This window comes from Zea mays, chromosome 2, assembly GCF_902167145.1.
Source record: "Zea mays cultivar B73 chromosome 2, Zm-B73-REFERENCE-NAM-5.0, whole genome shotgun sequence".
In the NCBI taxonomy this organism is placed as follows: domain Eukaryota; kingdom Viridiplantae; phylum Streptophyta; class Magnoliopsida; order Poales; family Poaceae; genus Zea; species Zea mays.
The window spans coordinates 195,239,141-195,383,319 of NC_050097.1; the positions used below are offsets into that span (position 1 = coordinate 195,239,141).

At 47.5% G+C, this 144,179-nt stretch overlaps 4 protein-coding genes and 2 pseudogenes across 13 annotated transcripts; 2 read left to right on the forward strand and 4 right to left on the reverse strand.

The window, feature by feature from the left end:
• Positions 1 to 3,661: 3,661 nt before the first annotated feature.
• On the reverse strand, positions 3,662 to 8,218 carry LOC100194067 (uncharacterized). 2 transcript variants are annotated; one of them, XM_020547439.2, is made up of 2 exons: positions 4,198 to 8,218; positions 3,662 to 4,114 (listed from the first exon to the last, which is right to left on the reverse strand). In XM_020547439.2, exon 1 carries the CDS (start codon positions 7,987 to 7,989, stop codon positions 6,889 to 6,891), a length of 1,101 nt encoding a protein of 366 aa, XP_020403028.1. In that variant the 5' UTR covers positions 7,990 to 8,218; the 3' UTR covers positions 3,662 to 4,114; positions 4,198 to 6,888. The 2 variants fall into 2 exon arrangements, with proteins under 2 accessions (XP_020403028.1, NP_001132595.1); NM_001139123.1 differs by lacking the exon at positions 3,662 to 4,114 and having other exon boundaries at positions 6,606 to 8,059.
• A 3,864-nt stretch (positions 8,219 to 12,082) lies between these two features.
• On the reverse strand, positions 12,083 to 44,202 carry LOC103647542 (uncharacterized). Of its 2 annotated transcripts, none has more exons than XM_008672061.4 (2): positions 43,924 to 44,202; positions 12,083 to 12,262 (listed from the first exon to the last, which is right to left on the reverse strand). In XM_008672061.4, the coding sequence occupies exons 1-2, from the start codon at positions 44,101 to 44,103 to the stop codon at positions 12,083 to 12,085; spliced, it is 360 nt and encodes a 119-aa protein (XP_008670283.1). In that variant the 5' UTR covers positions 44,104 to 44,202. The 2 variants fall into 2 exon arrangements, 1 of the variants encoding a protein (XP_008670283.1); XR_002750034.1 differs by lacking the exon at positions 12,083 to 12,262 and adding an exon at positions 40,419 to 40,466 and having other exon boundaries at positions 43,924 to 44,037.
• Positions 44,203 to 57,091: 12,889 nt separating this feature from the next.
• Positions 57,092 to 64,872, forward strand: LOC103647543 (phosphoenolpyruvate carboxylase and MLO-like protein 4 fusion pseudogene; annotated as a pseudogene). Of its 2 annotated transcripts, none has more exons than XR_004549332.2 (13): positions 57,092 to 59,024; positions 59,837 to 59,911; positions 60,139 to 60,349; positions 60,657 to 60,733; positions 62,003 to 62,211; positions 62,322 to 62,438; positions 62,533 to 62,593; positions 62,696 to 62,787; positions 63,063 to 63,137; positions 63,244 to 63,329; positions 63,766 to 63,815; positions 64,027 to 64,265; positions 64,372 to 64,872. The product of XR_004549332.2 is annotated as a phosphoenolpyruvate carboxylase and MLO-like protein 4 fusion pseudogene, transcript variant X2 (transcript). The 2 variants fall into 2 exon arrangements; XR_004549331.2 differs by having other exon boundaries at positions 58,887 to 59,024; positions 60,006 to 60,349; positions 64,372 to 64,869.
• On the forward strand, positions 57,307 to 58,626 carry LOC103647544 (serine/threonine-protein kinase pseudogene; annotated as a pseudogene).
• Positions 64,873 to 65,999: 1,127 nt separating the features above from the next.
• Positions 66,000 to 70,181, reverse strand: LOC100283408 (uncharacterized). 6 transcript variants are annotated; one of them, XM_008669813.4, is made up of 7 exons: positions 69,890 to 70,181; positions 69,729 to 69,786; positions 68,845 to 69,505; positions 68,016 to 68,068; positions 67,222 to 67,353; positions 66,828 to 66,989; positions 66,000 to 66,630 (listed from the first exon to the last, which is right to left on the reverse strand). In XM_008669813.4, the coding sequence occupies exons 3-7, from the start codon at positions 69,362 to 69,364 to the stop codon at positions 66,361 to 66,363; spliced, it is 1,137 nt and encodes a 378-aa protein (XP_008668035.1). In that variant the 5' UTR covers positions 69,365 to 69,505; positions 69,729 to 69,786; positions 69,890 to 70,181; the 3' UTR covers positions 66,000 to 66,360.
• Positions 70,182 to 139,136: 68,955 nt separating this feature from the next.
• LOC100286241 (heat shock 70 kDa protein) lies at positions 139,137 to 142,090 on the reverse strand. Its single transcript, NM_001159129.1, is given in 5 exon segments — positions 139,137 to 140,571; positions 140,658 to 141,224; positions 141,469 to 141,547; positions 141,646 to 141,713; positions 141,871 to 142,090. Coding segments are annotated over 5 exon segments (2,046 nt in total). The 5' UTR covers positions 141,943 to 142,090; the 3' UTR covers positions 139,137 to 139,311.
• Positions 142,091 to 144,179: the final 2,089 nt, after the last annotated feature.

The following is a 144,179-nucleotide window of genomic DNA, read 5'->3' on the forward strand; positions in this document are numbered from 1 at the left end:
GAGAGAGAGAGAGCCTTATGTGTCGGCCCGTTCTCCCGCGCGGCCAACCTCCCCGTACGAGAGCCCTGGACCTTCCTTTTATAGACGTAAGGAGAGGGCCCAGGTGTACAATGGGGGTGTAGCAATGTGCTAACGTGTCTAGCAGAGAGGAGCTAGTGCCCTATGTACATGTCGTCGTGGCAGTCGAAGAGGTTTTGGCGCCCTGTTCATGTGATGTCGTGGCCGTCAGAGGAGCGATGGAGCCCTGCGGAAGTACAGCTGTCGGGGCTGTCGGATCCTTGCTGACGTCTCCTTGCTGACGTAAGGGGCTGGGAGCTATCGTCGTCATGGAGTGTGCGGGGTGTCATCATTACTTGTTTACTGGGGCGAGCCAGATGGGACGCCGGTCTTGTTCCCCGTAGCCTGAGCTAGCTAGGGGCAGGGTAATGATGGCCCCCCTGGCGACGTGGCCGGCCCGGACCCGAGTTTGGGCGAGGTGGCGATTCCTCCGAGGTCGAGGTTGAGTCTGAGCCCTGGGGTCGGGCAAGGCGGAGTCCATCGTCTTCCGGAGCCGAGGCTGAGTCCGAGCCCTCGGGTCGGGTGAGGCGGAGTCCGTCGTCTTCCGGAGCTGAGGCTGAGTCCGAGCCCTAGGGTCGGGCGAGGCGGAGTTCGTCGTCTTCCAGGTCGTGGTTGAGTCCGAGCCCTGGGGTCGGGCGAGGCGAAGTCCATCTTCCGAGGCCGAGACGGGGGCCGAACCCTGGGGTCGGGCGAGGCGGAGCTTCCTATATCGCCCGAGGCTGGACTTAGCCGCTGTCGACCTCACTCTGGCGAGTGGCACGACAGTCGGAGCGGGGCAGGCGGCGCTGTTTTCCTGTCAGGTCGGTCAGTGGAGCGGCGAAGTGACTGCGGTCACTTCGGCCCTGTCGACTGAAGAGCGTGCGTCAGGATAAGATGTCAGGCGATCCTTGCATTAAATGCTCTTGCGATATGGTCGGTTGGTGTGGCGATTTGGCCAAGGTTGCTTCTCCGCGAAGCCTACCCGAGCTGAGCCTCGGGCGAGTCGATGGTGCATCCGTTGCTTGAGGGGACCCTCGGGCGAGGCGTGAATCTTCCGGGGTCGGCTGTCTTTGCCCGAGGTCGGGCTCGGGCGAGGCGGGATCGTGTCCCTTGAGCGGAGCCTTGGCCTGAATCGCGCCCATCAGGCCTTCGCAACTTTGTGCTGATGGGGTTTACCAGCTGAGATTAGGAGTCTTGGGGGTACCCCTAATTATGGTCCCCGACACCCACCTTATCCTATAAAAGGATAGGAGATGCACACGTAAAAGGGACAGGAGAAACACATGGCCAATTGAACAGTCAAACACCATAACAATTGTAAAGACACACACTCGCACACTAGAGACTCGGGAGCCTATTCTCTCTTCCTCATTTGTAACCCCTACTACAAACCCGTACAAAGTAACACAAACCATACAATTAGACGCAGTGACATTCTGATCGAACCGGTATAGCCCGCTTTGCTGATTCAAGGCTTGATTTTTCTTGAAGTATTTTTTGAGTTTCTGAATTCATAACTTAGTAAACTAGTTAGCTTAATTGGTTGTGATGGTCATCAATTAACAAAACAAGTGTGGAAATGATTTTTAGTCCTATTTCCCTTTTACCAACAAAACACACTCGGAATGGCACTCACACACTTGGTTGATGTCGGTCGCTCCGCTTAGGCAAGGGTGATGTCGGTCGAGCCATGGACTCGACCAGGATGTCTTCCTCCCTCTTCAATCTCCCTTGACGGTAGATCGGTTGGGCTTTTTTTCGCCCGATCTATGGGACTCCACAAGGGAGAATCCTCAATATCCACCACCAAAGGCTTCTCGGCAGCCTTCTTGGTTTGTTTCTCCTTCCTCTTCTTGGGAGTCATTGAGGCCTCAGCAGAAGTCATGGGAGGAGGGCCAGTCGACGCCTTCTCTCCTAGCTGCTCTAGAAAATGGTTGGGCCTAGACTCATCATAATTCTTCGGAATCCAGTCTGGTATCTATGGTGGCTAATTGTATACCAACATCTATATCACAGATTGGAACATTGTCGAGTTGGTATTAATATTAAAAATACTGAAAAGCTCGATATAAGATACATACAAAGTGACGTGGAACGCTCAGGAGTATGACTCCACAAAGCATCCATCCAAGAATTTGCCAAGATTGAGGAATACCTGTTTCAGATGGCCCTTCATGTTGTACTCGGGTCACTCCAATTCGTAGAGCCGAGAAGGGTCGGTTGGACCCCCATACTCCCAGGATTATAAATTTTTTAAAGGGTCGGTTGGACCCCATACTCCCAGGATTATAACTTTTTTGCAAACTATATCAGGCTATTGCGGTCGCTACAAAGAATTGTGGTCTGTTAGGTTGTCTCCGGCAGGTCGTGCATAGTCACACAAAAGACTGTTTTGCACTGCAGACTATAACGTTTATAAAGTGAAGTTTGAAATAGGATATTAGTAAACTACTGACGATAGTCTTATAGTGGGCTGACGGCCCACAAACTCAAATAATCGATTTGACTTGCTAAAGCTATAATGTCCCTAAATTTAATACTCTAAAGTACTCCCTCAGTTTTTTTATTTAACGCTTTTTAGTTCAAAAATAAACTAGCCAGTGTCAATTATTTGAGAACGAAGATAGTAATATTTTTTCTTTACAATACCTTTTAAAAGATTACGTCCTCTAAATCTTCTGTCTCCAGCAACGTCTCTAAATTCAGTCTTCTATATCTACAGTAATAACTGAATTCATAAACTACACTATTTTTCGTATTAAAAAACTAGACATAATTTTTTAAATGATACTGTACTCATCGTCGGTCAATTAGCAAATCAATTAACCGGGATGTTGCACTATATATTTATCCTTTTTCGTTCACCCAAACAAAAAAAAAGCTTGTGTGCCAAACTTGAATTATGGAGTACTTAAAACAATTTCATTTCGGGACCCACATTACTAAGTATTTGAATGCACTAAAAGTAATAGTTAGTTGGCTAAAATTTGTTAGTGGAATTAGCTAGCTAACAAATAACTAACTAATTATTAACTAATTTACCAAAAATAGCTAATAGATGAACTATTAGCTAAGATGTTTAAACTAATTTTAGCCACTAACTATTAGCTCTAGTGTATTCAAACACGCCATAAGGTAGCAAAATGTGTGCGGAGTAACGTAGAACTACAACATTGACGCATGAATGAGGTCTGCCGTTCTCCACATTGTCATCCACAGATGTTAAGGAAGTTCAAACATAAATAAAAAAACCATGACAACAAGCAACCACTTTACAGTTAACTGAAACAAGTTATGAAGTATCCAGGTCCATCAGTCACATGATGAATAGAAGCACAGATAGACAGTGACATAATTTGAGCATATACTGAAGTTGGTGTTTCACTGTCCCTGCTGCTCCATGAAGCCATTGGCTCATCATCCATTAAACAAATGAACCCAACAAAAGAAAAGAACAAGAAAAAGAATACATGTTACTTTATCGTCCACCACAGTATTTAAATATTAAAAATGATGAAGAACTGATGACAAATCAGTTAAATGCAGTGCCACCAACAGAGCACCCCCACCACATTGTAGAGCGACAGAGTTCTCTGATAACATAAAGAACACATACGGCAAAAACTACCACAAACACAGGCATGAACTACCATAAATATTGGTGTTTTTTATACTAACTTGGTAAAAGTAACACATGTGAGAACTATATGGATTTCTGGTTTGGTGTACATAGGAGCTAAACTTTGGCAGTTTTGAACAAGTTAGACCATCATAATTCTGCTAATGATTCATTTTCTCTACTTGTTCTTCGCCTTCTCATCTAAGAACTGCTTCAACATCAGAATTTGAGTGTCCCTTGCTGCATGAAACAAAAATGGAAATAAACAAATATTGTGACACCTAAACCAACTTAGTTGGTATCAAATAAATATAGAAGACAAGGGGGAAAACTGTTGGAATAAAGGACCACTGAATCTCATAAATCATGATGCATGCTGACAGTGTGTGAGTGTGATATGCAATGGCTAGGAGGGAAGATGCTGAAGTTGTTGCTCAGTTCAGTTCAGCTCGTGTGTACCTGAGAAGTGAGAAAAGGGCAAATCTCCTGTGAACACCTGACCCATGGTGAAGAATGTCTGAAACAAGCATGAAAGAACTTACCCGTAGTGGCTTGCTTCATGATGTTTAGTGGCCATGATACCACATAAGGCTTTGTTCGTTTCATCCCTAATCCATAGGGATTGAGGGGGATTGGAGTGGATTGAAGGGGATTTTGACTTGTAGGGGATTCAATCCCTCTCAATCCCCATGGATTTGATAGAAACGAACAGGGCCTAAGGGTTGGTGTAACAACTGTACATTTCAAACAGATGATATTTTCATCATTCCTTATACATGAAAATACGGACCATCTTGTATTCTAAAGGTCCTCTTGCCATCTGACAAAATTATCAAGATGCCTAACAAAGATAACTTATGTTACAGGAAAATTCCTTAAATCTGCTTGAAACCTTAATCAATGGAGTGAGCTCCTTTTCACGGTTCCAGAAAATTATTCTTGATTATAAACCTCCTAGAGCATATGCATGCAAGCACATTTTTGGCCAAAATTTCTTCATTGTACTCATGCAGATGGAAGACATAAAGGCCTTGCGCACAGATGAACATTCAATGTAGAAAAAGGGACATAATGTGGCTTATTCTATGTCAATGAAAGAATCAATGATAATAATATGTACGTACTCCTCAAATTGACGCAGAAATGAGAGGACATACCCTAGTTTTATATTAGCACAAAAAGGGAATTCCTTCACGGTGCCCGGCATGGGACCAAAAGCTACGTATCTGAAGTTTGTTTAGTAAATGACAAATTAATCATTAAAACACTCCTAACCCATTGCAAGCAAGAAAGGAACGATAGACTAAGATCCCCTGAACCAAGGGTTATTCTATGAACAAATCTGGGGAAAACAGAGAAATACGTATCTGAAGTTTGTTTAGTAAATGACAAATTAATCATTAAAACACTCCTAACCCATTGCAAGCAAGAAAGGAACGATAGACTAAGATCCCCTGAACCAAGGGTTATTCTATGAACAAATCTGGGGAAAACAGAGAAATCAAACGGAACAGGTTAAGGAGGATGCTTCATTCACCATCGTCGGCTTGGATTCGGGACCGTCGACCGAATCGAGGACGAAGACAACAGTAGGGGTGGAAACGAGACGAGCCGAGCTCGGCTCGCCCATCTGGCGAGCTTGAAAAAGCGGCTCGGCTTGCTTCTGGCTCGCGAGCCGGCTCGCCGAGCCAACAATCCTAGCCATAAACGTAGATCTGCTCTCTAAATTATAATACAAAATCTTTAAAATACTTTAAATAACAAATTTTATATTAGTAAAATAGATATCGCTAATATAATATAGAAAATAGATTAATTTTGTGTAGCAATCTCAAATAACATAAATTAATTGTCTACTCGGTAGTAATATTATATGCTAATTAGAATTTTATGTAACAAATTGTTGTTGGGTCAAGCCACGAGCCAGCTAACGAGCTACAGCGAGTTGAGCCGAGTTGACTCGCTCTTTTCACGAGCCACAAAAACAGGCTTGGCTCGGGCTCGTTCTGAGCGTCGAGCTGGTCCGAGCCGAGCTGCTGCGAGCCCGAGCCAGTTCGTCGAGCTCGAGCTTTTTTTCCAGCCCTAGACGACAGCAGCGCCGGGCTTTGATTCCTTTTCTCGACACCGAGTTTGGAGGACAAATGGTCGATGGAGTTGGTCGTTGCTGCTGGCTTGCGCTCGCGAGGACCTCCGCCACTGGCTTGGGTTTTGCAAGGATTCCACCTGAGATGAGCGGTCCGCCGCCGGAACCGCCCGACTTTGGCCGTATAGAGCCCAGCTTCGCGTCCAAGTCCAACAAAGCACACTGGGAACAAACAGGCAGCGTAGGGAGACAATTGTGACAAGAAGGGAGAACGAGAGGGAAGGTTCCGCGCTGCCGTGGGAGAGAGAAGCAGCCAGCGTGTAGCGGACGCCCGAGATCCACCACATTTAGCGTCTCTTTCACATATGGCAAAATTTAGGGCTCCTTTTGGCGTGCATTGCTGGAGGCGTACAGGATGACATCATCCGCTAAATTTAGCGAACAAGACCCTTTTACAGGGTGTTGTTGGAGACAGACCGCGAGCTTGTGTGAGTGTGTGAGAAACAAGTTTCTTGCAAAAGAAGCCCTAGTTCGCGGCCTATCTTTTGGGGTTTATTGATCTGGTGGAGGAACCGTTTCAGCTTGTACATGTTTGTGCCGAATCCAACATCGATCGTCGCTCTGAGCCCTAAATTAACATAGGAATTACAAAAGGATACTCAAACAATTCAGAGTTATTGGGGTTATTCCAGACCTACTTTCCCAGTTCACACTTCAGTTGTCTATATCTTAATAATCAGCCAAGCCGCTTGTTAAGATATAGGCAACTTGGGAGCGTCACCAATGCTCAACACTTGATTCAAAGGAATAATTGCACATACCAAAATTTCACTGAGATTAATACCACATCCTTCGAAGGGGGCTGTTGAAAAAACTAATCCTTCATTCATTTTAGATCAAAAGATGAAAATTTATACAGAACAGAATATCCTAAGACAAGCAATGAAAATAGAATTGAGGCAAAATTACTACCACACCTATGGCGAATGGCAACCTCACTTGCAATCTTCTCCAGCGAGGGGCTAAACTGACCTTAGCAATCTTCTCCAGCGAGGAAGTATTATTATTAACCACAAAACCTGACACAGCAGTCAGCAGCTATGTCATAATGTAGGGCTTGCAATAACAGCAAGCCCTAGCTAGGTGCTTCTTACTTCCGCCGGCCCTCAAGCACCTTCTTCAACTCCTCACTTGCTTCATTTGAGGCCGGTTTCGTCCCACTGTCTACCAATTCCTTCGCATTGATGTGGAAATGGCGATCTGGTTTCGACACTAAAGAATGTTGTTGAGGTGGCACTGCTGTTGGCAGCTTACGATCATCGCCTTTGCCGGCTCCAATCTCTGCACGCAAGTCCTCAACTGCACGACGCAGCATTGTGTTCTCCACATTCAGCTTATCCAGTTGCCTCTTCATGAATGACAACTCTTCATCCTTGGCTGCCGGTGGTGTATCTTTCTTCCTCTTCTTGTCCGTTTCAGACTGTGAAGGCACCTTGGGCGTGTGCTCGATGGTGATCTTGTTCATCACCAGCAGCGGCAGCTTGCTGATGGCGAGGCTCCCAGCCTTGCGCCCGTACCCGTTGTCTGCAAGCGTGGCCTTGATCTCCGGCGGCACACGCAGCCCCCACTGGAACCGCAGGCTCGCTTTACTCCACAGTGGCAGCATGCTCCTGGTCGTGAGCCGCATCCCGGACAGCAGCGCGCCTACGCCGCCGCCGCCGCCGTCCGTCCCGGTGACGGCCGCCACGTTCGCCCCCAATACATTCCCGTTAAAGGAGAAGCCGTTACCGTGTGCTTCGCAGTCGTGGTCGTCGCCGTTGGTGGTGAGGTCGACCATCTTGATCGCTAGCGGGGGCGGAGTGGATGTGGGCGGCGGTGTCGGCGGGGAGCGGACGGAGCTGGCGACGGCGAAGTCCCCGATCCGGGGCTTGAAGAGGAGCGAGAAGGCGGGCGGGTTGGAGGAGGTGAGGTTGAATTCGGCGGCGAGGGCGAATGGGGCGCGGGCAGGGGACCCCAGCGGCCCCAGCCCCGTGCGGACGGAGAGGGCGAAAGGCTGGAGGGGTTCGTTGGGGCGGTATGAGAGGCGGAGCGCCGGGCCAGAGGAGAAGGCGGTGGAGAGGTCGAAGCGGAGGTCCTTGGCGTCTCCCCCCGCCGCGAGGCCCGAGAGGAAGGGCAGCCCCAGCACGCCAATCGGCACCTTGGCGCGCAGCAGCGGTCGGTCGTCGTCGCGGAACTTGATCGACGCCTTCATGGCGGGCGGATGGGCGGCTAGGGTTAGCCTATATTGGATTTAGGATTTGCCGGGTTGGGGAGGTTCGATGGTGGTGGGGATTTGAAGTCTGGAGGCAAGGGAATTGGCGGCAGAAATTACGCCACCATGGGGTCCGGGGAGGCGGCCGCGGCGGAGGTCATGGAGAGGACTGACTGGGATGGGGGAGAGTGAAGAGGACGGAGGAGGTGGAAGCGGGATTGCATTGGGTATCGAGCTTGCCGGACCGTTTGTTTTCACCTTTTACTGTGTCGCTGCCTTTTTTTTTTCCACGCAAGACGCAACAGTAAAATGCTGCTGTTTGGGCCTAGTCACCCTTTTTTCAGTGATTGATTCCTGAATCAGATGGCCCGCGTCCAAACAATGTCCGTTCTACTAGCCTGCTGTATGAAAAGCCATAGAAGGGCTGGTAAATGTAAATCATAGGCCAGCTTTTATAAAGTTGGGCTAAGGCCATACTATAGGTTTTTGCTTAGTTTAAATGTCGTTTCTTTTCTTCCATAAAAAAATCATCACCCTATTTGCAAAACTCCATTCAATTCAACATTTATTTTTAGCAGACGGGATTATGCTCGTATTTCATTGAGAAGGTAGAAAATTTACAAGGCTCAGCCTATTGCCGAGCGAGTTGCTCGCCTATAGACTGTCGGCACACACTGAGACACTGAAAATGAACCAAGTTGTGGCGTTTATACCAAAGCTCTCAGTCAACTCGACGCCATGAGAACGTCGACAACATTGCAAACCCCACATGTAACCGACAGTTTCCTTCTTCCATGACCAACTTAATGAGTTTCGCTAGTGTTGCCCATCTTCATTGAAAACTCGGTTATTCCTTTCTTTCCAAGCAGGGCTGGTCCTAGCATTTTGGAGATAAACTGCTGAAGGAACATTAACTCCATATACAAGTCTTTGTTGTTGACATCAAAATGTTGACATTCTTTAGTGTTGTCTCAAGTTGAGTATAAGAAGAAACTAAACTTTTGTTATCTAAAGACCACAACTTAAGTGAAGTAAAAAAAATCGAAGATTTTCTCATACCCCTGATATTGTTCGAACCTTATAGTCATTATAGTAATAACTTGATCATCAACAAACAAAAAAAATCAAACCTTGTAGCATGAATTTGGGCCCCCCAAAAAATTTAGGGGCCTTATGCCATCGATTCTTGTGTTGTGCAAGGGACCGGACCGCTGCCACTAATGGACTAGATGTCTGAAGATGATGACATGAGGCACTCAAGCCCTGCCTAACACAGAACCCAACACCAAACTTCTCAAGTAAAGATGCAACTGAGTAACAAGTGATATGTCGTCTCACTTTGTTGATTGTAAAGGGCGCACTTATCACCATATTGAAGCCCATGTCGCTTATGATGATCCTCAGCCCAAAGTCTTATGCATTACGATCGTGAAGAAAATTTAACCTTCGATGGATTCGCAACTCTCCAAATCTCCTTGGTGTCAATCATGGAGGTCTAGAGAAATGGGTTTACAACAGGCTAGCATAAATACCACGTTCAACCAAGATGACATGCAAGTACAAGATCATTGGTTGTTACCACTAGACATGCAACATAGTGGAAGAAGAGCACGGCGACATAGTGGAAGTAATTGTACATCATTGCATACCAGCAACAACAACATGTAAGTGTGCTCCTCATGTTTGTTGTTGATCAACATCTTAGCAATAGTTGCAATATCTCCATGGAATCCATATCATTCGAATGAAACGTTGTGACGCCACATGCGCAGTGAGAGTAAAGGCAGTGATATCTTGGGCACCTGTAACTACAGGGAGAGAGGTAATGGCTAGAATGTTTCTCTCTTCAATCACGTCAACTCCTTTATATATAGACCCCCTAGTAAAGTGCTTTTACCCTAAAAGCCTAGCGATGTTCTCATATATCATACTTACTTATTGGGTATATCAATAATCTGTCACTTGTAGTTGTTAATCGTTTGTTCAACTGTTCCAACCCCTTAAATGTGTACGTGTTTGGTTCATGTGTAGATGACCATGATCAAAACCCATTTTGAGTCCATCAATCAATAGCAGCACCAAGCAACATATATTGAATCTCATGTACACATAAAGATCATATGACTCGAACCTTGATATACACACGTCTTAATTCTTTTGCCATACGATATATGTCAAACTCAAGGCAAGATTTGTACCACTCCTATAATAGTTCAATACTTCACTCGATCTTATAGTGGATTATCACTTAGGCTCCAAGCCCAAGTAGTTCAAGAAAAAAGGAAAATATTGAATGAAAATATCATAGGAAATTAGTCACGGGTCTGTGGAGACCTACTAGCAATGCTTCTTTCCCAAAACACCTAACATAATTGGTCTATCATGCATGCAAATAATTACACATGTATTATCAACATTGACTGTGCAATCATCATATCGCATGTCTCAAGGATCATGCAAGTCATGCGACGCTTTGAATTCCACACCTGATAGTTGAGAGAGGGAATTGAGGGCTTTATGTATGTGTGTGCAATTTTCACTATTTGGTTTTCTCACACGATCCAATGCTCTTGCCTAGTATTCCCTTCTTCCCCTGGTCTTCTTCCGTCAGCTGTTATCGTTCCCTCTTATCTGTCGGCACAATCGCAGTGGTCGTGACCTCCACTCTTGAACTACTACCACATGGTAGGGTCCTCAACCAAAAAAGTTTAGACATGGTGAGCAAGCTCCTCGAGTGGGTCATGCTACTGGCGTCCAACAATGTTTGCTCAATGATGAATCTGATGTAGACTCTAAAGGATATGAAGGAGTACACCATCTCCTTCTCCCATTTGATGGTGGAAATGAACTTCCCATTTTCGAGATTCTTTCTTTACATCCTCAACTTCTATGGTCTCTAGGTTAGGCATCTTACAGTGCACTCCATCCTTGCCCTCTTGACCTTTGCATATCTATGTGAAACATTCGTGGGGGTGAGGCCCTATATTGGCCTTTTTTGTCATTTCTTCGTTCTCTGGGCGTTGAACAACTAGAACTTCGAGAAAGCCTACTTCTAGCTCTGCTAGGAGCCATGCTCCCGACTACCTTATGTCGTGATGAACCTCTCTATAAATGAGAGCACTAGAGGGAGTCATGGATCTATGTCACCATCAAGCTCTAGGCATGTCTATAGATGTCGACAGGGGAGCCAAGGCTAACAATGATGACATTGCTAGTGCATTTTATGTCAGGTTACCATGGAAGTATGTTTCTATCTTCTCACTCAAACAATTACAATCTTGAATCGAACCTAACTAATCCTAAAATTTCTAATTCGAAAAACCATATACCTCATCCGATGATCTAACAACGCTGCTATGTTAACACCTGGTAGCTCCGCCTACGTGGGCCATCCTCTTGCTTGTGCTGCTGCTCGCCTACACATACGGGTATATATGTCCAAATGGTCTAGGTCTATTGGACAACCCATGGCCCAGCATAGTTTAACCTAACCCAAGCACGACCAAGCCCGTTGTCCACCAGATCCATGTCGATCTAATCCGATCACTGCACCATGTCTGGGCCTTAGGTGTAGCACGACCTAGTTTTATTCCCTAATTTTCAATTAAAATATCTATATTACTTGAACATAGAGTATAAAACATAAAAATGTGTGTTATGTTAACTAAACGGGTGTGAACGAGGATTTAAAATCCCTCCGTTCTCAATGACCTAGTTTTATTTTTCCCCATTTATACATGTTATTACTTAACCAAATACTCGCTCCGTTCTTTTTTATTTGTTATGGTTCCCGTATTTGGCAATTTACAGACTAAAATGGAATAAAATTGAGATGATAAAATTAGTCCCTAGAAAACAAACACCCCTAACTCCCACTGCAAGCTGTTCTAGCTGTCCAGTTTTTTATAAACAAGACAGTCTTGGCATAAGTATCCGCTATTCTATTTAACAACATTCCATGATTTCCTGTACAAGAAAAAAAGAATACAAATTGAACCAAAATAAGGGTTTTGCAAGACTATGTGGCTTATATTTAGCCCAACACTGGCCACGGAGCATGTGTTGGTCCAGTTCAATGCTTATTCATTTCTCATTACTTCGCCTTGGAAAAACGGAGGCACCTATACTTCTCACCACTGATGGTGATCTCAAGGGCTCCATCTTGGTTGTCTTGGTTGGAGGCTGTTCCCATGAGAACGCTCTTTTCCTTCTCCAAATTCTCCTTTTCCATCTTCAGCCTGGCTTCTTGTCGTGCAATCTCAGTGTTAGACAACTACTCTTAGTAGGCTATCAGCAGTTATAGAAACCCATCCCAGGATATCAATCCTGTGGTTCCTTGCCCGATTACCCAGATACAATTTCTATAAACTGGGTATGTTTGTGGCTATATATTGTAACATGTTGATTCTAATCAAGCCGGTGTATTCAACTAAATACTCGCGTCTTCATGGTATAAAAGAAGGCTACGTTCTTCGCCTATCCCACCCTCTGCATCCCTCTTCCAGCCATGGCCGCCGAAGCCCCCAGCGATGCCGACATCGTCGCTCGTCGTGCCGCTGACGCCCGACGCTCTACTGACGAACTTCGTGCCGTCGAGGACCGCCGTATCCAGCAAGAGGCTACCGACGTCGCCCATCATCGATCTACTGAGACAGTCGTTGCACTCCAAGCCCGCGCAGATGTCGCGGCCGCTACCGCTGCCGAGCGTCGCCACCTTGCTGCCGATGTCACCCGCCACGAGCAGGCCCTCGCCGTGGCTCGCCAACGCCTTGAGACCGCCTACGCAGCCGTCGACGGTGAGATCGAGAACGATGAAGTCCCAGCCGCCGACGCACAGGGCAGGGGCGCGCATCGCGACGGTTCCGACCCCGACCCTGTCACTGTGCTCCATGCTCAGGCTCTCGGCATCCTCAACATCTGTGGCCTCATTCCAGTCGTCCTCGACCTTGCGACGCCATCCTTCTCCAAGTGGTGCCGCCTCTTCCTCCTCGTCCTCGGCAAGTACGCCCTTGCCGACCACGTGCAGTGCAATGCCTCCTTCCCCGACGTCGCTCACTAGGTCCGGATGGACCTCCATGTTCTCTCCTGGCTCTATGGCTCCATCTCGCCCGAGCTCTATGAGATCGTCACCACCACCGCCCCCACAGCCCGTACGACGTGGTTGGCTCTCGAGGAGCAGTTCGTGGGCAATTGGGAGACTCGCATCATCCTCGTCGACACTGAGTTCCACACCCTCTGCCAAGGCGCCCTCTCCGTCTCCGACTACTGCCGGCGGATGAAAACCCTTGCCGACTCCTTGGTCGAGCTCCGTGAGCCCATCTCCGACCGGCTGCTCACCATCAACCTTCTACGCGGCCTCAACGACCACTTCGCTAACCTGCGCTCGTACTTGATGCGTCAGCGCCCCTTCCCGCCGTTCATCGAGGTCCGCTCTGAGCTCCTTCTCGAAGAGCTCTCCATGGGACCGGCCGCCACCTCCACGGCTCCATCTGCTCTCGTCGCCTCTGCACCGACCTCCACGCCCGGCACCGCCACTGCGCTCGCCTCAGGCCCTCCTCCTACCCAAGCCAGTGGAGGCTACAGCCGCTGCCGTCGGAAAGGAAAGACCATCGGCGGATCTGGTCCATCTAACCCTAGCGACGCTCGCGGTGTCCCTGGCGACGCCTGTGGCCAGGCCACGCCTCCTCAAGGCAGCTGGCCCAGCCTTTACAACCCCTGGACCGGCAACATTCAGATGTGGCCTGGTCCAGTCCAGGGGCACCGGCCAGCCTACCCCACCTCCCACCAGGCGCTCGTGGGTGGGCTTCCTAGCGTGCTTGGGCCTTCCTCGCCTGCTCCCACCGGTTGGGCCCCGCTCTCCTGGCCCACGGCCAACACGCCCGCCTGGACTATTCCAGCCCCGGCTGCCCCTTGGGCCGTCCAGCAGGCCTCGCCAACCCAATAGCAGGTTGCTCCTGGTCCCTTTGGCCCATGGGACTAGCACACTTTAGCAGGTGCTTTCAACACCATGACACTCACCCCGCCAACCGGTGAATGGTACATGGACTCCGGCGCCACCGCTCATATGGCCTCCACCTCCAATATCCTGACTCATTGTCACCCCCCTTCCTCTTCCACTCCTTCTTCAATTATTGTCGACAATGGGACTTCCTTGCCCGTTGTCTCCATGGGCTCCACACATATGGGTCCTCTCCACCTTAATAATGTGCTTGTCTCACCGTCTATTATCAAAAACCTTGTCTCTGTTCGTCAATTCACAATTGATAATAATTGCTCTATTGAATTTGACCTCGCTGGTTTTTCTGTGAAGGACCTCAGGACACTGAGCGTGATCGCCAGGTGCAATAGCTTAGGCGACCTCTATCCACTCCCCATCCCGTTGTCCTCCACCACTTCCCCCTAAGTCCTCCTCACCAGCGCACCATCCCAACCGTGGCATCACCGTCTTGGTCACATCAGCCACGATGCCCTTCGTCATTTAACTAGTTCATCTTCTATTTCATGTAATAAAGGCTCTACTGCCTCTGACATCTGTCACACATGTCAACTTGGTCGTCATGTTCGTCTTCCATTTTCAATTTCCCAGTCTCGTGCTTTGTGTCTCTTTGATCTCGTCCACTGCGATCTATGGACTTCACCAATACCCAGTGTTTCTGGTTATAAGTACTATCTCGCCATCCTTGATGACTGCTCCCACTTCCTGTGGACCTTTCCTCTCCGCCTCAAATCTGATACGTTTCCCACCAATGCTAACTTTTTCTCTTTTGTTGCCACTCAATTTGGCACCACCATAAAAAACTTGCAATGCGACAATGGTCGTGAGTTTGATAACTCCCACGCACGAGCTTTCTTTCTATCCCACGATGTTCACCTTTGTATGTCGTGTCCCTATACCTCCCAGCAGAATGGTCGAGCAGAACGTGTCCTCCGCACTGTCAACAACATCATTCGTTCCTTACTCTTTCAAGCTCACCTCCCTACTTCTTATTGGGTTGAGGCTCTTCACACCGCCACATACCTTCTCAATCTCCACCCCACTAGCACCCTCAATTACTCCACTCCCCACCTTGCACTCTTTGGCCGCCCCCATCTTACGACCATCTCAATGTCTTTGGCTTTAAGTGCTATCCCAACATCTCTGCCACTGCCGCCCATAAACTCGCTCCCCGCTCCACCATGTGTGTCTTCCTTGGTTACTCGTCCGAACACAAAGGCTACCGTTGTCTTGATCTCTCCACTAATCGTATCATCATCTCCCGCCATGTTGTGTTCGACGAATCCTCCTTTCCCTTCGTCGAGACCCCTCCGAGCTCGGCTCTTCCCACTAATCTTGATTTTTTGGATGATTTTTCTGAACAGGTCCCGGTTCCACCATTGGCGCATTGCCCTCGTCCACTATTGGGCAGCGCACCAGCGCCATACCAACTGGGCCGCTCCAGCAGCTGCCCAACCATCAGCCAGGCCACCTGCCTCGCCTAGCCCACTCGATGACCAGCCGCAGTCTAGGCTTGGGTCTCCATCTTCCTCCGGGCCTCACGTGCCTAGGCCGCCAACTTCCCCAGGGCCGTCGTCTGGACCTCTCGTGCCTGGACTGTCGTCTTCAACCGGGACGCGTGCCCGACCAGCTGCATCCTGAGGGCACCAGCGACAACCTCCCTTGGCGTTGGGGCACAACCAGTAGGCAACGATCTACTCGTCATCTGGTTGCTACATCGTCCTCTACACCTATGGGCTCCGTTCCAGCTCTTCCCGTGGTCAACTGCCACGGCATGCACACTCGTGCGAAAAGCGGGTTTCACCAGCCGTGCCTCAACCTACAGGCTATGACTGCTGCTATCTCCCCTATACCATCGACATACCGTCATGCCCTCGACGATCCCCTCTACGTCGTGCGATGGAGGACGAGTTCCATGCCCTCATCACCAACAACACTTGGACTCTCGTTCCGCACCCGCCTCATGCCAACGTCGTCTCAGGCAAGTGGATATTTAAAAGTCGCCTAGAGGGGGGTGGATAGGCGAAACCTGAAAATTATAATTCTAAATCCAAACTAGATCACTAGATTAGTGGTTAGAACAAGATTCACAATTATCGGAGTATAAAAACTAAGTCCTTTGCTTGTAAAGGGTATTGCTTTCAAATAATGCGGAATTGATAAATCAACACAACTATTAGGTCTTACAAGAATAAAGCAAGAGGGCTTAGATAAGAAGAGCAATAACAGAAGTTCTTTCTTGCAAGGTGTTGCTTTAATAAATGAGAATTTAACTTGAAGCAACACCAAATAATATTAGCAAAGAATAGTGCGAGAAAAACTTAGAAAGGGAAAGAACAAACAAATCACAAGCAATAAGCACACGAGACACGGGTGATTTGTTTTATCGAGGTTCGGCCCTCGAAGGCCTAGTCCTCGTTGAGGAGTCCACTAAGGACGGGTCTCTTTCAACCCTTTCCCTCTCTCCATCAATCACACAAGACCGGCGAGCTCTTCTTCTTCTCAAGGATCACTTAAGACCCCGCAAGGATCACCACACTCTTTGGTGTCTCTTGCTAGCTTTACAATCCTCCAAAACTTTGGAGGAAGTTCAATGGGAGTCAAAACTCCACGCGCTAATGAACACAAAGATGTAGCACACACTATCTCTCATTGAATCTCACAAGGCACTAGTGCTAAACTCAAATGAGTAGCTCTCTCTTGCTTGCTCCCTCTTTTGTGGCACTTGTGTCAGTTGTAGTGGTCTAAATCTTGCGTATATGATGGATCAATGAATAGAGGTGGTTGGGAGGGATTGAATATGTCAACTAGATGACTTGGAATGTTTCTTGGGCTCCCACACCTTGAAGTGGCCGGTTGGGGTGGTATTTATAGCCACCAACCAAATTGTAGCCGTTGGAGAAGGCTGCTGGCGATGGGCGTACCGGACAGTCCAGGCACCACCGGACAGTGTCCGGTGTGCCGCCACGTCATCCTCCCGTTAGGGCTTGGAGTTGGTCGACCGTTGGAGGCTTTGTCCTCATGTGGCACCGGACAGTCCGGTGCAGCACTAGACAGTTCGGTGCCCCTCTGACCAACTGCTCTGACTTCTGCCGCGTTCACTGTGCTGCACTGTTCACTGTCAGAGTCGACCGTTGCACGTAGATAGCCGTTGCTCCGCTGGCCCACCGGACAGTCCGGTGGCCCACCGGACAGTCCGGTGAATTATAGCGGAGCTGCGCCTGAGAAACCTGAAGCTGAAGAGTTTGAGGTCGATCCTCCCTGGTGCACCGGACACTATCCGGTGGTGCACCGGACACTGTTCGGTGGCACACCGGACAGTCCGGTGCGCCAGACCAGGGAGCACTTCGGTTTCCTTTGCTCCTATCTTTTGAGCCCTTTCTTTTGACTTTGTATTGGTTTGATGTGAACCTTTGGCACCTGTAGAACATTTAATCTAGAGGAAACTAGTTAGTCCAATTATTTGTGTTGGACAATTCAACCACCAAAATCATTTAGGAAAAAGGTTTGACCCTATTTTCCTTTCAATCTCCCCCTTTTTGGTGGTTGATGCCAACACAAACCAAAGCAAATATATAAGTACATAATTGAACTAGTTTGCATAAGGTAAGTGCAAAGGTTGCTTGGAATGAAACCAGTATATTATCTCTTATAGATATGCATGAATGGTTTTCTTAAAATTTTGGACCACGCTTGCACCACTAGTTTTGTTTTTGCAAATTCTTTGTAAAATTCTTTTCAAAAGCTTTTTGCAAATGGTCAAAGGTACATGAATAAGATTGAAAGAAGCATTTTCAAGATTTGAAATTTTCTCCCCTTGTTTCAAATGCTTTTCCTTTGACTTAAACAAAACCCCCGCTTAATGAAATTCTCCTCTTAGTGTTCAAGAGGGTTTTACAAATTTTTGAAGATACTAGTACTTTCTCCCCCTTTTGAACATAATAAGATACCAATTTGAAAACTTCATTTTTAAAATTCGGTGGTGGTGTGGTCCTTTTGCTTTGGGCTTATACTTTCTCCCCCTTTGACATGAATCGCCAAAAACGGATACTTGTGAGTGAAATACAAGCCCTTGAACTTTCTCCCCAATGGTAAACAAATAAATATGAGTGAAGATTGTACCAAAGTAGACAACAATGCAGAATACCGGCAAAGAGTAAATAATACCGATGGAGTTGAGTGGAAGCGTCGTCTTTGTCGAATACTCCATTTCCCTTTCAATTCTATGACTAAGCATGAGAATACACTTGAAAACACATTAGTCATAGACATAAAAGAGATATGATCAAAGGATATATCAAATTAAACATAATCATAGTTCTATACAACATAGATTGCTCCCCCTAAATATATGCATGGAGAGGAACACATATGTTGGCCTTAAATGCCAAATGCACATAATTAGGTTAATGAGAATATATCTATATCATAGAGAATGTGAAGTACATTGTGTCATAGAATAAGTGTGATGCTCATGACAGTTTATGCACTTATGAAAGCATGTTATAAACTTCTTAAGCATTTACCCTTAAGGATTTCAAAGAGGCTTAAGGACCATCCACCTTTGGAACAAAGGCAACTTATCCTCGTTACAAGGTTAAGCTTTAAGCTCTTTGACAATAAAATCACTTCATCTAGTTTTAACAAAAGATGTATTAATGCAGGAGTGAGATTTTTGAGAAGTTAAACTAGGTATGAAGCAGGGTTAATGCGTGGACATGCTTTCTCTTCCTTTTATACAAGATATGCAAAGAATGTATATAAAAGGGAGATTTAGGTACATGCATAAATGAGATGAAGTAGTTTTACCCTTTTGTACCTTCACATAGAGACGCTCTCTTCATTGTGCTTTGTCCTTAGTCTTAGATGCTTAAGACCTATACTCAAGACAATATATGGAAATATTTTGCATAAGGGAGAGTTCTACAACTAGTGATCCTTTTCTAAGTCATTGTCAGCATATATCAAATGGATCACAAACACTATACCATGTCACAAAATTAGCGGCAAACATCTGTTGGTAAAAATAGGCTTTTGGCGACAGCTAGTCTGTCGCAACATATTACCATCACAGTATCTGTCGGTATTTAGTATTTTAGTGTCAAACAAACTGTCGGCAAAAATGTCGAGCTATTGTGATAGACTATTTGTCGGTATAAATGATTAATCGTGACACAACGTCTGTCGGAAACAAATTGCATCGGATCATTTGTCGGCAATTGAGTTTGGACTTAATTAAAAAAAAGACCAACAGTCGATCAGCCGGCCGACTGGGTACCCGTACGCAAATCCAAATATCTTCGTGCTAGCTCCAGCCTACCCTAGACTCCGCCGCCGCCAAGTGATTGAGGCCGTCGTCCTGCGCCCCGGCCCTGTGGCCTCTGTGGCCTCTGTCGATCTGCCGCCGCGCGCCAAGGAGCAGGCTAATCATCGCGTGCCGTCGTTGTTCGTCATCGACTACAGCCCCGTCTTCCCCCAAGCGGCAACGTTCATCCCCAACTCCATCCACACGGAACACGAGGTGTCACCAGTCTTTGTCTGTGCGAGTACAATAAATCTGGTAAGAATCCACGAATCTACGGCTGTCTTTGATTCGTGAACAAAGCGTGCTCCAATTTTTTGTAGTTACTGGAATTGATTATTGAGTCTTAGGGTTACTGTTGCAGCCGTCCAACCACTTCGATCTGGTCGTCACACTATTTCTTATTGCTATTTCAATGATGGCACACAAAATAGCATAGGCGTGACCAAACAAAAGGCCAGATTAAGATTACCCTACCAATCTGTAGGTAAAATCATGATTACATTACTCACGTTTAGGAAGGGAGCCAGCTACTAGTAATTATGTGAACTAGATAGTACTTGTTAGAAAGCAACATTATCTGAACTATATAGTAGTAGATTTATTATGATATTCACCTTTAAGCAACAACATTGGATACAAAGTTGGCTGCACTACTGCTAGGAACATGTTTGTGCGCATGAAAAAACATTTAAGGAAGGTGAACATTGAACATAGCTACATTCAAACTTCTGTTAGGATGTCAGTCTGGGTACCTATCACTGATCTCCCCTTTTACAGATGGTACTAAAGCATGTTACTGTCGATTTAATCTCTTAGTTCCAAATCGCCTTGTTAGGTATTGGCCTAGTGTGTCTTCAGTTTTTTTAGCCTCAATGCAATTCTGGTCAATGGAAGCTAGCTGTATAGTTGTATCTACTAACTGTTTTTAACTAGATCAATGTTGAACTCTGTTTAAATAAATTGCAAGGTCATATACTTGTTTGTGTGGTAGAATTTTATAGGAACCCGTAGTGTTTAAAGGTTACAGCTCAATACTTCTCTTTTTTTAGTAATATAACTTAAATGGAATGTTTCAATAAAAACTTGTTAATAAAAAACAATGAATCTTGGTTAGTGTTCCATTAAAAACAAATGTAACTTAGTTAGTGTTCCATTTGAAAACCAATTGAGATGCTATTTTAGACCCCCATGAACTGATTGGAACTATCTTATGCTACTATTACAGTTGTCCTTAATTTATTCATGATATGGTAAGATCCAGGTTACATCCAAAGTACATTCTATTAAATATATATAGGATGTCAAAATTTTGCTTTATACTACTTGTCTAACAATTCATGCATGGTCTATTTGATTCATTGTAGGGAAACTCATGAGCTACTCGAGCGGCCGCCATCCTGCTGCTGATCTCCTTCGTCGAGCACGGCTAGTCCATCACTGCCTCACGCCCTTCTTCCTATTCATACACCTCCGCGCGAATCTCCCTGTGGCGACCTGAAAGCCAAGGTGTGTTCCTGATCTCCAACATCGCCTGTCATGTTTATGGTTCTTCTCTGATTGCCCAATAGTCTAATATGCATTTGCCTATTTTGTGAATGAAAATTGCAGTACGAACTGTTTGTTTCATCCCTGAAATTTGTAGAATGAAAATTGTTGTACCATGGTTGATTTCAGGTTGATGTAACTATTTCAGGTTGCATGCAGCTCGTAATGCGGCCGCTTGCTACTCGTTCGGTCTCGGACGACTCTGTTCTTCAGTTCTGTGACGTGTTGTGTCTGCTACAGATGGTTGGACAGGACAGTTGTTCTCTCTGAGACATAATGTCTGCCAATCGTTAGTTCTGTGACGTGCTGTGTCTGCTACAGTGGTTCTGAAATCTGCATCTTTGTTTTGTTTCCCTTTCAGATCTTAGGAGCCAAAGGTCAAGCATCCCAGTTCAAACTGCCACTATTACACTCCACGCTTGTTAATTGTTTTCCTTTCTTTATCCCTAATGGACTGCTAATCCAAACCTGCTACTTGTAGATTCCTCATTGGTCATGCACTTTTTTTCCTTGATAAACTGGTGACATACAGAAGCTCGTTTATTATAGTAGCTTTTTATAGACAACGAATATATTAGATACCTTAGCTGTGTCACAAATACGATCTTTCCTGCCTTTCTGTGTTATCCCGAACCAGCCAATAAGAGTATTTGTAAACATCGAGCCAATAGAATGCATACTAGCGTTTTTAATTTCATTCTATTATGCATTATATATCACATCATTCTATTATATGCACATGGCAATCTGAACTTTGATCAGTGTCCTTCTGGAAAGTGTCCTATTTGAGCAAATCTTTAGACTAGTAAGCATTGTCAATTACAGGTCCTCTTTTTTTTGTGTATGTGCTACATAGCCTGTCTGATAACATGGGAACACCAAACACAACACACTAATCTGATTAATCTGATTAATTTTTTGAAGAATCACCACAGAGTATGTAACCTCATTTGGCTGCACCCCAGCAGCTCCCATATCATCCATGATCCTTGCTGCATCTTGCAACTTCCTACGATGGCAATGTACTCGACAGTTCCATTTTCTAGCATTTTCTAGTGATCCACATGAACAGAACTGCTACAGTCCGACACATACAATTTCGCATGCTAGATCTATTGATTCTCTCATTATTACTCGGGCATGTACTCCTCATTACTAGTAATGTTTTCATTTCTTTGAGTGTAGACAAGGACACAACACACTATTGCATAACTGTGCATCTGAATCATTCTCTGATTTTGTAGACAATTATTGTCTCTAATATGTAATTGTGTTTGCAATGGATCATTCTCTATATTCTATGAATTCTCTAATATGTATTAATAAACCTTTATTGCACTTTCAGTTTGTATTTTCTGTTGGGAGTTTATATATGGACCTGCTGATATAGTAATTGACATATTATCAAAATATTTTGTAGGAAGAGGAGCTGGAAGCAAGGATCGGATTGCTTGAAGTGTGAAAAATGATTACTCGCATGCGTGGTAGCTGTTGGCGTAACATCTAGGCGATGTAGAGAATTTAGTTTGCTAGATGAATCTTTATACTTTTGCATGTAATAGAACTGAAAGATCACTTCAAAATTTAGGAAACGTGTTCTAAACAAATATATGTTGGAATCCAAACATATATTCTGAGCTACATATTATTCAGTTGTCCTGCAATTCTTTTAGTAATCAAATTTCATATATTCTGAGCTACATATTATTCAAGTTGTCCTGCAATGTGCATCATAATCAGTTTATTATTTGTTTCATTATATATTTGTATGCATGTATTCTTTTTTTTAACTGCACATAGGAAATAACATCAGACAATCTGTCGGCATATAGACTTTTAGCGACACACAAGGCGTCGACACAAAAATATGTCGGCTATAGTCTGTCCGACGGCAAAGATATGTCCGTCGGCAAAAACATAAACATTACCGACAGATAGTATGTCGGTAGATCAATGTCTGTCGGTAAATCTTTTTGCCGACAGGACTTTCACCGACACACACTGTCTGTCGCCAAAACTCTTTACCGACAGACTGTTCGACGCTATTTAGGTGTTTTACCATCAGACAGTCCGTGGGCAATATTGTGTCATGGTGTAGTGAAATTGCATAGATGTATGATGAATTCTCCTTTTAACTTAGTGCACATCAAGAGAGATATCGATTGATAGTATATAAGGCACTAAGAAACATAAGTGTTAATTGAAGTTATTCAATGATCAAACAAATAACAGATGTGATCAAAAGAACAACATATGCATTTGATAAGATAGGAGAATCTAGTAGATATGCTACTTTAGCAATGAAACTACAATCCTTGATAAAGATGACATTACTCTAACAAGATGGATTGATTTGTAGTAGCATACTTCATGAGAATCTTATTCTCATACTTGAGACTAAATGAGATTACCAAGATAAAGTGTTAGTCTCAACATGATCAAGATATAGAAATAGACTCCCCCTAAAGATATGCATCAAGAATTTGAATGAGATGAATAGATGCATTCATTTTAGAGACGTGTAGGGAGAAGCATTATACATCTTGATCAAGGCTTATAAGATTTGCAATAAACACCTTATGCCCGATATTCTCACAATGAAAAGGATTTAGAATACTCACAACCACACCATTGATTGTTTTGTAGAAGTAGGTGGTGTTGTCCTTGATGTCCTCCTCTTTCATTTGAGAGTCCTCCCTTTGCAGTGGCTTCTTTTTCCTACCAAACTTATTGAAAATACTCAAGAAAGATGTTAATAGCACAAGGGAGTATATAATGAAGGATGATTTCTTTAGATAGGAAATAAACACAATTCATCATTCATAATTCATATACATGAAGTAAATTCCTTAACGTTAGTGCACATCATTAGGAAAGAGGAATATGCACCCTTTAAACACTTTGATCAATCATAGGAAATTTACTTCTTCATATTGAATTTATTAATCATTACTTAGAAGCAAATCAATATGAGAATATGTATAGCAAAGGCATGAAATAGATTCTAATGGACTAGTGCATTTATGAAAACGAGATTGAATGCACACCTAGCAAAAATTAAGTCCAATAAAGAATCTATTCTTTACACAGGTAAAATAAGATAAATTAGAGTAAATGACCATTGATGGGAAAAGAGTTCACATACCTTTGCTTTTACCTTTCTTCCTTAGGGTGAAGAGTAACCCTAGAGGCTTGTGACTTTAGACATGCACTTTCTCTTTTGTAGATCTCCATAAGTAAGCTCAAGAGATACATGATTAGTAACACAAGCATAAGTTTCCCCTTTTGTAATCATTTTGACAAGGAATGAAAAGTGGATTACTAAAGCATGGAAACTTAATAGCATGAACTGGATTATCCATAGATGATGTTATGCTCAATTTAACTCATAAAACAAGCATAAATAATTTCTTAAGATTATGGAACAAATCCAATTCATAACATGGAGAGTGATGAATGTAGAAGAATCATATCCAATTTTAAGCAAGAAGCACAACAACATAAGTCATTGGATTGATTTTTCCTTTTATGTTAGATTACGCACTTCCAAAGAGAAACTTATTCTCTACAAGTGAGACTACTTGGGTTACTTAGACAAAACCATTAGTCTCACTATTCTAGTTATAGAGAGAATTCTCTTTTTATAAGTGTCCTAAGGATTTTAATTCCTTATATGCCACCTTATTTTTTTAAGAACTTGGAATATCTCTCTATATCTAGAATCATGGCAATAAGATAATTAGTGTAAAGCATGCTATGGGGTATTTGTAATGATTTAAAGCATGTAGATTGCCATAGTATAGAAATGATGATTATGCAATCTACCATATGAGAGGAATTTCTCCAAAGAATGGTGACATAATTATAAAGACATTTAAAGTGCTTCTTTTTCTATGTGACTACACAAGACACATGAGAAATCATAATTTAAGATGCTTGCACTTAAAAACATAAGTGTTACCATCCTTTGGCTTTCCTCCATGTTGTAGGCCTTGATTTTTCCACATAGAATAATTCTTTATTTCCTACAACATCAATATCTTCCCCGTGATGATATGAGCTTTAGACATAATAATTTGAAATAACCTTGGGTCAATCTTGAATATGAAGATCATTGAAGATTGATAGCTTGAGTTAATAAGAATTGAATTGACTCTCTCAAGCACCCTCAAAGCTTCATATCATCTCCTTCTCCTGCAAAGCATGTCAAGCATATTTTGGTACCCATCGCTTGATGGGTCCATCAAGGTTAGTCAACAAAGATGTAGGAATCCAAATGTCCTTTGTGTTAGCACTAGGTAAACTCATTACCTTTCTAGCACAAGTCGCAATTTTGGGTTGCCTAGTTACATGGGAATTAATTGACAAGATAGGAATGGGATTGTTACCAATGGAACAATCTTTGCATTGATGTCCCTTCTTTCGACATATGTAGCATAGGCGATCTTCAAGCCTTAAAGATTTCTTCTTTCCTTGTTTCTTGCTTGCTACATGGTTAGTTAATATTTTCTTTTCTAACACTATGTCTTTTTGTTTCAAATAGGGACAAGACTAAATTAAGTGTCCCTTCTTTGAGCATTTAAAACAAAGTTTATCATCCTTGTTAATAATCAAGTCATTTTTAATATAGGGACATGACCTAATCGAGTGTCCCTTTTCAAAGCATTCAGTACACTTTTTACTTCTCTTAGTATGAAGTTTGGCTTGATCATTACCTTGGATGCTACCTTTTATGGAGGTGTGGTTGAGGCTTTTGGAGGAGGCATTGATTTTCTTCTTTTGTTCCTTCCTCTTGGCAATCCTCAAGTCCTTGACATTTTCTTCAAGGAATTTAGTGCATACCACGGTTGTTCCCGTCTCAAGCTTCTTCACCATGTGATCACGGTTATCTTGAGAAGGTTGAGCAATGCACTTCCCTTTTAGTTGTGTCAAGCTCATTTTTAGCCTCTCATTTTCTTCTTTGAGCTTTTGATATTTATCATCTTTTGTTCCTGCAAATTCTAGCTCAAAGGAAGATTTGCTTGTCGACGGACAACAAGCATTAGCACATGGTAATATAGTTTCAATTTGAATACATGTGCATGAGTGAGGTTGTTGGAATTTTAAGTTTTCTATTACAACCTCATGAGCAATATTTAATATGACATGATCATCCATAAGATTTTCATGATAATATAGAAGCATATCATATTTATCTTGAAAAGCTAGATTTTCAAATTTTAGCTTTTCTACTTGGTCCTTAAGTAAGGCATTCCTATTTACTAATTGAGCGATACAATGTAAAGAGTTATCTTGCTCAATTGAAATAGTTTCATACCTTTGGACCAAATCAATATGAGAGCACTTTAGCTCCTCATGTTCTTTAGTCAACTCGTCAAAGCTTAGCATTTTTATGGAGAGAATATCTTCTAGCCTTTGACGAGCTTCGCTTTGCTCTCTCGCTCTTTTTAGAAGTTTGAGCATGACTGCCTTATCTTCTTGGCTTAGGCGAGCGTAGAGTTGCAAGAAGCTTCTTTCTTCCTCCTCATCCTCATTTGTGCTTCCGCTATCATTTTCATTAGCCACACAACATATGTGGGAATCGAAATGGGAAGACAAACCTTTTGGAGAGGTAGATTCATCGTTTGGTCTCCATCGTTCATTTTCTTCTTCTTCCTTCAAAGGGTTAGTTTCACAAATACCAAAGGAAGTAGAGGCACAAAATGAACTATCATGTTTGGACTCATCAAATTTGCTTTTAATTCTAGTCCAAATATCATGCACATCACAAATAGGTTTATCATATTTTATTAAGGCATGATAATCTTCTTTGCTAAGGGATTTACTTAAGATGTCATAAGCTAGATAGTTTAAGCGTATACATCTTAGATCTTCCTCGGAAGCATTTTCCCTAGTATAACTAGGAGGAATAATACTCTTGTCTAAAATTTATTCTAATTGTGGTTCTATGGTTCTAAAGGCATATATTATCCTAGTAGACCATGAATCATATTTAGAACAATCGGGAAGTAATATCTCAAGAGTTACCTCCTTGTTCTCCTTGGTCTTCTTGTTCTTTTGGGATCTTCTTCGAGCCATCACTTCGAGTTGTTAGACTCAATATGAAGTGCCTAGCTCTGATACCAATTGAAAGTCGCCTAGAGGGGGGTGGATAGGCGAAACCTGAAAATTATAATTCTAAATCCAAACTAGATCCCTAGATTAGTGGTTAGAACAAGATTCACAATTATCGGAGTATAAAAACTAACTCCTTTGCTTGTAAAGAGTATTGCTTTCAAATAATGCGGAATTGATAAATCAACACAACTATTAGGTCTTATGAGAATAAAGCAAGAGGGCTTAGATAAGTAGAGCAATAACAGAAGTTCTTTCTTGCAAGGTGTTGCTTTACTAAATGAGAATTTAACTTGAAGCAACACCAAATGATATTAGCAAAGAATAGTGCGAGAAAAACTTAGAAAGGGAAAGAACAAACAAATCACAAGCAATAAGCACACGAGACACGGGCGATTTGTTTTACCGAGGTTTGGCCCTCGAAGGCCTAGTCCCCGTTGAGGAGTCCACTAAGGACAGGTCTCTTTCAACCCTTTCCCTCTCTCCACCGATTTTAAAGAGAAATGTGCCCTTGGGCCATTTCTAAGTATTTTGGTGATTGAGTGCCAACACAAGTGCTTAAGTGTTAATCTATGCCAATTGATGGACAAAGTGCAAATCAAGAGTAAAGGTATGTTTCTAAGACTTAGTACATTGTTTTGGAGACTAATGTATTTGTGTCTAAGTGCTAGAAATAGGAAAGACCAATTTGGAAAAGACTTGGCTATGCAGCCAAAACTCTGCGCAGTCTGGGTGCACCGGACTGTCCGGTGGTGCACCGGACAGTGTCCGGTGCGCCAGGCTGGCGACTATCAACTGGCTGCTCTCGGGAGGCGATCAACGGCGTACGGCTATAAATCACCGGACTGTCCGGTGAGCCATTCACAGGCGAAGTCGTCGCTCTCGGGAAGCAATTAACGGCGTACGGCTATAAATCACCGGACTGTTCGGTGGTGCACCGGACTGTCCGGTGAGCCAACGGTCAGCCGGGCCAACGGTCGGCCGCGTAATCCGCGCGCGACGCGTGGCCGAGCCAACGGTCAGAAGGGGGCACCGGACTGTCCGGTGTGCACCGGATAGTGTCCGGTGCGCCAACGGCTCTGGATCTTCAACGGTCGGCTGCGCCACAGAAGGAAAGAAATCCGCACCGGACAGTGTCCGGTGGTGCACCGGACTGTCCGGTGCGCCAGGCGACAGAAGGCAAGAATTGCCTTCCTGGAATGCTCTCAACGGCTCCTAGCTGCCTTGGGGCTATAAAAGGGACCCCTAGGCGCATGTGGAGCACACCAAGTATTCTCTAAGCATTCCTAAGCACCAAGCCTCCAATTCCGCGCATTCGATTCTTTGTGATAGCAACTAGAGCTCCATTTGAGTAGAGAACTCTTTGAGTTGTGTTGAGAGCTCGTGTTGTGACTTGTGTGCGTGTTGTTGCTCTGATTTTGTGTCTTGTGTGCGTTGCTCATCCCATCCTTACTTCTGTGCTTCTTTGTGATAATCAAAGTGTAAGGGCGAGAGGCTCCAAGTTGTGGAGATTCCTCGCAAGCGGGATATAGTAAAGTGAAAGCAAAACACCGTGGTATTCAAGTGGGTCTTTAGACCGCTTGATAGGGGTTGAGTGCAACCCTTGTCCGTTGGGACGCCATAACGTGGAGTAGGTAAGTGTTGGACTAGGCCGAACCACGTGATAAACCACTGTGCCATCTCTGTGTTGATCTTCTTGTGGTTATCGTGTTGTGCAAGAACTCTTCTCTAGCCACTTGGCATTATTGTGCTAACTCCTAATCAAGTTTTGTGGCATTAAGTTTCAAGTTTTACAGGATCACCTATTCAAGTTTTACAGGATCACCTAGGTGCTCTCAATTGGTATCGGAGCCGTTCTCTTCACGAAGGGACTAATCGCCCGAAAAGATGGATCCTAAGGGCAAGGGGATTGTGATCAATGATAAGGAGAAGGAGTCCTTCGTCAACGAGCCGAAAGATGACAAGCCTACTGACTCAGGCTCGGGCCACAAAAGAAAAGACAGGAAGAAGAAGAAAACAAGGCGCATCAAGGAGATAGTCTACTACGACAGCGACGAATCTTCCTCTTCCCAAAAGGACGACGACAACGACTATGAGAAAAAGAAGACGGTTAATTCAAACTTCTATTTTGATTATTCTCGTATTCCGCATAGGTCAAATGCACATTTGCTTTCCATTCCTCTTGGCAAACCTCCACACTTTGACGGGGAGGACTATGGATTTTGGAGTCACAAAATGCGTAGTCACTTGTTCTCTCTCCATCCAAGTATATGGGAGATAGTAGAAAATGGAATGCAATTTGATAGCACGGATAGTCCTTTGTTTATCAATGAACAAATCCATAAAAATGCACAAGCTACTACTGTCCTTTTAGCATCTTTGTGCAGGGAAGAATACAATAAGGTGAGTGGCTTGGACAATGCCAAGCAGATCTGGGACACCCTCAAGATATCACATGAGGGAAATGACGTCACCATGCTCACCAAAATGGAGTTGGTGGAAGGCGAACTTGGGAGATTCGCAATGATCAGGGGAGAGTAGCCAACCCAAACGTACAACCGACTCAAGACCCTCATCAACAAAATAAGGAGCTATGGAAGCACGCGATGGACGGACCACGACGTCGTCCGCCTAATGCTAAGGTCTTTTACTGTTCTTGATCCACATCTTGTAAACAATATTCGTGAGAATCCCAGGTATACCAAGATGTCGCCCGAAGAAGTACTTGGGAAGTTTGTAAGCGGGCGGATGATGATCAAGGAGGCAAGATACGTCGACGATGCATTGAATGGCCCAATCCACGAGCCTCAAACCGTGGCTCTCAAAGCAACAAGGAGCAAGGAGGCGCTACCTAGCAAGGTGGCGCAAGTCGAGGAGGTCGGGCTCAATGAGGAAGAAATGGCTCTCATCATCAAGCGGTTCAAGACGGCACTAAAGGGTCGCAAGGAGCACCCCAGCAAGAACAAGACGAAGGGGAAGCGCTCCTGCTTCAAATGTGGTAAGATTGGTCATTTTATCGCTAATTGTCCCAATAATGAGAGTGACCAGGAAAAGAAGAGTGGAAAGTGGGAAAAGAAGAAGAACTACAAGAAGGCAAAGGGCGAGGCACATCTTGGAAAGGAGTGGGATTCAGATTGCTCCTCGTCCGACTCTGACAACGAAGGACTCGCCGCCACCGCCTTCAACAAATCATCCCTCTTCCCCAACGAACGTCACACATGCCTCATGGCGAAGGAGAAGAAGGTATGTACTCGAAAGTCTACTTATGCTTCTTCTAGTGATGATGAATCTAGCGATGATGAAATAGATTACTCTAGTTTGTTCAAGGGCTTAGATAGATCTAAAATTGATAAGATTAATGAATTGATTGATGCTTTGAATGATAAGAATAGATTGCTAGAAAAGCAAGAGGATCTTTTGTATGAAGAACATGATAAATTTGTAGATGCGCAAAATTCTCTTGCTCTAGAAGTCAAAAGAAATGAAATGCTTTCATGTGAACTATCTACATGCCATGAGTCTATTTCAAACTTAAAGAGTATTAATGATGACTTGAATGCTAAGTTAGAAGTAGCAAATAGATCTAACTCTTGTGTAGAACATGTTGTGATTTGAAATAGGTGCAAAGATTTTAATGTTGATGCTTGTAGTGAACATATAGTTTCCATTACAAAACTAAATGGTGAAGTGGCTAGTCTTAATGCCCAACTTAAGACTAGCAAGGATGAATTTGATAAACTAAAATTTGCAAGGGACGCCTACACTATTGGTAGACACCCCTCAATTAAGGATGGGCTTAGCTTCAAGAGGGAAGCCAAGAACTTAACTAGTCATAAGGCTCCCATTCCCGCCAAGGAGAAAGGGAAGGCCCCTATGACTAATAGTTGTCAAAAGAACCATGCTTTCATGTACCATGACAGGAAATTTTCTAGAAATGTTCATTATGATAGGAGTTGTAATGCTTACAATTCAAATGCAATGATTGCCTCAAGTTCTTCTATTATGCATGGTAGAGATATGCCTCGGAGAAATGTCATTCATCATATGCCTAGGAGAAATGTTGCTCATGTTCCTAGGAAAATCAGTGAACCTTCTACAATTTATCATGCTTGCAATGCTTCCTTTGCAATTTGTAGAAAGGATTGAAAGGTGATTACTAGGAAATTAGGGGCAAAATGCAAGGGAGATAAAACTTGCATTTGGGTCCCTAAGGATATTGTCACTAACCTTGTAGGACCCAACAAGAGTTGGGTACCTAAGACCCAAGCCTAAATTTGCCTTGCAGGTTTATGCATCCGGGGGATCAAGCTGGATTATCGACAGCGGATGCACGAACCACATGACGGGGGAGAAGAAGATGTTCACCTCCTACGTCAAGAACAAAGATTCCCAAGACTCAATCATATTCGGTGACGGGAATCAAGGCAATGTGAAAGGGTTAGGAAAAATAGCTATTTCATCCGAGCACTCCATTTCCAATGTGTTTTTAGTTGAGTCGCTTGGATATAACTTGTTGTCTGTGAGTCAGCTTTGTAATATGGGATATAACTGCTTATTCACAAATGTAGATGTGTCTGTCTTTAGAAGGAGTGATGGTTCATTAGCTTTTAAGGATGTATTAGACGGCAAACTCTATTTATTTGATTTTGCAAAAGAGGAGGCCGGTCTAGATGCATGCTTAATTGCTAAGACTAGCATGGGCTGGCTGTGGCATCGCCGCTTAGCACATGTGGGGATGAAGAACCTTCACAAACTTCTAAAGGGAGAACACGTGATAGGTCTAACAAATGTTTCTTTCGAAAAAGATAGACCTTGTGCAGCTTGTCAAGCAAGCAAATAGGTGGGAAGCTCTCATCATACCAAAAATGTGATGACCACGTCAAGACCTTTGGAGCTGCTTCATATGGATCTCTTCGGACCCGTCACCTATCTAAGCATAGGAGGAAGTAAGTATGGTCTTGTTATAGTTGATGATTTTTCCCGCTTCACTTGGGTATTCTTCTTGCAGGACAAAGCTGAAACCCAAGGGACCCTCAAGCGCTTCCTAAGGAGAGCTCAAAATGAGTTTGAGCTCAAGGTGAAGAAGATAAGGAGCGACAACGGGTCTGAGTTCAAGAATCTTCAAGTGGAGGAGTACCTTGAGGAGGAAGGGATCAAGCATGAGTTCTCCGCTCCCTACACACCACAGCAAAACGGTGTGGTAGAGAGAAAGAACAGGACGCTCATTGACATGGCGAGGACAATGCTTGGATAGGGGTGGGCGTTCGGGTTACCCGAAAATTTCGGGTCGGGTAATTCGGGTATTTAAAATTTCGGGTTTTGAGAATTGATACCCGAAATTACAACGGGTTTTACGATACCCAAAAATTCGGGTACCCGGAATTTCGGGTTCGGGTATTCCCGAACTACCCGAACTGTTGCGTTGGCTTCATAAAAACACATACAACCTATTAAATTAGTATAAAAATATAGTTTGAATAATGATATACATGGACATATAAAACACAAGCAATCTACAATCACAAGTTATGCACACATACACATAATTATAGATGCACAAATTAATAATTAAGCATGACATAAGTACATGACACATGAAAGTTCGGGTAATTTGGGTATTTCGGGTACCCGATTGTGATACCCGAATTACCCGAAATAAATTCGGGTTTTGCAAGTTGCTACCCAAAATTCCCGAACAAAATTCGGGTTTCGGGTATTTCGGGTTCGGGTTCGGGTTTCGGGTTACGGGTTTTTTGCCCAGCCCTATGCTTGGAGAATTCAAGACGCCCGAGCGATTTTGGTCGGAAGCCGTGAACATGGCTTGTCACGCCATAAACCGGGTGTACCTTCATCGCCTCCTCAAGAAGACTTCATATGAGCTACTAACCGGTAACAAACCCAATGTTTCGTATTTTCGAGTTTTTGGGAGTAAATGCTACATTCTAGTGAAGAAGGGTAGGAATTCCAAATTTGCTCCCAAAGCGGTAGAAGGGTTTTTATTAGGTTATGACTCAAATACAAAGGCGTATAGAGTCTTCAACAAATCATCGGGTTTGGTTGAAGTCTCTAGCGACATTGTATTTGATGAGACTAATAGCTCTCCAAGAGAGCAAGTTGTTGATCTTGATGATGTAGATGAAGGAGATGTTCCAACGGCCGCAATACGCACCATGGTGATTGGCAATGTGCGACCACAGGAACTCGAGGAGCAAGATCAACCTTCTTCCTCAACAATGGTGCATCCCCCAACTCAAGACGATGAACAGGTTCATCAAGAGGAGGCATATGATCAAGGGGGAGCACATGATGTCCAAGTTGAAGAGGAAGAAGCACCTCAGGCCCCTCCAACTCAAGTTCGAGCGACGATTCAAAGGAATCATCCCGTCGACCAAATTTTGGGTGACATTAGCAAGGGAGTAACTACTCGTTCTAGATTAGTTAACTTTTATAAGCATTACTCCTTTTTCTCTTCTATTGAGCCTTTCAGGGTAGAAGAGGCCTTGCTAGATCCGGACTGGGTGTTGGCCATGCAGGAAGAGCTCAACAACTTCAAGCGTAATGAAGTTTGGACACTTGTGCCACGTCCCAAGCAAAATGTTGTGGGAACCAAGTGGGTGTTCCGCAACAAACAGGACGAGCACGGGGTGGTGACAAGGAACAAGGCACGACTTGTGGCAAAAGGTTATGCCCAAGTCGCAGGTTTGGACTTTGAGGAGACTTTCGCTCCTGTGGCTAGGCTAGAGTCTATTCGTATGTTGCTAGCATATGTCGCTCACCATTCTTTCAGGTTGTTCCAAATGGATGTGAAGAGCGCTTTCCTCAACGGGCCAATCAAGGAAGAGGTGTACGTGGAGCAACCCCCTGGCTTTGAGGATGAACGGTACCCCGACCACGTGTGTAAGTTCTCTAAGGCGCTCTATGGACTTAAGCAAGCCCCAAGAGCATGGTATGAATGCCTTAGAGACTTTTTAATTGCTAATGCTTTCAAGGTTGGGAAAGCCGATCCAACTTTATTCACTAAGACTTGTGCTGGTGACTTATTTGTGTGCCAAATTTATGTCAATGACATAATATTTGGTTCTACTAACCAAAAGTCTTGTGAAGAGTTTAGCAGGGTGATGACTCAAAAGTTTGAGATGTCGATGATGGGCGAGTTGAACTACTTCCTTGGGTTCCAAGTGAAGCAACTCAAGGACGACACCTTCATCTCCCAAACTAAGTACACGCAAGACTTGCTAAAGCGGTTCGGGATGAAGGACGCCAAGCCCGCAAAGACTCCGATGGGAACTGACGGACACGTCGACCTCAACAAAGGAGGTAAGTCCGTTGATCAAAAAGCATACCGGTCCATGATAGGTTCCTTGCTTTATTTATGCGCTAGTAGACCGGATATTATGCTTAGTGTATGCATGTGTGCTAGATTTCAATCCGATCCAAGGGAGTGTCACTTAGTGGCCGTGAAGCGAATTCTTAGATATTTAGTCGCTACACCTTGCTTCGGGATCTGGTATCCAAAGGGGTCTACCTTTGACTTAATTGGATATTCAGACTCCGATTATGCTGGATGTAAGGTCGATAGGAAGAGTACATCGGGGACGTGCCAATTCTTAGGAAGGTCCCTGGTGTCATGGAGTTCTAAGAAACAAACCTCCGTTGCCCTATCCACCGCTGAGGCCGAGTATGTTGTCGCAGGACAGTGTTGCGCGCAACTACTTTGGATGAGGCAAACCCTCCGGGACTTTGGATACAATCTGAGCAAAGTCCCACTCCTATGTGACAATGAGAGTGCTATCCGCATAGCGGACAATCCTGTTGAGCACAGCCGCACAAAGCACATTGACATCCGGCATCACTTTTTGAGAGACCACCAGCAAAAGGGAGATATCGAAGTGTTTTATATTAGCACCGAGAACCAACTAGCCTATATCTTTACCAAGCCTTTAGATGAAAAGACCTTTTGCAGGCTGCGTAGTGAGCTAAATGTCTTAGATTCGCGGAACTTGGATTGATTGGTAGCATACATGTGTATTATGCTTTGATCATGTTCCCTTATGCATTTTGTTTATTTATGGTGCTCAAGTTGTACAAACATTCTTCGGACCTCAAAAGTCCATGTGTGAGTGATGCACATATTTAGGGGGAGATGTGCTACAACTTGACCCTTTGAGACTAACCGTGTGCTTGAGTTTGCTTGATTTAGTCTCAAAGGTGGAGTGAAAGGGAAAGGTGGACTTGGACCATGCAAGACTTCCACTGCACTCCGATGAGAGGGTAACTTACTCCAAGTTCATCTCAATATTGCCTTTGTACTCTTATTTGAAGATTTTGGTGAGGCAATTGGGTTTAAGGGCCAAGATTGATCCCGTTTTGGTGCTTGATGCCAAAGGGGGAGAAAATAAGGCCAAAGCAATAAATGGATCAGCTACCACTTGAGAATTTTGAAAATAGTAGAATAGAGCTCTTGGTTTGTCAAAACTCTCTTGTTGTCTCTTTTGTCAAAAGTTGGCTTCTTGTGGGGAGAATAGTTGATTATGGGAAAAAGGGGGAGTTTTTGAAATCTTTAATCAATTTCTCTTGGAACAACTCTCTTTATATCTCAACAAGTGTGTTTGACTTAAAGATAGGAAATTGAGGTTGATTTGCAAAAACAAAACCAAGTGGTAGCAAAGAATGATCCAAATATGCCAAATTTGAATCAAAACAAACTTGTGTTCTCATTTGCATTGATGTTGCACTTCTTTAGTTGCTTTTTGTTGTGTTGGCATAAATCACCAAAAAGGGGGAGATTGAAAGGGAAATGTGCCCTTGGGCCATTTCTAAGTATTTTGGTGATTGAGTGCCAACACAAGTGCTTAAGTGTTAATCTATGCCAATTGATGGACAAAGTGCAAATCAAGAGTAAAGCTATGTTTCTAAGACTTAGTACATTGTTTTGGAGACTAATGTATTGTGTCTAAGTGCTAGAAACAGGAAAAGACCAATTTGGAAAAGACTTGGCTATGCAGCCAAAACTCTGCGCAGTCTGGGTGCACCGGACTGTCCGGTGGTGCACCGGACAGTGTCCGGTGCGCCAGGCTGACGACTGTCAACTGGCTGCTCTCGGGAGGCGATCAACGGCATATGGCTATAAATCACCGGACTGTCCGGTGGTGCACCGGACTATCCGGTGAGCCATTCACAGGCGAAGTCATCGCTCTCGGGAAGCAACTAACAGCATACGGCTATAAATCACCGGACTATCCGGTGGTGCACCGGACTGTCCGGTGAGCCAAAGGTCGGCCGTGTAATCCGCGCGCGACGCGTGGCCGAGCCAACGGTCAGAAGGGGGCAACGGACAGTGTCTGGTGCGCCAACGGCTCTGGATCTTCAACGGTCGGCTGCGCCACAGAAGGAAAGAAATCCGCACTGGACAGTGTCCGGTGGTGCACCGGACTGTTCGGTACGCTAGGCGACAGAAGGCAAGAATTGCCTTCCTGGAATGCTCTCAACGGCTCCTAGCTGCCTTGGGGCTATAAAAGGGACCCCTAGGCGCATGTGGAGCACACCAAGTATTCTCTAAGCATTCCTAAGCACCAAGACTCCAATTCCGCGCATTCGATTCTTTGTGATAGCAACTAGAGCTCCATTTGAGTAGAGAACTCTTTGAGTTGTGTTGAGAACTCGTGTTGTGACTTGTGTGCGTGTTGTTGCTCTGATTTTGTGTCTTGTGTGCGTTGCTCATCCCATCCTTACTTCTGTGCTTCTTTGTGATAATCAAAGTGTAAGGGCGAGAGGCTCCAAGTTGTGGAGATTCCTCGCAAGCGGGATATAGTAAAGTGAAAGCAAAACACTGTGGTATTCAAGTGGGTCTTTGGACCGCTTGAGAGGGGTTGAGTGCAACCCTCATCCGTTGGGACGCAACAACGTGGAGTAGGAAAGTGTTGGACTTGGCCGGACCACGGGATAAACCACTGTGCCATCTCTGTGTTGATCTTCTTGTGGTTATCGTGTTGTGCAAGAACTCTTCTCTAGCCACTTGGCATTATTGTGCTAACTCCTAATCAAGTTTTGTGGCATTAAGTTTCAAGTTTTACAGGATCACCTATTCACCCCCCCCCCTCTAGGTGCTCTCACGATCACACAAGACCGACGAGCTCCTCTTCTTCTCAAGGATCACTTAAGACCCCGCAAGGATCACCACACTCTTTGGTGTCTCTTGCTAGCTTTATAAGCCTCCAAAACTTTGGAGGAAGTTCAATGGGAGTCAAAACTCCACGCGCAAATGAACACAAAGATGTAGCATACACTATCTCTCAATGAATCTCACAAGGCACTAGTGCTGAACTCAAATGAGTAGCTCTCTCTTGCTTGCTCCCTCTTTTGTGGCACTTGTGTCGGTTGTAGTGGTCTAAATCTTGTGTATAGGATGCATCAATGAATAGAGGTGGTTGGGAGGGATTGAATATGTCAACTAAATGACTTGGAATGTTGCTTGTGCTCTCACACCTTGAAGTGGCCGGTTGGGGTGGTATTTATAGCCACCAACCAAATTGTAGCCGTTGGAGAAGGCTGTTGGCGATGGGCGCACCGGACAGTCCGGTGCGCCACCAGACAGTGTCCGCTGTGCCGCCACGTCATCCTCTCGTTAGGGCTTGGAGCTGGTCGACCGTTGGAGGCTTTGTCCTCATGTGGCACCGGACAGTCCGGTGCGGCACCGGACAGTCCGGTGCCCCTCTGACTAACTGCTCTGACTTCTACCGCGTTCACTGTGCTACACTATTCACTGTCAGAGTCGACCGTTGCGCACAGATAGTCGTTGCTCTGCTGGCACACCGGACAGTCCGATGGCCCACCGGAAAGTCCGGTGAATTATAGCGGAGCTGCGCCTAAGAAAACCGGAGCTGTCGATCTTCCCTGGTGCACCGGACACTGTCCGGTGGCACACCGGACAGTCCGGTGCGCTAGACCAGGGAGCACTTCGGTTTCCTTTGCTCCTATCTTTTGAGCCCTTTCTTTTGACTTTGTATTGGTTTCATGTGAACCTTTGGCACCTGTAGAACATTTATTCTAGAGCAAACTAGTTAGTCCAATTATTTGTGTTGGGGAATTCAACCACCAAAATCATTTAGGAAAAGGTTTGACCCTATTTCCCTTTCAATATTCAAACACAAGCTTCACTCCGATGGTTCCCTTGAGCGCTACAAAGCGTGTTTGGTCCTTCGCGGATTTACTCGGCGCCCTGGCATCGATTTCGACGAGACTTTCAACCCTGTTGTGAAGCCTGCCACCATCCGCACCGTCCTTAGCTTGGCTCTTCACCAGGACTGGCCGATTCATTAGTTGGATGTCAACAATGTGTTCCTCCACGGTACCTTGATTGAGACAGTCTACTGCACCCTGCCAGCTGGTTTTATTGACCCTGTACATCCAGATCATGTCTGTCGCCTCAACAAATCACTCTATGGATTGAAGTAGGCTCCTCGAGCATGGTACAACTGTTTTGCGTCTCACATCCGGTCTATGGGGTTCATTGAGGCCAAGACAGATACTTCGCTCTTCATCTACCAGCATGGTCCTGATAGTGCCTACTTGCTTCTCTACGTGGATGACATCATCTTGACTGCCTCCACAACAGCTCTGCTTCGCCAGATCATCACTTCACTATAGCAGTCTTTTCCGATGAAAGACCTTGGTCCACTTCAGCATTTTCTGGGGATTACCGTGACTCGTTCCGCCACCGGCATGTTGCTCTCTCAGCGCCAGTACACGCTTAAGATATTGGAGCGCGCCGGCATGACTAGCTACAAGACCTGCGCCACCCCAGCGGATACACAAACAAAGTTGTCTTCTTCTAGTGAACTTGTGTCTGATCCCACCCTCTACCGCAATCTGGTTGGTGCTCTTCAGTACTTGACTTTCACTCGTCCCGATATCACCTACGTTGTTCAGTAGGTGTGCCTCCACATGCATGATCCTCGGGAACCACATCTTGCTGCTGCGAAGCGCATCCTTCGCTATCTCCAGGGGATGCCTGACCTCGAGCTATTCATTGACCGCGCCTCCTCACCAACCACCCTCACCATCTATACTGACGCCGACTAGGCTGGTTGTCCTAAGACTCGTCGCTCCACCTCAGGCTTTGCTGCCTTTCTCGGCACCAGTCTTGTCTCTTGGTCCAGCAAGCGTCAGCATACCGTGTCATGCTCCAGTGCTGAGGCTGAATACCGTGCTGTAACACCCGGCTTTAAGGAACAAAGCCAGGTGCATCTCATACATGCGCCAAAGAATACAACATATATAATAACAGAGTGTATAGAGATAAATGTCACAAAACATCAGAGTATTTATTACATAGTGGAAGACTTATTACAAAATAAAGATAAATATAAAATGAACTAAGGATCGTCGACGCCAATGTCGACTGAGAAACGCCACCTAGATCAGATCGAACTCCTCAGTGTTAGGCGGCTCCTCTTCGACCACCTGCTCTTCTCCTATGGGGGGGTGTGAGACAGCAAGGGTGAGCTCACATACGTTCATAGCTCAACAAGTCGTGGGGAATAATGTGGCATGAACTCACCAAATGTGGGAGTTCATGAAGTGTAAGGCTGATCAATGAAATAAAGGTTGAAGCTGAGCATTGCTTTTATAAGTTGGTCAAAATTTTATTAGCAATTACTAAGTGTAAGTAAATATCAAACCATAGTAATAATTAATAAAAGTAATAATAAAATAATCCCAAATGCAATGATATGACAAATTAAGTTTAAGTTCCATAAATTAATCATGTGAGTGTCCGAGCCGCTCATGACCGTGAGCACGGCTAGTATACCAGTTTTACACTCTGCAGAGGTTACGCATCTTTACCCACAAGTCGTGTTACCCATTTGCCACGGAGTTGATCAGACTCCATACACCTCTACCAAGGAAGCGAGGCAGGGTACCACTACGAGGCCTTTACAAAGTTCCACTAGCTTCAGACTACCCGCTACAGTCTATAGGAAGCTCCAGTGCAGGGTTCTTGTCTGACCGCCATCGCAGCAAAATCAACCCAAGGACCTCCCTACACTGACCACTCCCCTACTGCCCTTGCCCCTTTCGGGTAAGGTAGCCCTCCACTAGCTTTCCTAGTTAATTAGCCAAGGGCGTCCCATTAAACCCTTGTGGTAGCACTGTTTTCCCGGGTGGTTCTCCATGTTCCCATTAACATAATGATCTTATCATGAACATAGAATAATGAACAGATAATAACAAGTATAACAATGAGTGATGAATATCTCTATACCCAAATCCACATAAAGCAATGGCAAGAACTACCCAAAACTTTAGTAGTAAAACCAGGGGTGAAACAAGGTATAAAGATAGTCAAAATCTAGGGTATCCTATTGGGTCCCATCAAAATTAACCTATGCAGATCATTATGATTAATAAGAACATGAATAGGTAAAAGAAGTGATCAAGGGCATAACTTGCCTGGCACGAGCTCCTGCTCAGCTACTTCAACTTGTTGAACCTCAGGTTCCACAGTGGCTTGCTCGTCTACTCGCATCAACACAATACATACATAGCATAGCATAAATTAACATTACACCAAACATATAAATAAAATACACAGTAATAAATTAGTCATTAAAATAAGATCATAGGAACTGGAACCATTAAATTTGGAATTATAGGTTTTAAGTTATGAATTTCTGGAGGTTTTATGCATTTAATATAGGGTTAAGTGAGAAATAAATTTTAATGTGCACTTCATGTAAAAACAGTGGTACTATTTGATAGATAATAATATTACAAAATTATAGGAACTGGAATGGTCCAATTTGGAGTTCATATGCATTTACTATGAATTAAACAAGTTTTAACATTTATTTATGCACTAAAAATTGATTTCTGATATTAATTTCTGATTTTCAAAGTTCTCTGGATTGGGCCTCAAATTCCAGAAAACTCAGGGGTCTCGGTGTAAGTGTTTCCAAGACTCAGAGAACCCCCACAACGGACGGCGGGTTCTATTGTTCAGAACCCCGAGGGTTCTTATGTAAAAAGCACAGCGAAGCGCTATCGGTTGATCTGCACCGTCCGATCGACTATGGAGCGCCCTGATTAAATCCACTACCCTGCGAACCGGTACGCAATCTAAGCCTTTCGATCTAACTTGGACGTTCCAGATTTAAATAACCTAATCCCACTCACGTACGATCGATCGGAATCGAACGGCCCACAACCCCCAAACCCGAATCGGTATACAGGTTCTAATCGCAGCCGTTGGCTTGACGATCGACGGCAAGCGGTCTTTCTCCTACCCCCAGCCGGCTAATCGACCGAACAGAGCGCTCGCGGCGGCGGCGCCCACCGGCGCCCGGAGAACCTCACCCCCCGCGCCCTCCTAGACGAATTCGAGGAGTTATACTCGCGGCCGAGATGAGAGCGAAACAACTAGAGGAGTTATTACCGTGGTTCGGGACGGAGAAGTGGTTGCCCACGCACCGCGGCGGACCCGCGGCGGAGCTTGCACGACGACAAGCAATTCGTTGAAATGTGGTCGCCAATCGGGTCTCCCAAGTGGACCACACGCACCAACGTTCCACAGCGAAGATCCACGACCGCTACCCGAGGCCAAGCAGAGGACAAGGCCGCGAATCCACGGTGGCGGCAGCTCTCAGCTCTTCCGCACGCCCGCAGCGACGATGGGAAATACGACGCGCAGGGAGCTGGGTCAGAGGTGGCAAACTTCTAATGGCCCGAATAGGTGGAGCATGACGGCATATAAGCACTGCGGCTCATACCGGTCCAAGCAGTGCCGCCGATATCCCCGGCGCCACCCGCGCGAGACCCGCGCCATTCAGTTAGGACGGAGGCGAATCTGGCGTAGAGGGCCCACGAGTCGGCGAGTGTAACAGAGATACGCGCAAGCGCGTGGGAGGCTGACGGGCAGGGCCCACTTGTCGGCACCGTCCATACACCCCGGGCCGCAAGGATGCAAGGCCAAATGGGCCGGAATTGGTGCAGCGAGCCCAGGTATGGTTTTATCTTTTTTTTTCTTTTCTTTTCTGTTTTCTCCCTTTTCAAATTTAGATTTCGAATTTGAATCTATTTTTGTGGGAAGTTCAAACTCAGGGTAATTTTTTCTATATTTACATGACCACATAAACTAGATTTTAGTTCATTTTTAATTTTTATTTTACACTATTTGTATAGTGTTTTCTTCTCTTTTTTTCCAATTCTAGGGTTTCCTTTAAATCTTAACTTCTCATCTAGGTATTAACATATTTATCTTTACTTTATTTTTGTATTGCCACAAAATGCACATAAAATAAAACTCAGCATGATGCATAGTTTAGTGGTACAACTTTTTATTAGTTACTTGTCTTTAAATATGCTATTCACATGTGATGATAAGTAGATACAAAGTACACATATACCTAAAGGAGATAGCTTTTCCCTTTTATATATGATCTTTTACAAATTGAGTATTACACGTGCCATTGCTAATGGTGTGGCAGAGGCTTCCTGGCTACGACAGCTCCTTCAAGAACTGGGACAACCCTTGCAGCAGGCTACCCTTGTTTACTGTGACAATGTGAGTGTCGTCTATCTCTCGACTAATCCAGTGCAACATCAACGCACCAAACATATCGAGATTGACCTTCACTTCGTTCGTGAGTGTGTGGCCACCGGCGCTGTTCGTGTACTACATGTCCCAACATCCTCCCAGTTCGCCGATATTTTCACCAAGGGTCTTCCCTCTACAGTCTTTGTTGAGTTTCGGTCCAGTATGAATGTCCGGCCAGCCGACGTTCCTACTGCGGGGGTGGGGGGGTGTTAGACAACTACTCTTAGTAGGCTATTAGTAGTTATAGAAAGTTAGAAACCCATCCTAGGATATCAATCATGTGGTTCCTTGCCCGATTACCCAGATACTATTTCTATAAATTGGGTATGTCTGTGGCTATATATTGTAACATGTTTGCTGATTCTAATCAAGCCGGTGTATTCAACCAAATACTCACATCTTCACTCAGCCTGCACAGGACAGAATTGAAATAAGTCATGTTTCAGGTCCCTCCTTGTTCGGTTATTCCAATTCCATGTAGATTGGAGTTTATTGAATAGATTGGGATGGATTTTGACTCGCTATGGATTTAAATCGACTCAATGTCATCCAATCTACATGGATTAGTGTTGAAACGAACCAGCCCTAATGAAGTTAATGGCAATGATTGGAGACACGCTTGACTTTCATCCATCAGGAAGATCCTGCTCAAATGCATACAGCTCGCTCTAAGCCTCCGATACATTTCAAGAAAACTGAACTGACACAAGCTTCAACTAATTTTGCTCCTAATTAGTCAACCAACCTTACAGTTCCCCCTTCAATACTACAGGGCATCCAGTACCAAGTGACTAAGCACTTCCTCTATAAAATACCTTGTTGTAGTTTGAACTTTGAACAACTAAGCCATTCCCATATCATCACTTCAAATTAAGCCATCCATGTAATGAGAGTTATTGATTCAATTACACCCCAACATATGAGCACTTGTACATAACACAACATGAGTCAAGATCTGGATTGCTTGATTGCTGGCCAGACCATCATAGACTCAGAAAAATTTGACATAACACTTGTTCATCAACTATGTGAGAGCTATCATAACACAATCTATATGAAAGGATCAATTATTGAAAGGAAAAAAACTTAGACGGTGTGACTGAAACCTAGTAGACCACGAAAGCAGCGCAAAAAACATACTGTTGTGAACTTGTAATTGCTAATGAATCTTAAACTCAGCCCAAACTACATCACTTCAAGGGTGGTGTGTCTATAGCGGACTACACGCATCGATTGCAGAAATGAAAATGTGTCGACAATGGGCAACATCGGCCAACTCATCAACGGCAAGTACAGCACGCAAGCAGGAGCAACGCGCACTGATTGTTTCAACTCCAAGACGGGGGAGTGAAAAAACAACTGCGGACCTACGGTGATTACCTCGCGGCGGGAGAGTTCGGCCTTCCATGCGACCTCTTGCTCGGCGACCTCGCGCTCGCACTCTTCAATGTAACTCTGCATCTCGCGCTCCTTCATGATGCGATCCTGGATGTTCGTGTCCAGCGCCTCCTGCAGCTCCTTCACGAACCGGTCTACTACCGCCTTGATTCGCACCGACATCGCACCCCACCCACCTCCCCTTCTCCTCCCTGCTCCCCACCTCCGCCGAGCCACACGCCTCGGGCATAGCTATAAATAAGGTCAAATAACATACTCCTTTGCGTATCGCTATCGGCGCCGGTCTCCGGCGATATCCATGGGCGGGCGGGCGGGTGGTTGGATGGGGTGGCTAGCGTTCCTGGGTGGCAAAGTGGGCGCCGGAGTTTCGTGGGCCGCTAGTTCAGTTTCCTTGTCGTTTGGGTGCTTTCGCTAATTGCTATTGCGTCCGCGTGGAAGAGGAGAGGCCGATCAAGCGACGAGAAATTTGCTATTTTGCAACTCTCAGTTTTGGCTCTCTATGGTTATGTTATCCTATGCATATGACTGATACGACCATCTATACCTATAATTTATGAGTTTGATGACATATTAGCAAAGCTCATAAATAATAATAGTAAAATTATCAATGGCTCGTCCGACAAGGAGTTGAGGAAGAGACTCCTCGCTTTGAATGCCTCTTTTGGGAAAGCGTAATGGAACACAGTCCAATTTATACGTGATTACGCTATCCTCAATATATTAGGCTATCTTCAATAGACTATTTATCTCACTCTATATTTCGCTCTCTATTTCAAACTTCACTATCGTCTATAGTATAAAACAATGTTTTACATTATATCTTGTCAAAATATCCAAAACTGTTATACCATATAAAATCATATGAGATATTACCATTCCAATTTATAATATTATAGATCACTTTTTAATCCTATGTAGTATATTAAATTAAATGCTAGTATATATATAAGGCATATCTATTCAACACCTAGAGTGATGAACGGCCCAATGGTCCATCACCTGAACCAACTTGCATGTCCACCTGCCCGCCCCGGGCCGAGCTAGCCTTCCCCCACTCTCGCCCAGCCAAACGACTCACCTCCCCCCCCCCCCCCCGCCGCCCAGCCAACCGATCGAGCCATCCTTGTGCAAGAGTCGAGCCGAGCCAGCTCGTCTAAAGTAACTTAATGTAGGCTAGAATGACTTAAATTTTATTTGGAATGACTGAACCAATAACATAAGAAATGCATGAGAAAAACAAGAAAATGTTAAAAAATAATAATAACATAATGTTTTCTGAAAATGACTTAATATTTACTAGAATGACTTAATGTTCATTGGAATGACTTAACGTTGTCTGAATGCCTAAATGACTTTGTTTGGACTCTGAAATGACTTAATGTTATCTGGATGCTAGAATGACTTAATATTGTCTAGAATGACTAAACCAATAACAAGGAATGTCTGAGATACGTAAAAGAATGACTTAATGTATGCTGGAATATATACAACAAAAGGAAAATGACTTAATAGATACGCGCCTATGGAGCCAACGCGTGGCTAAGAGCCGCACGCGGGGAGGGCACGGTCATACAGGCAAGTGGGGCGTACCATGTTGGTCCAGCTGATGGACCGTTGATCTATCACCCTAAATGATAAATAGAGTGTATATATATATAGTTTGTATATTTGGAGCCTTAGTCTTCCAATAACTAGAGTAAGCCCTACCCAACGGTGCCATCTAGTTCAGCCGCACCAGGTGCAGACGACTATAAAAGACCCCCAGGCCGCCAGGGATTAGATTTTAGCGGGGTGACGGTTCCCTCGGGCGAGCGAGCAGCGGCGGCGGTTTCCTCAGACGTGGGAGTGGCGGCGATCCCAGGGGCTAGCGGCTGTGGCACGCCGAGGCCGGCGACTGGCAGCGACGCTCCTATGGCGGATGGGCAAGCACCGACGATGCTCCCGAACTGGACGAGCGGCGGTGGCGGCAGTTTTCTCGGGCGTGTGAGCGGCGGCGATCCCGGGGGCTAGCGGCTGTAGAGTGCCGAGGGGCGACCGGCGGCGACGCTCCTATGGCAGGTGGGCAAGCACCGACGGTGCTCCCGAACCAGACGAGTGGCGGCGGCGCAGCCTAGGCCCGATGGTGACGGTGGTTGTGCGAGGCGCGGTAGGCGTCGGTAGTAGCGACGGTGGATTTTGGAGGAGCGCACACGACGGTGAATCCCGGAGGCGCGCGCCGCGGAGTGGCTCCCGCTGCGGTCCCCCTCCCGCGACGACATCGGCCTTCCCTAGGCGCAAGCGACGACGACGGACTTCCCTAGGCGGCGAGCGGTGACGGATCGACAGACCTGTTTTTATGCTATTTTGTATACATATTTATGCCAACGTCAATATGTTTTTATGATATTTCTATTCACATTTTATGTAAACGTTTGTTGATTTTTGCATAGTGTACCGCAATACATAAATACCTTCGATATATAGCATAATTAGTATCATTATATATCATAAACCGGTTCTAGCGAGCCTAACTGCATGTCTATTAGAGAGATCCTATATTTATGTACGAAATAAAACATTGAAAATCAGATTTTTGTTTTCATGCATGTCAATCCATTTCCTTTCAACTCACATTCTTGTCATCCTAAATTTGTGCATATGCAATAGTAAACAGACTTTGTACACAGCGTACCGCATTGCATAAATATCTTCGACGTGTAGAATAATTAGTCTCAGCATATATCATACACTGGTTCTAACGAGCCTAGATGCATGGCTGTTCGAGAGATCCTATATTTATGGAGAAAATTAAGCATTTAAATCAGATTTTTTTGTTTCCATGCATGTCAATCTATTTCCTTTTAACGCATATTTTGGTCATCCTAAATTTGTCTGCGTACAGTGGGAAACAGATTTTTTTTGTGTTGTACCGCAGTGCATAAATACATATATTGTGTAGCATAATTAGTGTCAATATATATCATAAATCGGTTCCAATGATCCTACCTGCATGGCTATTGTCAAGATCCTACTTTTATGGACGAAATAAAGTATCTAAATTAGATTTTTTTTTTGTTTCCATATATGTCAATCTATTTCTTTCAACTCACATTCTTATTATGCTAAATTTGTGCGTATACAGCACGAACACATATATTTTACTTGGTGTACCACACTGCATAAATATCTACATAGTGTAGCATAATTAGTATCAGTATTCGTCATAAACTGGTTCCAACGAGCCTAACTGCATTACTGTTGTAGAGATCCTATTTTTATGGACAAAATAAAGTATTAAAATTAGATTTTTTGTTTCTATGCATGTCAACACACATTATTGTAATCCTAAATTGGTGCACATGCAGCAGGAAACTGATTTTTTACGTACGTACCGTATTGCATAAATATCTACAATGTGTAGCATAGTTAGTAGCAGTATATTTCATAAAATGTTTCTGACGAGTCTAGTTGTATGATTGTTATTGAGATCCTATATCTATGGAAGAAATAAAGCATTCAAATCAGATTTTTTATTTTCATGTATGCAGCAGTTCACTGATACACTTCTTAATTTCTCGCGCATGCAATTGGAAACAAACTACGCGCATGTAAGCAATGGACGCATGAGGGGGTGGGCTGGCAGGCAAGCTGCAGTGGTGCATGACTGGCTAGTTATATATACATATACATATATATATATATATATATATATATATATATATATATATATATATACATACTAATGTTTAAAGATCTAAACAATAAGAGCTGAAAGTGACTAAAATAGTAAAAACATATTTTTTTTATTCACTTTTAGCTTCCAAGGAGGAGCTTTGCTGCTCTTGTATTTGAAAGGGAAATGTGCCCTTGGGCCATTTCTAAGTATTTTGGTGATTAAGTGCCAACACAAGTACTTAAATGTAAATCAATGCCCATGGATGAACAAAGTGCAAATCTTCAACAAAGGTATGTTTCTAAGTCTTAGTACATTGGTTTTGTGTACTAATATATTTATCTAAGTGTAAGAAACAGAAAGAAGAAGAAAAGAAAGGAAGTGGAGAGTGGTTGTGTGCAGCCAAAGGCTGTTTCGGGCTGGGGCACCGGACAGTGTCCGGTGCGCCAGACCAGCGTGGAGCAAACCAGCCGCTCTCGGGTTTTTCTCCGGCGACTTCGGCTAAAATTCACCGGACTGTCCGGTGTGCACCGGACTGTCCGGTGAGCCAACGGTCGGCCGGGCCAACGGTCGGCCGCGCGATCGGCGCGCGACACGTGGCCGAGCCAACGGTCGGAAAGGTACACCGGACTGTCCGGTGTGCACCGGACATGTCCGGTGCGCCAACTGTGCGCAGATCTGCATCAGAAAGCAACGGTCTGATGAGCTTTGTATGGAAACAAATCGGGCACCGGACAGTGTCCGGTGTGCACCGGACTGTCCGGTGCGCCCGACGACAGAAGGCAAGGATAGCCTTCCAGTTGTGTTCTCAACGGCTCCTAGCTGCCTTGGGGCTATAAAAGGGACCCCTAGGCGCATGGAGGAGGAGACCAAGCATTCCTACAACCTTTCTAAGCACCAAGACATTGATCTAGCGCATTCGATTCATTGTGATAGCATATAGAGCTCTTGTGGAGTTGTGTACTCTTTGAGTTGTGTTGCGAGCTCTTATTGCTGCTTGTGTGCGTGTTGCTCTGATCTTTTGAAGTCTTGTGTGCGTTGCTCATTCCCTCCCTTGCTCTGTGATTCTCTGTGAACATCTTTTGTAAGGGCGAGAGGCTCCAAGTTGTGGAGATTCCTCGCAAAAGGGATTGAGAAAAGAAAAGCAAGAACACCGTGGTATTCAAGTTGATCATTGGATCACTTGAGAGGAGTTGAGTGCAACTCTCGTCTGTTGGGACGCCACAACGTGGAGTAGGCAAGTTTTGTACTTGGCCGAACCACGGGATAACCACCGTGTCATCTCTGTGATTGATTTCTTGTGGTTATTGTGTTTTGACTCCTCTCTAGCCACTTGGCCATAATTGTGCTAACACTTAACAAGTTTTTGTGGCTTAAGTTTTGAAGTTTTACAGGATCACCTATTCACCCCCCCCCTCTAGGTGCTCTCAATTGGTATCGGAGCCGTTCTCTTCAAGAAAGGGACTAACCGCCCGAAGAGATGGATCCTAAGGGGAAGGGAATTGTGATCAACGACAAGGAGAAGGAGTCCTTCGTCAACGAGCCAAGGGATGACAAGTCCAACGACTCGGGCTCGGGCCACAGGCGCAAAGATGGGAAGAAGAAGAAGACAAGGCGCATCAAGGAGATCGTCTACTACGACAGCGACGAATCCTCTTCTTCCCAAAAGGACGACGACCACTACAGGAAGACGGTCAATTCGAACTTTTCATTTGATTATTCTCGTATTCCACATAGTTCGAATTCGCATTTGCTTTCCATTCCTCTTGGTAAACCTCCACACTTTGATGGGGAGGACTACGGATTTTGGAGTCACAAAATGCGTAGTCATTTATTCTCTCTCCATCCAAGCATATGGGAGATTGTAGAGAATGGAATGAAATTTGATAGCTCGGATAGCCCTATGTTTATCAATGAACAAATTCATAAAAATGCACAAGCTACTACTGTTCTCTTAGCATCTTTGTGCAGGGAAGAATACAATAAAGTGAGCGGCTTGGACAATGCCAAGCAGATATGGGACACCCTCAAGATCTCTCACGAGGGGAACGACATCACCATGCTCACCAAGATGGAGTTGGTGGAGGGCGAGCTTGGACGATTCGCCATGATAAGGGGAGAAGAGCCAACTCAAACTTACAACTGGCTCAAGACCCTTATCAACAAGATAAGGAGCTACGGAAGCACGCGTTGGACGGATCACGACGTCGTCCGCCTAATGCTCAGGTCATTTACCGTTCTTGATCCTCATCTCGTGAACAATATTCGTGAGAATCCCAGGTACACGATGATGACGCCCGAAGAAGTACTTGGAAAATTCGTGAGCGGGCGGATGATGATCAAGGAAGCAAGATACGTCGACGACGCATTGAACGGTCCACTCCACGAGTCTCAACCCATTGCTCTAAAGGCAACAAGGAGCAAGGAGTCGCTACCTAGCAAGGTGGCGCAAGTTGAGGCGGCCGGGCTCAATGATGAAGAGATGGCTCTTATCATCAAAAGATTCAAGACGGTGCTGAAGGGTCACAAGGGGCAGCCAAGCAAGAACAAGACAAAGGGGAAGCGCTCATGCTTCAAGTGCGGTAAGATTGGTCATTTTATCGCTAACTGCCCCGATAACAACAGTGACCAGGAACAGGGAAACAAGAGGGAAAAGAAGAAGAATTACAAGAAGGCCAAGGGCGAGGCGCATCTCGGCAAGGAGTGGGATTCGGATTGCTCCTCCTCCGACTCCGACAATGAGGGACTCGCCGCCACTGCCTTCAACAAATCGGCTCTCTTCCCCAACGAGCATCACACTTGCCTCATGGCAAGGGAAAAGAAGGTAATCACTCGTAATGCTAATACTTATGATTCTTCTAGTGATGATGAATCTAGTGAGGATGAAGTAGATTATTCATGTTTATTCAAGGGCTTAGATAGATCTAAGATAGACAAAATTAATGAATTAATTGATGCCTTGAATGAAAAGAATATACTTTTAGAAAAGCAAGAGGATTTGTTGTATGAAGAACATGATAAGTTTGTAGAGGCTCAAAAATCCCTTGCATTAGAAATTAAGAGGAATGAAATGCTTGCTTGTGAAGTGTCATCATGCCATGATTCTATTTCTAACTTAAAGAGCATAAACGATGATTTAAATGCTAAACTAGTAGAAGCAAATAAATCCAACTCTTGTGTTGAATATGTTGAAGTTTGCACTAGGTGTAAGGATATTGATATTAATGCTTGTAGCGAACACTTAGTTTCTATTTCAAAATTGAATGATGAATTAGCTAGTCTTAATGCTCAACTTAAGACTAGCAAGAGTAATTTTGATAAACTAAAATTTGCTAGGGATGCCTACACGGTTGGTAGACACCCCTCAATTAAGGATGGGCTTGGCTTCAAGAGAGAAGTCAAGAACTTGACAAGCTATAAGGCTCCTATCTCCGCCAAGGAGAAAGGGAAGGCTCCTATGGCTAGTAGCACTAAAAAGAACCATGCTTTTTTGTATCATGATAGAAGACATACTAGAAATGCAAATAGAAGTTATGATGCTTTTGACTCATATGTTTATGATTCTCATGCCATGCTTGCTCCTAGTTCTTCTTATGTATATGATAGAAATGTTACTAGGAAAAATGTTGTTCCTAAAAAGAATGTTATTCATGCTCCTAGGAAAGTAGCAAATGAACCTTCTACCATTTATTATACTTGCAATGCTCCCTTTGCTATTTGTAGAAAGGGCAAGAAGGTAATTGCTAGGAAGTTAGGGGCAAGATGCAAGGGAGATAAAACTTGCATTTGGGTCCCTAAGAATATATGTGCTAACCTTGTAGGACCCAACATGAGTTGGGTACCTAAGACCCAAGCCTAAATTTGCCTTGCAGGTTTATGCATCCGGGGGTTCAAGCTGGATTATCGACAGCGGATGCACAAACCATATGACGGGGGAGAAGAAGATGTTCACCTCCTACGTCAAGAATAAAGATTCCCAAGATTCAATTATATTCGGTGATGGGAATCAAGGCAAGGTAAAAGGTTTAGGTAAAATTGCAATTTCTAATGAGCACTCCATATCTAATGTGTTTTTAGTTGAGTCTCTTGGATATAATCTGCTATCTGTGAGTCAATTATGCAACATGGGATATAACTGTCTATTTACAAATGTAGATGTGTCTGTCTTTAGAAGAAGTGATGGTTCACTAGCTTTTAAGGGTGTATTAGACGGCAAACTTTATTTAGTTGATTTTGCAAAAGAAGAGGTCGGTCTAGATGCATGCTTAATAGCTAAGACTAGCATGGGCTGGCTGTGGCATCGTCGCTTAGCACATGTGGGGATGAAGAACCTTCACAAGCTTCTAAAGGGAGAACACGTGATAGGTTTGACTAACGTGCATTTCGAAAAAGATAGACCTTGTGCAGCTTGTCAAGCAGGTAAACAAGTGGGAGGAGCGCATCACGGCAAGAACGTGATGACCACTTCAAGACCCCTGGAGCTGCTGCACATGGACCTCTTCGGACCTGTCGCCTATCTGAGCATAGGAGGAAGTAAGTATGGTTTAGTTATTGTTGATGACTTTTCCCGCTTCACTTGGGTGTTCTTTTTGCAGGAAAAGTCCGAAACCCAAGGGACCCTCAAACGCTTCCTCAGGAGAGCTCAAAATGAGTTTGAGCTCAAAGTGAAGAAGATAAGGAGCGACAACGGATCCGAATTCAAGAACCCTCAAGTGGAGGAGTTCCTTGAAGAGGAAGGGATCAAGCACGAGTTCTCCGCTCCCTACACACCACAGCAAAATGGTGTGGTAGAGAGGAAGAACAGGACGCTCATCGATATGGCGAGGACGATGCTAGGAGAGTTCAAGACCCCCGAGTGCTTTTGGACGGAAGCCGTTAACACTGCTTGTCACGCCATCAACAGGGTCTACCTTCATCGCCTCCTCAAGAAGACGTCGTATGAGCTACTAACCGGTAACAAACCCAATGTATCGTACTTTCGTGTATTTGGGAGTAAATGCTACATTCTAGTAAAGAAGGGTAGAAATTCTAAGTTTGCTCCCAAAGCTGTAGAAGGGTTTTTATTAGGTTATGACTCAAATACAAAGGCGTATAGAGTCTTCAACAAATCATCGGGTGTGGTTGAAGTCTCTAGCGACGTTGTATTTGATGAGACTAATGGCTCTCCAAGAGAGCAAGTTGTTGATTGTGATGATGTAGATGAAGAAGACGTTCCGACGGCCGCTATACGGACCATGGCGATTGGAGAAGTACGGCCACAGGAACAAGATGAACGAGATCAACCTTCTTCCTCAACTATGGTGCATCCCCCAACCGAAGATGACGAACAGGTACCTCAAGTGGAGGCGCTTGATCAAGGGGGAGCACAAGATGATCAAGTGATGGAGGAAGAAGCGCAACCGGCACCTCCAACCCAAGTTCGAGCGATGATTCAAAGGGATCATCCCGTCGACCAAATTCTGGGTGATATTAGCAAGGGAGTAACTACTCGATCTAGATTAGTTAATTTTTGTGAGCATTACTCTTTTGTCTCTTCTATTGAACCTTTCAGGGTAGAGGAGGCCTTGCTAGATCCGGATTGGGTATTGGCCATGCAGGAGGAGCTCAACAACTTCAAGCGCAATGAAGTTTGGACACTGGTGCCTCGTCCGAAGCAAAATGTTGTGGGAACCAAGTGGGTGTTCCGCAACAAACAGGACGAGCACGGAGTGGTGACGAGGAACAAGGCTCGACTTGTGGCAAAAGGTTATGCCCAAGTCGCAGGTTTGGACTTTGAGGAGACTTTCGCTCCTGTGGCTAGGCTAGAGTCCATTCGTATCTTGCTAGCATATGCCGCTCACCATTCTTTCAGGTTGTACCAAATGGATGTGAAGAGCGCTTTCCTCAACGGGCCAATCAAGGAGGAGGTGTACGTAGAGCAACCCCCTGGCTTCGAGGATGAACGGTACCCCGACCATGTGTGTAAGCTCTCTAAGGCGCTCTATGGACTTAAGCAAGCCCCAAGAGCATGGTATGAATGCCTTAGAGACTTTTTAATAGCTAATGCTTTCAAGGTTGGGAAAGCCGATCCAACTCTTTTTACAAAGACATGTGATGGTGATTTGATTGTGTGCCAAATTTATGTCGATGACATAATATTTGGTTCTACTAACCAAAAGTCTTGTGAAGAGTTTAGCAGGGTGATGACGCAGAAATTCGAGATGTCGATGATGGGCGAGTTGAACTACTTCCTTGGGTTCCAAATGAAGCAACTCAAGGACGGCACCTTCATCTCCCAAACGAAGTACACGCAAGATCTGCTAAAGCGGTTTGGGATGAAGGATGCCAAGCCCGCAAAGACTCCGATGGGAACCGACGGACACACCGACCTCAACAAAGGAGGTAAGTCCGTAGATCAAAAAGCATACCGGTCAATGATAGGGTCATTACTTTACTTATGTGCTAGTAGACCGGATATTATGCTTAGCGTATGCATGTGTGCTAGATTTCAATCCGATCCTAAGGAGTGTCACTTAGTGGCAGTGAAGCGAATTCTTAGATATTTGGTTGCTACGCCTTGCTTCGGGCTCTGGTATCCAAAGGGGTCTACCTTTGACTTAGTTGGATACTCAGACTCCGACTATGCTGGATGTAAGGTCGATAGGAAGAGTACATCGGGGACGTGCCAATTCTTAGGAAGGTCCCTGGTGTCATGGAACTCTAAGAAACAAACATCCGTCGCCCTATCCACCGCTGAGGCCGAGTATGTTGCCGCAGGACAGTGTTGCGCGCAACTACTTTGGATGAGGCAAACCCTCAGGGACTTTGGCTACAATCTGAGCAAAGTCCCACTCCTATGTGATAATGAGAGTGCGATCCGCATGACGGAGAATCCTGTTGAGCACAGCCGCACAAAGCACATAGACATCCGGCATCACTTTTTGAGAGACCACCAGCAAAAGGGAGATATCGAAGTGTTTCATGTTAGCACCGAGAACCAGCTAGCCGATATCTTTACCAAGCCTCTAGATGAGAAGACCTTTTGCAGGCTGCGTAGTGAGCTAAATGTCTTAGATTCGCGGAACTTGGATTGAATTGTAGCATACATGTGCTTATGCCTTTGATCATGGTCATTCTGCATTTTGTTGCTTATTATGGTGCTCAAGTTGTACAAACACTCCCTGGACCTCACAAGTCCGTTGCAAAGTGATGCACATGTTTAGGGGGAGATGTGTTACAACTTGATCCTTTGAGACTAACCATATGCTTGAGTTTGTTGTGATTTAGTCTCAAAGGAGAATTGAAAGGGAAAAGGTGGACTTGGATCATGCAAGACTTCCACTGCACTCCGATGAGAGGGTAACTCATTCCAAGTCCATCTCATGAACTCTTATTGCCATTTGCTCTTAATTGAAAATTTTGGTGAGGCAATGGGGTTCCAAGGCCAAGATTGATCCCGTTTTGGTGCTTGATGCCAAAGGGGGAGAAAATAAAGGCCAAAGCGATAAATGGATCAGCTACCACTTGAGAGATTTGAAAATAGTAGAGTAGAGCTTTTGTTTTGTCAAAACTCTCTTATTGTCTCTTTTGTGAAAAGTTGGCTTCTTGTGGGGAGAAGTATTGATTATGGGATTTAGGGGGAGTTTTTGAAATCTTTGATCAATCTCTTTTGGAATGACTCTCTTTATACTTCAACATGTGTGTTTGACTTAGAGATAGAGATTTGAGTTTGATTTGCAAAAACAAACCAAGTGGTGGCAAAAGATGATCCATATATGCCAAAATTGGATAAATCTCAAAGTTAGTTTTTATTTGAAGTGATTTTGCACTTGTTCTAGTTGCTTTATGTTGTGTTGGCATAAATCACCAAAAAGGGGGAGATTGAAAGGGAAATGTGCCCTTGGGCCATTTCTAAGTATTTTGGTGATTAAGTGCCAACACAAGTACTTAAATGTGAATCAATGCCCATGGATGAACAAAGTGCAAATCTTCAACAAAGGTATGTTTCTAAGTCTTAGTACATTGGTTTTGTGTACTAATATATTTATCTAAGTGTAAGAAACAGAAAGAAGAAGAAAAGAAAGGAAGTGGAGAGTGGCTGTGTGCAGCCAAAGGCTGTTTCGGGCTGGGGCACCGGACTGTCCGGTGTGCACCGGACAGTGTCCGGTGCGCCAGACCAGCGTGGAGCAAACCAGCCGCTCTCGGGTTTTTCTCTGGCGACTTCGGCTAAAATTCACCGGACTGTCCGGTGTGCACCGGACTGTCCGGTGTGCACCGGACTGTCCGGTGTGCACCGGACTGTCCGGTGAGCCAACGGTCGGCCGGGCCAACGGTCGGCCGCGCGATCGGCGCGCGACACGTGGCCGAGCCAACGGTCGGAAAGGTACACCGGACTGTCCGGTGTGCACCGGACATGTCCGGTGCGCCAACTGTGCGCAGATCTGCATCAGAAAGCAACGGTCTGATGAGCTTTGTATGGAAACAAATCGGGCACCGGACAGTGTCCGGTGTGCACCGGACTGTCCGGTGCGCCCGACGACAGAAGGCAAGGATAGCCTTCCAGTTGTGTTCTCAACGGCTCCTAGCTGCCTTGGGGCTATAAAAGGGACCCCTAGGCGCATGGAGGAGGAGACCAAGCATTCCTACAACCTTTCTAAGCACCAAGACATTGATCTAGCGCATTCGATTCATTGTGATAGCATATAGAACTCTTGTGGAGTTGTGTACTCTTTGAGTTGTGTTGCGAGCTCTTATTGCTGCTTGTGTGCGTGTTGCTCTGATCTTTTGAAGTCTTGTGTGCGTTGCTCATTCCCTCCCTTGCTCCGTGATTCTCTGTGAACATCTTTTGTAAGGGCGAGAGGCTCCAAGTTGTGGAGATTCCTCGCAAAAGGGATTGAGAAAAGAAAAGCAAGAACACCGTGGTATTCAAGTTGATCATTGGATCACTTGAGAGGAGTTGAGTGCAACTCTCGTCTGTTGGGACGCCACAACGTGGAGTAGGCAAGTTTTGTACTTGGCCGAACCACGGGATAACCACCGTGTCATCTCTGTGATTGATTTCTTGTGGTTATTGTGTTTTGACTCCTCTCTAGCCACTTGGCCATAATTGTGCTAACACTTAACAAGTTTTTGTGGCTTAAGTTTTGAAGTTTTACAGGATCACCTATTCACCCCCCCTCTAGGTGCTCTCAGTATTCAAATAGGCTAGATGGTTAAAATTCCAATGCATATGATCACATGACTATGTATTATTTTCCTTAAGATATAACATTATTATCTTTTCTCTTAACTCTTTTTCCACGTCATAAAAAAGGTTTGTGTGATATGTATGGATGGAAAATCTCTACTACTTATTAAGCCTCTAAGAGTAGCCTGCCTTTTTGGCGTTCTGCCTTCCGGCGATCTAGACCGTCCGTGCACACCTCTCTCTCTATTGTGCGTTGTCGATCCCCCGCGAGCCCGCCCTCCCTCACCCCCACGAGATGGTCGGGAGATCCGCCCTCGCCTTGCCTCCGCGCAACAATCGTGCGCCCACTCCTCATCGCAATCCAGTAGCTCCGGCCTCGCCTCCTCAACCGCGCATTCCCCTCTCCCACACCCGCCTCGTTCGCCCCTACCGCGCCATCAACGCGCCTCCCCCGCCGCACACCCCGTCCTCCCCATGCCGAATCGTGATGGTTATGCTCCCCACCCACGCGCCGCGTGCCTCCTCCTTCCCCGCCGCTCCCACCCGAGATGGTTAGCTCCCCTCCTTCTGGTCCCTTCCCCTGCCTCACTGCCAGCCAGCGATGGAGCAAGGCCAGGGGATTCGCCGGATTCACCGAGCGGGCTCTGGTGGCGGCCGGCGCTGCCGTCGTGTCCGCCATTCTTGTCAACCCCCTTGACGTCGCCAAGGTACGCCGGTGACCCTGTCGTTGCCTCTTTCGCTTCCTCTCAACTGCCGCCCCTCAACCCTCGACACTTGCCCACAACTGTCGCCATTGCCCGCTCGCCATGGCGCTAAAATAAACCCCCTCTGCGGCCGCCCCGTATCCTCTCGCTGCGGCCGCGGGCTGGGGAGCACCGGCCTTGGCATCGTCATAGCCGCGGGAGTCTTCAGCGCCGCCGCCTCGTTGCTCCTCGCCTACTTCTTCTGGCAGTGCACCGGGAAGGGCAAAGGAGGCCGCCGTCGCCACAGGCGCGGCACCAGCGAGTCGGGCGGTGGGGAAGACGGGAGCTGGTGGACCGAGAGGCTGCGGGCGGCGCACAACCGCCTGGTCCCGGTCTCGCTGTTCCAGAAGCCCATCGTGAAGGTCAAGCTCGCTGACCTGATGGCCGCCACCCATGACTTCAGCACTAGCCACATCGTGGTCGCCGGGAGCTCGCAGGCGGGGATAGCTTACCGAGCCGTGCTACGGGACGGGTCTGCGCTGACGGTCAAGCGCCTGCACTCGTGCCCACTTTCGGAGAAGGCGTTCAGGGCAGAGATGGGTCGTATGGGGCAGCTGCGGCATCCTAACATCGTGCCACTGCTGGGCTTCTGTGTTGTCGAGGACGAGAGGCTGCTGGTGTATAAGCATATGGAGAGTGGGGCTCTTTCATCGGTGATGAAGAAGCCAGGGGAAGCGCCGCTGGATTGGGCAACGCGACTTAGGATCGCCGTGGGGGCAGCAAGGGGGCTTGCGTGGCTGCACCATGGGTTCCAGGTTCCGCAGATTCACCAGAATTTGAGCTCGAGTGCAGTGCTTCTCGACGAGGATTATGATGCTCGGATCACGGATGTTGGACTCACAAGGTTGGTCCGGATGGCGCCTGGCGAGGGTGGTGATACCAGTCCTTTCCTGAACGGGGACTTTGGGGAGTTTGGCTATGTTGCTCCAGAGTATGCTAGCAATCCAGTTGGTACGATGAAAGGCGATGCGTATGCATTTGGGGTGATATTGTTTGAGCTTGTTAGCGGGCAGGAGTCTGCTGCTGTGGTTACTGACGTGACGGGTGAAGGATTCAAGGGGACATTGGTGGACTGGGTTAACCAGCTCAAGGCTTCTGGTCGAATCAGTGATGCTATTGATAAACCATTGCGTGGAAAGGGCCATGAGGCAGAGATTCAGGAGTTCTTGAAGATAGCTTTTGCTTGCACCCAGCCCCGTGTGACGGAGAGGCATTCAATGTATCGGGTTTTCCACGCTCTGAAGAGCATCGGAGAGGGCTGCGATGTCACGGAGCAGTTTGATGAGTTCCCATTGGCCTATAACAAGGATGATTCAGACGCTATTTAGCTGATGATGCTGATTGCCAATTCGATTGTGGAAATGTTTGGTCAGGCTTATTGATGATATATATATTTAGCCTTGCTATGGACAGACCGGAAGCATAAATGAGTGATAAGAGAACAATATCGAGGCACCAAATCTAGCGCCGGATGCCGGGTGGTCAATTACATCGTTGCATCGACAGGGGATGTGATAACCATGTAAGCTGTAATATCAGTTTACAATTCTGTATGTTGTTTTAAAGTTACTGTTAGTGCCTGTAGTATCTGTGTGGAACTGCAATTCTTGATGGCCAAAATCCTGGTGTCACCTTTCGAAGTTCCTTCTTGGAACAACCAGCTTGCTGTTCAGTCATTGGATTGGCACTCAATGTTTCATTACCTTCTTGGAAACTTATAGGAGGGTCCTGGGTAGTTAAAAATGTTCTAATGTCTCTTTAGCTTATACTCTTCTTCATAAGAGGCATATTTATGGGCTTTGAATATGTAGCTAGAAATGTTCTGTTTAAATGCTTAAGCTTTCAAAGGGTATGCTATACACATCTGGGCCTTGGAACATCTCCTGGTCTTTGCTCTATATTCTAAAAGCTTTCTATTTGGAAGCATCAGCTATAGGGGAATGGAACTTTCAACATCACCTTTCTGTACTATAGTTCTTTCAGCTGTTTTTCTAAGCTGGTGGTATACCGGTGGAGTCTTATGTAGCCGTCTGTCTTGGTTTGAGAGCAATGCCGCTTGCCAAGGAATCTGAGTTTTTTGGGCTAGAAAATTTTGTAGCGTTTTTTGCTTGTTTTTTCTCCGCCTGTGTGGTTTCGATTTTGCTGCAATTATGCAGAGAGATCTCGCGTCGAGTCCTCTGGTTGCTTGGGTTTTAGCATGGATTCCAGTTTTTGTTTTGCTAGGCATGAATTGCGGTAGCTTACATCCGATAGATTTTTGGTTATAGTGCAATGCTTAATTCACTTTGCTGTGTATCTGATTGTGACTATTTTTTTGGTGCCCCTGATTTGCAGAAGTAATATTGCTCGAAAATGTAGAGCTGACTCTTGAAGCCTTTGACTAAATGCAGCTGCCATTCACGCTGAAAGGTGGTATCAATTTTTTAATCCGACTGCATTGATTATCCTCTTTGTTAACCATTGCATGGTTGTAAACTTTTACTTTTGTTCTACTGCTTTACAGGACAAATTAGGAAGCTAAGCATCTAGATAGGAGAATTTGATTGGTTTGTGTCAATATTTAATTTCTTAGCTCACTCTGTTCATGCCTTTGTGGTTCATGGACAACTGCTGCTACGTGCTCCCTTCCCCGACAGCGCATTCTAACACGGCATGATACACTAGCAACTGGAATGTTGTCAACATCAGCGGCAACGACGACAACGCCACATCGAGAAACAACAACTGTGGGCTAGGGAGCACAATCCCGTGGTGCGGTGACTTGCCCACGTTTGCCATGCTGCCTTGATGCATGGCACATCAACAAGAAGAGCACCAGTTTGGAAGGCTAATTCCGAAGGAATTGAGGTAGCAAATTCAGGCATTGTTGTCGAGCAGAGATGTATATGATATATTGCAATATATTAATACATTTAAGGATAATGGACTAGATTGCATGATGCTATTGTAGGAGGCTTCTTTGTAGAAGGTGACTGGTTAAGAACCTTCACAATTTTGAAAGCTTCATACTTTGTACATCATTGTATATCAGAACACTAGATTTCTTTGAGCTATTGGTTAACAAAATAATTGAACTCAGTTATTCATGTTGTTTTCACTATTTTTCTTGTTAATTTTTGGAGTGGATTGTTCTTCTTTCTCTTTGTCTTTGCAGATGTGCAGAGGGAGATGAAGAATGTGGAGAAAGACATCAGGGTAGCTACTAAGCGCAATGACATGTTATCTGCAAAGGTACGGTCAGTCTGATCTTGTTTTCTATATAAGTGTTCCTCTCTTGTAGCATGGATTGCTGGGATTCTGACAGTAGCACAGTTTGTCAAGGTGAATCTTGGAGTAATGTAGATACAAATCAAAGTTATCTCCTGGCGCTAAATAAGGTTTTAGAATTGATGTTCATCTTCTTGTCTAATGTGGATTGGGTGCTATTACATGAGCAAAAGAAAACCTTAAAGGTTGTCTTAGTGTATAAATAATAAACATGGCAGGAGCAGAACCAAAAGAAAAAACAATATCATAACCTTTGCACACCTCACTACAAATTTAATATGCTGATGTCATACATATGATGTACTATTACTTTTGATATAAGCTTCATACCTGGTAATCGAATATAATATGTGAATGTGTGTTGGGTCACACATTAATTATTTTTCTAGAAAAATGTAAAGTTTGAAGATTATTTTAGTTGGTTTGCAAATTCTTCAGCTCCTGCGTTTGACTATTGTCATCTCAATTTATTTTAGTCGACATTTGTTTACTGGAGACTAGAGTTCAGTTTTACTTCCATTGGATCAATTGTTGTGCGAATCATGAATAAACTTATTAATTGGAGTAATTGGTTTTGTCTGAACTTCCTACTTCCAAGAATGCTCGGGTATTTGAGATTGACTTTGGATCCGTTGAGGATGCCCAAACAGGCATTCTCATGTTTCTGGCACAAACAGAGAAAGATATGTTAGCCACCAAAACTTATTGCCACTAATAATAATTCATCGCAAGAATACAGTAAAAAACTTCTTATTTATAGTTCTTCATTAGTAATGGTCTTACCACAAATATGGAGTTTCTACATTATTAAATAGGATTCTTGTGTCAGCATCCACTTTAAAAGGAGGGTACATCATCAAATTGATCATAATCTTATTCATCATTAATATCCTCGACTCTGATAATATTTTTTTCTGGGCAAAATAATGTAGCTCATCATCTTGTTTCTTGTCACTTTTTGGGTTTAAAAGTTAATATGTCTGTAGAATTCCCAAGTCACATCCTTCGTGAGGACAAAAGGTTCGTCTCTATATCCAATATTTTTGAGGTCCATGGTTATTGGTTGTCAATTTGTCATACCATATTCAGGGTCCACTATAATGCCTCCACCTGCCAATTTCACCCATTGCCAATGAAACAGATGAACCTTTAAATATACTAATGAACCTTTAAATATACTAACTCATAGTCGACTGTTAGCCTCTCACCAATAGAAGCCATGTCTGCACGCAGAGCTGATGCTGCTCGGAGTCATCTCGCTGCTGCTCAGCCAGACGGCACGCTTCATATCGGAGATCTGCGTGCCGTCCTCGCTCTTCACCAGCCGCTTCTACATCTGCTCTGAGAGCGACTACCAGGACCTGCTGCGCAACACGGACGCCAACCAGACGGCGCTCGACAAGAACATGTTCGGTGGCCAGCGGCTGCACGTCTGTGGCGAGGTATTGGTAACCCAGATGTCCTGCTCCCAGCCTATTGAGATCAATGGAACTGGGAGTGGAGCAGACTGTTCACTCATCGCTTGGGTTGGAACCTAATCTGTCACTTGTAGGGCCATGAACCTTTTGTTTCGTACGAGGGCCTTGAGCAGCTGCACCGGTTTCTCTTCATCCTTGGTATCACTCATGTGTTGTACAGTTTTGTAACAGTGGTTCTGTCCATGATCAAGGTTCGTGCTCACTGCCTAATTGCGGCTCTGACATTTTTCCCTCTTATTTTCTTCTGAGTTTATTATGGTATATATCTTTCTGCTATTGGTGCAGATCTATAGCTGGAGGAAGTGGGAAACCTTAGCAGGTCCAATTGCTGCTGAGGAATTGAAAGGTAGGGTCATCCGGTCATCTGCTGGAAGTGGATGCTTTGTTTGGCCATGTTTTATGCAACCCTGTTGATGTGTACTACCTCACTGATTTTTGTCTCTCTCAGCTAGGAGAACCAAGGTGATGAGAAGGCAGTCAACCTTTGTTTTTAACAATGCTTCTCATCCATGGAGCAAAAATAAAATACTTATTTGGATGGTAAAATTCCTTTTCTGTTTCTTGATCTTTCTGTGGAACAGATACTGACTGTATCATCCTTTGTTATCTGATTAGTGTATTACCGTGTAAAGACATAAAAATGCCTTATTTTTCTAGCTCATCCAGTCATTTCGAATTCAACCTCAAGTTTACTGATGAAAGAACATCTAAGAGTGTCACCGACCATAGTCAAAAGATTCATGTATCTGAAGCCTCAAATAAGTAGTATACATCCATAATCACTTGGATTTAAAGTTTCTTTAATTGCATTATAGCTTTGCTTTTTGCGCCAATTCAAGGGCTCCATAATAAGGTCAGACTATTTGGCACTGAGGTTGGGCTTTGTCACAGTGAGTACTCTAATTTTTTTCTAATGTTTTAGCATCCTCGCCCCACCTCCTCCCCCTGCCAAGATGATTCTAATATGCCACTTTGTTCATGTGTTTTTCTTATTAGTATCACAAGCTACCACATTCATATGACTTCCATAAATACATGGTACGGAGCATGGAAGATTATTACAATGGGACTATTGGTATCAGGTAAAGCAGAATTTACTCTACAGAGTATTCACTTTTCATGTGATCAATTAAGCATCAAGAAAACTACCTTTGATAGAGTAGATTTCTTGATTCGAATAATGAAGCATTCAAGTATATTGGTCTAGAAATAGTTTCCGATGAGATCCAGTATGGTGGCTGTGTTGAGGAAACTGGACTTGCGGGGGTAAGACCGCTCCCGCGGCATTGCATTTAAGAAGAAGACCTATGATGGATTTTTCCAATACATAAGTTGGTAGCTACATAATGACCCAAACTTTAGGGACTTCTTTGCTCCTTCCGATTGATAATGCCAGTTAAAGCTATCTAAATATTTAGCCTTCTTCGAACTTGGTTATAGCATATCAAGAGCTATTAATTTTCTTTAATATTTTTGCTACATGTGGTATTCATACACGAGCACATCTATTTTTTGCAGTTGGCCACTTTGGGCATATGTGATTGTCTGCGTATTAATCAATGTTCATGGTACCACTCGCTCCAAATCTCTCTTCTTCCCTTGCCTCCAAGCTTAAACCCGTGTGACACTATTTGGTTCTTTTCTAAAATTGCAGGTATCTCTACTACTTATTAAGGCTGTAAGGGTAGCCTCCCTTTTTTTGTTCTGTCTTTTTCATTTTCCTGTTTTGCCCTTTCCATTCCCACCCGCGCATTGCATTGATCACCAATCGCATCGCAGCAGCACAAGCAGCACGCCGTGCCGCTCCAACCGTCTTGCTTCCCCGCTTAGCTTCCCGCCGCGCCATGGCGTCGACCAAGGCTCCCGGCGAGAAGCACCACTCCATCGACACGCAGCTCCATCAGCTGGTCCCAGGCAAGGTCTCCGAGGACGACAAGCTCATCGAGTACGATGCGCTGCTCATTGATCGCTTCCTCAACATCCTCCAGGACCTCCATGGGCCCAGCCTTCGCGAATTTGTAACTAACCACCGCCGCCGCCCATTTCTTCTTCGACCGGTTGCCGCCTGCGCGCGGCACTGCTCGTACGTCTCCCGCCGGTGCTTACTGTAATGCATGCATGCAGGTCCAGGAGTGCTACGAGGTCTCGGCCGACTACGAGGGCAAAGGAGACACGACGAAGCTGGGCGAGCTCAGCGCCAAGCTCATGGGGCTGGCCCCCGTCGACGCCATCCTCGTGGCGAGCTCCATCCTGCACATGCTCAACCTCGCCAACCTCTCCGAGGAGGTGCAGATCACGCACCGCTGCCGCAACAGCAAGCTCAAGAAAGGTGGCTTCGCCGACGAGGGCTCAGCCACCACCGAGTCCGACATCGAGGAGACGCTCAAGCGCCTCGTGTCCGAGGTCGGCAAGTCCCTCGAGGAGGTGTTCGAGGCGCTCAAGAACCAGATAGATCCACATTTATGCTTATGTTTATTTTATATTTTTTGATTTGAATATCTAAACTATGATGTTCTATGAAAGATCATTCTTGAATTTTTGCCTTTAAATTTTCTTGTTAAATCTTGTATACTACACTATTAAATGAGTGCTCGTGCGTCACAGTCCCGAGTTTCTCTTTAACGTCATCCTGGACGGTTCGTGGATGTCGTCCTCCAACTCATAACAGTATAACACACATTTGTATATATAAGTTATCGAGGTATTATATGATCCCGTTGCAACGCACGGGCACTGACCTAGTATTATAAGATGACTAGAACGAAAAAACTACCAGTTTATGCAGACAATGGTTGCATGTCATGTCTTGTCTCCAATTCCCAATCTTGCTACTTATAGCATCGCCACAGGCTTGGCTAACCAAATCAATCTAGCAGTGAAATTCTCTAGGTCTGTCTAGTTCTTGGCTATTATGCCACGCTTTATTTAAAGGTAGTTATCTAAATTGAAAAAAAAACTAACTTTAGACTGAAAAAATTAGATAAAGATGGTAAATTAGACAGTGAATCAAACATGTATTTTATGTTCAACTATCATGCCAAATGCTCTGAGAGTTAATTAAATTCTGAACAGTCGTCTACTCCCTTGGTTACTACTTACTATATTAGATGCAATCCAATTGTAAACAGTCCTCTAAACTTACTATCTCTGCTCACAAATATATGATACCGTTGTCTTTTTTTAAAACTTTGACCAGTTGTTTTATTCAAAAAAAGTAAAATTTTAAATCAAGCATAAACTATCTTAAGTGATAAAACAAATAAAAAAATAAATAATAACTCATTATTTTTTTAAATAAGACGAAAGGTCAATTTTTTTAAAAAAAATCAACGATGTCATGTATTTATGAACAAACGAATACTATATTAGTTGCAAGCCAACCACTTCAAATGACCGTATTTGTAAATATATTACAGGCTAATTTAGAAACTTAAATCTCCTTTAATCTTGAAGGGATTTAAGTTTCTAAACTAATCCTAAGATATGGAAGAGTCATTTTAATGTCTGATGTATGGATAGCTGTTTTAAAAAATCATCATGGTCGTTCTGAAAAATCCTCTCCTGGACACTGGACCCTGCTTTCCCGCTGTTGTGACGCAAATCGTGTCTTCGGTGTCCACTCTCGTGCGACTGAGACGAGCAGCGGCTCCCAGAGTTCCGCGCCACGAGGCGTGCGGCTGCCGCCGCGCAGCTCCAGCAGCAGCGCGAAAATTTGCCATTTTGTATCAATCTTTTCAGACAAGTTTGCATTGTGAGTTGTGTGTGACCTTCACAACAAGGTGGATCTATACACGTATTATTATGGGCATGGATGCATATCGTGCGGCAAGCCGATGCACCCAAGCAGAAGAAACCAAGAACTTCCGACATGCTGCATTGGGGGCACAGGTTCAGTACACGGCATCCATTCCAGACGACAGACAATAAGCAACCACCTCACAATCACAACGCACGATTTACACCTACAGCAACAGCAAGAGCTACACAGTCTTGACACCACCTACAAGCTACCGCTGCTTCTCACCGAGTGAGCTTCGGCCTCGACGAGTGCCTCACGCGCCTTTAGTCCTTTCTGCCAGTTCTACCACGGTCAGACGGTGTCCGGGGGTCTCGTCATTTCCAGAACAGACCGGAGAAGCCACCTGGCTGTGGCTGCTGCTGCTGCTGCCCATGGCCACCGCTGGCCCCTGCGTGCGGCGGGCTCGGCGGGGCGCCACTGGACGACTCGCTTAGGCTCAATGTGCCTCTGGACGGCGGGCTGCTCGGCCCTGCCGCCACGCCCGTCGGCGCGAGATTTAGTGGCGCCGGTGACGGAGCAAGCTGCTGCTGCTGCTGCTGCTTCGGCTGCTTCTTTCCACCGGCGTCGAAGCTCCCCACTACGATCTGCACAGTACAGATAACAATGGTGGTCACTGATCACAGTGCAGTCGGAGGAAGGCAATTGAGTGGCGTCGAAAGGAAATCTGGAGATACAGTCGACGACCGACAACGCTCTGTAATTTATGCTACCACGACGAAATGAATGAACCAGGAAGGTACAGATTTTTTCAGCCAGCAGGATCCAGAGGACGACAGCAGACCTGTACCGGTGAAGCAGCCGTCAGGAGTCCGGCAACACAGCCACCCAGGACACGGCCGTCGGGGCCTGCTAGCGAAACGCTGAGCCCACCAGTTCGACTGCGCTGGCCACCGTTCTCTGACAGAAGAAACGACCCGGACAGAGACAGTATCTCGAAACGACCCTGTTTCAGGTATTCAGGAGACCAAGATTTCAGTTTTCATTCGTCGTCACCTACACCGACTGCGCAGTACAAATACCAGCGACAGTGATGACTCGCGGTATAGACAATAGACATCAGTAAGGTCACTCTTCTGAATCGCTGTACCAGTGTACCTGGCAGTAAAGTACTCGAGCTGACTATCTGTATCAAAGTGTACTCGATACTCATAACTTGTGGCATTCAAAATACGAACCTCGTATGTCACCGTTCCACCCGAAGTGGCAGATTGCCGAAGCGTCACATTTGATATGGCGCCGTTTGCTGAAAGGATGCAGACCGCGCGTGTCCCGTGCTGCGAGAACGACATGATCTTTGCCGATACGTCCTGGAAAGCAAACAAAGTTCAAGCCAGTTACAGCAGTGAACCTCTGATTACCAGCACCTGCTACAGTAGACTCACGTCTACCCGCAATCTGGCTACAAAAGAACTGTTACAAGTCATAAAATACAATCTCTAGTTTAAAAGATAACAAGCCTAATCATGATGAATGCTGGTACTTTTGGGGAAATAACAGACAGATGGGTGATGGAGCTGATAATGAAGCTGAAGCTAGTGAGTCGTGACCAGGCCGGAGAAATGAACTAATTTCCCGTGTAAAAATGAAAATTCATTGTAAAAATGATGTTGTCAAACTAGGCCTAATACTGTATTGGCTCTCTACTAACTTAGCATCCCGTAAATTATATGGAGTTAAGCTTTAAGCCTCAATACCGGGTGAGAGACTTAGCATTCAAGTTCTGCAAGTATGGAAGCCGGGCATATGACTGCATTTTTCTCACATATTCAATGGACCAGAATATCATATGTCCTGCTTTAGTAAAGTGCTCAAGGTAAGCCTTAAAATTCAGTAACGGCAGAGGCGCCACTAATGCACTACAATTAATAGCTTAAGGCAGACCTTACTTCATTTAACAAAAAAATAAACTGAATAATTTACTGACAAGTGGCATGCACATATATGAAAAAGAATCCAGGATTAACTGTACCTCTCCGGCTTTTACAAAAATAAGATGAGGCGTAAAACCTGCCCCCGCTGGCCCTGCAAAACATATGCTCGATTAAACGGATTGGAGTATCTCGTACTTGAATAATGTAACAGCCAACACTGAGGCTCAGTTTGTTTCGGATTATAATCTCTATAGATTATATAATTCAGCGTAAATAATACAGCAGGTAAATAAACAACTAGATTATGAGTTCAGATTATATAATCTAAAGCTCAGATTATGATAATCTCATAATCTCCTCAAGAATAGCTTATTTAATATTATTTTTAGCAAAAGACTTATGTAAATAGAAATTACAATATATGACATCATTGTTTTCTCACCTCAAATAAACAAACAAGGGTACTGTAGTCTTTGTAAATAATCTGCATTTGTATAATCTAGACTACCAAACAGCTACATATAGATTATAATCTATCTAGATTATATAATCTATAAGCTAAAACAAGCATGCCCTAAGCATGCTTAAGCTAGACATTCCGACAGAAATTGCAGAATGATTCAATTAAAATGGCCTATCCTATAGATGCAAAGTAAAGAAGAGGTTCCTTCTTTCTTAAAGAAGGCTGTAAAAGTACTAATTTACTGACACCACTCTTGCAGTCCATCAGCTCAGATCTGATCGAAAGCCAACCAGCAATTCTGAGCAAATCTGGACTCCAGGCCGTATTTTATAATTCGTTGTGACAGAAAATACAAGAAATTAAACAAGAATAAAACTGCCCCTCCCCGTTCTTGAGTTTCATCATAAAATAAGAAAGCAACAAAAAAAATGCGGTCTCGGATGATGAGGGTGCACCAATATTACCGAGCGCAGCCACGTGCTTCTTGTTGGTGGAGCCCTTCGGCCGGCCCCGCTTCTTCGCGCCGTCCGGCGACGCTGACGGCGCAGTGTTCGGCGCCTTCGGGCCGTTAGGCGAGAAAGGACCGGAAGCTCCAAGAGCCGCCGGCGCCGGCTCCCCAGCCATGGATGCGGGCACCAATGCCAGCGACATGGAGCCGTCGGGGCCGTACTTTCTTGGCCGGCCACGCTTTTTCTTGGTCCCCGGCTCACCCGCGCCACCCGAGTGCACGGGCGCGCCACCATTGCCTCCTACGCCAGCCAAGCTTGAAGCAGACGCGGCGCTGCCGCCCACGGGCTGGTATGTCGCCGTCGCGGGCGGCACGGAGCTCACCGGGGTGAAGATGGCGGTGCCGTCCGTCGTGTACGCCATGCGCAGGCCCTGCGTGCCCCCGGAGGACGGCGGCGTTGCCGGGGTCTTCGGCAGCCCGAACGGCTCCCTTCCCGCCATCACTCCTTGCTCCGGAGACGGGCTCACCTCCATCATTCCACACCGAACAGGTGCGCCGAAGCAGAAGCGGAACTACGAATCTGGCAATCTGCGGCTGTCTTCAGCGATTTTCCTTGACTGAAGGCGGCCGCTCTCCTGCTTCACAGCAAATCGGACAACCGGCGAAGCGGGTAAGAGCTGCAAAAACCATAAACCCCCGCTGATCAAAGCTGGAAAAATTGACATGAACAGATCAAGTTTTACAGCGTAGGGTGGCGGCAACCTGTGTAACGGCGGGGAAGAAACGAGGAGAGATGGAAGGAATATAAGCCGTAAATCACAGTAAAAAAAGACAGAGAGAGAGAGAAAAGAATGAAGAAGGTAAGGATTTGGCAAATAAAGCAGATAAATTAGAGATTACCCGCTCGAGAAATGAAGCAGAGAATTCCTCCAGGAGGTCTTCAGAAATTAGTATAGCACTAGGAAAATGGAGACAGAAGGCAGGAAAATAGTCAGGGATAGCAAGACGCAGAGCTCGCACACTGGCAGGTTAAGCGGCGGAGCTCAAGAGTCACCACTCACCGGAGGCCAATCAAAGAACTCAGCTCAAGCAGCCAGCTAACGATAGAATTCAATGGATTTGGCTTATATCTCACGTAATTTCCCCTCACATCACATAGCCTTCTTCTACCTCGATTTTCCTTTCTTTCGTTTCTTTTCCTTTTCCGAGCTCTCCTCTTGGAAGTTGGCACGTAATCTTTTGTGAAAAGAAAATGGTTTTAGCCGGGAATAAAAAGAAAATTAGGCGGGTAAGTGAAGCACGTCAGGATTGCATTGGTAAGGGTCTACCTTATTTGACCCCCTATGCTTATTTTATTTAGTTTGCGGCCTCCTATGCTTTTGGCTTTATCTGCTCCTGCATATTATTTTTTTAATCTTTTGCACGTCTGTGTTTTACACTGTGCACATGGACCTAACCATGACCATTTCCAGCCACATGACAACTGGCATGCAAAATCGGAAAACAAAATTAAAGGACCTTGTTTTCGTTTGACCAAAGTCTAGAGCTCATGCCAAAGGGAATTTGAAATTCTCAATCATGCTAAACTTAAACCTATTTTAAATGAAAATTTTGTGTGGGCTATCGCTAGCAAACAGTATCTTTTTAATGCGTGCACATATTAGAATTCAGGATATTTTTTATGCACTAAGCTTTATTTTATATTTGGCAATTGTTTTTAGTTTGACGTTACAACATTTACGAAAAAAATGATTTCTCTTGCAAATATTTTTTATATGTTATGCAAAAAGATTAGAGATTTTAAAACATCTGGATTGATGTTGGACATTTTTTTTAAAAAAAGTTAAGTGTATGGAAAATAGTTACCCATGTGTCTAAAGCTTGGTTTGTAGGTTTTATTGGATTTTTAATTCTAGGCTATTCTAACTTGTATGAGACTAAAAGACTTTGTTAACGTTCGTTATCATTGATAGAGATTTCAAAGCATCTAGCAAAATTGTACTATCCTACTTAACAAATTCTCGTGAGATTTCACACATGTGCCCCGGCCATTCGCGAGCCTTCAATTTAATACAGCACTAATTGGACCTACTTACGGGCTAGATGAAGATTTGATTTTAATTCACAGATTTCACGGGATTCGGTACTCTGCACCAGGAAATTCTGTTGCCGGGGACTTTGTTTTCTGTTAGGTGACACAAAACATCAAAAAGTCGGCACCAGAACCACCGAACCCAGTCAGCAAAATCGGATTTGGTGCAGAGACGGAATAGAAACCGGACACGGCATCCTAACAAAAATGTCATTTTTATTCCAAGCGATTTTGACATAAAACAGCATGTATGTATGCACTAGAACGAACGCGCGGACCCCACGCTAAAATCTGAGCCTTTTTTTCCCGTCCCGCGCGGGGCCCTGCTTGGTCCTTCACGGCAAAGCATGCGTTCGCGTGAGTTTCTCCCGTTTATGCGTGGTCCTCTGAAATAATTGCAGACAACTTTAAAATAAATAAATTAATTAATAATTAGCTTTTAGAAACTGTGAGATGGAAATGATGCACTTGCACTAGAGAAGACGAGAGCCCTACGCAGCTACGCTCTTGAGAGATTGAGTGCATGCCAAGAATCAGCCTGCAAAACCGAATAAAGTCTTTCCACCTTTTTATTTATTGTTATACCGCCACTGGACACTTTTAACTTGAACTTGTCCAGCACGTGTCGCCTGCATCGTCCTTATCGCTCTCGCTTGGCTTCTTTCATCTGATCACCTCTTGTCATGCAATTTGTGATTTAGCATGCGCCTTGTTTTGCCGTCCGGACGTGCTAATTCCATGCGAAGTTTTTTTAAAAAAAAATTGGGGAGAAAGCCCAAACAAAGTGGAGGTGCGTGAGACCAAGATTTGTAGCTGGCGGCACGGAATATTTTGGGTATAAACCTTGCGATAGAAATATAATTGTTCTTAATAGTATGTTAATATTACTGATTATTGCTTCCATTCCGTTGAAGCTTATGCCAGAGGAAAAATATACGTAAATCCTAGGAAAAGACATTTGTCAGGTCTTCCACACCTCCACTCCTAGCAAGAATCAGTCTCGTGCAGCCAAACGACAAAAAAGTAACTCCATGGTGGGAGTGTAGTGAATCTAGTCACCAATTTGTAGTAGAGAGTGAGAGTCAAAAAATATGCTTCCCGCCGCTTTCAATCTGCTCCCTACTCTCCAACCCCTCATAAATCACTTAACACATTATTTGTCAAACAGTGTTAGCCAGATAAATTCACTTCTACTAGATAATTGTGGGGGACAGATATCCCCGGGTCCACTGGAAGAGTAAAAGACCTCACGAAAGGCCCAAGGGCCCAATAAATTGTAAGGTCATTCTTTCGTGGGCCTGGAGAGAGACAATCAGCAAAGCAGGTCGACATGAGGCCGGATTGGTGCGAGCCCGGACGGCCCACAACGTCGAGCGAGCGACCACAACAGAGATCCGACTTTCCCGCGCTGGAGCCCCCATGCAACGGAGCCATGCGAGGATAGGTCGGCAGAACTATAGGGAGATAAACTCAAACAGTTCACTATCTTTTAGTTACACATTGTTATCATATCCACGTGTATTGCCCCACGGTCGAATATATAAGGCCTAGGGGGCACCCCTTCAGAACGATCGACCCTATTACTCAGCCACCCACCTCAACTCTCTGCATTCTCGATTCGGAGAGCTCCCTTGTAACCTCATTCACCAAGCATACTCACCAGGACGTATGGTGTTACGCATCTCTAAGCGGCCTGAACCTGTAAACATTGTCCACTGTCCCTCGTGCATCTGGCACGAACCATTTTGCTACAGTCGGCGACACCGTTGTTCAATGGATTTTTATATGCTGATACATGTACGTACACGTTGAAAAATAATAATGGAATAATAATGAACAGATCCGATGATCAATTAGTAAAAAAAAAAGGGGCTGAAGATAATAATGGAGTTGTGGTTACGTGATGACTTTGGGATCTTTCTATCCAATCCATGCATGCCTGAATATGCTTATTTATCTACAAATGTTGGCCGCATGCACTGCGATCCAAAATATTCGCGTGATTAGTTGACCGGAACAACCTGAGCAATAAAATAGCTTCAGCGCAGTCCTTATCCAAAGAACCGGCGCATGCGAGGGATGGTGAACTTATCCTTACGTGAATTTCTGAACGCACTCACGAGTACTGATCCGTTTGCCAGCTGCCTATAAAGAAGCAGAGTACCAGAGAGGGAGGCCATCGTAGATCCAGCTGCAACTGACGCCGCCGGCCAGAGAGATCGGCCAGAAGAGAAGACACGCAAAAAAGGGGGTGCAGCGCCAGGAAAGAAAAGGGCCTCGCCGCCGGCCGCCATCCGTCGTGATCCGAGAGAACAGGAAGCAGCCGTCGGGAGACGCGACCAGAGAGAAGCCACCGGAGGAGAGTGCCAACCGCCATCAGGAAGGCATCGCTCCTAGCATTCACGCCGTTCAGTCAGAGAAGTCATCCACGCGCAGCAACACATATTCCCAGCCATCATCAGAGAGCATTCCCAGCCATCATCAGAGAAAAGAAGGCAGTAAAAGGAAGCTAACAGAGGAAGACGCCAGGAGGTTGCTGAAGACGCCCAAATACAAGTCAGAATAAAGCACCAAAGCAGCAGCCAACGCTTGCAAGACAATCAACATCCATCCATATGGCATTCACGACATCCATGGGTGAGAAACATTTTTAATCTATTTTCTATTATCTAATCGCAGGGGGTAAAGGACAGAACGTGACGAGCTACCTGATCGCACCCAGTCCATCAGCCACCTCACCTTCATCACTGTCGGTGCGTCCACCTTACCACTGCAGCGAGCTGCGCTATCAATAGATACCAAGGTTCCCTGGAAGCACCGTCCCACGACACACGCGCCTGTATCAGCATCGGCAGCATCGTCCCAGCATCCATCGGCTCACCAACGACACGTTCTGGTGATCTGATTCACATGGGCTCCTTACCGCGACTTTGCCCCTGTATGGCAGACTCCGGCATCGACACCGACTCGTCACTCGGCGGATGACCTGCCTTCAAGTGACCATCATGTGTCGCCTAGCGGGCGACCATGGCGGTGTTGTCCCTGACGATTGCGATCCAGCCACCTGAGAGAACCAGAAGCACGACCGTCAAGAGATATAGGCTCGAGTAGCCGAGCTACAGAGAGGTGTTTGGCCAGGGGGCGTGCGTCCATGCGCGTACATGGCCATATATGTCTAATACTACTTCTACTTCATCACCGTTAGTTGAAGAAGCTACCCACAAGCACCTAATATTAACAAAGTATGATGAAGTGTTGGCAATTTATTAGCAAACTTATCATTATTATTCCGACGACACGTCTTGTGTAAACGAGATCAAACACATTGTTGCTGGGTACCGACGAGGCGAAGGCAATACTACGTTCATGCTGATGAAAGCTGGCGGACATACGACTGGGCACCGACGAGGCGAAAGTCATCCCCTTCATCAACAACATCCCGTTTACCAATCAACGTGACAATGGCGTAGTCATGATTAAGTTTTGGCAATTTTAAAAGGCACTCACATCATTCACCGTGCACTCATCCTGAGATACGACGACCACTATGCGCAGCTTAATCGGAGGTGTTCTACATATTGTACTATGTAGATGTAATTAACCGGGCGAGCCTCTCGTGTAAGGTCCCGGGAATCAGCGAACTACACATTTCTCCAAGTCAAAAGCTTGTCCAAGCAATGACGTAGAAGACAGCGGAAGACAAGTTCAGGCGAACTATGTACTTTGTAAAAATCCGATGATTAATGAAATATATGGTTCATGATTGCAACACTTGTCCTAATTCGCTCGATTTTTTTTTATTATTTCTTTTGTTCTCGCAAACAAAATGGCACGCCCGGTGGGACCTGATTCTCCTCCCATCTTTGCTGCGCTACAGTGGTCGTCATACAATTTCTCTTCTAAGCTTAGCTGTTCAATAGCAATGGCTGATGCTTGTCACAAGAACTTTAAGAGTTCAGCGAAAACAAATATTTATGTTGCATGCACATGGTAACATGTACTAGCAGCTTGCATGATAGACTCTGCACCTGAGTCACATGATTTAATAGACACAGTGAAATGAGCTTGTCTAAAGCATGTTTGAATACACATAAAGCTGTTTGAATGGCGTACTAACTAAAGGAGTCCCGCTTGCAGGAGAGACTTTTCCCACCATCTCCGCTCAAGAAGCCACCAAGTTTGGTGCAACAACACAATTGTTTCAGTTCGGGACAAATCCACCAGTCGCGGTGATCAAGTACGAGGGCAAGACGTACTACCACATCACTAAAGATCCAGTCAAGCCTGACACTGGAAAGCATGCATCCATGAAGGCGAAGAAACAGAGATGTGAGGCAATCACTAAAGCTCGTGATCTTCTCAAGAGCAATGAAAGGCTTCATGCCAAGCAGTTTGAGCAGGTTTTTAACGACCTTCACAACGTGACCTACAAGCTTTCCATATCCATGCACAAAGCTCGGTCTAGTGGCAACGCTAATACTGCACGCAACTACAGAAGGAAGAGAAGACAAGTTAAGGGGTTGTGTGCAGCCCTAACGAATCGTGTCATTCAGGACACGAGAAGCGAAGAGGAACCACATGGCTCTGTTTATTTAGATCCTGTGGAGACACCCTACGTATTGTCTGTAAAGGCAGAACGTCCTCATGAGCTGAAGCAACTCATTAGAGATGCAATCATGAATGAGTTCTGGACACGCACCATGAATCGTCCGGCTCATTTTCCTGGTTGCAAACCACTACCACTTCTACAATCTACAATGCTAGTCTCGGTCAATCACATTACGACAAATGACAATACCAAAAATAGGTTTGCAACACTGCCTAACGAGGTTCCAACACCTCATTCTGATGATCTTCAACGCCAGTTCCAACAGTTGCAAGCTCAGATGATGCAGCTTCAGCAACAATTACAAGGGCATGAGGAAGGCACACATGCTGGGGGCAGGCCTAGTTGTTCTCACGTGAATGAACATGCGAGGAGCAGACCTATTCATTCTCATGAAAATGAACATTATATACATGCCGGGGGCAGGCCTAGCCGTCCTTATGAGAATTACACACGAACCGGGGGCGGGTCTATGCACCGAACTCGGGATCGCTATCATGAAGAGCCGGAGTCATCTCGCCAAACTAATATGAGGCAACATATCCCGAGTTATCGTCCTCAATATGATCAAAGAACTTTGGCTCCAAGAAGAGGTTCTCATCAATACTTCAAGACTAGGCATGCATCATCGTCGTCGCATGTCTACCAGCAAGCACGTCAAGAATGGCGACCTGTGTCGCCAAGGCGGGAACAGCATCAGGGTGAACCCGCAATTACATTTGCTTCACGAGGACAAGAGGGCCCAATGCCGCCGCCTCAACGACCTACAAGTGCACCCACTCAGATTGCAACTACATCAAGCTCTCAACAGAATAGGTCATTGCTACCAACACCATCAATCCAACCTATCACTGCATATGTTCCATCAGTAAACAAACGCAAGCGTGAAAATCGTCGAAATAATCGACGTGTGTTGTACCAAGAGCTTCAAGAATTGGTGCTCAACAATGTGCGAGTGAAAGTGCGACCAGAAGGTCAAGTCCACCCGTTCTATGATAAAATTATGTTGCGTCTCTCCCCTGCCTTGAAGCAGAATGAAAGGTATAGGTATCTAGTGGAACGCCTGGTACCCAAGCCTAAGAAATTACAAGAGAATACGCAAACAATCACACCCGAGCAGGGGTTTGGTTTTCTTAAACCCGAGGCAGCCGTAATGGAGGGCGATACTAAAAATTCTATAAAGGAAAAATCAGAAGTTGTAACTCCTCTAAAGGAGATTGAGCAAACAAAGGCACAACAGGTGACATCATTACAAGACCTTGAGCGAAAGGGTAAAGAGATATTGCAAAATACTGAAGATGGTGACCATTATATGAAGGATGCTGATAATATGAAGGGTGTTGACAATGATGTTGCTCTATGTGGCACTCTTTCGGCACTCTCAGAACAAAGTGATGACCCCAAATGGGCACCACCACAAGTAACACATGAGTTTTCTTATCCTTCGGACGAGGAAATAGTTCCCAACCCTAAAGCAAGCTATTCCAAGAGGAGACTTCTTCCTAATCTAGGAAAGGTCCGTAAGTGGTTCAGTGGGTCTAATGATCAAGATGATGAGAGTGATATGAAGTCTTCAACAGCACCATGTCTCCCTGTTACATCAAAAAATCGAACAGCTAGTGGGAGATCACGAGGTGGGCTATCACCACATCATTACATAAATGTGGAGTCACGTCTGCCACAAGATAACCCCTCATTGGAGATTATCGCGCAAAGAGAGGGTGTTAGCACTCGTCTTAAGATGATTGCATCACAGAAAATAGCATGTACCTCACCACATGTTAATAATGAAAATGTTGAAGAAGAGGAATCAGATGGAGATTCTAGCACATCACTGGAAGAACGTCCTGGTTCCCCTCACTATTCTGAACTCGCACATTCTATAGTATCGAATGATGACAATGAAGAAGGCAATCTATATGATGCACCAGCTAATGTAATCATTGCTGGAGATAAAGATAAAGAAAAAGACTCCGGCGCTGGTGTTTCAGGGGCAAAGAATGATATGGAGCAGATGTTGTTCACTCAGCAAAAACAAATTGATGCTCTGACGGCACAAGTAGGTCAGCTAGTTGAGCTTTTCAAGAATGCCGCGGGTGATGTGTCCAATAAAGTTATTGACCCGCAAATGGAAGATCAAGAAGAGGATGAGGATTGGCGTGAAGCAGGAAAAGGTCATGAACAATTCATGTTCCAAAAGCAACAAGCACCACCACCATTACACACATTGAAGGATTATCATGATATCATTAACGACTTGGTTGATAAGAGGATGAAGCAAATATCAATCGAGCAAAGCCCTCAAGTTTCTGAAAGTGAGCTTGAAAAGCCATATGAAGCATGGCATGATTTAGTGCCCTTCCCATCAGGGTGGCACCCACCAAAGTTTCGTCTATTTGATGGCACTGGTGATGCAAGAGAGCATTTGGCGTACTTTGAAGCCATGTGTGGAGACACATCCCGCACTCCATCTCTTCTATTACGACAGTTCTCTGGTTCGTTGACTGGGCCAGCCTTCCATTGGTATAGTCGCTTGCCGGTTGGCTCCATACCCGACTGGAAAACCATGAAAGAATTGTTTAAATCCCATTTTGTGTCCATGAAGAAGGACTTCTCCATCGTCGAGCTGCTTCAAGTCAAGCAAAAGCGAGATGAGAAAATTGACGACTACATACTTCGTTTCCGCAATAGCTATGTTCGCCTTGCAAGAGAAATGCACCCTCAAGAGGCTGTTAGTATGTGCATACATGGCATGCAACAACATTGGTCGCTCGAGGTGTCTCGACGCGAACCTAGAGATTTCAGCTCCCTCAGTTCGGCAGTGGCCGCAACAAAGCTGGAGTTTGAGAAGTCTCCTCAAATTATGGAGCTTTATAAGAATGCCGGCCTCTCAGACAACACAAAGAGGTTCAATACTATAATGAAGCCTAACAATAATAATAATAAACTGAAAATGGCTGAGACAAATACAACAAGGGTTGGTACATCAATGCCGCAAGGCAATGTACCTATTTTAGGCACTAGAAATGAAGCTCCAGGAAGCCGACAGCGTCCTTCAATGCAAGAATTACTCAAGAAGCAATATGTGTTCAAGCGGTCAATGATTAAAGGTTTCTTCAATCAGGTGTTGGAACATGATCACATTAAATTGCCAGATCCTAAGAGACCTGATCAAGTCGGGATGACAAACAACCCTCTCTATTGTCCATACCATCGTTATGTTGGACACATTATTGAGGATTGTGTGGCTTTTAAAGAGTGGCTCCAACGAGCAATTGATGAGAAGAGGTTGGGACTCCAACCTGATGCTGTGAATCCAGATTATCATGCCACTAACATGGTGAGCATTAGATCGACACCAAAGAGTTCTGTGGAAAAGGAAGATTGGGTTCCGTTGACACAACTAGAACATGAGTTTGCTAGCATGCAACTTACTCAAGACATTCCAAAGGTTGACACTAACCAATGGCATGTCATGAAGCATCATATACCTCCATCAAGAGGGTATCAACATCATGAAGCAAGATTAGTTCCACCTTACTGTAAGCATGTCGTGTCACATAGGCAGCATGACCCAAGTCAGCGTCGTCTACCACAAAGGTTTGTGCCACTGTCTGAGGGGGATGAGCAATTCCCGCGACTTGCCCGAAGGTCACCAACTCTAGCACAATTCATGCCCAAAAGCTGGGGGCAGGCATCCCACTCCACAGTGCAAGAAAGAGAACCTACAAGAGAAGAGTGCAACGTGATCCTCCAACATAGCGACAACACAGGTAGTAGCTCTGATGAAGGGTTAACCATTCGTGAACAAGAAATATTTCAAGCTGAGGCTTCTTCAACAAGTGCTAATAAGCTAGAAGTAGACATGAATCTACGAAGTGGCAAAGCCTTGCCAGAACTCCAAAATCTGCGCAAGAAGTCTAAAGAAAAAGATGTTTGCCTGAAGGAAAATTTACCGCAAGTTGATACAAGGAATGCACCAATGAATGATGGAGATGCTGCACTCAAGGTTGATTATAATGTGGTTGCACACCTTAAGCGTATACCAGCGCTGTTAAGTGTGTATGATGCCCTCTTATTGGTTCCTGAACTTCGCCAAGCACTTGTTGAGGCATTGCAAAAACCAGAAGTGTATGAAATAGACATGGCAAAGCACAACTTGTTATGTAACTCGATAGGAGCCAACCAACTTACATTTTCTGAAGATGATAAAGTACTAGAATACGATGATCACAATCGCCCGCTATACATAGAAGGAAACATTGCTTCAGCGCATCTGCGGCGTGTACTTATTGACCCTGGCTCTGCAGTAAATATCTTGCCGGTCCGTAGCCTAACCCGGGCTGGATACACTTTGGATGACCTTGACCCCACTGAAGTGGTGATTTGTGGATTCAACAATCAAGGGACTTCTGCCCTCGGCTCCATCACTGTGAAGGTGCAAATGTCCTCATTTAGCTTCAAGGCACGGTTCTTCGTCATTGATTCAAATACATCATATTCAGCCCTCTTGGGTAGACCTTGGATCCATAAGTACCATGTAGTCCCCTCAACTTTACATCAGTGTTTAAAGTTCTTGGATAATAAAGGAGAGCAACATCGAATAGCGGCTAATCCAATGCCTTACACTATTCATGAGTCGCATCATGCTGATGCGAAGTATTATTTTTCAAGCGGAGAATCATATGACCAGCAAGGACGTGTGACACCTCCCGCTGACGTTATCATCACTCCTGGCTCTACTTCATTATCAGAGTTAAGAGCGTTTCTATCCCACCATTCTGCCAGGCGGAGTAGTAAGGGCAAAGAACAACAAAGGCGACGTGGAACACCGTCAGCCGCCGTTGCTAGCAAATCTGCTTCATCAAGTGGCTTTAGAGTATTGGCACCCTCTCCTGCCTCTACTTCAATGCCGTTTTCATTAGGAGGAGCAGAACCGCCTCCTTCTACTCCCCTTCTGTTGAGGTCTGTTCCTACAGAACCCAAAGAAAAATCTGGGATGCTTATCTTAGTGTCATCTCCGCCTAATGATATGATGTCTCCAAACATTACAGGTGCTCAAGGAGGTCCTAAGCTTCCTGCACAAGAGGCTGATCTTCCACCTCCAATTATATTACAATCAAAGAATTTAGAACAAAAAGGCACAACCCTGCCTAAAGGAAGTGTTCGAAGAAGAGTGAAAGAATTTGAGAAATCAGTAGAGGCTAAGATCAAACAACCTCCATCCATGTATACATCTATAGCGACGCCGCTAGAAGTGTGGGTTATTCAAGAACCAAAGAGTTATGCTTATCCCACCATTTTCTATAAAGCTCCACAGGTATTACCTTATGATTCTATCATTAGGTTACCTACATTTAACAGTCATGCTGACAAGGCACTAAGTACTATTAGAGCCGATCCAAGGTTGGCTCATCTGTTAGAAAAATCTGGGATTAAACTTCAACGCAATTTTAGGCTTCCATCACCGCCTGCCATTTGTGAAGAATGGTGGGATGAGGCAGAAAGATTAATTAGAAAAAGGAATAAAAAGGGGAGAAACATAACTCAATCAAAGTATGGCCTAGGTTATAGTCATAATGACTCAAGTGAAAATGAAGAGGATGAAGTCAATGACCCACGACGAGTGACATGTCATATGACCTTCGAGGGTGCTTCCTCTTATGAAGAACAAGATAAGGCTTATAAAATGCCATACTGGTCCCGATCAATTCACACAATAGCAAATGCTTGTCAAGGAATGGGAAATGAGCAGTATGTCTTATCACGAGTTGAAGAAGTTCTCACTATAGGAGAACAGGGAGAAGTCGTCGATGCTGCCCCTGCCCCTCAACAATTAGAAGATGGGGTTCAACTCACTATTGATGAATTAGTTGAGATCAACTTAGGGGCTGAGGATGATCCACGTCCCACGTTTGTAAGCGCAAGCCTTACACCTGAGGAGCGAGAAAGTTACCGAGAATTCCTTATGGAATTTCGTGATTGTTTTGCTTGGTCATATAAAGAAATGCCCGGGCTTGACCCTCGAGTTGCCACACACAAGCTTTCTATTGATCCTAAGTTTCGACCAGCGTAATCTGACACGGGCGGTTCTTGTGGGTTCTTTTGAATGCCAAAGGGAATATTATCCGGGGTGGTGGTCGAGAGGGTCCTCGACGAAGTTGGAACACGACATCGTTTCCGATTTTTTCGTTCTTTTTCAATAATTTCATGTCCTGGTTCGGTAACAAGCTGATAACCTCGTCCAAGGCCTAAACAAGTAGCCACCAAAGTCATAAAATCATCAGGATTTTCTGCTTTCGCGTCGTCGACGTCCCCTGCATGATGCATTACTGAGTTTGCATCTGCAAAGAAATCAAAATCTTTGCGCCAGAGATATATCTCTTCTTCTTCCTCTGGCGGTGCTTGTTCTGCAGGCCCACTAAATAAAGTATAAAATGTGCGCTCGCCGGGGCTCATATTCTGAAAAATGGGAGGCAACAGCATAAGAACAGTTTTCTTCTATGGTATGTTAAAAAAAAAAAAGAGGATATGATATATAGATTACCCGTGAATGTACACTGGTAATGACACGTCTGGTATTCATGGAAGGATCATGACGCTGGTGTGCAGAGGGGCTGATAGTCTGGCTTGGATGATGATCAGGCCTATCACCAGATCTAATTCTCTGGCCTGCTACTTCTTGGGTGTTCCGGTCATACGAGCGAGGGACGGATGGCCGAGCATGGAAAGTATTCATATTTTGTGGGAAGTCACCTTGGCGGCGTGATCGACCCCTCAGCGGCATGGCGTTAAGTCTCTAATTTATCAACTTGGCAAGAAAGCTAAAAAGGAGCAATAGAAATAGCCAAAGATTCAGAACTATGTAGCCAATATTCGGATTATCGTTAGTTTATACTTACATATGTGAGATCCGCAGATATAATCAGAGAAACTTGACAAGCCTCTCCGCTAGCTTACGGCAGCTTGTCACCGAAACTGCAAACTACAAAAAAGAAGTAGCAGGCCCTGCTTGTTAGGTTGTGCTTGCGTGCTGCAAGAATAGCAGATGCAGTATACAAAATAAATCCCAAGACCTCTCGCTAGCTTCTTGTTGACGAATAGAAGGATGTTGGCAGGAAGTGTTTAAAAGACCAGGCTGATTAGTGCGATGCCTTTTGATTAACCCCACGGTGAACAAATATATAGGCTGCGATGAATGTATTGCATCTATAACTGCCTCAGTAATTTGAGGGTGGATTCTCAGGTTTCCACCAAGTTGAATCCGAAATTGCTGCGCCTCCGAACCCAACTTGGCGGGGGGGATTTGTTCAATGGATTTTTATATGCTGATACATGTACGTACACGTTGAAAAATAATAATGGAATAATAATGAACAGATCCGATGATCAATTAGTAAAAAAAAAAGGGGCTGAAGATAATAATGGAGTTGTGGTTACGTGATGACTTTGGGATCTTTCTATCCAATCCATGCATGCCTGAATATGCTTATTTATCTACAAATGTTGGCCGCATGCACTGCGATCCAAAATATTCGCGTGATTAGTTGACCGGAACAACCTGAGCAATAAAATAGCTTCAGCGCAGTCCTTATCCAAAGAACCGGCGCATGCGAGGGATGGTGAACTTATCCTTACGTGAATTTCTGAACGCACTCACGAGTACTGATCCGTTTGCCAGCTGCCTATAAAGAAGCAGAGTACCAGAGAGGGAGGCCATCGTAGATCCAGCTGCAACTGACGCCGCCGGCCAGAGAGATCGGCCAGAAGAGAAGACACGCAAAAAAGGGGGTGCAGCGCCAGGAAAGAAAAGGGCCTCGCCGCCGGCCGCCATCCGTCGTGATCCGAGAGAACAGGAAGCAGCCGTCGGGAGACGCGACCAGAGAGAAGCCACCGGAGGAGAGTGCCAACCGCCATCAGGAAGGCATCGCTCCTAGCATTCACGCCGTTCAGTCAGAGAAGTCATCCACGCGCAGCAACACATATTCCCAGCCATCATCAGAGAGCATTCCCAGCCATCATCAGAGAAAAGAAGGCAGTAAAAGGAAGCTAACAGAGGAAGACGCCAGGAGGTTGCTGAAGACGCCCAAATACAAGTCAGAATAAAGCACCAAAGCAGCAGCCAACGCTTGCAAGACAATCAACATCCATCCATATGGCATTCACGACATCCATGGGTGAGAAACATTTTTAATCTATTTTCTATTATCTAATCGCAGGGGGTAAAGGACAGAACGTGACGAGCTACCTGATCGCACCCAGTCCATCAGCCACCTCACCTTCATCACTGTCGGTGCGTCCACCTTACCACTGCAGCGAGCTGCGCTATCAATAGATACCAAGGTTCCCTGGAAGCACCGTCCCACGACACACGCGCCTGTATCAGCATCGGCAGCATCGTCCCAGCATCCATCGGCTCACCAACGACACGTTCTGGTGATCTGATTCACATGGGCTCCTTACCGCGACTTTGCCCCTGTATGGCAGACTCCGGCATCGACACCGACTCGTCACTCGGCGGATGACCTGCCTTCAAGTGACCATCATGTGTCGCCTAGCGGGCGACCATGGCGGTGTTGTCCCTGACGATTGCGATCCAGCCACCTGAGAGAACCAGAAGCACGACCGTCAAGAGATATAGGCTCGAGTAGCCGAGCTACAGAGAGGTGTTTGGCCAGGGGGCGTGCGTCCATGCGCGTACATGGCCATATATGTCTAATACTACTTCTACTTCATCACCGTTAGTTGAAGAAGCTACCCACAAGCACCTAATATTAACAAAGTATGATGAAGTGTTGGCAATTTATTAGCAAACTTATCATTATTATTCCGACGACACGTCTTGTGTAAACGAGATCAAACACATTGTTGCTGGGTACCGACGAGGCGAAGGCAATACTACGTTCATGCTGATGAAAGCTGGCGGACATACGACTGGGCACCGACGAGGCGAAAGTCATCCCCTTCATCAACAACATCCCGTTTACCAATCAACGTGACAATGGCGTAGTCATGATTAAGTTTTGGCAATTTTAAAAGGCACTCACATCATTCACCGTGCACTCATCCTGAGATACGACGACCACTATGCGCAGCTTAATCGGAGGTGTTCTACATATTGTACTATGTAGATGTAATTAACCGGGCGAGCCTCTCGTGTAAGGTCCCGGGAATCAGCGAACTACACATTTCTCCAAGTCAAAAGCTTGTCCAAGCAATGACGTAGAAGACAGCGGAAGACAAGTTCAGGCGAACTATGTACTTTGTAAAAATCCGATGATTAATGAAATATATGGTTCATGATTGCAACACTTGTCCTAATTCGCTCGATTTTTTTTTATTATTTCTTTTGTTCTCGCAAACAACCGTCCTACTCCTAAAAACACCTTGAGGGACAACCCCGGGTGTGCGGTCGGACCCAAAACACCGACAGCTGGCGCGCTAGGTAGGGGGTGTGTCGACGATCCAAGCTAGCTCAATGGCCGTCACCTTCCACAGCAAGATCGCCCTCCGTCCCGGATCCGTATTCTGCTTCGGAACAATCTCATCCGTAGCAGATGAAGAGGGAACTCTACACCGCATTGCAGATCTGCCGAAAAAGAAGTCTCCTCCAACAAACTCCGAAAATGTCGGAGAAGCGCAACCTTCAGCTCTCCGGAAAAAGATCGCCTTCAGAAAGTCAGGGGCCGAGAGCCCGCTGACCCAGAGAACTCCACTGCCTACTTCCCCGACAAAAGAATGGACACAGATCGCGAGGAAGAAGGAGACCAAGGGGAAGCAAGTTGTTCTTTCCGTTCCTCCGCCCTCAAAGGAGAACGGAAAGAAGGTCGCCACGACAGCAGCACCATTCTATCCCGACGTCCTCTTCATCGGGAGAGTGGAGTCGCCTCCCGTCTCCGACGACGAGCCGACCGCACCCGGAGAAGAACCACCTCAACGAGAATCCCGCCGACGTAGAAACCGGCGCCAGAACGTTCGGCGACATCACGAGGCCGGAGAACGGAATCCGGAGCAACCTGTCTCGCGGGACGAGGTCTCAGAGATAGGAGAAACTCCGGAGGAACGCGTCTTCAGAGAACGAAGGAACTCCCGACGACGCGATCGCCGCCGAGCTCAAGAACAGGCTGAGCAAGGCGCAAGGCAACGCCGGGAGAATCCACTCTTCGGGCGCAACCTGAACCCCGACTTCGCCCGAGCCATGAACACGCCGAGCGAAGTTGGAGGAGTACTAGCTCGGATAGCTGATGGACTTCCTCGGACTCCCGACGCCGAGGGCTACCGACGACTGTTCACCCATGCAGCCAACCATCTTCTACCGCTTGCTCACCCGCCGAACGATCTACGACACGACATCAACAGTCGCCGAGACGCACGAAGCTCCATCGATGCTTCGCGTGAACGACGGCATGAGAACGAGATCCGCCGCCGGGAGGAATACGACAGGGATCATGGCATCCCAGCTCGGAGCCAGGCCACCAGAACTGAGTCGGCAATGGCCTCGACTGGCGGCACCACCCGGGGACGGTCGAGGAACCACAACAACTACTCCCCTCCCCGGGACAGACATCATCCCCGACGACAGGAGGACACGTGTGGAGTGTCTGCTCTTACTCCACGCCTTAGGGCCATCCAATGGCCTCCTAACTTCAAGGTATCCAATATCGACAAATATGAACCTAAGCAGGATCCAGGGGGTTGGCTAGCCGTCTACACCACTGCTGCTCGAGCCGCCGGGGCGTCCGAAGACGTGATGACCGTGTACTTACCCATTGTCCTCGGGTAAGACGCGCTGCAATGGCTGCGACATCTACCCCGACACTGCATCGATGACTGGGGCGACTTCAGTCGACGCTTCACCGCCAATTTCCAGTCCCTCTCCGACAAACCGGCGCAACCATGGGACCTCAAATCCATCAAGCGCCGGGGGGACAAAACTCTCCGGTCGTACCTTAAAAGGTTCCAGACCATGAGAAATCGTATCCCCGAGGTCACGGAGGCGGCTGTGATCGAGGACTTCTACAGAGGATCCAATGACTCGGCCTTCGTCCGAGCCATATTGCAGAAGGCGCCGACTACCTCCGAGGAGCTGTTTCGGGAAGCCGACCTCTACATCACCTCCGACGAGCGGGCCCAGGACCTCATCGGAGGAGCGAAGCCCGCACCGGCGGTACCACGACGCGACGCGAACCAGCAACCCGACAAACGCTGGGAGAAGAGGCCCCGCGAAGAAGTACACGCCGCCGGGCCACCAGCCTCTCGCGTCCGAGGAGGACCTCGCGGAGGCGAGCGCACGCTGGACGACATCCTCGACACCCAGTGCCCGTACCACAAGGACATGCGCCACACTCTTCGGAACTGCCGGGACTTCAAGCACTCCGTCGGGCACGGCCGACCCTTCCAACCTCTACCTCCTCCGCCGAGGGGAGGACCAGAAGAACCACGACGACCCCATCAGCAGGAGGAGGGAGGAGGAGGAGCTTTCTCGCGCGTTGACAGGGAGGTCAACGTCATCTTCGGCGGACACGGGTCGCAGGAGAACAAAAGACAACAAAAGCTCAATGATCACCAGATACTGGTGGCGACCACCGGTCCTCCCGCCCCATACCGGTGGTCGGAGCACCCGATCACTTTCACTCGGGCGGATCAATGGCTCAACTTCGACCACCCAGGCAAATACCCGCTCCTCGTCGATCCGGTGATCCGAAAGAGCCGGGTGAAGAAGGTGCTAGTGGACGGGGGGAGCAGCATCAACGTCACCTTCCCCCGGACAATCCAAGGCTTGGGAGTTCACCTCAAAGAGCTCCACGAGTCGGACACTCCCTTCTTCGGCATCGTGCCGACTGAAGGGGAATACCCGCTGGGCCACATCTACATGCCTGTCACCTTCGGAACTCCGGAGAACTACAGAACCGAGTTCCTGAGGTTCGAAGTGGCGAACTTCGACTGCGGGTACAACGCCATCATCGGGAGGCCGGGATTGGCCAAATTCATGGCCATTCCTCATTACACGTACATGATACTGAAGATGCCAGGACCACAAGGAATCATAACTGTGCGCGCCAACTTCCAAGGCGTCGCAGAGTGTTTCCGAGTGGCCATCCAAGCGGCCCTCACCACCAAGCCGTCGACGATTTCTTCAACACAGGCGAACTCTAAGCCTGAGGAGGACCTTGCAGTACCGGCAAACGAAGCTCAGGCCGCGACCTCTATGCGGCCGACTGAAGAAACTAAAAGGATCAACCTGGGGTTCGCTGATGAACGCAAGACCGCCATCATCAGCTCCAGCCTGGACGACAAATAGGAAAGCGCGCTCGTCCAGTTTCTGCAAGATAACCGAGATGTATTCGCATGGCAACCTGCGGATATGCCGGGAGTCCCAAGAGAACTGGCTGAGCACAAACTAAAGGTCTATCCCCAGGCGAGGCCGATTCGACAAAAACTACGTCGTTTCACGCCCGACAAGAGAGAAGCCATTCGTGCCGAGTTAGCTCGCTTGGTCACGGCTGGATTTATTAGAGAGGTGTTACACCCCGAGTGGTTAGCCAACCCTGTTCTTGTACTCAAAAAGAATAAAGTGGATTGGTGCATGTGCGTCGACTATACTGATCTCAATAAACACTGTCCGAAGGATCCCTTCGGGCTCCCGAGTATAGATCAGGTGGTGGACTCCACCGCTGGATGTTCTGTGCTGTCTTTCCTGGATTGCTATTCCGGATACCATCAGATTAGTTTGGCAAAGGAAGACGAGGAAAAAACGGCGTTCATTACTCCGTTTGGTGCTTTCTGTTATACCTCCATGTCGTTCGGCCTCAAAGACGCTAGAGCGACTTATCAGAGAGCCATTCAAACATGTTTAGCCGACCACTGGGGCAATCGTGTGGAGGCTTACGTAGATGATGTGGTAATCAAAACAGAGAACTCGAAAAACTTCATCGAAGACTTACAACTGGTTTTCAACAGTCTGAGGCGGTATCGATGGAAGCTTAATCCCGAAAAATGTGTTTTTGGGGTACCAGCAGGAAAGTTACTCGGATTTATTGTCAGCCACCGGGGAATTGAGGCTAATCCGGATAAGATTGAAGCTATCATGAAGATGGAAGCACCTCGATCACAAAAGAAGGTTCAGTGATGTCGGCGTTTCGAGATCGGGGGGTCCCTCGGGCCGACGTGTGAGTGTCGCCGCGTGCCCCAGCCCAGATGGGTCGAGCGCGAGGGCGAGCGCGAAGGGGGGAGAAGCGAGGCGGCCGGAGGCCGACGTGAGAGAGGTGGGAATCCCGCGACCTTCGTGTTCGTCCCGCGCCCAGGTCGGGTGCGCTTGCAGTAGGGGGTTACAAGCGTCCACGCGGGTGAGGGAGCGAGCGGCTTCCAAGCGAGCGCCTGTCTCGTCCTCGTCCCCGCGCGGCCAACCTTCTTTAAGAGGGCCCTGGTCCTTCCTTTTATAGGCGTAAGGAGAGGATCCAGGTGTACAAATGGGTGTAGCAGAGTGCTACGTGTCTAGCGGGGGAGAGCTAGCGCCCTAAGTACATGCCGTCGTGGCAGCCGGAGAGATTTTGGCACCCAGCTGGTGTGATGTCGTGGCCGTCGGAGGAGCGATGGAGCCTGACGGAGGGACAGCTGTCGGAGCGGTTGGGTCCTTGCTGACGTCCTCTTGCTTCCGTAAGGGGGCTGAGAGCCGTTGTCGTCACAGAGCATGCGGGGCGCCATCATTGCCTATCTGGCGGAGCTAGCCAGATGGGACGCCGGTCTGGTTCCCTGCGGCCCGAGTCAGCTCGGGGTAGGGTGATGATGGCGCCTCCTGTTGACGTGGCTGGCCTGTGCCCTAGGTTGGGCGATGTGGAGGCTCCTCCGAAGCCGAGGTCGAGTCTGTCTTCCGTGGCCGAGGCCGAGGCCGAGCCCCTGGGTCGGGCGAGGCGGAGGTCGTCGGCTGAGGCCAGGGCGGAGTCCGAGCCCTGGGGTCGGTCGAAGCGGAGTTCGTCGTCTTCTGGGGCTGAGCCCGAGTCCGAGCCCTGGGTCTGGCGAAGCGGAGTTCGCCGTCTTCCGGGACATAGCCCGAGTCCGAGCCCTGAGTCGGGCGGAGCGGAGTTCGCCGTCTTCCGGGACTTAGCCCGAGTCCGAGCCCTGGGTCGGGCGGAGCGGAGTTCACTGTCTTCCGGGAATTAGCCCGAGTCCGAGCCCTGGGTCGGGCGGAGCGGAGTTCGCCGTCTTCCGGGGCTTAGCCCGAGTCCGAGCCCTGGGTCGGGCGGAGCGGAGTTCGCCGTCTTCCAGGACTTAGCCCGAGTCCGAGCCCTGGGTCGGGCGGAGCGGAGCTTCCTATGGTGCCTTTGGCAGGGCCTGACTGCTTGTCGGTCTCACTCTGTCAAGTGGCACTGCAGTCGGAGTGGAGCAGGCGGCGCTGTCCTTCTGTCAGGCCGGTCAGTGGAGCGGCGAAGTGACGGCGGTCACTTCGGCTCTGCCGGGGGGTGCGCGTCAGGATAAAGGTGTCAGGCCACCTTTGCGTTAAATGCTCCTGCAATTTGGTCGGTCGGTGCGGCGATTTAGTCAGGGTTGCTTCTTAGCGAAGGCAGGGCCTCGGGCGAGCCGGAAATATGTTCGCCGTCGGAGGGGGGCCTCGGGCGAGACGGAAATCCTCTGGGGTCGGCTGCCCTTGTCCGAGGCTAGGCTCGGGCGAGGCGTGATCAAGTCGCTCGAATGGACCGATCCCTGACTTAATCGCACCCATCAGGCCTTAGCAGCTTTATGCTGATGGGGGTTACTAGCTGAGAATTAGGAGTCTTGAGGGTACCCCTAATTATGGTCCCCGACAGTAGCCCCCGAGCCTCGAAGGGAGTGCTAGCACTCGCTTGGAGGCTTTCGTCGCACTTTTTTGCAAGGGGACCAGCCTTTCTCGGTTGCATTTTGTTCCGGTGGGTGCGCGCGAGCGCACCCGCCGGGTGTAGCCCCCGAGGCCTCGGAGGAGTGGTTTCACTCCTTCGAGGTCTTAATGCCTCGCGCAATGCTTCGGCTGGTCTGGTTGTTCCCTCATGCGAGCTGGCCGTAGCCCGGGTGTACGGTCGGGTCCCAAGTTCTCGGGCTGGTATGTTGACGCTGTCAATGGTTCGGCCGGAGCCGGGTTTGTGAGAGCAGCCCCCGAGCCTCTGCACAGAGCGAGAGGACGATCAGGGACAGACTCGGCTTTTTTACATACGCCCCTGCGTCGCCTTTCCGCAAGGAGGAGGGGGGAAAAGCAACATGTTGCCCTCGATGGGCGCCGAACATGGTGTCTCTGGTGAGCTGCAAGCGGGTAATCTGAGTGGACGTTCGTGCCCCGTTCGTTAGGGGTCGGCTAGGGGCCCAGAGGCACGCCCAAAAGTACCTGCGAGTGATCTGCCGGACTCGGTCCCCTGGCGACGGGGTCCGAGGGCTCGATGCCTCCCTCTGATGGGATTCCGTTACAAGATCGCTCCCGCTGGTCTCGGAAATGTCCTAGGGTACCTCGGGAGCGCAGCCTGAGCCTTGGTTATGTATCGAACGTACCCATGGTCATCCCTCGCTCGGCGTCTGAGGCGGCTGTGAACCCTTCGGGGGCCAGCCTTCGAACCCCTGATCAGTAATGGGCGCGGAGCCCGAGTAGCCTGAGGCAGCCGTGGAACCCTTCGGGGGGCCGGCCTTCGAACCTCTGACCAGTAGTAGGTGTAGGGCCCACGCGATCTGAGGCGGCTGTCGAACCCTTCGGGGGGCCAGCCTTCGAACCTCTGATCAGTAGGGAGGCTCGGAGCCTGGTTCCTTCACGGGGAAGGATCCTTTTCGGGGTATCCCCCTTTCCCGGTCCCTGTTGCAAGAGAGAGAGAAAGAGGAAAAAGGAAAAGGATACGAAATCGAGCGACGTGGCGTACCTTTACTGGTGCGGTCATTATGGCGAAGGCGAAGCGTCGCCCGCTTCTCCTGCCAGAGGCGCCGCCTGTCCCGCCGCGGAGTTAATGCGACAGGGCGAGTGGTTGGCGGGGCGGCCGTTGCGCGTGCGCGAGCCGTTCGAGGAACGGATCACGGGCGCGTTGTCTTCACGCCGTGAGAGGGGGTTCTCTCGCTGCCCCCGGATGGGACGTGAGCTTGGCTGACGACGTGACCGCTGCTCCCGCCCGCCTGCCACCGTCATTACTGCCGGCCCATTTTTGGCCGCATTGACCGCCGCGCCAGGCTGGCGCTGCTGGGTCGTGCGCTGGGTCGCCTCGAGTCGCGGTATTGGTTCCGCAATCGAGGAGGCGCGGTGGTGGCGCAAGTGGCGGTGCAGTTTCTTGCATGAAGCATCCGGCGCGCCGGTTGCGTGACGCGTGGTCCTGGGCCTCCATGCTAGGCGTGTCGGGAATCGGAGAAGCACGTCCACTTGGCGCGGTTGCATGCCGCCTGCATGGCCGCCCGCCCCTTTCGCCCGCTGGTCTGGGCAAAAGTGGAGGGTCACTTGTAACCGCTGGGCGGTCGTGCGCACCGCGCGCGGCGGTTTGGCTTCTTCTGCTCTGAGCCGGTTTGCATGACGTGTGGGACCCAGCCCCCGCGCCGCAGGGGAGGACCTTGGAGCGTGTCGGAGAAGACTCAGCCTGTGACGGCTGGGGACGCAAGTGGGGATAATCGCCTTTAAAAGGAGGGTGACCCCCTTGGAAGTAGACCATGTCTTCGCGCTCCCTTATGCATCGTGTCTTTCCACCTTCCAAGCCCCCGGATGGGGGATACCCGCCGTCTTTCCGCCTCATCGTTGGAGGAACGCAACTCCGTGGGAGTTGGTACCTTTCAGCCATCGTTCGGCTTCAAGGATTTTCATCAGCCAGCCCGGCTGTACCCCCCCCCCCCCCGCCGGCGGTCACCCAAGACGGTGACCACTAGCCCCTGGGTGGGGAGAAGCAAGCCGGGCTGCGATCTTGGTCCCACCCTCAGCTTCAAGGATGTTCATCATTCTTGCTGGGGTGGAGGCCGGGCTGAGCCGGAGCTCTACCTCCCGCGCGGGTTCGTGGGTCGTCCTCTCCTGCGGTGTTCGAGGGAGAGGGCGCTCACTGGCCCTGCGGGCGGCCCGGACTTCGACAACGCGGGGCTGGTCGATGGCGGGCGTCGTCACCCCCAGCGTGTCGAGCTCGTCGGCTTGGCTCCCGGTGGCCCCTCCTGCCGGAAGGCGGCTGCCGCGCCGTGTGCACGGGAGGACCGCCCAAGATGCCGCGCGCTGCTAGGGCGGCGTTCGTGTTCTGGGGTGTGAAAGGGAATTAGGCTTACACCTAGTCCCTAATTAATTTTGGTGGTTGAATTGACCAACACAAACAATTGGACTAATTAGTTTGCCCAAGTGTATAGATTATACAGGTGTAAAAGGTTCACACTCAGCCAATAAAAAGACCAAGTTTTGGATTCAACAAAGGAGCAAAGGGGCAACCGAAGGCACCCCTGGTCTGGCGCACCGGACTGTCCGGTGTGCCACCGGACATGTCCGGTGCACCAGGGGGACTCAGACTCAAACTCGCCACCTTCGGGAATTTCCAGAGGCGACTCGGCTATAATTCACCGGACTGTCCGGTGTACACCGGACATGTCCGGTGCTCCAGGGAAGGTCGGCCTCAGGAACTCGCCAGCCTCGGGTTTTCTCCCTCGCCGCTCCGCTATAATTCACCGGACTGTCCGGTGTGCACCGGACTGTCCGGTGCAACCTCGGAGCAACGGCTACTTCGCGCCAACGGCTACCTGCAACGGCATTTAATGCGCGCGCAGCGCGCGCAGGAGTCAGAATCGCCCATGCTGGCACACCGGACAGCAAACAGTACATGTCCGGTGTGCACCGGACACCCTGGCGGGCCCACAAGTCAGAAGTTCCAACGGTCAGAATCCAACGGCAGTGATGACGTGGCAGGGGGCACCGGACTGTCCGGTGTGCACCGGACTGTCCGGTGCGCCATCGAACAGACAGCCTCCCAACGGCCACTTTTGGTGGTTGGGGCTATAAATACCCCAACCACCCCACCATTCATTGCATCCAAGTTTTCCACTTCTCAACCACTTACAAGAGCTAGGCATTCAATTCTAGACACACCCAAAGTGATCAAATCCTCTCCAATTCAACACAAAGCCCTAGTGACTAGTGAGAGTGATTTGCCGTGTTCATTTGAGCTGTTGCGCTTGGATTGCTTTCTCCCTTTCATTCTTTCTTGTGTTCAATACTCACTTGTAACCAAGGCAAGAGACACCAATTGTGTGGTGGTCCTTGCGGGGAGGTTTTGCTCCCGGTTGATTTGAGAAGAGAAAGCTCACTCGGTCGGAGGGACCGTTTGAGAGAGGGAAAGGGTTGAAAAAGACCCGGCCTTTGTGGCCTCCTCAACGGGGAGTAGGTTTGAGAGAACCGAACCTCGGTAAAACAAATCCTCGTGTCTCACTTCATTATTTGCTTGCGATTTGTTTTCACGCCCTCTCTCGGACTCGATTATATTTCTAACGCTAACCCGGCTTGTAGTTGTGTTTATATTTGTAAATTTCAGTTTCGCCCTATTCACCCCCCCCCCCTCTAGGCGACTTTCAATTGGTATCAGAGCCCGGTGCTTCATTAGAGCCTAACCGCTCGAAGTGATGTCGGGAGATCACGCCAAGAAGGAGATGGAGACCGGCGAAAAGCCCACTACAAGCCACGGGAGCACTTCATCGGAAGAGTCCCGCACCAAAAGGAAGGAGAAGAAGAAGAGCTCCTCCAACAAAGGGAAGGAGAAGAAATCTTCTTCGCACCACAAAGAGAAGAAGGAGAGATCTTCCTCCCACAAGCCGCATCGGAGAGGGGATAAGCACAAAAGGATGAGGAAGGTGGTCTACTACGAGACCGACACTTCATCAACATCGACCTCCGACTCCGATGCGCCCTCCGTAACTTCTAAACGCCAAGAGCGTAAGAAGTTTAGTAAGATCCCCCTACATTACCCTCGCATTTCTAAAAATGCACCTTTACTTTCCGTCCCATTAGGCAAACCACCAACTTTCGATGGTGAAGATTATGCTAGGTGGAGTGATTTAATGCGATTTCATCTAATCTCTCTCCACAAAAGTATATGGGATGTTGTTGAGTTTGGTGCACAGGTACCATCCGTAGGGGATAAAGATTATGATAAGGATGAGGTGGCCCAAATCGAGCACTTCAACTCTCAAGCGACAACAATACTCCTCGCCTCTTTAAGTAGAGAGGAGTATAACAAAGTTCAAGGGTTGAAGAGCGCCAAGGAGGTTTGGGATGTGCTCAAAACCGCGCACGAAGGAGATGAGCTCACAATGATCACCAAGCGGGAGACGATCGAGGGGGAGCTCGGTCGGTTCCGGCTTCGCAAAGGGGAAGAGCCACAACACATGTACAACCGGCTCAAGACTTTGGTGAATCAAGTGCGCAACCTCGGGAGCACAAAGTGGGACGACCACGAAATGGTTAAGGTTATTCTAAGATCTCTCATTTTCCTTAACCCCACTCAAGTTCAATTAATTCATGGTAATCCTAGATATACTAAAATGACCCCCGAGGAAGTTATCGGGAATTTTGTAAGTTTTGAGTGCATGATCGAAGGCTCAAGGAAGATCAACGAGCTTGATGATCCATCCACATCCGAAGCTCAACCCGTCGCATTCAAGGCGACGGAGGAAAAGAAGGAGGAGGCTACACCAAGTCGACAACCTATAGACGCCTCCAAGCTCGACAATGAGGAAATGGCGCTCGTCATCAAGAGCTTCCGTCAAATCCTCAAGCAAAGGAGAGGGAAAGACTACAAGTCCCGCTCCAAGAAGGTTTGCTACAAGTGTGGTAAGCCCGGTCACTTTATTGCTAAATGTCCATTATCAAGTGATAGTGACAGGGGCGACGACAAGAAGGGGAGAAGAAAGGAGAAGAAGAGGTACTACAAGAAGAAGGGCGGCGATGCCCATGTTTGTCGGGAGTGGGACTCCGACGAAAGCTCTAGCGACTCCTCCGACGACGAGGACGCCGCCAACATCGCCGTCACCAAGGGACTCCTCTTCCCCAACGTCGGCCACAAGTGCCTCATGGTAAAGGACGGCAAAAGGAAGAAGGTTAAATCCAACTCCTCCACTAAATATGAATCGTCTAGTGATGATAATGCTAGTGGTGAGGAAGATAATTTGCGTATCCTTTTTGCCAATCTTAACATGGAACAAAAAGAAAAATTAAATGAGCTAATTAGTGCCATCCATGAAAAGGATGATCTCTTGGACTCCCAAGAGGACTTCCTAATCAAGGAAAATAAGAAACATGTTAAGGTTAAAAATGCTTATGCTCTAGAAATTGAGAAATATGAAAAATTATCTAGTGAGCTAAGCACCTGTCGTGAGATGATTGACAACCTTAGGAATGAAAATGCTAGTTTAAATGCTAAGGTTGATTCACATGTTTGCAATATTTCAATTCCCAATCCTAGAGATAATAATGATGATTTGCTTGCTAGGATTGAAGAATTAAACACTTCTCTTGCTAGCCTTAGAGTAGAAAATAATAATTTGATTGCTAAGGCTAAAGATTTTGATGTTTGCAATGTCACTATTTCCGATCTTAGAGATAAAAATGATATATTACATGCTAAGATCGTTGAACTTAATTCTTGCAAACCCTCTACATCTACCATTGAGCATGTTACTATTTGTACTAGATGTAGAGATATTGATGTTCATGCTATTCATGATCACATGATTTTAATTAAGCAACAAAATGATCATATAGCTAAACTAGATGCTAAAATTGCCGAGCACAACTTAGAAAATGAGAAATTTAAATTTGCTCGTAGCATGCTTTATAATGGGAGACGCCCTGGCATCAAGGATGGCATTGGCTTCCAAAGGGGAGACAATGTCAAACTTAATGCCCCTCCTAAAAATTTGTCTAACTTTGTTAAGGGCAAGGCTCCCATGCCTCAGGATAACGAGGGTTACATTTTGTACCCTGCCGGTTATCCCGAGAACAAAATTAGGAGAATTCATTCTAGGAAGTCTCACTCTGGCCCTAATCATGCTTTTATGTATAAGGGTGAGACATCTAGCTCTAGGCAACCAACCCGTGCCAAGTTGCCTAGAAAGAAAGCTCCTAATGCATCAAATGATCATGCCATTTCTTTTAAAACTTTTGATGCTTCTTATGTGCTTACTAACAAATCCGGCAAGGTAGTTGCCAAGTTTGTTGGGGGCAAACACAAGGGGTCAAAGACTTGTGTTTGGGTACCCAAAGTTCTTGTTTCTAATGCCAAAGGACCCAAAACAGTTTGGGTACCTAAAGTCAAGAACTAAATTTGTTTTGTAGGTTTATGCATCCGGGGGCTCAAGTTGGATACTCGACAGCGGGTGCACAAACCACATGACCGGGGAGAAAAGAATGTTCTCCTCATATGAGAAAAACCATGATCCCCAACGAGCTATCACATTCGGGGATGGAAATCAAGGTTTGGTCAAAGGACTTGGTAAAATTGCTATATCTCCTGACCATTCTATTTCCAATGTTTTTCTTGTTAATTCTTTAGACTACAACTTGCTTTCTGTTTCCCAATTATGTCAAATGGGCTACAACTGTCTCTTTACTGATGTAGGTGTAACTGTCTTTAGAAGAAGTGATGATTCAATAGCATTTAAGGGTGTGTTAGAGGGTCAGCTATACTTAGTAGATTTTGATAGAGCTGAACTCGACACATGCTTAATTGCTAAGACTAACATGGGTTGGCTCTGGCACCGCCGACTAGCCCATGTTGGGATGAAGAATCTTCACAAGCTTCTAAAGGGAGAGCACATTTTAGGATTAACAAATGTTTATTTTGAGAAAGACAGGATTTGTAGCGCATGCCAGGCGGGGAAGCAAGTTGGAGCCCATCATCCACACAAGAACATCATGACGACCGACAGGCCGCTTGAGCTACTCCACATGGATCTATTCGGCCCGATTGCCTACATAAGCATCGGCGGGAGTAAGTATTGTCTTGTAATAGTGGATGATTATTCTCGCTTCACTTGGGTATTCTTTTTACAGGAAAAATCTCAAACCCAAGAGACCTTAAAGGGATTTTTGAGACGGGCTCAAAATGAGTTCGGCTTAAGGATCAAGAAAATAAGAAGCGACAACGGGACGGAGTTCAAGAACTCACAAATTGAAGGCTTTCTTGAGGAGGAGGGCATCAAGCATGAGTTCTCTTCTCCCTACACCCCTCAACAAAATGGTGTAGTGGAGAGGAAGAATCGAACTCTATTGGACATGGCAAGGACCATGCTTGATGAGTACAAGACTTCGGATCGGTTTTGGGCCGAGGCGGTCAACACCGCTTGCTACGCCATCAACCGGTTATATCTTCACCGAATCCTCAAGAAGACATCATATGAACTCCTAACCGGTAAAAAAGCCCAACATTTCATACTTTAGAGTTTTTGGTAGCAAATGCTTTATTCTTGTTAAAAGAGGTAGAAAATCTAAATTTGCTCCTAAAACTGTAGAAGGCTTTTTACTTGGTTATGACTCAAACACAAGGGCATATAGGGTCTTTAACAAGTCCAGTGGACTAGTTGAAGTCTCATGTGACGTTGTGTTTGATGAAACTAACGGCTCTCAAGTAGAGCAAGTTGATCTTGATGAGATAGGTAATGAAGAGGCTCCATGCATAGCGCTAAGGAACATGTCCATTGGGGATGTGTGTCCTAAGGAATCCGAAGAGCCTCCAAGTGCACAAGATCAACCATCCTCCACCACGCAAGCATCTCCACCAACTCAAAATGAGGATGAGGCTCAAGTTGATGAAGGGCAAAATCAAGAAGATGAGCCACCTCAAGATGATGGCAATGATCAAGGGGGAGATGCAAATGATCAAGAAAAGGAGGATGAGGAAGAACCAAGGCCGCCACACCCAAGAGTCCACCAAGCAATCCAACGAGATCACCCCGTCGACACTATCCTCGGCGACATTCATAAGGGGGTAACTACTAGATCTCGTGTTGCACATTTTTGTGAGCATTACTCGTTTGTTTCCTCTATTGAGCCACACAGGGTAGAGGAAGCACTACAAGATTCGGATTGGGTGGTGGCGATGCAAGAGGAACTCAACAATTTCACAAGGAACGAGGTATGGCACTTAGTTCCACGTCCTAACCAAAATGTTGTAGGAACCAAATGGGTCTTCCGCAACAAGCAAGATGAGCATGGTGTGGTGACAAGGAACAAAGCACGACTTGTGGCCAAGGGATACTCCCAAGTCGAAGGTTTGGATTTCGGTGAAACCTATGCACCCGTAGCTAGGCTTGAGTCAATTCGCATATTATTGGCCTATGCTACTTACCATGGCTTTAAGCTTTATCAAATGGACGTGAAAAGTGCCTTCCTCAACGGACCAATCAAGGAAGAGGTCTATGTTGAGCAACCTCCCGGCTTTGAAGACAGTGAGTACCCTAACCATGTTTATAGGCTCTCTAAGGCGCTTTATGGGCTCAAGCAAGCCCCAAGAGCATGGTATGAATGCCTTAGAGATTTCCTTATTGCAAATGGCTTCAAAGTCGGCAAGGCCGATCCTACTCTCTTTACTAAAACTCTTGAAAATGATTTGTTCGTATGCCAAATTTATGTTGATGATATTATATTTGGGTCTACTAACGAATCTACTTGTGAGGAATTTAGTAGGATCATGACACAGAAATTCGAGATGTCTATGATGGGGGAGTTGAAGTATTTCTTAGGATTTCAAGTGAAGCAACTCCAAGAGGGCACCTTCCTTAGCCAAACGAAGTATACTCAAGATATTTTAAGCAAGTTTGGGATGAAGGATGCCAAGCCCATCAAGACACCCATGGGAACCAATGGGCATCTCGACCTCGACACGGGAGGTAAGTCCGTGGATCAAAAGGTATACCGGTCGATGATAGGTTCCTTACTCTATTTATGTGCTTCTCGACCGGACATTATGCTTTCCGTTTGCATGTGTGCAAGATTCCAATCCGACCCTAAGGAATCCCACCTTACGGCCGTAAAACGAATCTTGAGATATTTGGCTTATACTCCTAAGTTTGGGCTTTGGTACCCTCGGGGATCCACTTTTGATTTAATTGGTTATTCCGATGCTGATTGGGCGGGGTGTAAGATTAATAGGAAGAGCACATCGGGGACTTGCCAGTTCTTGGGAAGATCCTTGGTGTCTTGGGCTTCAAAGAAGCAAAATTCGGTTGCTCTTTCCACCGCCGAAGCCGAGTACATTGCCGCAGGTCATTGTTGCGCGCAATTGCTTTGGATGAGGCAAACCCTGCGGGACTATGGTTACAAATTAACCAAAGTCCCTTTGCTATGTGATAATGAGAGTGCAATCAAAATGGCCGACAATCCCGTCGAGCATAGCCGCACTAAGCACATAGCCATTCGGTATCATTTTCTTAGGGATCACCAACAAAAAGGAGATATCGAGATTTCTTATATTAACACTAAAGATCAATTAGCCGATATCTTTACCAAGCCTCTTGATGAACAAACTTTTACCAAACTTAGGCATGAGCTCAATATTCTTGATTCACGCAATTTCTTTTGCTAGATTGCACACGTAGCTCATTTATATACCTTTGATCATATCTCTTTCATATGCTATGACTAATGTGTTTTTCAAGTCCATTTCACACCAAGTCATAGGTATATTGAAAGGGAATTGGAGTCTTCGGCGAAGACAAAGGCTTCCACTCCGTAACTCATCCTTCGCCATCGCTCCAAGAAAAGGACCTTGTCTTTGGGGAAGAGAGTAAAAGCCCAAAGCAAAAGGACCAGACTTCGTCTTTGGTATAATCTTAACTCATTTACTTATGACCAAAGGGGAAGATAGTACTTTAAGGGCTCTAATGATTCCGTTTTTGGCGATTCATGCCAAAGGGGGAGAGAGTATGAGCCCAAAGCAAAAGGACCGCACCACCACCCATTTCAAAAACTTAGTGTTCTCCAAGAGTATTTATCAATTGGTATCCTATTGTATTCAAAAGGGGGAGAAAGTAGTATTTCAAAAATGATATATCAAAACCCTCTTGAATACTAAGAGGAGGATCTCCTTTAGGGGGAGTTTTGTTTAGTCAAAGGAAAAGCATTTGAAACAGGGGGAGAAAATTTCAAATCTCGAAAATGCTTTGCAAAATCCTATTCATTTACCTTTGACCATTTGCAAAATAACTTTGAAAAGGATTTACAAAAGAGTTTGCAAAAACAAAACATGTGGTGCAAGCGTGGTCCAAAATGTTATATAAGAAAGAAACAATCCATGCATATCTTGTAAGTATTTATATTGGCTCAATTCCAAGCAACCTTTACACTTACATTATGCAAACTAGTTCAATTATCCACTTCTCTATTTGCTTTGGTTTGTGTTGGCATCAATCACCAAAAAGGGGGAGATTGAAAGGGAATTAGGCTTACACCTAGTCCCTAATTAATTTTGGTGGTTGAATTGACCAACACAAACAATTGGACTAATTAGTTTGCCCAAGTGTATAGATTATACAGGTGTAAAAGGTTCACACTCAGCCAATAAAAAGACCAAGTTTTGGATTCAACAAAGGAGCAAAGGGGCAACCGAAGGCACCCCTGGTCTGGCGCACCGGACATGTCCGGTGCACCAGGGGGACTCAGACTCAAACTCGCCACCTTCGGGAATTTCCTGAGGCGACTCGGCTATAATTCACCGGACTGTCCGGTGTACACCGGACATGTCCGGTGCTCCAGGGAAGGTCGGCCTCAGGAACTCGCCAGCCTCGGGTTTTCTCCCTCGCCGCTCCGCTATAATTCACCGGACTGTCCGGTGTGCACCGGACTGTCCGGTGCAACCTCGGAGCAACGGCTACTTCGCGCCAACGGCTACCTGCAACGGCATTTAATGCGCGCGCAGCGCGCGCAGGAGTCAGAATCGCCCATGCTGGCACACCGGACAACAAACAGTACATGTCCGGTGTGCACCGGACACCCTGGCGGGCCCACAAGTCAGAAGTTTCAACGGTCAGAATCCAACGGCAGTGATGACGTGGCAGGGGGCACCGGACTGTCCGGTGTGCACCGGACTGTCCGGTGCGCCATCGAACAGACAGCCTCCCAACGGCCACTTTTGGTGGTTGGGGCTATAAATACCCCAACCACCCCACCATTCATTGCATCCAAGTTTTCCACTTCTCAACCACTTACAAGAGCTAGGCATTCAATTCTAGACACACCCAAAGTGATCAAATCCTCTCCAATTCAACACAAAGCCCTAGTGACTAGTGAGAGTGATTTGCCGTGTTCATTTGAGCTCTTGCGCTTGGATTGCTTTCTCTCTTTCATTCTTTCTTGTGTTCAATACTCACTTGTAACCAAGGCAAGAGACACCAATTGTGTGGTGGTCCTTGCGGGGAGGTTTTGCTCCCGGTTGATTTGAGAAGAGAAAGCTCACTCGGTCGGAGGGACCGTTTGAGAGAGGGAAAGGGTTGAAAAAGACCCGGCCTTTGTGGCCTCCTCAACGGGGAGTAGGTTTGAGAGAACCGAACCTCGGTAAAACAAATCCTCGTGTCTCACTTCATTATTTGCTTGCGATTTGTTTTCACGCCCTCTCTCGGACTCGATTATATTTCTAACGCTAACCCGGCTTGTAGTTGTGTTTATATTTGTAAATTTCAGTTTTGCCCTATTCACCCCCCCTCTAGGCGACTTTCAGGGTGGTCCTGCCTTTGCACCGGTATGGCGACTCCACGCGGAGGTCGGTGCCCCACTCGTCCGGGAGGATTTGAGTGGGGATCTGCCGGAGGGCTGATGGCCCCTGCCGTCGGTGCCGAGGCGGAGGCGGCTCGAGAAGTCCCCGTCGCCGACGGGATCACCGCCACCATCCGCGCTTCGGGCCTCCGGCTCTTTGTACTTGTCCTCGCCCCTCGAGCGTCGGCGTGGGCGAGGGCAAGATTGCAGCAGCGCCCACCCTGAGGCCTGCGCTGCTGCAGTCCGGCCACCCAGAGCGGGGGTCATTGTCGCCACAATCAGAGCGGGCGGCGGCGAGCCGCCCGTCAGTCTTCTGTTGCTCCGCAGGCCCTCCCCCATCGAGTGGGGTTGTTCGTACCTGCGGAGGGGGAACCGGAGTTCCGTTTGTAATGGCACTTTGAATGCCAGTGTTTTTGTTCATTGTGGCCGTCGAGGCCTGAACATGTATGTAATTTTGGCACGGAGCCGTGTTTTTTCCTCATTTTCGAGCACTAAGACTCGCCTGTTGGTTGTCTGAACCGCTTCACCAAGCGTGAGTCGCCCCGTGTCAAGGTGACGAGTGAGGTATCTGTATCCCGGAGGCGTAGGAATCCCTCGGCTCGGTCGGCCTTGTTGTCTGAGGCTTCTCTAGCTTAGTTAAAGGGACCCCTCGGCCGCTCTTCGATGAGCCGAGGCCAGGGGTAGCGATATCAGCATGAACAGGGGCAGAGTTGGCTCGAAAATGAAACCTGGTTGGCCGGAGCCTAGCCGGGCCGTCCGTTGGCGGGACCGATGCTGGAGTTGACCAGCCGAAGCCTCGGGTCGGGCTGGCGCCCTCTGAAGACGGCTGGGCGAGGCCCTGGGGCGACCGGCCGAGCCGCCTGCTCGAGCCGGATTCCCGGAGAAGGCCCTGGCAGTGATTGCCCGGGCGTGGCGATGACGTCGTCCCTTAGAGCGGAGATCCTTGGACCGCGTCGCCGTCCGAGGCTAGGTCGGACCTCGCCGAAGGTGTCGTCGATGCCGAGGGTGCTGCTGCCCCCTTCCAGCGTCAAGACCCGAGCCTGCAGGATCAGATTGTCTTGTAGCGTGTGCCTTCTACGGCCGCCGAGGCCAGAACACACACCCTCGCTGCGTTGTAAAGTTGCGTCTCTTTTCCTCTTGTTTCGAGTATCTGGACTTTTTTGTCGGTAACAGGGATGTTTGTGTGAGCAAGAGTTGCTTCTCGCGGAAGGTGATGAGTGAGGTATCCGTATCTCGGAGGCGTAGGAGTCCCTCGGCTCGGTCGGCCTTGCCGCTTACGCGCACTTTTACCCGTCCATGAGGCTCTGCCACCGACTCAGTCGAGAAGGGTCGAAGGGTCGCTTCGGCAGAAGAACTTCCGAACGTGAAGACTTATCCGGTCCGCGGAATCACTTATCCGAACGTGAGTTACTTATCGCAGAAGGTGATGAGTGAGGTATCCGTATCCCGGAGGCGTAGGAGTCCCTCGGCTCGATCAGCCTTGGCTGCTTACGTGTACTCCGTCGTTTTCAGGATCCACTTTTCGAAGTAGTCAAAAAGCACGAAAGATATTCTGGCAGAAGAGATCTTTTTTCGAGGAAAATTTCGACGCAGAGGGGGTTGCCCCCCTTTTAGCCCCCGAGGGAGGGTCGGGCTTTGCCGAGGCGAGGCCGACCCTTCCTTGATGACTAAACTTTGCGTGGGTGCGAGCTATATGGACAACTTGAAAACATCTTAAGGGTAGAAGCGACGTAGCTGTTGGATGTTCCAAGCGTTGTCGTAGACCTCGCCTTGACTGTTGGCCAGCTTGTACGTTCCGGGCTTCAGAACCTTGGCGATGACGAATGGTCCCTCCCAGGGGGGCGTGAGCTTGTGCCTTCCTCGGGCGTCTTGTCGCAGCCGAAGCACCAGGTCGCCCACCTGGAGGTCTCGGGACCGGACCCCTCGGGCGTGGTAGCGTCGTAGGGACTGCTGGTACCGTGCCGAGTGTAGTAAGGCCTTGTCCCGAGCCTCTTCCAGCTGCTCCAGCGAGTCTTCTCGGCTAGCTTGGTTGCTTTGATCGCTGTAGGCCCTCGTCCTCAGGGAGCCGTATTCTAGGTCTGTGGGCAAGACGGCCTCGGCCCCGTAGACTAGGAAGAACGGCGTGAAACCCGTGGCTCGGCTCGGCGTTGTCCTCAGGCTCCAGACCACCGAGGGGAGTTCCTTCATCCATCGCTTGCCGAACTTGTTGAGGTCGTTGTAAATCCGAGGCTTGAGCCCTTGTAGAATCATGCTGTTGGCACGCTCTACTTGCCCATTTGACATGGGATGAGCCACGGCGGCCCAGTCCACCCGGATGTGGTGACCCTCGCAGAAGTCCAAGAACTTTCTGCTGGTGAACTGGGTGTCGTTGTCGGTGATGATGGAGTTTGGGACCTCGAAGCGATGGATGATGTTGGTGAAGAACGCCACCGCCTGCTCGGACCTGATGCTGTTCAGAGGTCGGACCTCGATCCACTTTGAGAATTTGTCAATGGCGACCAGCAGGTGCGTGTAGCCCCCGGGCGCCTTCTGCAAGGGGCCGACGAGGTCCAGACCCCACATAGCAAAGGGCCAGGTGATGGGTATCGTCTGCAGAGCCTGAGCGGGCAGGTGGGTCTGCTTTGCATAGAATTGGCACCCTTCGCAGGTGCGGACAATTCTAGTGGCGTCGGCCACCGCCGTCGGCCAGTAGAAGCCCTGTCGGAAGGCATTCCCGACAAGGGCTCGAGGCACTGCGTGATGGCCGCAAGCCCCCGAGTGTATCTCCCGCAGGAGTTCCTGACCTTCGGTGACGGTGATGCATCGCTGGAGGATGCCTGAGGGGCTGCGGTGGTAGAGCTCCTTCTCATCGCCCAGCAAGACGAACGACTTGGTGCGCCGCGCCACCCGCCGAGCCTCGGCTCGGTCGAGGGGTAGCTCTCCTTGGTGGAGATATTGCAGGTACGGGGTCTGTCAGTTTCGATCAGGCATGGCCCCGCTTCGCTCCTCCTCGATGCGCAGTGCCTCACCCTCGGAGGCCGAGGGTACCTCGGGCTGAACCGAGGGCGCCTCGGGCCGAGCTGAGGGTGCCTCGGGCTGCGCCGAGGGTACCTCGGGCTGGACCGAGGGTACCTCGGACTGGGCCTCGGGCGCCTCGGGCTCGGGCGTGTCGTCGATCTTGACGGAGGGTTGATGTAGATCCCGGGAGAAGACGTCCGGGGGAACCGTTGTTCGCCCCGAGGCTATTTTAGCCAGCTCGTCCGCAGTCTCGTTGTAGCGCCGAGCGATGTGGTTAAGCTCGAGCCCGTAGAACTTGTCTTCCAGGCGCCGAACTTCATCGCAGTAGGCCTCCATCTTCGGGTCGCGGCAGTGGGAGTTCTTCATGACTTGGTCGATGACGAGCTGCGAGTCACCGCGAGCGTCGAGGCGCCGGACCCCTAGCTCGATGGCGATCCGCAACCCGTTGACCAGAGCCTCATACTCAGCCACATTGTTGGACGCCGGGAAATGGAGGCGTAGCACATAGCGTAGGTGTTTCCCGAGGGGCGAGATGAAGAGTAGGCCTGCGCCGGCTCCCGTCTTCATCAGCGACCCGTCGAAAAACATGGTCCAGAGCTCCGGTTGGATCGGAGCCGTCGGTAGCTGGGTGTCGACCCATTCGGCTACGAAGTCCGCCAAGACCTGGGACTTGATGGCCTTCCGAGGGGCGAACGAGATTGTCTCGCCCATGATTTCCACCGCCCACTTTGCAATCCTGCCCGAGGCCTCTCGGCACTGGATGATCTCCCCCAGGGGGAAGGATGACACCACAGTTATCGGATGAGACTCGAAGTAGTGTCGCAACTTTCGCCGCGTCAGGATCACTGCATACAGCAGCTTCTGAACTTGTGGGTAGCGGATCTTGGTTTCGGACAGTACCTCGCTGACGAAGTAAACTGGCCTCTGAACGGGCAATGTATGCCCCTCTTCTTGCCTCTCGATCACAATCGCGGCGCTAACCACCTGAGTGGTCGCGGCGACGTAGACCAAGAGGGCTTCTCCGGCAGCTGGAGGCACCAAGATAGGCGCCTTTGTGAGGAGCGCCTTCAAGTTCCCGAGAGCTTCCTCGGCCTCGGGGGTCCAAGTGAAGCACTCGGCCTTCCTTAAGAGGCGGTACAGAGGTAGACCTCTTTCGCCGAGGCGTGAGATGAAACGGCTCAGAGCCGCGAGACATCCCATGACCCTCTGTACGCCCTTTAAGTCCTTGATGGGCCCCATGCTGGTGATGGCTGCGATCTTCTCTGGGTTGGCTTCGATGCCCCGCTCGGAGACGATGAACCCCAAGAGCATGCCTCGGGGCACCCCGAAGACACACTTCTCGGGATTGAGCTTGACGCCTTTCGCCTTGAGGCATCGGAATGTCACTTCAAGGTCGGAAAGGAGGTCGGAAGCTTTCCTCGTCTTGACTACGATGTCATCGACGTAGGCCTCGACCGTGCGACCGATGTGTTCGCCGAACACATGGTTCATGCACCGCTGGTACGTCGCGCCCGCATTCCTCAAGCCGAACGGCATGGTGACATAGCAGTACATGCCGAAGGGCGTGATGAAAGAAGTCGCGAGCTGGTCGGACTCTTTCATCCTGATTTGATGATACCCAGAGTAGGCATCGAGGAAGGACAGGGTTTCGCACCCAGCGGTGGAATCCACGATTTGATCGATGCGAGGCAGAGGGTAGGGAACCTTCGGACATGCTTTGTTGAGACCAGTGTAGTCTACACACATCCGCCATTTCCCCCCTTTCTTTCTCACAAGCACAGGGTTGGCAAGCCATTCGGGATGGAATACCTCTTTGATGAACCCTGCCGCCATCAGCTTGTGAATCTCCTCGCCTATCGCTCTGCGCTTCTCCTCGTCGAATCGGCGCAGAGGCTGCTTGACGGGTCGGGCTCCGGCCCGAATATCCAGCGAGTGCTCGGCGACATCCCTCGGTATGTCGGGCATGTCCGAGGGACTCCATGCGAAGACGTCGGTGTTTGCGCGGAGAAAGTCGACGAGCACTGCTTCCTATTTGGGGTCGAGCCCGGAGCCGATCCGGATCTGCTTGGAGGTGTCGCCACTGGGGTCGAGAGGGACGGCCTTAACCGTCTCCACTGGCTCGAAGTTGCCGGCATGACGTTTCACGTCTGGCACCTCTTCGGAGAGGCTCTCCAGGTCGGCGATGAGGGCCTCGGACTCGGCGAGGGCCTCGGACTCGGCGAGGGCCTCGGCATACTCCACGCACTCCACGTCGCATTCGAACGCGTGCTTGTACGTGGGGCCAACGGTGATGACCCCGTTGGGGCCCGGCATCTTGAGCTTCAGGTAGGTGTAGTTGGGGACGACCATGAACTTTGCGTAGCATGGCCTTCCCAGTACCTTGTGGTAGGTTCCTCGGAACCCGACCACCTCGAACGTCAGGGTCTCCCTTCGGAAGTTGGAGGGCGTTCCGAAGCAGACGGGAAGGTCGAGTCGTCCGATGGGCTGGACGCGCTTCCCGGGTATGATCCCGTGGAAGGGCGCAGCGCCTGCTCGGACGGAGGACAGATCGACGCGCAGGAGCCCGAGGGTCTCGGCGTAGATGATGTTGAGGCTGCTGCCTCCGTCCATAAGGACCTTGGTGAGCCTGACATCGCCGATGACGGGATCGACGACGAGCGGGTATTTCCCCGGGCTCGGCACGTGGTCGGGGTGGTCGGCTTGGTCGAAGGTGATGGGCTTGTCGGACCAGTCTAGGTAGACTGGCGCCGCCACCTTCACCGAGCAGACCTCCCGGCGCTCTTGCTTGCGATGCCGAGCCGAGGGATTCGCCGCATGCCCACCGTAGATCATGAAGCAGTCGCGGACCTCGGGGAACTCTCCTGCTTGGTGATCTTCCTTCTTGTCGTCGTCGCGGGCCCTGCCACCCTCCGCGGGTGGCCCGGCCCTATGGAAGTGGCACCGAAGCATGACGCACTCCTCAAGGGTGTGCTTGACAGGCCCCTGATGATAGGGGCACGGCTCCTTGAGCATCTTGTCGAAGAGGGTGGCACCTCCGGGGGGCTTCCGAGGGTTCTTGTACTCGGCGGCGGCGACAAGGTCCGCGTCGGCGGCGTCGCGTTTCGCTTGCGACTTCTTCTTGCCTTTCTTCTTGGCGCCGCGCTGAGTAGACGCCTCGGGAGCATCTTCCGATGGGCGGCCATGGGGCTGCTTGTCCTTTCGGAAGATAGCCTCGACCGCCTCCTGGCCGGAGGCGAACTTGGTGGCGATGTCCATCAGCTCGCTCGCCCTGGTGGGGGTCTTTGCGACCCAACTTGCTCACCAGGTCGCGGCAGGTGGTGTCGGCGAGGAACGCGCCGATGACATCCGAGTCGGTGATGTTGGGCAGCTCGGTGCGCTGCTTCGAGAATCGCCGAATGTAGTCCTGGAGGGACTCTCCCGGTTGCTGCTGGCAGCTTCGGAGGTCCCAGGAATTCCCGGGGCGCACGTACGTGCCCTGGAAATTGCCGGCGAAAGCTTGGACTAGGTCGTCCCAGTTGGAGATCTGCCCCGGAGGCAGGTGCTCCAACCAGGCGCGAGCGGTGTCGGAGAGGAACAGGGGGAGGTTGCGAATGATGAGGTTGTCGTCGTCCGTTCCACCCAGTTGGCAGGCCAGACGGTAGTCCGCGAGCCACAGTTCCGGTCTCGTCTCCCCCGAGTACTTTGCGATAGTAGTCGGGGGTCGGAACCGGGTCGGGGACGGTGCCCGTCGGATGGCCCGGCTGAAGGCCTGCGGACCGGGCGGCTCGGGCAAGGGACTCCGATCCTCCCCGCTGTCATAGCGTCCCCCACGCCTGGGGTGGTAGCCTCGGCGCACCCTCTCGTCGAGGTGGGCCCGAAGGTCGCGATGATGGTGCTCGTTGCAGAGGCTACCCGGGGCTGCAGGCCCGGTGTTGCGCGTGCGCCCGGTGTAGACCGAGGCTTCCCGCATGAATCGGGAAGTCGCGGCATGAGGTTCCGAGGGGTATCCCTGCCTTCGGGAGGCAGAGCTCTCGGCCCGTCGGACCGCGGCGCCTTCCAGGAGATTCTTGAGCTCCCCCTGGATTCGCCGTCCCTCGGTGGTGGATGGCTCCGGCATCGCGCGGAGAAGCACCGCTGCTGCAGCCAGGTTCTGGCCGACCCCACTAGATACGGGTGGCGACCTGACCCTGGCGTCGTCGGCGACGCGGTGCTGGAAACCCTGGGGCAGATGACGTATTTCTCCGGCCGGGGGTTGGCCCGCCCATGCCTGCCCGACGTCCCGGCGGATCGGCTCAAGCGCTCCTGCTCCCTCGTCGAGCCTGGCCTGCACCCCGCGGATTTGCTCGAGCTGTGGGTCGTGACCCCCCGCCGGAACGGGGACCACAGCTAGCTCCCGTGGGATGTCAACACGGGGCACCGGCCTAGGGAGATCACCGTCCTCCGGCATGCCGAGATGATTGCCTTCGGAGGGACCCCCTAGATCGACGTGAAAACATTTGCGGCTTGGGCCGCAGTCCTCGTCGTCGAGGCTGCGGCTACCGTCGGAACAGTCGGAGAGGCAGTAGTCACATGCGGTCATGAAGTCCCGCATGGCACTGGGGTTGCCAAGTCCAGAGAAATCCCAACAGATGCTGGGCTCGTCGTCTTCCTCGGACCCAGAGGGCCCGTAGGTCAAGACGTCCGTCAGCCGGTCCCAAGGCGACCGCATGCAAAACCCCAGAGGGTTTGGACTCGCCCCTACGAGAGCGCCCGCCAAAGCAAGGTCGCTAGGCGGGTTGAGGCTGAATCCAAATGACGTGGGATGGGAATCGGTCGGTACCTCGTGGTCGACGAGCGGCGATAAAGTCACGTCGGGGGCTGACTGCACCGTCGTCTCAGGTACGAGGGTGACGTCCAGCAAGCTCTCCGCGAGCGCGCTGGCGTCGTCTGCTTGCTCGGGACTGGCATGTCGCGGGGAGACGGCGCCCGTCTTCGTCTCAGGCGCGAAGTCGATACCCGGTGCGCCCCTCGCTGGGGTGTCGGCGCTGTCGACTCGCTCGACAGCCAACGAGGCGCTGCCTCCTGCTTGGCCTTGGTTGCCCTGCCTTCCCCTCCGTCGGCGGGGAAGAAGGCGGGACGAGGTCGAAGGTTGTTCTTCCACCACGCGGGGAAGACGTCGTCGATTCCGCCGCCGGCGGGCGGGCTGTCGGCCGCCATTGTCGTTGTCGCGCGGCGGCAGAAGGAGTATCATGTCGTAGCTGCCGTCGAAGGACATGAACTCAAGACTCCCGAAACGGAGCACCGTCCCGGGTTGGAGAGGTTGCTGGAGACTGCCCATCTGGAGCTTGACGGGAAGCTGTTCGTCAACACGCAGCAGGCCCCTACCTGGCGCGCCAACTGTCGGCGTTTCGAGACCGGGGGGTCCCTCGGGCCGACGAGTGAGTGTCGCCGCGTGCCCCAGCCCAGATGGGTCGAGCGCGAGGGCGAGCGCGAAGGGGGGAGAAGCGAGGCGGCCGGAGGCCGGCGTGAGAGAGGTGGGAATCCCACGGCCTTCGTGTTCGTCCCGCGCCCAGGTCGGGTGCGCTTGCAGTAGGGGGTTACAAGCGTCCACGCGGGTGAGGGAGCGAGCGGCTTCCAAGCGAGCGCCTGTCTCGTCCTCGTCCCCGCGCGGCCAACCTTCTTTAAGAGGGCCCTGGTCCTTCCTTTTATAGGCGTAAGGAGAGGATCCAGGTGTACAAATGGGTGTAGCAGAGTGCTACGTGTCTAGCGGGGGAGAGCTAGCGCCCTAAGTACATGTCGTCGTGGCAGCCGGAGAGATTTTGGCACCCAGCTGGTGTGATGTCGTGGCCGTCGGAGGAGAGATGGAGCCTGGCGGAGGGACAGCTGTCGGAGCGGTTGGGTCCCTGCTGACGTCCTCTTGCTTCCGTAAGGGGGCTGAGAGCCGCCGTCGTCACAGAGCATGCAGGGCGCCATCATTGCCTATCTGGCGGAGCTAGCCAGATGGGACGCCGGTCTGGTTCCCTGCGGCCCGAGTCAGCTCAGGGTAGGGTGATGATGGCGCCTCCTGTTGACGTGGCTGGCCTGCGCCCTAGGTTGGGCGATGTGGAGGCTCCTCCGAAGCCGAGGTCGAGTCTGTCTTCCGTGGCCGAGGCCGAGTCCGAGCCCCTGGGTCGGGCGAGGCGGAGGTCGTCGGCTGAGGCCAGGGCGGAGTCCGAGCCCTGGGTCGGTCGAAGCGGAGTTCGTCGTCTTCTGGGACTGAGCCCGAGTCCGAGCCCTGGGTCGGGCGGAGCGGAGTTCGCCGTCTTCCGGGGTTTAGCCCGAGTCCGAGCCCTGGGGTCGGGCGGAGCGGAGTTCGCCGTCTTCCGGGACTTAGCCCGAGTCCGAGCCCTGAGTCGGGCGGAGCGGAGTTCGCCGTCTTCCGGGACTTAGCCCGAGTCCGAGCCCTGGGTCGGGCGGAGCGGAGTTCACTGTCTTCCGGGAATTAGCCCGAGTCCGAGCCCTGGGTCGGGCGGAGCGGAGTTCGCCGTCTTCCGGGGCTTAGCCCGAGTCCGAGCCCTGGGTCGGGCGGAGCGGAGTTCGCCGTCTTCCGGGACTTAGCCCGAGTCCGAGCCCTGGGTCGGGCGGAGCGGAGCTTCCTATGGTGCCTTTGGCAGGGCCTGACTGCTTGTCAGTCTCACTCTGTCAAGTGGCACTGCAGTCGGAGTGGAGCAGGCGGCGCTGTCCTTCTGTCAGGCCGGTCAGTGGAGCGGCGAAGTGACAGCGGTCACTTCGGCTCTGCCGGGGGGCGCGCGTCAGGATAAAGGTGTCAGGCCACCTTTGCGTTAAATGCTCCTGCGATTTGGTCGGTCGGTGCGGCGATTTAGTCAGGGTTGCTTCTTAGCGAAGGTAGGGCCTCGGGCGAGCCGGAAATATGTTCGCCGTCGGAGGGGGGCCTCGGGCGAGACGGAAATCCTCCGGGGTCGGCTGCCCTTGTCCGAGGCTAGGCTCGGGCGAGGCGTGATCAAGTCGCTCGAATGGACCGATCCCTGACTTAATCGCACCCATGAGGCCTTAGCAGCTTTATGCTGATGGGGGTTACCAGCTGAGAATTAGGAGTCTTGAGGGTACCCCTAATTATGGTCCCCGACAAGTGACTTACTGGATGTATGGCAGCTCTGAGCAGATTTATATCCAGGCTGGGAGAAAAAGGTTTGCCATTTTACAAGCTACTCAAGAAAGTGGATAAGTTTCAGTTGACTTCAGAGGCACAGGAAGCTCTAGATGCACTGAAAAGATTCTTGACAACACCGCCAGTACTGAAGCCGCCACGACGAGCCACATCAACTCAACCAGCTGAAGATCTGCTGCTGTACATCTCTTGCACGACTCACGTGGTAAGCACCGCGTTGGTAGTCGAGCGAGCAGAAGAAGGACATACCTACCCAGTGCAACATCCTATTTACTTCATCAGTGAAGTTCTGGGTCCCTCGAAGAAAAAGTACCCTCAAGTTCAGAAGCTATTATATGCAGTACTTCTAACTGCCCGCAAGCTACGTCACTACTTTGATGACCACAAAGTCATAGTAGTCACTGGCTTTCCGATAGGGGATATTCTTCACAATAAGGAAGCCATTGGCCGAATAGCCAAGTGGGCTTGTGAGCTGGGATCTCATGACATCGAATTTCGACCTCGCACCGCCATCAAAACTCAAGCATTGGTCGATTTCGTATCAGAGTGGACTGAGCAGCAAGTACCAGATAACCCACAGACTGCAGAAGTATGGCGAATGTATTTTGATGGCTCGCTGAAGCTGCAGGGAGCAGGAGCAGGAATTCTCTTCACCGCACCTGGAGGCGAGCACCTCAAATATGCCCTCCAGTTGCTATTTCCGGCCTCCAACAATGCAGCCGAGTATGAAGCTCTGATCCATGGATTGAACATCGCCATATCATTAGGCATCAAGAGACTGATGGTGTACGGAGACTCTCTGGTAGTCATTAGCCAGATAAACAAGGAGTGGGATTGTTCAAGCGATTCAATGGGAAAGTACTGCACTGCCATCCGAAAGCTGGAAGATAAATTCGAGGGTCTGGAATTTCATCATGTAGAAAGAGATCGGAACACGACAGCCGATGTATTGTCCAAGCTAGGATCTAGTCGAACTCAGGTCCCACATGGAGTCTTTGTACAAGAAATACTACAGCCAAGCATCTCAACGGATCAAGTAGAAGAGTGTAATATTGTGAATCAACTAGAGTTAGACTCTGATGACTGGAGAAGGCCAATCATCAGGTATATAAAGAATGAAGAAGAACCAGATGACAAAAATGCGGCCGAGCGCATTGCCAGACAGTCGGCTCACTACACACTCATTGGGGAGACATTGTACAGAAGGGGTGCATCAGGCGTCCTCATGAAGTGCATTCTCTCATCTACTGGGAAGCGACTTCTGGAGGAGGTCCATGCTGGGCAATGTGGAATACATGCAGCGTCCAGGACACTAGTCGGGAAGATCTTCAGGTCAGGATTCTATTGGCCAACAGTGAAGAGTGATGCAGCTGAGTTAGTTCAGAGGTGCGAAGCTTGCCAATACTTATCAAAACAACAACATCTACCAGCACAGCAACTGCAGACCATACCAGTGACTTGGCCCTTCGCATGCTGGGGACTGGATATGATTGGACCTTTCAAGAAGGCTCAAAGAGGATACACTCATGTACTGGTAGCAATCGACAAATTCACTAAATGGATAGAGTTCAAACCCATTGCTTCTTTAACCTCTGCTAAGGCCGTGGAATTCATACAAGACATAATATTCAGATTCGGGATACCAAATAGCATCATAACTGACCTAGGATCCAACTTCACAAGTTCAGAGTTCTTCGACTTCTGCGAGCAAAAAAGCATTCAGATCAAGTATGCTTCTGTAGCACACCCAAGAGCCAACGGGCAGGTTGAGCGAGCCAACGGGATGATACTGGAGGCACTCAAGAAAAAGGTCTTCGATAAGAATGAAAAGTTCGCAGGAAAGTGGATAAGGGAATTGCCCTATGTCGTTTGGAGCCTAAGAACCCAACCTAGCCGAGCTCTGCATGAAAACACTCCTTTCTTCATGGTCTATGGGTCAGAGGCAGTGTTACCCGCCGATCTCAAGTTCGGAGCGCCAAGGTTGATCTTCGAAAGCATAGCAGAAGTCGAAGCCACCAGGCTAGAGGACATTGATGTACTCGAGGAAGAACGGCTGAATGCAGTAATCCAATCAGCACGATACCAGCAAACTCTAAGGCGCTATCATGACAAGGCCGTGCGGCAGCGATCCTTCTCAGTAGGAGATCTCGTCCTCCGCCGAATTCTAATGGGGGAGGGACGGCACAAGTTATCACCCTTATGGGAAGGACCCTTCGTAGTAGCAGAAGTCACTCGGCCAGGATCATATCGTCTCACTCAGATGGACGACACAGAAGTCGGGAACTCCTGGAATATAGAACACCTCAGGAAATTTTATCCCTAGCTGTATTTCAAAAGCTATCGAGACGACGATGTACTCTGTAAAATGGAAATATGTCATCAATAAAAAAGGGCTTCAAAGATACTCAGTTTGTTCATGATTGACTTGCATTCTTACTTAACTCGGGGTGACCACTATGCCCTGCTAACGGAGCAATCGGCTTAAGTCGGCAACGACTTAAGGCGGTGCAACATGCTCGCGCTTACTCGACTCGGGGTGACCACTATGCCCTGCTAACGGAGCAATCGGCTTAAGTCGGCAACGACTTAAGGCGGTGCAACATGCTCGTGCTTACTCGACTCGGGGTGACCACTATGCCCTGCTAACGGAGCAATCGACTTAAGTCGGCAACGACTTAAGGCGGTGCAACATGCTCGCGCTTACTTAACTCAGGGTGACCACTATGCCCTACTAACGGAGCAATCGGCTTAAGTCGGCAACGACTTAAGGCGGTGCAACATGCTCGCGCTTACTTAACTCAGGGTGACCACTATGCCCTGCTAACGGAGCAATCGGCTTAAGTCGGCAATGACTTAAGGCGGTGCAACATGCTCGCGCTTACTTAACTCGGGGTGACCACTATGCCCTGCTAACGGAGCAATCGGCTTAAGTCGGCAACGACTTAAGGCGGTGCAACATGGTCGCGCTTACTTAACTCAGGGTGACCACTATGCCCTGCTAACAGAGCAATCGACTAAAGTCAGCAGCGACTTAAGCCGGTGCAACATGCTCGCGCCTACGCAATTCAGGGTGACCACTACGCCCTATTAACAAAAGCAACCGACTCAAGTCAGTAGCGACACAAGGCGATCTGACGCAATTACTATTACTCACATAGGGATGGCTTCTATATCCCGCAAACAAGTTTCAAAACCATCGCACATCATTTTACTACTGCAAATTTACGAACTGATGAATTCTGAAACTATAGGAGAATAACAATGTCATTCAAGTACTGAAATGACATCCTCTAACAAATATCTGACCATGCTAACCGCGCGCTCAAAGCACGCAAAATGTTTCTCTATTTTGTGATATTTTTCTCAGGAGCAATCGATGAGGAAGGGCGACTCGAGGAATCAGGGGCAGCATTCACGTCAGCCCTTATATCTTCGGGAACAACCACGCCGGGTCTCCTCATCAAGATTCGCCCCGCCCGAATGGCCTTATCCATGGCTCTGTCGCGCTGGGCTCTGAGAGTAACGGAAGTTTCTTCAGCAACCTTGGCAGCCAGCCGAGCAGTTTCTAACTCCTGGGCGATAGATTTCTTGGAAGCTCGGAGTTCTTTGATGGTAGCGTCCTTCGCTGATATCAACTGCTTGAGTCGGGTCACCTCATCCGTAGATTCCTGCAGCTTACAGCGTTGGTTGTCTAATTCTTCCATGGTGAAGCGATGACTCCTCTCCAGGATGGTCAGCGAGTTGCTAGAATCGCGATACAATCTGTCAAGACTGTCGCGAGAAACAGCAAGGATACGTTTTTCTTCCTACAAACAAAAGTCAACTCCCTCAAACATCAAGCAAGCAATAGGAGCACAACAAGGCAAGGCACAGTTTCATAAGTCACCTTTTCAGAATTAAGCTGAGCGTGAAGGGAAGAGCTCAGTGCATTGGCGTCATCTAAGGCAGCAGAGACCTGAGCTAGTTCAGTCTGACTTTGAGAATACTTTTCTTCAAAGTCAGAGCACCGCTGGACCAATTCAGCCCGATCTCGAGAATGTTTTTCTTCAAGAGTGGAAATCTACCGAGTCATACCTAGCAGGAGACAATCAAACAAAAGGGGTTAGAATGTAAAGCAGTTTAATAGTGAAGACAAAGAGAAGCAAAAAAGCACTAACCAGCATTGGTCGCCTCCAAGTCAGAGACACGATGCTGAAGTAACACTGGATTCCAACGTGCAAGAGACGAAGCTACTTCTGGAACAGGAGCACCCTGTAACCTCAGCTGGCTAGCCATCCCGTCCACCAAAGCCTGATAAGGAGAGTAGATGAGTGTAACGACAACAGTTCATGCGGTGTAAAAATCAAGCTAAAGTATACCACAGTACCTGGAGATTGGAAAAGAACGAAGGGACCCCCAAATCATGAGAGATCAACTGATGACCGGGCGTAAGGCCGCTACCCGAGGCAGCTTGCAACGAACCAGCAGGCACCAACTCAGTACCATCAACAGAGCCCAAAACTTGGTCAGCGGGGGCGTTGCCCTCTAAAGCGACTCCCTGGCCCAAAGCTTGGGCTACCACCATGCAGCCGGAGTGCGGAGGCGATCCCGCATGAACATCCATGGAAGTACAAGAGGGAGACCCCGCTCGGACACCCTCGGGGGCTGGGTCATAGTTTGCACTGCCCACTTGAGCCGGATCATCCCCAGCAGCACCCTCGGGGGCTGGGCAGTGGCTTGCACTACCCACCCGAACCAAGTCATCTCCGACAACATCCTCGGGGGCTGGGCATGTGTCAACACCATCCTTGGGGTCCAAGTTCTCTGTAGTAGCCACCTCTAAGGCTGATGGGCCCTCAGTTACTTCCATGGGACCAGGACGATCCAAGTCAGTCTCCTGACCCTCGAGATCGCGCTCTAAGGTCGACGAGGCACGGGATGACCTCAACCCAGCATCAAGCACATCAGCACAAACCTCCATCACACCATCATCTGCTGGCTCCGATAACAAATCCTCTGGAACCATATCCTCAAGAGTCTGATCAAAATTCGTCAGGGACAATTCTTGCAGACCAATGAGAGCAGACAAAGCAGGAGAAGGAACTCCACTACTTTCACCACTAGCGATGAACTGCCGACTGTTTTTCCGAGTCAAAGGAACTTCATCCTCTTCCTCCACGTCGTCTTCATTAGCAACACAGGCAGCACACCCATTGGGATCAGCAACAGATGGAGCACCAACATTGGGATCAGCAGCAGATTGGGCACACCCATTGGGGTCAGTGTCAATAAATTCAGTCACAGGCGTTTCTTCAGCAGCAGGAACCGAAGTACCAATGTCCCAATCCAAACTGGATACTCGCCGGAGGCGTCTCTTTTTCTTTTTCTGCTCATCAGCAGAAGGATCAGGTTGATTGGCTCGGCAAGGGCGCCTCGGGCGAGTACTGGTAGGCTTTTGAATATCCAAATTCGTACCATCCTCTGGGAGGGGTGCCACCACCAATGTCCCAGCAGGAGCAGCATCAGAAGAGTCCTCAGCCAGCAAATCAAGCATAGCACTTATCTCTGCATCACTAGGATTCAGAGGCACCTCAAAATGGACCTGCCGTTCATCATCAGGAATCTCCCCGAGCGAGGCAACCAAGGTGCTAACTTCTTCAGCAGAGGGTCGCACTCTAAGGCCCAAACTGCCATCAGTGACAGGTGGATTTGACACAAAAAGAGTGAAGGCTTTGGGAGGAGGCAAGTTCCAGGCTGAGTATGTCACTGGGGCACCAACATTTGACACCTTGCCTCTAAGGATCGTCTCTAGTCGGTTCACTAAGTCTACAGAAGGAATTCTCCTGTTGGTAACCCGAGTTGAGTCGGTTAGGCCTCAATACAGATAAGCCGGGTATGCCCTGTCTTTCAACGGCTGAATATTCTTGAAGACAAAATCAGCAACCACAGCTTCAGCAGTTAGACCCCTCTCCTTCAGCAACCCAACTTCAGCTAGCAAAGCACCTGCCTCAGCTACCTCTTGATCCGTGGGGGACTCGGTCCAACTCGGGGTGCGAACGTCCGGCTGTCTTCCCGACCGAGGGGGGAGAGAGTTTCCATGATTCTCAACAATGAACCACTCCAAGCGCCATCCCTTGATGCTGTCTTTGAGAGGGATTTCAAGATACTCAGTCTTCCTCCCGCGGCGCATCTCCAAGCTAGCACCCCCAACCAACTGATGTTGTCCTCCGGCCATTCCAGGGCGACAGTGATACAAGTACTTCCACAACCCAAAATGTGGCAGCACGCCAAGAAAAGCTTCGCACAAATAAATGAAAATGGAAATTTGCAGGATAGAATTGGGATTCAGATGGGTCAAGTTAAGATGGTAGAAATCAAGGAGGCCGCGGAAAAAGGGAGAAATGGGAAGACCGAGGCCGCGGAGAAGGAAAGGGGCGTAAATCACGGACTCATGGGTATCCTCTGTCGGGACAGTGACCCCATGGCAAATCCGCCAAGAGCAGAGCTCCCTCGGGGGAAGAACCCCGAGGGACACGAGGTGGAGAAGTTCGGGCTCGGAGATGACAGACATGTTGTTACCTGCGAAAGGCAACTGGCTGTTGGGATCGATTGGAGGAATCACCGCGGCAGACAAACTTGAGGCCTTCCTCTTGGGCGCCATCTCGATTCTACCGGCGAGCAGAGTGGGAGGCGAATTGCAGAGAGGATTCGGAAGCAAGAAAACAAGAACTAGGGCACGGAAAGCAGAGGCGGCTAAAAGCGCATCACTTATGGGATATTCCCGAGCCAGATACCGTTTCAAAAAGCGCCCAGTCAGCACCCGGCGGTTACTTTCAAAACACCGGCGTGCCACGTCATCACCCGATAGTTACTTCCAAAACACCGATGCGCCACATCATCACTCGGCTATTACCCTCAAAGTGGCCCACACAGCCCGCTATCGCTCGGTGTTACCTCTAAAACGCTGACGTCGCCCTCAAGTCGCTCGGCAGTTGACTCTAGAACTCCGACATCGTGTTCAGTCGTTTGGCGTTACCTCTAAAACGCTGACGTCGCCCCCAAGTCGCTCGGTGTTACCTCTAAAACGCTGACGTCGCCCTCAAGTCGCTCGGCAGTTAACTCTAAAACTCCGACATCGTGTTCAGTCACTCGGCGTTACCTCTAAAACGCTGACGTCGTCTTCAAGTCGCTCGGCGTTACCTCTAAAACGCTGACGTTGTCTTCAAGTCACTCGGCGTTACTTCAAAAACTCCGACATCGTGTTCAATCGCTCGGCAGTTAACTCTAAAACTCCGACATCGTGTTCAGTCGCTCGGTAGTTACCTCTAACACGCCGACGTCGTCTTCAAGTCACTCGGCAGTTATCTCTAAAAACTCTGACACCATCTACAAGTCGCTCGGCCGCTACCTCTAAAAGCATTGATGTGATGCCCAAATTATTCATTTACTATTCCAAGGGAATCAACTTCACGAAAAAGGTGGGAAGAGGAATGATTCAAGAACTTTGAATTATCAACGAGCAATCATCACAGAGAAGCCAACATCATTTCTTCATTAAAGGGAAGATATCATACTTACAAATCAACTCATTATGAGTTGATACTTCCCTACTACTACTACTACTACATTACATTATACTACTACTACTACAACTACACTACACTATACTACTCTACACTACTAAATATTACTACATTATTCTAACTATACTATACTAACATCTAAGGACCAGTGGCATCTAGCCACTGGCCCTGTTGCTGCCTCTGCCGCTGCCGCCCCTATTGCTGCCCCTACTGCTGCCGCCGCCACCGCTGCCGCCCCTGCTGCTGCCGCCGTCGTCACCCTTGCCACCGCTGCTGCCGCTGCCGTCACCGTCCCCGCCGCCGCCGTCCTCCTCGGATGAGTCCTCCTCGTCCGAGGAGTACTCCAACTCATCCGAGCCCTCGAGCCCGGAGCGCTCGACGGCCCGGATGTACGTCCAGACCTCCGCCGCGAGCCCCTGAGACGACTCACGCAGGGGGACGGGAGCCGGAGACCCCTCAGACTCAGAGGAGAACTCCTCCTCTGAGTACTCCGAGTCACCAAAATCCTCCGATGGAGGAGTTGGCTCACGCTTGCGCTTGTTGTTCTTGCCCATGGTGGAAGCGAAAGGGAGAGAAGAAAAGCAAGCATCAGAGAACAGCAAGAGATGTGAAAAAGCCGGAGAGACAACGGCATTATTTATAGAAGGAGAAGGCAACCGCTCACCTCCAACCACGGTCACTGAACAGTCGCAAAGCATTCAATAAGCACTTCAACCCGTCTTAAGACACGTCAGGCGGCTGACGCCGTTTCACGCAACACAACACTCATTGGGACTCCAGTCAACAGCGCGGATGATATGATTACACCCGCCGTCACATCACATTACTACTCAAAAGTAGCCGGCTAAAACACTCAGCGTACCAAGCCGTCCCTTGCCCACACCCATTGGGGGGGACGCCCAGAAATTATCAGTATATTTTTCAAAACTGTCACATCTGTGCGGGGCGTGCAATGAATACCTCAAGACAAAAATGAGATATCAGTAAGGAACAGAGGAAAGCCAAATATAGCCGGGGAAGTACAGAATCTGACCGACAGAAGCGACGTGAAGACTAGACAGGGAACGTCCATCAAATGTCCAACCAGCTGCAGAGCAAATAAATTGCACCACCTAGCGAGATATGGGCAGATCACGAACTCGGCTGAAAAAGACAAAATGCATGCTGACCTCTGAAGCATGATATGGATGACATAATGCTGACCTCTAAGGCATTCAGAAAAAAGAAAGGGATATTCTCAGCAAAAGGACACAAAATGAAGACCTTTGAGAGGATTGTTTTCAAAAATCCACTCAAAGCTCGGGGGCTACACCCATTGGGTGCACCTTCGGTGCACCCCATGAATTACCATTTCAAGCCGAGATGGTGCCGACCTCTAAGGCATAAGACAAGATTAAAGACAAGGCTAGCCCTCAACCAAAGCACAAGAGTAAGATGAAAATAATTTATGATGAAGACCTTCGAGTAGATTACTTTCCAAAATCTACTCGAAGCTCGGGGGCTACACCCATTGGGTGCACCTCCGGTGCACCCAATGAAGTTCAGGATCCTACAATATGAAATGCCGACCTCTAAGGCACAAGCACGAAACAAAGCTTCAGTTTACGAGTGATCAAAGCAGGAGGAGACAGTAAGAAATCGTTTTCCCCAAATTACCTGCAAGCTGGACCTGGGATCTTTGGGCCGATTACCTCAAAATCAACCCAAAGATCGGGGGCTTGTGGGGGACAGATATCCCCCGGGTCCACTCGAAGAGTAAAAGACCTCACGAAAGGCCCAAGGGCCCAATAAATCGTAAGGTCATTCTTTCGTGGGCCTGGGGAGAGACAATCAGCAAAGCAGGTCGACATGAGGCCGGATTGGTGCGAGCCCGGACGGCCCACAACGTCGAGCGAGCGACCACAACAGAGATCCGACTTTCCCGCGCTGGAGCCCCCATGCAACGGAGCCATGCGAGGATAGGTCGGTAGAACTATAGGGAGATAAACTCAAACAGTTCACTATCTTTTAGTTACACATTGTTATCATATCCACGTGTATTGCCCCACGGTCGAATATATAAGGCCTAGGGGCACCCCTTCAAAAACGATCGACCCTATTACTCAGCCACCCACCTCAACTCTCTGCATTCTCGATTCGGAGAGCTCCCTTGTAACCTCATTCACCAAGCATACTCACCAGGACGTAGGGTGTTACGCATCTCTAAGCGGCCCGAACCTGTAAACATTGTCCACTGTCCCTCGTGCATCTAGCACGAACCATTTTGCTACAGTCGGCGACACCGTCCTACTCCTAAAAACACCTTGAGGGGCAACCCCGGGTGTGCGGTCGGACCCAAAACACCGACAATAATCATTTGAAATCACTCTATCAAAGAATCGGCTCTGGAAGCTAGAAAATCAAGGAGCGGAGCTCTACCAAACGAGCCCAAATCTATAAAAATTCTTAAACAACTAGTTAGATGTATGTGCATTGTTATATATCACAAGTAGACTTTGTTTTAATAAAAAACAAAATATGTGTGTTTTATTGGTTAGATTAGTGTGAATATGAGCCAACAACCAAGGTTTAAATCTATGCATATTTTTTTTCTTATTTTTGCATAAATTGGGAAGAAGAACGACCGTAGAAACGGATGCTTTATATAGTAGATAAAATAGATACGGGAACATCTTGCAGTTGATTTTCTTAAACTTGAGCAATGGTTGCAACGTGGTTGTGGAAAAATAGTAAGATTGATCACTTTGCATTCAACAAGTGTCGTATTTTGAGTAAAGTGGATTAGGTTGGTAGTGGATTGGTTTAAACAATCTCTTTTAGTTGACCAAGTTTTAATTTAATCATAAAAGAATAACCATAAACCCCTTTTGTCGAAAATATAGATAACCATAAAAATAGTTACCATCAAGTAACCTTGAAACATTCACTATGTAAACATAGTGAACCAAGTGTAACCATTACGTGCCCAATACGTAACCATCATCTTTGTTCCATTTGCAACCTCTAATATGGTGAGGGTCAGAGTTGCTATTAACCATGAGCACAACTGATGTATTAGTTTAAACTTCTCTACAAAGATTGTACACCTTTAGCCATAATTTGTGTTGATCATATGTCAGGTTTTGCAATGTCCATTCACCCCATCCAAGGAAGTGTGACATGATACACCACAAGAACTTTACAAAAATTTCCTAGTGTGTGGTCGTTCGTTCCGGGTTTATCCTGCCAACGAGTGCTGAAGTCCTCCTAGTGTGTGACTAACAAACTTCAAATAAACCAAGGTGCATCCCCTAGACAGCGAGTCGGATACCCCTTTGAAATTCACCACCCTTACGACCCATTTAAGCTAAGCAAGCCACCACTCTAGTTCTTTTAATTAAGTAGTCAAGGATGTTTATACCATCTCTTGTGGTTCAACTGTTTTTATAGATCTTTAGGGTGAGTAACTTGAGCGATAAAAAACCAAACATGCTCAAGCCTCGAATTCCATGTTTCTAAAAGACGTCTTTTAAATCATGATTCCATAATCCACTGATCATCATTGTACTATTATAAGATCACACTACAAAACTATTTTGATGTGACCATAAACATCAAATTTGGTTTCAAAATTGATTATTTTTTCTATAAATTTCAAGAGCATATCTTTAATTATCGGTAGAAATCAGGGTTTAAAAATATATTTGTAGCCCCTAGTTATAACTGATCTAGACTGTGAGTTGATTACCGGAAAGCAGAAGGACTCTTAAGCAAAACTGTCATTGCTAGCAAGTAGTTGACCAATAGAGACCGGTATGCGATCCATTATTGGAGGGGATGGAGAGGATGAATTGATTTACTCCTCAATCTCCTCTAATCCCAGAGTGATTTTGTGTTCCCAAACTAGCCCTAAAAAGTATCTAAATGTGTATTTTGTTAGAAAATGAATGAAGAGGCAATAAAGGTAACCAATGGTCATTAATCATTCTGCACACTAATTTTATGGGAAATTTTGGTGTGAGACACCACAAAAAACATATAATCGGTAATTTGTTAAGAGCCGTTATAAAACACTAGTTATTTCTTGTAAGATATCATACTGGGTATTCTATTTATTTCTTACTTTTAGAGAAATAAGAGATAGAAGAGAGAGAGAAAAACGTTGTTTTTATCCTTTCCCCGGTAAATATATCCACGAACCTCTTAGTATTATGTAAACTAAAATTGGAGGCTATATATCACACCATGGGTTGATGGTCAAATCGGACTAGCGCTCTTGTATGCGATAGCAACGTAACGTGGCCCTACCGTGACTTGTTTAGTCCATGGAAAGCATAGGGAGGGAAGGGTTTTTACCGAATGATTTCGTTGAATTTGTGGCTCGTGAATTATGTCAGTTTGAAAAACTGGGGCGGTGTGTAACCGAGCCAAAAGGGAGAGAACCGACTGATTCATAATTAAACGGGCGGAAAGGAGGGGGTGGGAGAAAAGCTGACTACTACGTAGGAGGAGTACGTGGCATCCGTCTCTGCAACCAGCAGGAATATATAAGCTGTTTGGTTCGAAGAATGATCTAGTTCATCATCTTCTCACTCCTCACTTTTTTGTTTGGTTTGTGGAATAGATTGAGTTGATTCATCATCACCTTATTCCTTATAGTTATTTAGTTAGTACTAATATGAGGAATAAGGTCATCCCAACAAATTTAAGGAATGAACTCATGATGCACCACTACATTTTGGATGAAATGATTCCTCAAACCAAACACCCCCATAAGGTGAAAGGAGAATATACGCAACAGGTCTGCGGACGGCGCATATACGACTACCACGTAGTATTTCGTGCAAGGCAATACGACGTTTGGTCCGGTCATCACCTCGTCCTCGCAGGTAGCCAGCCAGATACCATTTTTTTTGGGGGGTGGGAGGGTTGCAAAAACCTGATTAAAACCTGGAACAAGTTTCAAACACTTTAGTTTAGAGACAGAAAAAATGTGCAGGTAATTATCCGTCTTCATGTATATATAGGAGTATATATATTTCACAATTTATTAGGCTTCGCAATAGTGTATATGGATATTGGGATCATGAGCATCAAGTTGACGCTTTGACCCCCAAAACAAATAAAGGTTTTATTGATTGAAAATTTGGCATAAATCTTTAGAGTACAGTGTGCAACACCCACCCACATCGGTCTGGTTTATATATAGAAAGCGTGCAGCAACCGCATACTGTGAGCGCGTTCGGCTGCCCATGTGGGAGCACTGTTGCAGCTGCAAAATACTGTTGCAGCTGCAATCCCTAGAGAGAAAATACTGTAGAAGCCGCAGCCGCAGTCGGATTAAAGCCGCAGCGAACAAGCCATGTGATGTTTGCGTGCATATGTATTTTTTCATACAACAACAGAATATATCTTTGTTTCATACAATAACAGGACATATCCCTTTTTTTTCTCCATACAACAAGCTAGTGGGTGCAGCAACGTGGAAGCTTATCCTTTAGGCCGGGAGAAGGAGAAGGAAGGAAAAGAATCTCATAGAATGATAATGGATCACGATCCAAATACCTTTTTATAAAATGATAGAACTCTAAATAAATTTTAATTCAAAAATTAATAAAAATAGAAATCGATTTTAATCCAGTCTGATTTTTAAATCTTATAGTATAAAATTGAGATTTCATTATCACCTATAGATCTTTGTCAAAAGCAACCCTCTCGCAATTTCCATACGCTCGACTCCTCGAGCGGCGCATGCGTGCGACTGACACACACACTCGGACAGGCAAAGAGATAAGAACGAAACGCAGCCACAATTTTCCCGGCGAAATATCTGCTTTAGATCGATGATGATGGGATCTTTTACGCTAGTATTTTATTTAGTGTAACAGCCTGTTTGGGACGCCGCCACGACAGTATGAACCGACCGACGATAGGCGTGTGTGTGTGGCTCCCAAGTCCCAACCCTCCGAATCCACTGCAGCTGGGAAAAAAAGTTGGAGGAAATTTGGCCGCTTTGTATTGACTGACTAGGGAGTGTGTCTTTTGTAGCATGCATGTTTTTTCTTTGTTCCATCGACGAGAGGAAATTTTGGCGGACCCACAGCACGCACATGGAGAATTCAGAATTAGGTACTGCAGCATTTTCTCCGGTTAGGCTGAGGATCTTTGTTTGTTGGGAACTTATGCTCTTACCGGAAATTTGGGATACTAGCCCTAGCCCACGCTTCTTTGGAAAGATATACTGGGCCCTGACAGGTTTAGAAATTATGTTGAACTAAATAAAAAAAAACTCGTACAGAAGATGGAGCCGGGTGACTTGTCAATTTCAGAGTCAATTAGAAAAAAAAAAGGTACTACATAGAAATGTTTCACACGATCCAAGTATAATAATTGTAGAGAGAGAGAAATATCTAGCTTCCAACACATCGCCCTTTAATAGGCCAGTCTATCATCTTTCCATTTATTATCTTTTTTGTGTTTGTGAAATAGAATAAGTTGATTCATTATCACCATCTCGTCTTCATAGGAGGTGTTTGGTTTGAGAAATCACTCCATATGAATTGACGTGGTGTATCATGGATTTATTTCTTAAATTTGGTAGGATGACTCCATTACTCATATTATTACTAACTAACTACGAGAAATGAGGTGATGATGAACAACTCATTCCATTACACAGACCAAATAAAAATAGTGATAAGTAAGAAGATGATGGACTAGCTCACTTCTCAAACCAAATACCTAGTTAGCTAGTACTCCCTTCGTCCCAAATTAAACTTGTTTTACCCTTTTTACTAGATTCATACAATAATTAATGTATGTATTCTATATATATATCTAGCTTCATAGTCATCCATACGAGTGTAGACATAAAATCTAGAGCTAAAACATTTAATATAAGAAATGAGTCATCCCACCAAGTTAAAATTTAAGAAATAGATGCATAGCCTCATTTTATTTTAGATAAGGTGATTTATCAAATAAACACTCCTAGTATCAGTACATAGGGGCTATGCCAAATCACGAGGGCGGAGGGACGAGCGCACGATAACTGACAGAAAAGGGGGAAAAAAGGAAAGGGAAAGGCAGTGGAGGGAGGGGGCGGCTCAGGCTCACATGTGCTGATGTGCCCTCTACTCTCCGCCCAAAAAAAACGACGAAATTGCATTCTTCTTTCGGGATCGTTGGCTGCGATGGCTTTCTGGGGGAATTGTCTATCTCAGCAGCCTATTCAATCCTGCCATTTTGCTTTCTTTTCTTTTTTGGACACGCAAAAGCTCGACGTGTTTGTTTGCGTGGAAGGAGCATTATTACCGTTGCAAAAGATGTGCAGACCAGATGTCGCGACGTGAATGCCCATCCTTTCGCTATAATAATAGCACTATATGATAACGGTGATGATTATTATTGTTGGGGTCGTGCTTCGGTGCGCCGAAGGTCTCACACGAAGAAGCAGCTTCGGCTGAAGTCGTCTCCAAGAGATGGCCGAAGGTCCCTTTTTATGGAGCTTCGGCGTTTTGAACCGACATAGAGATAGAATGACCTTTTTACACATATAGGTCTGAGTCAATGCTATAAACTTTCGCAAGGGGCATAATTGTAATTTGTCACAGGCTGCGACCTGTGCCTATAAATAGATGAACAGTACCTCTGTACTATTCACGTGAACCTGTCATTTGCTTCCGCATCACGCTTGTACTCTTGCCTTCCGCAGGACCGAAGGTACATTTGTAATTCAAAGCCATTTATATTCATTAATACAAGTAAAGATAATTCTATGACAATGTTTAAATGTTTATTTCATATTCTATGATTTATGCGAATGCTTCATTCTTCGTTGTTATGCTTACGAAGGTATGTCCTTCGTAACCTTCGTCCGAGATGCTTTATATCCCGAAGGGATATATCGTTATGGAGGACGAAGGACCTTAACACTTAACATTTTTTGTGTTGCCTTGTTCTTAATTCTTAGCATTTGAGAACAAGTCCCCAACATTGGCGCCCACCTCCGGTCAACTCACTTCCACCTTTCTGAGCTGATGGCTTCGTTCAACACTCAAGCTGGAGCTGCTTCGGCTTCGAAGCTGGTGCTCCCGATAACAGGCGGTTCTTGCTCAGAGCCAGCTAACAAAAAGCAGAAGAAGGAGGCTCAGAGAAGGGTGCAGCATGTTGGAGTGCAGGGACCCTTCATTAAGTCAAAATGGTCTCACATTCCAATTACCTTCTCTCAGGAAGATCTTCAGCTCAAGGACTATCCTCACAATGATGCTATGGTCATTTCTTGTGTGATCAAAGGGTTTCTGGTTCACAATGTCCTAGTTGACACAGGCAGTGCAGCTGACATCATATTTGCCAAAGCCTTCAGACAGATGCAAGAGCCTGAAGACAAGATTCATGATGCTACGCACCCTCTTTGTGGCTTCGGAGGGCGGCAGATTGTGGCACTCGGGAAGATTACCATGCCGGTAACCTTCGGATTTGTTAATAACACAAGGACTGAGCAAATTGTGTTTGATATTGTTGACATGGAATACCCTTACAACGCCATCATTGGTCGTGGTACTCTAAATGCTTTTGAAGCAATTCTTCACCCAGCTTATCTCTGCATGAAGATACCTTCGGACCAAGGGCCTATTGCTATTCATGGGAGTCAGGAAGCTGCCAGAAGGGCCGAAGGAAGCTGGACTGATTCCAAGGCAATCCATAATATAGATGGAGTTGAAGCTTGTGAACAGTATAAGTTCAGGAGGGAAAAAGCAGCTTCGGCTGATCAGCCGAAGCCCATGCTGCTGTGTGAGGATATAGCAGAGCAGAAGGTGCTATTGGGCTCGCAATTATCTGAAGATCAAGAGAAAACCTTGATAAGGTTTTTATTCAACAATAAAGATGTTTTTGCATGGTCAGCCAATGATCTTTGTGGAGTGAATCGGGATGTTATTGAACATTCGCTCAATGTTGACCCATCCTTCAGACCCCGCAAGCAGAGGCTTCGGAAAATGTCTGATGACAAGGCCGAAGGGGCTCGCAATGAAGTAAAAAGACTCCTAAGTGCAGGAGTTATCAGAGAAGTGAAGTATCCAGAATGGCTAGCTAACACTGTTATGGTGAAGAAGGCCAATGGAAAGTGGAGAATGTGTATTGATTTCACAGATCTCAACAAGGCTTGTCCGAAGGATGAGTTCCCGCTGCCACGGATAGACTCTTTAGTTGATGCAGCAGCTTCTTCGGAACTCATGAGTCTCCTGGATTGTTATTCAGGCTATCATCAAATCTGGATGAAAAAGGAGGATGAGCCGAAGACTAGTTTCATAACCCCAAGTGGTACATATTGCTATCTTCGGATGCCTGAGGGGCTTAAGAATGCAGGAGGGAGTTTCAGCAGGATGACTGCGAAGGTTCTCCAATCTCAGATAGGCAGAAATGTGTTGACCTATGTTGATGACATTATTGTAAAAAGCACGAAGCAAGAAGACCATATTGCTGATTTGCAGGAGACCTTCGCCAGCTTCAGACAAGCTGGTCTGAAGCTGAATCCAGAAAAATGTGTCTTCGGAGTGAAGAAGGGTAAGTTCCTTGGATGCTTGGTTTCAACAAAGGGAATTGAAGCTAACCCAAATAAAATCGAAGCTATACTTCGAATGGAGCCACCAACTACAAGAAAGGGGGCCCAAAGATTGACAGGAAGGCTGGCATCTCTTAACAGATTTATATCCAGATCAGCGGAAAGAAATCTACCCTTCTTCGAGGTCCTAAAGTCAGCTGAAGTCTTTCAATGGGGCCCAGCTCAACAAAAAGCTTTCGAAGAACTGAAGCAATACCTGATAGATCTAACAACATTAACTCCACCAGTGCCAGGGGCTCCTCTGTTATTGTATGTGGCAGCTTCGCACTCAGCAGTAAGTGCGGCACTTGTGCAGGAGAAGTTTGATGGACAAATCAAGAAGCAGGTCCCAGTATATTTTGTATCTGAAGTCCTTAGTGTCTCAAAGAAAAATTATACAGAACTGGAGAAGGTGTTGTATGCCGTTCTAATGGCATCCAGGAAGCTTCGGCATTATTTTCAGGCATATAATATTATTGTTCCTTCTTCGCAGCCGTTGAAAGATATCATGAGAAATAAAGAAGCTACTGGCCGAATTGGAAAATGGGCTGCGGAGCTTAATGAATTTTACATTGATTATGTGCACAGATCCTCGATCCAATCTCAAGCTTTGGCAGATTTTATTGCCGACTGGACGCCAGGGGCTCAGGGTGAAGAAGCGAATAAAGATGCCGAAGCATGGACAGTGTTTTGTGATGGCTCCTGGGGAACCTTCGGAGCAGGAGCAGCTGCTGTTTTGGTTTCACCGTCTAAGGTTAAAACTTGCTACGCAGCAAGACTGGATTTCAGCTGCACAAATAATATTGCTGAGTACGAAGCCTTGCTCCTGGGTCTTCGGAAACTAAAGGCGATGGGGATCAGGAGGGCGATCCTTAAAACTGATTCTCAGATTGTTTCGGGTCATATTGACAAAAGTTGCAAGGCTAAAGACCCGAAGCTTGAAAAATACCTAGACACAGTCCGAAGGATCGAAGCTTCCTTCGAAGGATTCTCTGTTAAGAATATCCCTCGAGGGCAAAATGAACATGCTGATTTGTTAGCCAGGTCTGCAGCACAGGGGCTGCCGCTACCTTCGGATGTATTCTTTGAAACAATAAAGGCACCTTCGGTGGAGTTACTTGAAAGAGCAGTTCTTACTATTTCCCCTGTGTACAGTGAAGATTGGAGAACTGAAATAATTTCTTACCTTCAGGGCAACTTCCTATCAGATGACGAAGCTTATAATAAAAGAATAGAGGCAAGAGCTCGTCCGTATATCATTATAGAAGGGGAGTTATACAAGCATGGAGTTTGTGCCCCGCTGCTCAAGTGCTTGTCTAGAGCCGAAGGTATAGAATTGATGAAGGAGATACATGCAGGCCTTTGTGGATCCCACATCGGATCCAGGCCGTTACTTGGAAAAGTGTTCCGTCAAGGATTTTATTGGCCGAAGGCAGCTTCGGATGCAGCTGAGTTAGTTCAAAAGTGTGAAGGTTGTCAGAAATGTGCAAGAGATCAAAAACAACCTTCGTCTTTGACACAGCTAATACAACCCATCTGGCCATTGCAAAGGTGGGGCCTCGATCTGCTGGGCCCATTACCACCGGCTCAGGGCAATCTGAAATATGTTGTAGTTGCTGTGGAATATTTTTCCAAATGGATTGAGGCGAAGCCATTAGCTACAATAACTTCGGCCACTGTCCAAAAATTTTTCTGGCAGAATATTGTCTGTCGCTTCGGAGTGCCGAAGGCTATAACTGTAGATAACGGAACACAATTTGACTCCGAAGAATTCAGGAATTTTTGTGATCAAATTGGCACGAAGATCCACTTTGCATCAGTCAGGCACCCGGAGTCAAATGGGCTTGTTGAAAGGGCCAACGGCATCATAATGACAGGAATAATGAAGCTAATCTTCAATCAACCAAGGGGAAAGTGGCCAGATCAGCTTACCAAGGTGGTATGGAGCCATAACACAACAACATCAAGATCTACAGGATTCACCCCATTTAAGTTGTTATTTGGTGACGAAGCAATAACCCCGGAAGAAGCCAAAGCTGGATCAATAAGAGTGGTAGCTTCGGCAGAATCAGGTCCCGAAGATACTTGTCTCGTGGAAAAAGATGCCCTAGAAGGGATCAGGCTTCAGGCCGTGGAGAATATCAATAAGTACCAGGCTGAAACAGTTAAATGGCGAGATAGAAAGGTCCGGCTAAAAAATATTGAGCCAGGACACTTGGTGCTTCGGAGAGTGGCCAATCCAGATACAGTGGGCAAATTGCAACTGAAATGGGAAGGGCCTTTCTTAGTAGCATCTTCGTCAAGGCCTGGTTCGTACAGACTGAAGGACATGGATGGCAATGAAATTCCAAGATCTTGGAATGCGGATGAGCTTCGGCGGTTTTATGTATAACTCGATGTAATTTTGACTTTTCTTTTCTTTTTCATGGCACCCTTTTCCTTTCTAAAGGGGGAGAAAGGTTTTTAATGGGGCCGTCACATGTAATTTTTCTTTTTAGATTTATAAGAGCAAAATCCCCCAAAGATGTACATGTAAAAGCTGAGAGCGCACCATCGAGTGCCGAAACCAAAAAAGAGAAAAAGCTCCAAAGACGTCCCTAAGGGGATGCAGAGCTTACAGCGAAAAGTCAACGCTGATTCCGCCGAAAGTAAAAGGCGAAGAAGCTCCAAAGACGTCCCTAAGGGGATGCAGAGCTTACAGCGAAAAGTCAACGCTGATATTGCCCAAGTAAGAGGCGAAGAAGCTCCAAAGTCGTTCCTAAGGGAATGCAGAGCTAATGTGTGGTTGTTTCCAAGTAATGGCTGACAATATGGCTTCGGACATATGCTTCGGATATTCATTCGTGCATTACATTACATCATAACATTCGCATGCATAAGCATTCATTCATAGCATTTGTGTTCCCAAGTGGCTGCTTCGGCAAAAAAGCTTCGGAGAAGTATCTTTTTATGACTTGTTACGCTATGTTGTGTGCAAAAGTGAAAAGTTCCGTTGCTTTGGCACAAAGAAAAGTTTCAGTATAAGGGAGAAATGGATTTTTATGAATCGTTGTATATAAGAGTAGTAGTCTTTTATGTCTTGCTATGTAAAAGCTTCGGCAGAAAGAAGAAGTAGTCTTTTATGTCTTGCTATGTAAAAGCTTCGGCAGAAAGAAGAAGTAGTCTTTTATGTCTTGCTATGTAAAAGCTTCGGCAGAAAGAAGAAGTAGTCTTTTATGTCTTGCTATGTAAAAGCTTCGGCAGAAGAGAAAGCGACCGTTTAAGCTTCGTTGTGTACGAAAAGAAGGGAAGGTGTTTTTTCGCCTTCGGCTCAAAATACTGATTTCGTCCACATCAAAGCGACTCAATCGAAGGGTAAGGATATATTACAAGGTATGTACAAAGTTCCTTGAGAACAGTTCAATTGTATTTACAAAACTTGTTACAAAAGTATCCTAAGTTTTTTCCTATAGTACATTTCTACTGATCTTCATTAAGCTTCAGCTTCGGCGACAGTTTCGGCGACATAACTTAGGCATTATCTTCACCTTCGTCATTCTACATAAATCAAGGAACCGTGAGTAAAAATCAAGTGCAAAGAAAAAGGTAAGTACGAAGTATTATCTCTTACTGGTTCAAGATGGCTTCGTGCTTCATCTCCAGCCTTCTCCCGCCCGCCTTTTGTCCATATCATTTTTATAAATCTGTTGGAGATACTTCGGGCAAGGTCAGGCATATCATCCAGGATTGATGGAGATAAGGCGAAGGTGGGCCTGTTAACAACTTTTCCATGTTCACAGCCAGCCTTCATGAAGGCTGCAGCAGTCCCTCGAGAAGCTACCCAGGCACAGAAATCACCATGCCCAGCTATGACTTCGTCGAGCTCGTCAATTTCCCCCTCAATGTGTTCGAAGGTTTGTGGTAGGTCTTCAGCTGAGGGGGTAAATTTTTCGCTGCTAGCTCCAACCGAATGAAAAATCTTTCTTAGTCGCTGAATGCACTTGTTGCTAAATTCTAGGCATTTTTCTTGAAGATTTGTCAATAATTTTCTCAAATCCGAATTTTGTTGAGCTTCGGCTTCAAGTTTTGCATTGAGATCTTGTTTTTCTTGTTCGAACTGCTCAGACTGGCGGAGAAGCTTCGTGTTCAGTTCTAATATTTTTGCTTCAGCTTCCGCCAGTAAACCTTCGGCTGCCTGGAGTTCGAAGTTCTTTTTCTCAAAAGCATCTGATTGTTCCTTTATTTTGTTTTCCAAATTTTCAATTATAACTTCATGCTTTTTATCTTCAAGATCCTGCTGCATTTGCAAAGCCTTGCTCAATAGCATACTCTACACAAACACAACCTTCGTCAGTCATATTTTTATTAGAAGCAATAAAGGTTAAGAAACAAGTCATTCACCTTGAAGTTAGAATAAAATAAACTACCAACGACATGTTGTCGTCGGTAGCGGCTGATGTCTGACTCCAGCTTCGGAAAACCGATACTCTTTGATAAAGTACCGATGACCTTAGCCCCAGCTGAGTCCCGGATGCAGCCCAGTTGTTCATCATCTACACCCCCAAATAGGAGGGCACCTGACTTGTACCCGCAAGACTTGGCGTATTCTTTAAGTTCTTCTATTTCCTCCTTCGTCAGTTTTTGCCCAACTAAGTTCTGGAAAGTGTATGCTTCGTCATCCGAAGGGTCTTCGGCTATTTCTTTTCCTTTTTCAGGCACTGTGGCCATGGTTTTTTCAGTAGTAGCACCAGTTTCTTCCGCGGCCATGTTTTCCAAAACCTTGTTGATATTCGTAATCGTGGTTTCTAAGTTTGTATCTTCGGCTGTAGCGGCTTCGGTAGCCGCGACCTCCGAAGCTACGCCTTCAACGATTGCTGCACCTTCGGCAGCTGCCGTTTTTTGGATTGACGCCCTTGGCGGCGTCTTATCGATAACTTCAGTTACCGCAATGATTCTTTGCCGCTTGGGTTTGCTTGTCTTCGTCTGATCCGGCTCGTCCACCTTTCGAAAAAGCTTCGTCAGTTGGAGCCCTAGTGGACTTAGCTTCGTAGGCATGGGTTCAGTCATTACCTTTAAAATTTCTTCTATGTCGCTAGTAGAAGGCGGTGTGGGGGTTCTCTCTTCTTCGGATATTTTCCGTTTCGGAGTTGATATTTTCCTTTTCTTCGGAATTTTCTTCTCTGCTGCTGGTTGCTCTTCATCCTTGGTCAGAATTTCAGCCACTCTTTTTCTTTTGTGGCCTCCGGCACCCTTATTCAACTGTTCATAGTCTGGATACTCGAAGCCCAGGGCATCGAATACTCGGTTCAGCCTTCGCTTCGGTCGGGTGCCGAAGGCTGCTGTCATTAATTGATCCTCCTTTTTGGAGTAATTCCCCAAGATTTCATTGCACATTGTCTCAACTGTGTCTAACCACTCTTTGCAGGGTTTCTTAAAGTACTTCTTGAATTTAAAGTGATAAGGCAGACGAACAAGCTCCCCCTCCTTCTTCTCTCCCTCCAGCTTCGGCATCTCCCACTCTTTTAAAGTAGGGAAAACTCTGAATGCCAAAAATTCCTGAACTAGATCCCTGGTGCCAATATGTTTTGAAATAATTTCGAAATCACCCAGAGCGGCCCAGGTAGGACCCTTTAAATCGCCGATGTGGCACTGTGGCCTCGTCTCTCCGAAGATTAATTCCAGAGGGCTTTGTACCAATTTTTCTCTGTCTTCGTCAACTTTTACGTAGAACCACTCAGACTTCCAGCCTGCTGGCCATTTGCTTCGGTAGCTGATGACAGGACACTTTGTTGTCTTCCGGTAGGCAAAATTGTAACAGCCGAAATTATCATGTAGTCCGTCTGTTCTGGCCTTTGTTTGGTAATGTAATTCGTGGGCTCGGCAGAAGCTGTCGGCAAACGGTTCCACAGCTTGGCTTCGGAGGGCCCAGATATAAACATTGAGTCTAACGATGGCGTTAGGAGTCAATTGGTGAAAATAAATGCCAAACTTTTGCAACACATCTCCAATAATTCCATGGAGAGGAAATCTCAGCCCAGCTTTTAAAAAGCTTTTGAAAATTACAATCTCATCCTTCTCTGGCTTCGGGGTAGTCTCCTCTCCTCCGAAGCGAAGTAGCTTCTTCTGATCTTCTTTGAAGAAACCTGCTTTTACCATCTTCGCAAGGTCAGCCTTTGAAACAGTTGATTTTCCAAAATCCAGGTGACTGGGCTTGCTGGGTGTAGCCATGTGGTAGTCATCTCCGGAGTCAGTCCCATCAATGTTTTCTTCTTCGGCTGTTGTCAGGTTTGCTTCGGCACCAGGTCTCTCTTCCGCAGTCACTAGACCGGAGCGCTGCATCGCTTCGGAGATGGGCACAGTGTTTGAACCTTCGGCTTCGTCTCCCTCACGTACAACTTTGGCAGTAGATCGAATTCTCGCCATTTGATTTTAAGTTTGGGAAGTCAGAAACTTTTTACTTTTTTCTTCTCTCCGAAGCTCTTCTTTCTGACGAAGCGGACGTTGAGAAGCACCTTCGTTCGATTTTGGGACTTAAGCTTCGGCTATGATGAAAAATTTCGGCAGCAAAACAGTGCAAATAGCAATGAATGCTGTGGTAACTTCACAACTACTTGTCAGTTTATATAGTGCTGCAGGTAAGAACGCGAAGCGGCGGAATTGTTACACCAGGCGCGCAGTAACTCGTACCCGCTGCGCAGTGGACCGCAAGGATCAAACAGTAACTCTGCAAGGTGGGACCGACACGCGCTCGGAAGTCGGATCGCTTCTCCGCAACGAGCTCAGGGAAGGTGTTTTTTGGACCTTCGGCTTCCCGAAGCTGAAGAGGCTCTTTTCACGGGTCAAGCTCGTTACGAAGAACGATCTAGCACCGCGAAAGGGGCTACTGTTGGGGTCGTGCTTCGGTGCGCCGAAGGTCTCACACGAAGAAGCAGCTTCGGCTGAAGTCGTCTCCAAGAGATGGCCGAAGGTCCCTTTTTATGGAGCTTCGGCGTTTTGAACCGACATAGAGATAGAATGACCTTTTTACACATATAGGTCTGAGTCAATGCTATAAACTTTCGCAAGGGGCATAATTGTAATTTGTCACAGGCTGCGACCTGTGCCTATAAATAGATGAACAGTACCTCTGTACTATTCACGTGAACCTGTCATTTGCTTCCGCATCACGCTTGTACTCTTGCCTTCCGCAGGACCGAAGGTACATTTGTAATTCAAAGCCATTTATATTCATTAATACAAGTAAAGATAATTCTATGACAATGTTTAAATGTTTATTTCATATTCTATGATTTATGCGAATGCTTCATTCTTCGTTGTTATGCTTACGAAGGTATGTCCTTCGTAACCTTCGTCCGAGATGCTTTATATCCCGAAGGGATATATCGTTATGGAGGACGAAGGACCTTAACACTTAACATTTTTTGTGTTGCCTTGTTCTTAATTCTTAGCATTTGAGAACAAGTCCCCAACAATTATTATTATTTATTATTATTATTACTATTTTGTTACTACTACTACTATTATTATGGGTGTCTAGAGCGGATTTACCGCTTCTACTGTGCTGTAATTGCCGTGTTTTGTGCTTGCTTGAAAACTACAGTATAGTAGTAGCACGGTCGTCAGGCATTTAAACCTGCATTAGGAACCTGCCTCGAGATCCAGCAGGCGCGCCCGTGTGTTGTGTTGTGTTCCGCTATTTGCATTGCATTGCGATGAGGGATGATGTTGTCCGTCTCCTTCGTGGGGTAGCCTGGTCCGGGCGCTACAATGGAGTAAAGACCCCGAGTAAAGAGGGGAGAGACAGACACAAAGAGAGAGAGGAGGAAGTAACTGCCGCGGCTTCAAGTCCTTCGTCCGCCGCCCCGGGGCCCCGGCCGGCGGGCGCGCGACGATGAAATGAATGCGGTGAAAGTGAAAGTGGTGGGGGCAGGCAGCCCGTGGAGCACTCCTGTGAACGTGTGAGTTGCTCGTTGGTGTTGCCGTGTTGGTTTGGTTTGGTTTGGTTTGGTTTGGAGAAAACAAACATGTCCGTTGTGCAGTTGTCAGGCAGGAGCCGCGCATGGTCGGTGTCGCCTCCGAGAAAGCGTCTCTCTCTCTTTTTTTTCCTGGCTAAAACTACAGGCCGGGCATCGTTTGCCTGTTGAGTTGTTGTGAGGAGATAAATGGAGGAACGGCGCAGGAGAGGAGCGAGAGCTGAGCGTGTGTACTGATTCGAAGGGATCGGAAGTGATGACTTCACGTCATGACGCGCGCTAGTTCACTGCCTTGCTTTGCCTGTTCCGGCGCGTAGAACGAGCATGCTATTGGGCTGGGCTGGTCTGGGCTGGAATATGCGAAAACGCACTCTGGAATTCCACATGTTCATGCCCACCTAGGGCTGACAATGGGCTGTAAATTTTGCACTATAAGATTTAAGGATCAAGTCGGATTAGGATCGGGCTTTATTTCTAGTTATTTTTGAACTATAATTTATTTAGGGCCTTGACATTTTGTGAAGAACCATATGGATCACAATCCATTACCACCCTTATGCCCACCACCACCACAGAGAAACATGACCGATGGCGCTTGCGTGAAAATTCAAAGGTCAACCTAGATGGTGCCGGCTGTTGGTACGTACGTACGTAAGGTCGCCGGACAAGTTGCGTTAGGGAAAATTCCCTTCCCTGCTGGGAGGAGACTGCCTGGCACACACCTACCTGGTCCGAGAACGACAAGGAGACGAGATAGCCGTGACGATCCACGACCACGAGCAGCACAAGAAAGAGCTCGACAAGGAGACGAGGGCCTGAGCACGGCATGAGTCTGTCGATGAGGATTTTGTATGCGACGTAGGGAAACATGCTTAAGAAGAACAGGGGGAACATCGAGTATCCGGAGGAGATTGCAGAGTTAGCGGAGCTGTGTGCTTGGAGATGAGTGGTGTGAATAGCCCAACGGTGAAGGATGTTGCAGATAGGCTTGATAGGTTGGGGAAGATCATGCTCATGCCCCCCTCCATGGGGACATGAGAATCCGGAAGAATTGGACAAGTTGCTGTCTACAGCCAACTCGACTGTTACTCCTTGAAATTTCAGCATAGCTGCCATGTGCTTGGAATCAGGGCGTTAGCTTTTTTTTTCATTAAGTGAATGAAAAAGGTATCAGGGCGTTAGCTAGGCACTGTAAATAATATTTCATCTGTCCCAAACTAAAATTGTTTTAATTAATTAATAGATAGATTCATATAATACTTAATGTATGTGTTTTATATATGTGTATAGATTCATTTTCATCCATTTTTTGAATGTAGACATGAAAACCAAGAGCTAAAAACGACTACTGTTTTGGAAAGGAGGAACTATTACATTTCATTACCTCATTCTACATAACAGATAGATACTGCACGCTTCTTCTTTTTTGCTGTAAAATGATTCCGTAGGATCCATATGTTATTCTATTTTTTACATTATAGACATGAATAAAAACGCAAAGATGCGAGCAATATTTCTCCTGGACTTCGTTGCTCAAATGAAGCAACGGATAACTGCAGTGTCCAGTGCATATGCATTGCTGCAATGTGCAGGTAGAACACTGAACTAGCAAAGTATGTTAACCATATAAATAATTCCTATTATCGACACAACCAAGATCAACAAACAATAGTTGAGAGGCCGTCGGGAGTATATAAATGGTTCAATTAACGTATGGGTCCGTTCCCCTCAATTTATCTTATCCGTGACCCAAAATTTGGCAACAAAAATTACAGTCCTCTTAACCCTCACAGAAAACTAAGAAATCGGAGGTAGGTAAGTTTACTTCCTAAATGGGCACATGCAAAAACTAGAGACTTGATGGAGGTTCGACCTACATCTTGGCTTCCTTTGCGTCCTGGTACTCAGCTTCTGGAGTCTGGTCTCCTCCACTGCTGCTGCCGCTGCCGCCAGCGCTGCCGCTGCCGCCACCTTGTTGCATGTGCTCTCCAATCTTTGAAACAGCCTTGTTTGCTGCTTCCAGCTTCTGCTTGATCTTGTCCAGATCGTCCTCAGCCATAGCTGCCCTCAGATCAGAGACAGCAGACTCGATCTCCTTGGTGACTTCAGCAGGGACCTTGTCCTTGTACTCGCTGACACTCTTCTCAATGCTGTAGATCGTGGTATCTGCAGAGTTCTTGAGATCAATAAGAGACTTCCTTTCCTGGTCCTTCTGAGAATGTAGCTCGGCCTCCTTCACCATCTTCTCAATTTCGACCTCTGACAAACCACCAGAAGACTTGATGGTGATTTCTTGTTCTTTGCCTGTGGCTTTGTCCCTAGCTGACACCTTTACAATGCCATTGGCATCAATGTCAAAGGTAACCTCGATCTGGGGCATGCCTCTTGGGGCTGGTGGAATGCCTTCAAGCTGGAACTCACCAAGGAGCTTATTATCTGTAGCCATCTCCCTCTCACCCTGAAGCACCTTAACTCCAACCTGTGTCTGGTTATCTGCAGCGGTAGAGAAGACCTGGCTCTTCTTGGTTGGAATTGTGGTGTTCCTGTTAATTAGCCTTGTGAAGATGCCACCAAGGGTCTCAATACCAAGGGAGAGAGGTGTGACATCCAGCAAAAGGAGCTCCTTCACATCACCCCTCAAAATGCCACCCTGGATTGCAGCTCCCATGGCAACAGCCTCATCAGGATTGACACCCTTGCTTGGTGGCTTATTGAATATCTGAGAAACAACCTCCTGGACCTTTGGTACTCTAGTCATACCACCAACCAGTAGGACCTCATCAATCTCCTTAGCAGAGATGCCAGCATCCTTGAGGCAGTTCACACAAGGGATGCGAGTCCTCTCAATGAGATTGCTCACAAGAGACTCAAACTTAGATCTGGTCAAGGTAATGTTGAAGTGCTTTGCACCAGATGCATCAGCAGTGATAAATGGGAGGTTGATTTCAGTCTGCATAGTGGACGAAAGCTCAACCTTGGCCTTCTCAGCAGCTTCCCTGAGCCTTTGCAGTGCTAACTTGTCCTTGCTCAGATCAATGTTGTCTGACTTCTTGAACTCACTAACCAGATACTCAAGCAGTGCACCATCAAAATCCTCACCACCAAGGAAAGTATCACCATTGGTTGCCTTGACCTGAACAAGGTGTCAGAATTAAGAATTACTACACCAATTTCAACATCTGCATAGAGAATCTGTGCAAGATATGAGAAGAAAATTACCTCGAAAACCCCATTTGATATCTCAAGGATTGACACATCAAATGTGCCACCACCCAGGTCAAACACTGCAATAAGGCCCTCCTTGTTGTTCATTCCATAAGACAAAGCTGCAGCAGTGGGCTCATTGATAATCCTCATAACTTCCAGTCCAGCAATCCTACCAGCATCCTTGGTAGCCTGGCGTTGAGCATCATTAAAATAAGCTGGGACAGTAATAACAGCCTTAGAGACTGTCTTGCCAAGGTAAGCCTCTGCAGTTTCCTTCATCTTAGTGAGAACAAATGCACCAATCTGACTAGGGGAGTACTGCTGGCCACCCATCTCGACCCAGGCATCACCATTCGGCGCCTTGACAATCTTGTAAGGCACCATCTTCATCTCCTTCTGGGTCTGTGGGTCATCAAAAGTCCTACCGATCAGACGCTTTGACCCACGGATTGTGTTCTGGGCATTGGTTACTGCCTGCCGGCTCGCTGTGATACCAATCAACAGGTCACCATTCTGATTCTTGGCAACAATGGAGGGTGTCGTCCTCGCGCCTTCTGCATTTTCAATCACCCGTGGTGTCTACACAAGCAAATCCATCCATCATTTCCTGACTAGTAGCATCATAAACAGAACTCATTGAACATGTACTCAATTTGCAGCAATTTGAAGCTACGTGACGTTAAGTAAATATGATTGACATCTACTACGACATTTACTACGGATGGATACAGCGACACCACATTTACAAATAACGGAAAATGGCATATTTCAGAGTGGACATGGTCACATGGAAGATTTCAGAGTGGACTGGGGAAAAATGTACCTTTCCTTCCATGACGGAGACGCAGGAATTCGTTGTGCCTAGATCGATACCGATGACATCTGTTGCGGCTGGCTTTGTGCTGCATGCAGAACATTAACTTAGGCGCCGCAAAGGCACGAAACAAATTGCCATGGATAGGGAACTACTGATGTCAAAACATCTCCAGTTCGTAATTACCTGAGAAGACGAGCTACTGCTCCAAGCCTGGAGAGCAGAGGAGGTGCTATCCGCTGGGCAACGGGACCCTAATCAATGGCAAAAGCAGGGAACAGATCAACACATCGGATCAATCTAACATCGTTAGGACAGCGCGAAAACGGCAAAACGCCATAAATTGACCTTGACCAAGGCGCACGAACTGCAAGAAAAGAGCAGGTTCACGGGAACAAAGGTGGCACGGACCTGGGCAACGGCAGATGCAAGGGTGTGGCCGGACCTGACCAGCCTCGACGTGACGAGAGCTCCGAAGGCCATGGTTGGTGCTAAGCCTTGTGGGCGGCGGCTCACGGCGGCAGCGTGTGTGGCTCGGGAAGTAGGAGGAGGCGAGATCAGGAAAAACCCTAGTGAACGGCGCCGCCGCCTTCTCTTAAAACCCTCGCGGTCCGCGGCACTGGCTTGGGAGAGGGGAAAGAAATGGTGGCCAGGGGCATTTCTGTGATTTCTCACCAGGGCAAGTCTGTGGCTGACGGTGGGCCACGAGGCTGGGTGGAAGCTTCTAGACGGCATCAACCCGCCACCGTCCGTTGGGCCTGGCTTTTCCAGGACTCGGACTCCAATCGTGCGCCGATCATCGTATATGGTGGATAGATTCTCTCGTCGGTGCTTGAAAAATGGTAATCACTCCCATCTATGGGTCTGTTTAGTTAAACTTTTTTTCTTCTAAGTTTTTTTATAAGAATCTGACTATGTGGAGTAAAAATTATCAAACCAATCGATAAATCCAGCTAACCGACCGATTAATCAGTAATCCGTCCATGACGGTTTAACCATATCACCGGTTTACCCAATTAAATTTGGGATATTTTATAAATTCTGAACAAATTTGATGTCGGCTTTTCTATAAATACTATGGATTGTTTTAAGATATTCCCTGAAACCAAATTTGAAAACACACTACGTATTTTAAACTAAAAATCAAACAAGTTTCAAAAAAATAAAAAGCAATTGATTTTACCGAATAGTCGATTAATCGGTCTTAGTTAGAGATAAACTGGTGGCCTCTAGTAGTTAGGTTTTGAGGATTTTCTTTCTTTTAGCCTCAAATCTTTTAACTTGTGATAACATTTGGGCAATCTTTTCTTTAAACTTTGTGATCTCAATATATTTTATTTGCTAAATGACAAGTGGTTTGATTTCTTCACACGTATTGTCGATTTATCAATTCAATGACCGATTTATCGGTCTTATCAGTCGTGTCGGGGACCATAATTAGGGGTACCCTCAAGACGCCTAATTCTCAGCTGGTAACCCCCATCAGCATAAAGCTGCAGAGGCCTGATGGGTGCGATTAAGTCAGGGATCAGTCCATACGAGTGACTCGATCACGCCTCGCCCGAGCCTAGCCTCGGGCAAGGGCAGCCGACCCCGAGGGATTTCCGTCTCGCCCGAGGCCCCCCTTTAACGGCGGACACATCTCTGGCTCGCCCGAGGCATTGCCTTCGCTAAGAAGCAACCCTGACTAAATCGCCGCGCCGACCGACCGAGTCGCAGGAGCATTTAACGCAAAGGTGGTCTGACACCTTTATCCTGACGCGCGCCCCCCGGCAGAGCCGAAGTGACCGTCGTCACTTCGCCGCTCCACTGACCGGTCTGACAGAAGGATAGCGCCGCCTGCGCCACTCCGACTGCAGTGTCACTTGACAGAGTGAGACTGACAGGCAGTCAGGCCTTGCCGAAGGCGCCATAGGAAACTCCGCTCCGCCCGACCCAGGGCTCGGACTCGGGCTAAGCCCCAGAAGACGGCGAACTCCGCACCGCCCGACCCAGGGCTCAGACTTGGGCTAAGCCCCGGAAGACGGCGAACTCCGCACCGCCCGACCCAGGGCTCGGACTCGGGCTAAGCCCCGGAAGACGGCGAACTCCGCTCCGCCCGACCCAGGGCTCGGACTCGGGCTAAGCCCCGGAAGACGGCGAACTCCGCTCTGCCCGACCCAGGGCTCGGACTCGGGCTAGGCCCCGGAAGACGGCGCACTCCGCTCCGCCCGACCCAGGGCTCGGACTCGGGCTAGGCCCCGGAAGACGGTGAACTCCGCTCCGCCCGACCCAGGGCTCGGACTCGGGCTAGGCCCCGGAAGACGGCGAACTCCGCTCCGCCCGACCTAGGGCTCGGACTCGGGCTAGGCCCCGGAAGACGACGAACTCCGCTCCGCCCGACCCAGGGCTCGGACTCGGGCTCAGCCCCAGAAGACGACGAACTCCGCTTCGCCCGACCCCAGGGCTCGGACTCCGCCCTGGCCTCTGCCGAACAACCTCCGCCTCGCTCGACCCAGGGGCTCGGGCTCGGCCTCGGCCATGGAAGACATACTCGACCTCGGCTTCGGAGGAGCCTCCACGTCGCCCGACCTAGGGCACAGGCCCGCCACGTCAACAGGAAGCGCCATCATCACCCTACCCCGAGTCGACTCGGGCCGCAGAGAACAAGACCGGTGTCCCATCTGGCTAGCTCCGCCAGATAGGCAATGATGGCGCCCCGCTAGCCCTGTGACGACGGC

Excerpts from the sequence above, each read along its gene's own strand:
- LOC100283408 (XM_008669810.3), bottom strand. The coding sequence starts at position 69,364 with ATGATGGAGGTGAGCCCGTCTCCGGAGCAAGGAGTGATGGCGGGAAGG. Across the intron at positions 67,354-68,015 it reads TTTTTGTAAAAGCCGGAGAG|GACGTATCGGCAAAGATCAT; the intron begins GTACAGTTAATC and ends TTTGCTTTCCAG. Across the intron at positions 66,990-67,221 it reads GTGGAACGGTGACATACGAG|GGTCGTTTCGAGATACTGTC; the intron begins GTTCGTATTTTG and ends TACCTGAAACAG.
- LOC103647542 (XM_008672061.4), bottom strand. The coding sequence starts at position 44,103 with ATGTCGGTGCGAATCAAGGCGGTAGTAGACCGGTTCGTGAAGGAGCTG. Across the intron at positions 12,263-43,923 it reads CCGAACTCTCCCGCCGCGAG|TTGTCTAACACTGAGATTGC; the intron begins GTAATCACCGTA and ends TACTAAGAGTAG.
- LOC100194067 (XM_020547439.2), bottom strand. The coding sequence starts at position 7,989 with ATGAAGGCGTCGATCAAGTTCCGCGACGACGACCGACCGCTGCTGCGC.